The sequence below is a fragment of the Amphiprion ocellaris genome, chromosome 16 (assembly GCF_022539595.1).
Source record: "Amphiprion ocellaris isolate individual 3 ecotype Okinawa chromosome 16, ASM2253959v1, whole genome shotgun sequence".
Lineage (NCBI taxonomy): Eukaryota > Metazoa > Chordata > Actinopteri > Pomacentridae > Amphiprion > Amphiprion ocellaris.
The window spans coordinates 7,096,026-7,216,782 of NC_072781.1; the positions used below are offsets into that span (position 1 = coordinate 7,096,026).

General features: G+C 40.0%; 4 protein-coding genes across 9 annotated transcripts in view; 1 reads left to right on the top strand and 3 right to left on the bottom strand.

Annotated features, from left to right (window-relative positions):
* Positions 1-11,179: 11,179 nt before the first annotated feature.
* Positions 11,180-86,587, bottom strand: ctbp2a (C-terminal binding protein 2a). Of its 5 annotated transcripts, XM_055018588.1 has the most exons (11): positions 86,313-86,587; positions 63,748-63,919; positions 26,899-27,053; positions 21,030-21,174; positions 20,141-20,347; positions 18,114-18,328; positions 15,981-16,111; positions 14,557-14,684; positions 14,336-14,459; positions 13,978-14,055; positions 12,700-12,836 (listed from the first exon to the last, which is right to left on the bottom strand). In XM_055018588.1, the coding sequence occupies exons 2-10, from the start codon at positions 63,803-63,805 to the stop codon at positions 13,989-13,991; spliced, it is 1,230 nt and encodes a 409-aa protein (XP_054874563.1). In that variant the 5' UTR covers positions 63,806-63,919; positions 86,313-86,587; the 3' UTR covers positions 12,700-12,836; positions 13,978-13,988. The 5 variants fall into 5 exon arrangements, with proteins under 5 accessions (XP_023151152.1, XP_023151150.1, XP_023151153.1 ...); XM_023295384.3 differs by lacking the exon at positions 13,978-14,055 and having other exon boundaries at positions 11,180-12,836; XM_035941562.2 differs by lacking the exons at positions 63,748-63,919; positions 86,313-86,587 and adding an exon at positions 52,138-54,863.
* An 8,119-nt stretch (positions 86,588-94,706) lies between these two features.
* tex36 (testis expressed 36) lies at positions 94,707-97,216 on the bottom strand. Its single transcript, XM_055018335.1, has 4 exons — positions 97,096-97,216; positions 96,868-97,008; positions 96,594-96,668; positions 94,707-96,501 (listed from the first exon to the last, which is right to left on the bottom strand). Exons 1-4 carry the CDS (start codon positions 97,144-97,146, stop codon positions 96,187-96,189), a joined length of 582 nt encoding a protein of 193 aa, XP_054874310.1. The 5' UTR covers positions 97,147-97,216; the 3' UTR covers positions 94,707-96,186.
* si:ch1073-143l10.2 (uncharacterized protein LOC565165 homolog) lies at positions 97,175-103,554 on the bottom strand. 2 transcript variants are annotated; one of them, XM_055018334.1, is made up of 7 exons: positions 103,041-103,554; positions 102,899-102,962; positions 102,714-102,798; positions 101,530-101,603; positions 99,514-99,765; positions 99,306-99,427; positions 97,175-97,311 (listed from the first exon to the last, which is right to left on the bottom strand). In XM_055018334.1, the coding sequence occupies exons 1-7, from the start codon at positions 103,138-103,140 to the stop codon at positions 97,220-97,222; spliced, it is 789 nt and encodes a 262-aa protein (XP_054874309.1). In that variant the 5' UTR covers positions 103,141-103,554; the 3' UTR covers positions 97,175-97,219. The 2 variants fall into 2 exon arrangements, with proteins under 2 accessions (XP_054874309.1, XP_023151156.2); XM_023295388.3 differs by lacking the exon at positions 97,175-97,311 and adding an exon at positions 97,368-98,059 and having other exon boundaries at positions 103,041-103,552.
* A 7,257-nt stretch (positions 103,555-110,811) lies between these two features.
* edrf1 (erythroid differentiation regulatory factor 1) overlaps positions 110,812-120,757 on the top strand; it is a 13,452-nt gene continuing 3,506 nt past the window's right edge. The window contains exons 1-18 of the mRNA XM_023285534.3: positions 110,812-111,500; positions 112,927-113,135; positions 114,322-114,388; positions 114,480-114,605; positions 114,700-114,824; positions 114,930-115,077; positions 115,212-115,313; positions 115,411-115,532; positions 115,939-116,050; positions 116,518-116,665; positions 116,771-116,882; positions 117,828-117,939; positions 118,268-118,546; positions 118,676-118,747; positions 119,292-119,439; positions 119,573-119,764; positions 120,038-120,238; positions 120,412-120,630. Coding sequence (XP_023141302.2) covers positions 111,402-111,500; positions 112,927-113,135; positions 114,322-114,388; positions 114,480-114,605; positions 114,700-114,824; positions 114,930-115,077; positions 115,212-115,313; positions 115,411-115,532; positions 115,939-116,050; positions 116,518-116,665; positions 116,771-116,882; positions 117,828-117,939; positions 118,268-118,546; positions 118,676-118,747; positions 119,292-119,439; positions 119,573-119,764; positions 120,038-120,238; positions 120,412-120,630 — 2,593 coding nt within the window. The 5' untranslated portion in view covers positions 110,812-111,401. The remainder of the gene's footprint in view (positions 111,501-112,926; positions 113,136-114,321; positions 114,389-114,479; positions 114,606-114,699; positions 114,825-114,929; positions 115,078-115,211; positions 115,314-115,410; positions 115,533-115,938; positions 116,051-116,517; positions 116,666-116,770; positions 116,883-117,827; positions 117,940-118,267; positions 118,547-118,675; positions 118,748-119,291; positions 119,440-119,572; positions 119,765-120,037; positions 120,239-120,411; positions 120,631-120,757) is intronic.

Consider the following 120,757-nt stretch of genomic DNA (forward strand, 5'->3'; position numbering starts at 1 on the left):
TTACATTATTTCATCATATGGCATGTTTTCAAAATATGTTGAAAAATCACATTTTTCGACATAGTGTTTTTGTCACATTTTCGACTATGACGTTTTTGTCACATTTTGGACGACATACTAAACTATGACTTTTTTTTCAATTTTTGGACGACATACTAAACTATGACGTTTTTGTCACATTTTGGACGCTATACTATAATGATTTTGTCACATTTTGGACGACATACTAAACTATGACGTTTTTGTCACATTTTGGACGACATACTAAACTATGACCTTTTTTTCACATTTTGGACGACATACTAAACTATGACGTTTTTGTCACATTTTGGACGACATACTAAACTATGACGTTTTTGTCACATTTTGGACGACATACTAAACTATGACGTTTTTGTCACATTTTTGATGACATACTAAACTATGACTTCTTTTCATATTTTGGACGCTATACTAAACTATAATGTTTTTGTCACATTTTGGACGACATGCTAAACTATGACGTTTTTTTTCATATTTTTGATGACATACTAAACTATGACTTTTTTTCATATTTTGGACCACATACTAAACTATGACGTTTTAATGACATTTTGGACGACATACTAAACTATGACGTTTTTGTGACATTTTGGACGACATACTGAACTATGACGTTTTTTTCATATTTTGGACGACTTACTAAACTATGACTTTTTTTCATATTTTGGACCACATACTAAACTATGACGTTTTTGTCACATTTTGGACGACATACTAAACTATGACATTTTTGTCATATTTTGGAAGACATACTAAACTCTGACGTTTTGGTCAAATTTTGGACGACATACTAAACTATGATGTTTTGATCAAATTTTGGACCACATACTAAACTATGACATTTTTGTGACATTTTGGACGACATACTGACGTTTTGGTCAAATTTGGGACGACATACTAAACTATGATGTTTTTCTCAAATTTTGGACGACATACTAAACTATGACGTTTTTTGTCACATTTTGGATGACATACTAAACTATGACATTTTGGTCAAATTTTGGACCACATATTAAATTATGACATTATGACACTTCCTGATTTTACTTTTTTGTCATTCTAAATATAAAATGAAAATCAAAGCATTTTTAAAATTTCGTATATCCCTTTTTGATCATGAAAAGGAAAAACGCCTTGTATTTCAATTTTAATTTTTCTATTTTAAAATGAAATGATGTCAACAAAATGACATAGTATAGCATGTTGTTCTAAAAACGTCATAGTATAGTATGTCATTCTAAGAACGTCATAGTATAGCATGTCGCTCTTAGAACGTCATAGTATAGCATTTGGTCCAACAAATGTCATAGTATAGCATGTCATCCAACAAAATGTCATCGTATAGCATGTTGCTCTAAAAACGTCATAGTTTAGCATGTCCCTCTGAAAACGTCATAGTATAGCATGTCGTCCAAAAAACGTCATAGTATAGCATGTCACTCTAAAAACGTCATAGTATAGCCTTTTGTCCACAAAACGTTATGTCCCGGTTGTCTACAGTAGGTGAGGAGCAACACAAAAACAGTCGAAACGCTGGTTTCCAGAGGGTTAGATGAGAATTTATTTGAAAGGGTAAGTTTACAACAACACAGCATGTGAGGGGGTTAAAAGCAAATGTGTGTTAGTAAAATAAAAATAAATAAACAGAACTAAAATTGAACTTCATGTTGACATTAATGGGCATTCCAAACAGGAACAAAGTAAAAGATAATCAATACGAAAAAAAACCTCTTCCTGTTCACCTCTTAAAACCCAAAAACACAATGCAGTAGCACCCTAAACTAAAACTACCAATGGGTTCCCTGTTTTCCTTTCTGAACAATTCAAAGGTCCCTCTCTGTCTCCCCACACATCCACCAACCACTGGAACACATCTCCAAAGTTCTGCCGGGCCAGCTCAGCTTCCCCTCAGAAGAAGTTCCACCAGATGAAGGAGCCTTTTGAGAGGCAGCTGGCATCGTGATTGGACTGTACTTTGGTCTGTTCCAATCCAGCTTCAGCTCCAGAGACGGCAGGCAGGACGAGTCAACGGAGGCCTGGTGGACGAAGACATGCAGCTGAGTACAATCCAGAAAACAACAGAGGAGGAGTGCAGCGGCCCGGTATAGCCTTCGGTATGAAAAAAACGGCATCATATACATCGTATATTGTACAAATAAGTCAAAGTAAAGAGACATACATTCGAGAATTGTAGTAATTGTGGGCTGACTGATTTACTGATGATCAGTATTTTATTTTTTACTGATTTACGGTAATAAATAAATTTAAAAATGGCGCTACTTTGGCTCTGAACCTTTATCTACCTGTGGTCGCTCTGTCTTCTGGAGTGATTTGATTGGTTATACGTCACGAATAAAACTCCTGTAACTTAACATTTAAGTTTAAGTTTTCTGTTAGAGTTTATGTTCTTCTAAGTTTACCTCCAAGATTTTAAATACTTTCATTTACTGCAAATGTCTCACTAATAATCATTATCAGCCTTAAAAACCCACAAAACACCCCTCTGTACCCGACCACACTTAGTACAGTCCGGTTCCCCCTTCTATAAATCTGCTTGGAATCTTCCACTTCCTGTTTGTCAAAGTGGCCTTCTACCTGGACAGGTTTTGTTGGAGCTCATGCAACAAACATTTTGGGTAACTGCACTTTAATATGGATGGATGACACTGAATTAGAGTCTGTTTTAATGAGACTGAGTTAAGATGTGTAGCTCTGTCATTAAATAGTAAATTATTTCTCAGAATTCACAGAGAAAAGTCTGAAATGTTTGCTAGGTTAGCATCCCACATGTTCTTTGGCTCAGCTAAAGCTAACTCTCTCCAACTTCTGGATCTCTTGAGTTGCTTGTTGTTAAAATATCTTGCTGTAGGTGCTGAAGCTCAGAAAGTCTGAGATGTTTGTTCAAAATCAGCTCATTCTCACGTCTTATCTGAACTGTCTTCTTTTGTTTTAACTTTCCCTAAACTTAGGAGTTAATGACAGAGCAGCACATCCAGACTCAGTTTCATTTATGTAGAGATTAAACTTCAGTGTCATTCATTGATGTTAAAGTGCAGTCTTTCAAATGTTTGTTGCACATGCTCCCGACCAAACCAGTCCAGGTGGAAGACGATGTGAAGAGAAAGCTCCAGAGGATGAATATCACACATTTACGTTGGAAATAAATGTCCTTCAATTTGACATTGTCATGCAAAAGTTGGATTTCCCTTTAATGATGTTCAAGTCTTTGTTGAGTTTTTTGTTGATGTTGGTTTCTAAATGTTTTCTGACACTCGGCCCCAAAGATTAAAACCTTTTACGGCTCACAAGCTGCAACAATTCACACATTATCAACTATCTTTCTGACTAAACTAAAATAGAAAGTGAAAAACTGTCTGATTCCTGCATCATGAATGTAAATCTTTTTGTTTTTTATGACAGTAAACTGAATATATTTGGGTTTGACATTTTATAAACCAAAACAAGAAATGAATTACTGGAGAAAACAACAGATTAATGGACAAAGAAAATATGTTTTCCAACATATATGGCTGAATTACTCCATTACAAGATACATACAATTTTAATTCAATTTTATTTATATAACACCAGTTACAGGTCAAATTGTCTCAAGACGCTTTATATTTTTTGTCATATTTAAAATATGACAAAGTAAAAAATTTAAACCTCTTGACTAATCCAATTTATTATTTGGTTTTTAAGAGACTAATCGATAATTAAAATAACTTTCTCCACTAAAACTAATAAACATGAGGTCAAATAGAAGGAACAGTTTTAAATACTGCAGTCCCACGACAACAATAATAAAGTTTGTCAACAAAAACTAAATCTGCTGCTCGATTCCATGAAAGTCCTAATAAAGGATAATAAAGTGTGATACTAAAGGTTTGTGGTGCTAAAAATGTCAAAGTAAAGATATCAAGTTGAACATGTGGATGGAGGTTGATAAAAGTTGACCTTCTTTCATTTCTCTGGAGCGACTCCATGGATTTTATGGATGGTGGTTAAAGACCTGCTCTTCTAGTTGTCTTCCTTCTAGTCACTGTAAAAAGTCACTCCATCCTGGCCGACTTCAGCACCTCTTCATGACAACTTGTTCTGTCTCCGACCTGGTGGAAACTCCAGAAACTCAGGGAAAACCCATCGAGACTCGAAGAACTTGTCGGGCGGGGGAAGGTGTGGTGGGCGGTGGGGGAGTAGAGGGGGGAGGCCGCCACCCAACTCCCCGCCTACTCTCCGCCCTGACTCCACCCAGACTCCGCCTTGGCTCCACCCGTGTGGTCACTTGGAAACTACGATGACAAAGGGACGACGAAATCATTTCTTTTTATCTGATCTGTAGCTCAGTGAGTTAAGGATTTGCCTATGGAGCTGCAGGTCGCTGGTTCAAGACCAGACACTTCTTAAGTTTTCTCAAAATTCTGACAAAGACAAAGAAAGAAAAAGGCCGGTGGTGGGTCTTGAACCGGCGACCTTCCAGTTGGTAGTCACTCTTCTTTTCCCCTGAGCTATTCGCTCAGATACTAAATCTTCTTTTTTTTGCGCATTTATCATCTATTTTTTGTCATTTTCGAGTTTTTTTTTAACTCGAGTCTCGTCTCGACCGTTTTTCTCAGGAGGTTGGACTTCAGCCTTTGTGCTGGAGGGTGGAACCCTCAGTTCCAAGACTTTCCAAGCCTCCACACCTCCCGAGTCCTCAGGACCTGAGCTTTCACACAGTCTGAGGGCTGAAATTTTCTAAGTCCCACAGTAGTTCTCTGTTGGATTGAACTTTCAGACAGTCCAAGGACTGATATCTTCTAAGTTCCTGAGTAGTTCTCTGTTAGTTTGAACCTTCAGACAGTCTGAGGACTGAAATCATGAAAGTTCTTGAGCAGTTCTCTTTTAGTTTGAACCTTCAGACAGTCTGAGGGCTGAAGTTTGAAAAGTTTCTCAGTACTTCTCTGTTAGTTTGAACTTTCTGGTTAACAGAAGCCTCAAAACTTGTGACCATGAGTCTTGATTTCACATTTAGATCATCCGAGTTCTTCTCAGACCTTCACCTGTGGGTTTTTTAGAAATCCTGAACAAACTTTGATTCTAAAAGTAAAGTTTGTGGAGATCAGAAGGTAACATTACAGTAGTTTGATCGATGCCTTCAACTACTAGTAGACTTTATCTGGAAAGCAGTTTTCTTAAATGAGTTCTTAGTAAATCTGTCCACAATCAAACCAAGAACATAGAAAGAGGAAATGTTTGAAGAAACAACTTGATGTTTTCATTTCAGACTAGAAAACACTTTAAGGCCGTTATCTGTTTTTGCTCTTTTTGATCGTTTTATTGTCTCTTCTGTTTAATTTGATCCTCTAAAGTTTAACTGGTGTCTTTTCAAATGTTTTGTCTTTAGTTTGATTCTTCTTAAATGTTTAGTTTTACTCTTTTCTCACCTTTTATTCTTTTCCAATGTCTGATTTGATTTCGAAATGTTTTGTCTTTTTAATGTTTAATTGTTGTTTTTTCTAATGTTTTATCGGCTTGTTTGAAAAATTTCCTTTTCTTTCCCGATGTTTAATTTTTCCATTAAATCTGTAAGGTTTTTCTTTTTAAATGTTTTACCACCTTTTAATTTTTAATTTTCTTTTTAAATGCTTCATTGTATTTTCTCTTTAATTCCTATTTAAAGTTTTATTGTCTTTAAGATTTAATTTTCTAATTAAACATTTTATTTTTTAATTAAATGTTGTCTTTAAAGGTTTAATAATCTAATTAATTTTTTTGTGTTTTTAAATGTTTAATATTCTTGTTTAATTGTATTTTTTAAATGTTTAATTATCTAAAATATTTCATCTTTAATGTTTAATATTTTTGTTTAATTTCATAATTACATGTTTTGTATCTTCTGTTTAATTATCTATTTAAATATTTTGTCTGTTTAATATAATTTAATTGCATTTAATGTTTAATTTTCTTTTCAAAAGTTTTATTGTATTAAATTTTTTCCTTTAATTGCTTGTTAATGTAGTTTATTTCTTTAATCTTTTTTTTCTGTCAAGATTTTAACCCCAACCTTAAAAATGAAACAAACCCTTAAATCACAATGAAAATACTTCTATTGTCACAATCATGAGTTAGTCAGTTATTCAGTTTATAATTTCAACTTTATTTGTTTAGAACCTTTCACACAGATGACAAAACTAAACAAGCAAAGAGAAAAAAAACTTTGCTAAAACTATGATTTAAACTCAAAAGCATATTTAAAAGAAAAAAAGATTTAACATGGTAATAAAATCTGTTGTGTTCAGGAGATGGAGGGAGTTTATTGAAGTCTTCTTGGGCTCACATGGTAAATCATTTAAAATATAAACTTGATATTCAGTCTAAGGAAACTGCAGAGTGACAGAAGAACCAACAATATCTCCTGTTTTCTCCTTTAATGAGTCGACTCTTCTTGTGCTTTCAGACTAAAGAACTACAGACTCTTCACAACCTGCTCAAACTCTTGGTACAGGACCTCACCACACGGGTCAAGAAGGTTTCCGTCTCATTTCTACTCTGAAGCTGACCTTCTCCTGCTCAAACTGCTGACAAATGTTTCTGCTGCTCTAAAGTCTGGTCTCCAGAACTTCCTAAAAACTCTCAAAGGCTCTTCTGCTGCAGGTTGCTTTGTAGAACTGTTACAGAAAACCTCACTAAACCACATGGAGGGGCCTCAAGATAGTCATCCAAATGAAACAGTACAAAAACCAAACTAGCACAACCCAAATGCTAAAGTCTCCTGCAGCCTACCAGAGAACCTCTGAGAACACAGAATCAGGACAGGAACTCTTACCTTCTGGACAACCAACGTTGGTTCACAAACAAGAATACAGAATGTGTCTGACCAAAAACCTCTGAAGACTCACTACAGCCAAGATAAAGACACAACTCAGCTGTACCAAATCCACTAATCACTGCACACATTAGCACCATGTGCTAACTGTGGCTAAAGAACCACATTTACCAGGATAACTATCCAGTACAAAGCCCTAAAACACACCAAGAAACACATTAAAGACGATTTTACTGCTGGAAGCTGCAAGCTAACACCTAAAGAACAAACTAAAGCAAAGGAGCCAAACCCAGTTCAATGGTGAAGAGAAACAGAGGAAATGTTTGTCTGCAGCTAAATAAAGCAGGAAGACACTGAGCTGCTCAGGTGTTCCTGATAACACCAAGCAGCCACCTGGACAGCCAATAGGAACACAGCTTACTGGAAGTCCAAAGGGCTGGGTTAGTGAAGGAAATTTAATTTAAAGTTGAAGCAGAAAGTTAACAAAGAAAGTTGAAAACCACCTTCTGATACCTGAAATCTCTGAGTTTTCACACAAAGAACACCTGAACAAGTCAAACTGGTTCCATAGTAGAACCATCATTGTAAAAATGTCATAGTATAGTGTGTTGCTCAAAAAACATTACGACACGGCTGTCTACGGTCGCTGAGGAGCAACACAAAAACAGGACAAACACTGGTTTCCAGGGGGTTAGGCGGGTATTTGGTCCAGTAGAAGTCCACGTAGTCGGTGTTGGCTTTGAACCGCAGCAACTGGCCACCATCAGGTGGACCTGCTCGTCCTCGTAGGACTCCTCCTGTAGCCTTGAGGGAACCACAGGAACATTCAGTAGCTGTTGGAGTTCTTCCTGTCAGGCTCATGGTAGAACAGCTCTGAAGAATCTTGTACTTGTCTTATCTGGAACAATCTAACAGCCTAAACTGTCAACAGCGGTGCAGACAGAAGAAGCAAACACAGGCATAGATTAGGACTCAAACTAGATTTATTTTAGAAAACAAATCAACTTAGAGGCATTTGTTCACATATGTGGCTGAGTAGGAGGCCGTCCAATCAGATTCGAGGTCTTCACTCTGTAGGTTGTTTGTTCAGTGAGACTCTTGGACCTCCATCAGCTGACGTGGATGTTTGATGGTCTTCCTCTCTCGTGCCAGATGATTCATCCATGAATTCAGCAGCTACAGACTGAAATGAAGCTCATGCTGCCGTGATTGAATTCCTGTTCCAGATCAAATGTTCAGAGCTCACCTTGAATGCATGCCCTCTGCTGTCTGGATAGTTTTTCTCATTGTAGTCTTCAATAAAGTCTTTTTCCTCATGTCAGGATGTGGTGAGACTCTTTCTCATTCGCCCCTCATTGTGCATCTCCAGAGAAGAAACAGAAAAACTACTCACTGCTTCTGGCCATCACAAGATGGGTTTCTGACAGGTCACCAGGCAACATCTTTTTATAATAATGACAAACATACCTGCATTCTACAGGAGTGATTTTCCTCATGTGCAGGTAAAGATGTGTGAGGAGCTTAGAGATGACCGGAGCAGGAGCCATCCTCACTAATTCAGCTTCCACCTAGAAACAGAAAGACCACAAACACACTGATATACTCTCAAACGTTCAACCTCACAGCCTCAAAATATCTGTTTAGGAAGTGTTGTGTTTCTAAATTCTGCTGAAAGCATTGACAGACATTCTCTTACAAGGTTGTGTAAAAAGCAGCCTGTCCTATGAGCTACTGAGAAATCTTCCTGAACAAAGTTTCTACGTGTAAATTGGCTCAACAGAAACTAAAGCCTCAGTCAGAGACAGCAGGTATTGCAAATTATAAACAACTTTCTTTGTTAACTCAGACTTTCTGCTTCAACCTCACATAAAAAGGGGAGTTTAACTCATCAGGTGACTGAAAATGAACGGCTTGTGCAGTTCTAGATCCAAAAGTAGGATGTTTCAACTCATGTTTTACTACAAATACATGCAATAATAAATAAATACAATGACTGGTTGTTAGTTTATTCACTGTTAATGTCACTTTATATACTGGATTGAACTTGAGCAGTGGAAGAGAGAAGGAATTTAATGAGATTATGGAGATTCAGAGAGGTAATGTTGCGCAATGTTAAGCGTGGTTTAATTCAAACTGGCTGAATGTTAAACTTCAGTGCAGCTCAACAGGTTTCAGTTAACCTTAAAGTAAAATAACTTTTTTAAAAGCTAAAATACACAGCAGAGAAATACAGGTTGAGAAGGTCATTCTAATAATGAGGACAGCTGCTGCAGCAACTAACACAGGTGTTCAGCGGTAAGTTAGCCACCTGTGTTAATTAGCCCGCTAGCTAACTTAGCCGCTTAGCTAGCTAACGCGTCCGGACCAACTGCTCAAACACGACAAAACACAACTCTTCACAAGTCGCTGACTTAACGTACAACAAAACAACGCTGCTGGTTAGAAGTATTTATTTTCTTACCGTGTTTTACTCCAAAAACAAGGTCAACAGCAGCCAGAGATGCTACCAGACGTGCCGACCACAGCTATATATAGCAGACTAGATACGCTAGCGCGCTGTCTTCTATAGATCTATGGTCTGACCAGTCACTGCTCTCTGGCTCCGCCCTCTGAGAATCTTGTTGACATTTGGCTCCACACTTGATGATGACCACTTCCGGTCTCAGAAAATGAAAAAACGGACCTTTTTTTCGTTTCTGTCTCTTACTGATTTTATTTTTTTGTTATTCTAAATAAAAAATGAAAATCAAAGCAGTTTTAAAATTTCGTATATCCGTTTTTGATCATGAAAAGGAAAAACGCCTTGTATTTCGATTTAAATTTTTGTATTTTAAAACAAAAATCAAATAACCACTAGTTTTTTGTTTTTCAATACCCGTTTCAGAACGGAAAATCCAATTACCAAAATATACACGGACTGTTTTGGTCACATTTTGTACAACATACTAAACTATGACGTTTTAATGACATTTTGGACAACATCATTTTGGACGATATACTAAATTACGATGTTTTTGTGACATTTTATATGACATACTAAACTATGACGTTTTAGTGACATTTAGGATGACATTCTAATCTATGACGTTTTTGTGATATTTTAGGAGACATACTAAATTATGATGTTTTGGTCACATTTTGGACAACATACTAAACTACTACAAAAGCTCTCAGAGAGCGCAGTACTCTGCCAAAGCTGCTCAGTTGACGTATCATTTCCAACGGATGAAATATTTAATAAAAAATGACCTTGTGCTCAGCACAGGCATGTGTTATGCATGTGTATGTTATGTATGGATTGCGAATTGCGTGTAAATTACTGTTATAAAGGTCTGTTGATCAGTTCATCACTTCTGGCAAGCCTTTGTTTTGCTAGTGTTAAAATAACCGTTCCGTTATGGGATTTTATTTTGTCACCATTTCAGCGGCACAAGAAATGTTTATGTAAGAAGCAGGCTCTTGACATGACGAAGACACTGCTGAAAAATCCGAAAATTCACGTAAAGATGAAAGAAAATGGTTCCACGCTGTTGCTGTCTCGCAAAGGATGTGTATGAACTTAGAAGCAGCTGGAATGGGGAGGAGCTCTTACGGTGTTTCCTGAAGAAAGGAGTAAATGACAGAAAGGTGAATTTGTGTTCAAAATAGGGCTGACGGCTGAACGTAAATAAAGGCTTTGTGAAACATCAGGAGTTTCACATTGTCTGGTTGGGGTTTTTTACATTGCGTGACTTAAATATGTAGCGGGCGGCAGGAATTAATGGGACTCAGAAACACCCCACAGTTTAATCATTTGTTCCTTGTATGATTTCCAACTGATAAATTAGTCAATTTGTAGCAGGATCGCAATCACATGATCGTCAGCAGGTAACTGACACAGTGTTCACTTGTTGTCATAGCTACAGCATTGCTGTGCTGGCAGATATATCTGGCAATTGGAAATCCTTAACAAAGCCGTGGATCCAGACTATAAGCTGCATCAATGTGAAAATCTAATCACTTGGTCCTTGTGTCATTTCTGACTTCCCCTGAAAATTTCATCCAAATCCGTTAGTCTGTTTTTGAGTAATGTTTCACACAGACAGACAGACAGATTCACAGACAAACGTACACCGATCGTCGCATAACTCCGCCGTTAATTGGCATAGTAATAAACAGGCTAAATGGCCTCACTATAATCCATGGCAACACATCCTGTTTAAGTTTCAGTTAGAGCATGATTATATTTAGCAGTGTTGTTATGCACAAACGCAGCATCAGATCCTGAAAATCCCTTGCTTAGAGGATTTTAAACATCTTTTAAAACAAAACGTTCCACAGAACCCATCATCAATCAGAACAGTAAGTTTTATTTATTGGTTCCAGCTGCACTGTATGCTATATGTTCACCTTGTACAAGAAACAAATACAAATACTCACACTAAAAACCAAACAATCTGCTAGCAGCCGTCTCTCGCTAACATCATGGGGCTAAAGGGATGGATGTGGCTGCTGTTGTTCAGAAAGGACGCAATGCCTCCGAGAGCCGCAGCTGGCTTCCATTAGAGCAGAAAAAAAAAGAAACAAAGAAGAAGAAGAAGAAACTATAAGAAGGAGGAAAGGGTGGGGGTCGGTCACATAAGACTACGGTTATATGAACATTTAACAAGGCAATACAAATCTAACAGGAGTGAAAACCTTGAACATCAAAAAAATGTACATTTGATATATAAAAAAATACCACAATGGAGAAAGACGTGGAAAGCAGTAATCCAGAGTTTTTCTTTTCTGTTGGACACATTTGAAGGTTAATATTTTTTTCCTGAGTCAGTTTTTCGTTTTTCCAAACACTTTCATACCTCACTCGCTTTTTGCTGCGGCATACTTTAGGTCCTTTGGATGCAATCGGATAATATTTGGGACACTGTTCATAACAATAACCAAACATTGTAGGTACCTCAGTTCAGCAGAGATGGGAAACTTACAACAGCGATATGTCATTGAGGTGAAACACTACAAGACCTAACCACGAATGTTAGCTTTTTCCTTTTAATTTCATTTTTTTGGGTTTTAAAAGGGTTGTTTTTACCTCATACGCCAAAATATTCTTCCACATCTATCGCCCCGCATCTCGTCTCTACATTCAGGGGCTGAAAAAACAGCAAAGATGGAGTCCAGATTTCTTTTTTTGTCTGCTAAACGTAACTGTAAATCCATTCATTTTCACACACTGAAGAACAGAAAAACATATTCACTTGCAACAGAAACACAGAATAAAAGATAAAGAGAAGAAAGTAAAAAAAACAAACTATATAACAAGACATGTTTGTGCTGAAATGGATGAAATTCAAGGGAAAAGGAGACTTTATGGGTTGTCCTGTGAAGCTCGAGGGAGATTTCCATCCTGTTACTGTCAACGTGTCCCAGAAATCAGGAGGGATCTCCCTGAAATGTACTCGGAAATAAAGATTAAAAACAAAAGCAACACTTAAATCGATGGAGAACAAAAACAGATATGGAGGGAGGAGACATTTCAGATCTTCGGCGCATGAGTTTGACGGTCAGTCCCATCTCAGTGTGGCAGCTCAGGCGTGTGTTTTAACATCCACTGTCCTCACTTGGGCTTAGTGGTTTCATAGAAAAAAGAAAAACGTGTGAAACTTTGCCTGGCAGGCAGTCTGCTGGTAGGTTCAGATGGCTGAAGTCAAGCGTACAGTTGGATGGTTGAGTTGGTAGGTTTGCTGGGTTTGTTTCTTTTTCTTTTCTCTTTTAGTTTACATGGATTTTTGTCCCCCCTGCTCGGCTACGGCGGCAGCAGCAGTCCTACGGCTCAGTCATGTGCTCTCTCATGGGGTCGCCGTGTTTGGAGGGTTGGTTCGGGGAGGTGGCCTGTGACGGATGGGTGCCGGGGGGCAGGGTGTGGGCGATGGGCACTCCCCCGGGCACCAACCCCTCCATAGGTCCGGGAATCCCACCGGGGGCAACGCCCACCATGCCAGGAGGGAATCTGGAAGCAGAATAAAGGCCTTTAATGGGCAAAATATGGAGCAAATTTTTTCAAAATGTCACCGTTTTGCTGCTGCTCATTTGGTTTTCTCTCCTACTAAGTTGAAGCTAGTATTCAGCACATTAAAATCTGACAAGAAGTACAATCCAAAATGAATCACAAATAATTATGCTCATTTAATAGAATACAAACACGTTAGACTTTGTGGAATCATTGAGGAAAATTACCTCTTTGGAACTAAAAATCTAGAAATGGTGCGATTATGACAAGGAGCGCTGCAGCATGGAGGCAATAAATGAGGATGTTAGGGGTCAAAATCTGCTGTGTAGGCAAAGACTTAAAGGGTCAAACACCCAAACTACGAAACAAAGAAAAAACATTGTATTTGGTTTAATTTGCTCAGATTTAAAGAACATTTTGAATCCAGTACATTAAAGCAATTATACAGAAGGATGTCTGACTGGATGGAGTCATCCAGGTTATGGTGATTGAAACTGCTTCAATAAAAGGCAACTGGAAGAAGTTATCTGCTACTGAAGCACTTAAAATGAATCAGCAATGACTTATCGAAGATAAAGTGTCTCCAATCATTAAAAATCTCTCTCTCTATATATATTTTAATAGTTTGGGTGACCGTTCCTTTAATACTGGGAGCTGAAAAGGGGAAAATGGTGGCACTTATAGCAAATAAAACAGTTTTTATGACCCCAGGTGGTTGGTTTCAGGGGGTTTTACAAATGTTTACATAAGTAAAACTTTCCACAATAAAATCTGGTGTCGTTCCCTCATCCCATTCTCCACCAACCCACTATCTGTGACATAACTCCATGTGATCCTCCACTGAAACCTTCCTGCTTTCAATCTTCATCCTTCATATGCTGATGAAACAGCAGTGGCAGGGTATTTTGCAAAAGTATGACTGCTTCTTTAAAAACTCTGTGCTGTGTTGCAGTGTTTATTTCAGGGGTGGGCAGGGGGTCTGGGGGTTGATGAGATGCTGGGTAAAGTGGGTACAGTTACAGAACATGTAAGTTAGAGTGTGAAGCAGACAAGGGCTACAGATCTCAATGGGATTCGGTTTTATTAATGAGGTCATTCATTTGCCGCGGCCTGTCGGCCAGCAGTGGTAGTATTCATTTACCTGGTTGAGAATTAGGTATATAATTTGTCCTGCATTCCCCCCGTTGCTATGGCCTGTACCATGGTTTGGTTCACTCGGCTGTGTGAGAGAAGCAGTTCAGTCTGGTTGAGACAATATAGAGACTGAGAAACCAAGAGGCTAAGCTTAACATGGGATAAACTGACTCGGGCCAAGCTCTGTGTATAAACAGGCCACAAACACTCGGACCCAGCAGGAAAAGAAAGTCAGAATTGTTAAAAACACACATATGAACACTCAGACTCCCCCTCTCCCACCGGCTAAGCCTCACTACTGAAGGTGCTGAGATGACACGGGTGATCTCTGAGCGACGCCGGCTTCTAATAAATCCACCTCCTACCTGTAGGCGGCACCATTGATCTCAGGGTGAACTTGGGGCTGCTGCTGCTCTATCACTCCCCAGGGCGCCGTCGTAACAAAGAACTCTTTGTTGACGCAGTTTCGAAGGCTGTCAGGAATACGGCCTGTGTCGGGTTGGGGGGAAAGATTGAACCCGGGTGAGTTGGGATCTCAAAATCTGCGAGCGTGGGAATGCTTGTGTTTAAAAAGACGCCTCCCTACCAGTGATGGCTCGGCGGATTTCTGTGGCGGCGGCCTCTCTCATCTCCAGCGACGCCTGCTCGCTGTACCAGGCGGTGTGGGGCGTGCAGATCAGGTTGGGGGCGTCTTTCAGAGGACCTTGGGAAAAACTGTTGAGCGAAGAAAAGATATCAAAGAAAGTGATCAGAAGAAGAATAACTGCACCAATTTCTACCAAATTGCTTTAATTTCTATGGTGTACATATATAAATCAAACCATGTTTAACTCTCTCAATTAGGGATGTCCAATATTGGCTTTTTTGTCAATAACTGACATGCCGATATTGTCCAACTCTTAATTTCTGATTCTGATATCAAGCAATACCAATATCGATATATGTGGGCTATTTAACTAAATCTCCTGCCGTGGAATTAACACATTATGCCTAATTTTATTATGATGCCCCATTGGATGCATTCTCAAATGCAACAAGGCTTTCCAAATGTAAACATTGTCTGCGCAAAAAAGAGAAAACTACTTCAACTTAAGTTATGGAAAAAATGCCTTTTTAATTGTCTCAAACAACAGTTCCACTCTTCCTCTCTCCTTTTCTCCCTCCCTCCCTCTATGGGCTGGTAAATGCCGGCGAAATCCAGGCATTATTTTATTGGTTTTCATGATAGGCAAAAAAAAACGTTTTTATGCCAATATCCGACATCCATACTCTGAGTCACAAAATCTCCTTGTGTATTTGTAATGCATGCTATCCTTTAAAAAAATCACAAAAATACACCATTTATTACACCGAGAAACTGAAAAATAATCAGATTTGCACCTTTCTGTTAGTGCATAAACATACAATTTTTGTGACGAACGGTTCCATTGGGAAAATTACTCAAATCCAAGCTTAAAATCAGTATATTTCATCGATATCCTTTTATCCTACAAGTCCCATTTGAAACATTTTAATGAACTGTATACAGTAACCAGATCCTGTAAAAATCTAAGAATTCATCACTCCTTAGCCTGTGAAAGGGAAGTGAGTCAGCTGCAACCAACAGTCATTTTCAGGTAAACTAGGCTGAACTGCAGGCTGTGTTTACACAGAGCAGATGGGAGAGTAGTAAGGCAACAAATCCAAAATGCAGCAAGTGGAGCACCCCATTTTTCCCAACATTAGTAACATCTGTGGACACTTGATAAAATGTCGTACATGTTGATTCCATTTTTAATTTTTTTCTGTAACATAAACAATGTAAATTTTTCAACATTTTTATCCGTTTTTATTGATTTATGGCATTAAAACGGCATCATACTGCACAGAAGACATTTTCCCTGTGCTTCTATCCATGGCTGCACTGTTTCAACAGAAAAGTGCAAGACTTTACACTGCAGTAAGAAAAATGCCCAGAAACTGTCTGAGGTTCAGAGGGTTAAACATTGAACTGAATGACTAAATGAAGACCTGAAGGGCTCTGACTCGTGGACGTCCAAGGCGGCGCCCCGTATCCTGCCTTCTTTCAGGGCCTGAGCCAAAGCTTTCTCATCCACTAGACCTCCTCGTGCAGAGTTGACCAGGAAAGCACCTTGACGCATCTACAAACACACAGCGACACAGCAGCACAGAATAGGCTCTTAGTCTCTCAATAATACTTTCAGAATTGAAAATCAAGACATTTAAATGACACTACCACCTTCTTCTTTACTACAATGTACAAAATAATACAGGTGGACATAAATTTTGCATCTCAGAAATACACATAATTGGTATAAACACTAAAGCAGCTGCCACCAGATCCTTGAAATGCAGGACAAACAGGCTGAGAAACTGTTTTTACCCATGGTCCATCAGACTTCGGAATTCAAAACAATAACGCACAAAGACCCACTGCTGCAAAAATGTAATATCAGTTTTATTTTTTCAATTATTTATATATACATATAGCTTAAGTTTGCTATTATTTTCTACATTTGGGTTTTACAGAATATCTATCTATCTATCTATCTATCACATATGTATGTATGTATAATATATGTATGTTACATATATATTATTTATTATTTGTATATTATTTTTGCTATTTTTTTTCTATGTTTTGGTCTTGGGGTTTGCTGCTTACTTGCAATCTCCTGCCCATATTTATTCTGTTTCACTGGTTTTTATTTGATCTCATTACCTCCTCACTGTACTGTATATATCTTACCTCTTTTGCATATGTTGGAATTCTTAATTTAGTTTTGTTTTATATGTACATTCGATTTTATTATTAAATGTTGTTGATTTAGCTCGTTTCAATGCACCGTCCAGTGGCAGCTACTTATATTTTCGTCATGCCCCCATGTATGATGGCAATAAAGCTTTTCTATTCTATTCTATTCTATTCTATTCTATTCTATTCTATTCTATTCTATTCTATTCTATTCTATTGTACTTTCTTAATAAATTGCAGTGTAGTTTATGTCCTCCAGGTGGCAGTAGTAGCCAGGAAAAAACTAAGAGAGTGTGCAATAAGCTGAGTATCTCTTCTACTTCTGTGTTGTGCATTATGGAGACCAAAAATTGTTCACACAGTTATATTATCAGGACTTATGTATCATTTAGAGACAAAAATCTGGTCCCCTAAACTGTTAAACTGTGGTGTTAAAGAGCGTGATGTAGTTAGCTGAGCAGCTGATTCATCAGGGCTGGTTAACGTGCACGCCTGGCCTGGCAGCCCACTCAGCTGGCAACTGTGACTTGGCTGGTCAGTAACATTCCTTGGCTTGTCACTGACTGCTTTGTTGGCAGCTCACAATAGGTGTGGTGTGCTGCTCCGAATGTGCACAAATATATCACGGGCTTTGAGAAATCAGTATGCTGGATTACACTGCAGGGTAAATCTTTACACATAGACCATGTAATGACTGAGACAAGCTACTGTTTACTAATTCTACAGCCTAAGAATGTCTGAATACGTTGCTCCATTTGGGTCAACATAATAAATTTTCTTACATAAGACTAAAATTCATATCTTTTCAACCCCGAAGATCTCCATGTTTGGCTCACTGTTGATGCACACAAACACACTTTGACTGCACATTCTCCACCCACACACACTTTGTTTGGGTCACAGTGACCTGAGAGGTACGAAAGGACAGAAGCTGCAAGTGAGAACAGACTGATTTACAGTGACTCTCTGCCTACAATAACAACACAAAACATGTCCCCCCGCCATCCGGCCCCATACCCCAATCCCTCAGAATCCTCAGAGATTCTCCAAACACCAGTGTTTCTTTGCATGTGCTTATTCTGAGCATCTCACCGCTCATTAGTGGCATGTTTAAACAGCCTGTAGTTGCAAGCTGCCAGCAAAGGAGCACTGGTGGCCAAGTTCTGCCAGTCAGCTGCTGGTCCACCGGGCTAAAGCTGCACTACCAGCCTCGAGGAGTCAGAAGTGATGAGAAGGAGCTCCTGCCAGTTGAGACATATACGTTTTTGATAAGCTGTCGGCTCTGTCAGCTTCTCAGATCAGCTCGTGTTAAATGTTTGATCCCTTTATCTTCCATCACCTGAGGCTCGTGTAAGAGAGACGACTTGGCACTAAAGATGCCCTCCCACCTGTTTGATGGTGAAGTCGTTGATGAGGTGGTGGTTGTGTTCGTTCAGGTTGCAGTGCAGGGAGACGCAGTCGCTCTGGTACAGCAGGTCCTGGAGCGTATAAACCCGCTGGACTCCCAGCGAGCGCTCCAAGCCGTCCTGGAGGTAGGGGTCGTAGAAGATCACGTTGAAGCCGAACGCCTTGGCGCGCATGGCCACCGCCTGGCCAGAGCGACCTGAGGGGGCGTGAGATGGAAAGTAAACGTTGACTAAGTTCTGTGAAAATGTCTCAGCAGCTGCTGCTGACATTTGGTTTCGATGTTCAAATACATTTTTCCATCAGCCACCATACTTTGTGCTTGGTGCTAATTAGAAAGCATGCTAACCCACTACACTGACTTGGTATCAGCACTCTAATCATGAGCCTATAAATGCAAAATATCGCTATTATTGTGAGTTTGTTACCTAATTAGCCCCCTGCTTTTAGCACAAGGCCCTTCTGTGCCACCTTTGTAGAACTGCTGGTGTGACTGTAGACTCTTAGTTATGTAGGTTAAGTGAATTGAGTTAAAGTGTCACCATGGTCTGCTAGCTATCTGTTCTGTGTGAGCACTGAAAAAAAAAGTTGTTTGTGCAGTTTTGACTGTAAATGGAAAACTAAGTGGTTCAGACAGATCCACGCAACATTCTCATATGTTCTGCACTTGGACAGTAAGAAAGGGAGGGAAGAAGGATGGAAAAGGGGCCAGCAATCCAAATGTGTTAACCAGAAAAATATCAGTAATCTTTTTCCACCTTCAAGCAAACAGCCAGAGGGGTTAATGAGGTATGTGGAGCCTGAGGTGAGAGTTTTCACTGTCACAAAGCTGGCTCCCTTATAACCTGTTAGATCACCGTGGTAACTGATGCTGCACAGCTGTGGTTGGAGCTCAGATTTAGGCTGGCTGAAAAAAATACATTTGAGTGGTAGCAGTAAAATAATTCATTTCCAGTGTAATTTTCTACATTGCATTTTACTTTACCTGGAAATGCTACATTTTCCACTAATTTTTTGGTTCTTTTTTTACTGAAAATTGCCCTAGCTATTGTAGGCATTTCACTCATGGCAATTACAACATGTTATATATCACATAAAAGCTTGGAATCTGTAGTTTACAAATATAGTCATATTGTTCTTGTATTTTCATTATAACAGAAATGACAGATAAAATGAAAGCGTGTCTCACTTATTCGCAGAAATTTTTAATATTAGCAAATCAAACTATATATATATATATATATATATATATGTCATTTTTTTATCGATTTATTGTATATTCCTGATAGAATGCATTCTATATTGCATATCTGCATTATAATGTCGTGTATTGCTTACAAGTATTGACTTACTGTATTGTCTTCGGATTCATTTTTGATCCCTTTTCATTCTGTTTGTGGTTCTTGTTACGCCTTTATGTTCTGGCTTAGTTAAGGATGTTTCAAAGGCTTTTCAGTAAAGGATAAGGATCCATCACAGGTGGAACCTGCAGATTTCATTAATTTTCAGATTTTACCCCAGGAGTGGCAGATACAACGTATATTGCAACGTAAAAAATCTTTGTTTGAGCATTAATATTGTTTGACCTTATCAAATTTTTTGTTAAGTTATCTTTCAACTTTACATTTCAATTTCTGTTTTGAATTCAAATTTGAATTTCACGTGGGAACCTACATGCATTGAGTTGGTGCTACAGAAAATGTATAAATCTGTTTTTTTTTTTTTTTTAATTTTTATGCTTCATCCCGTTTTCCTGCAGAATCTTTTTCACACTGCTGGTCTTTCAGCTAATAGAACACAGATTAAAAAACTGATGAGTCTATTGGTATTTATTACAGAGAATATTCAATCATCACTAATAATTTCACTTTGATTTCCACGTATCCTTCATTAAGAGAGAGACCTAAATGCACTTGTTGAGTATCATGTTTAAATGTAAGCTGTGAATGTGAGTTGTAGACAATTTATGCAGTAAAAGAACAAAAAAAACACTGAAAAGCAAGATGCTCACCAAATCCGATGAGGCCCAGCGTCTCTCCACGGATCCTGGCCGCTCCGGACGCCACCTCCCGGATCTGCTCCACGCTCTGGACCCGTGTGCCCTCCCGGAGAGCCTGGTACAGCCAGGTGTTTCGCCGGTACAGGTTAAGGATGTGACAAAGTGTTGAGTCTGCTGTTTCTTCTACAGCTGCCGAGGGGATATTACACACTGCAATGCCTGGGAGAGAAAAATGAAAAACATGACAATTCAAGAGACTGTTCCTTGAGATATGTAGCTGCTGTTAGAAAGAGAGATGATCGGCAGTATTTTTACTAAATAACTGGCGGGGAATTTCTCTTTCTTTATGACCTTCTACAAAAGAAAACCACGCTGTGTATTAAATTGAAATGTGAAGGATAAGAGGATGATTATAGCTGCTAATTATGCCCACCAAAAGAAATCCATGTCACAGCACACTGAAATGTAGTAGCACAAACGGCAATAATTAGGATATCACACTAAATCCTGCTCTCGTACCAAACATATGCCGAAGGGGCCAAATGGGAATCAGAGGGAGAGTTTCATATCAGTTGGAGCATCTGCTCTGCATGTGCAATCAGTTCCATTACACCTTCTGTTTGCAGTTAATAATTCCTGTTACATATGTTGTTTATGTTAAGTCAATACAGCGAGGAGAGTTTGCTTTGGCGTCCATCCAGAGGTGCACTACCCACAATGCATCTTTTTGTTCATACGCTGATGTATCGAACGTCACTTCTAGTAGAGAGTGAATGAGCCATATGGGCAGATGCGACCCGTCCTGTTCATGACTCTTGCCGTATGATTACCGTCTGCCTCTGAACGACCTCACTTCTTTATGTCTACATTCTTTCTCCCGCATCTGTCCCCTCAGCCTCACCGAGCTCGCCGGCGGCCTTGATGTCGATGTTGTCGTAACCGCTGCCGATGCGTATGATGATGCGCAGCGCCTTGAACTTCTCCAGGTCCTCTCTGGTCAGGGTGATGGTGTGGTACATCATGGCCCCTACGGCCTCGTTCAGCACCTGAGGGACATCACAGAGGATGAGGCATCATCATCATCATCATCATCGCTGTTTACATCAGTGTTTCCTCAGCAATCATCAGCTACGTTGGAGATGGACGAAAGCAGAACATTTTCATTTGCATTTATATTATGATCACAATGTCATCACTGTTCTTAATCATTATCATCCCAACATTGATATTCAGATGGTTTTTCCGTAACAGCATGTATAGCGACTTGTTGCAGCCAACATGAATAAGAGCCGTTTCGCCATCTCCCATTTTCCTGCTCCTAAGTTTATGTCTGTTATTCTTCATCTAAATGCAAATGGATTGTTTATGTGCGCTCTAAAATATGAGTGATTGTCTGTGTGTTTACTGTATAATGAGTGCTTGCCAAAGCTGGTTTTTGTCACATTCCATTCACTCCGACTGTATGCAAACAAGGTTAGAGTGGATGCAGGCAGGACAATAAAGTAGACTGACAGCTGCAGAGAAACCCAGAGAGCATAAACAAGTAGCTGGTGCACAGCGAGGCTGTTAAATAACCGGTTTAAATTCACAACCCGCTAACTGAATTAACCTAACCGAGCAGATTAGCATTGCCATGGATTTCCATATAACATTTTTATTGATGCTAGTGGTAGTGGGAGCTGGATGCTAAGCTCAAGGTTAAAGCGCTCCTCATGCATTAATCTCATTACTTGAGCGAAGCCGGCCAGAGGCGGGCTTGGCTGGAGACGATGCTGGAAAATGACACCGAATCACTGCGCACTGTGCAACAGGAATAAAAGCTGAGAGCAAGTTTATGTGGGGTGGAAAAACTGAGCAAATGGGTCTTGTTTTGTGGTAATTAGCGGTCGTGTTAAAAAGTGGTCTTCTGTAGCTGGAGCTGGCATGTATGGCGGAGAATCATGAACACCGCGCAGCAAATACAGCCCTAATGTTTTATGATTTCAAATTAAACATACAATGTGTTAATTAGGGAGTTTGAAGGTGCTGGAAGGCACATTTTTAGGTGTTAAACTTGAGCTTTTCAGGTGCTGTTAGGGCCTGGTTTTTAGCTTTTAACTGAGACAGGCTATGTTCATTGATGCTAAGCGAAGTGTCGGATTAGTCCCGGACATACAAACTCCTCCAATCATGATGCCAGGTGGACCTCATTCAAACTCATTCATGCCAGCGTTCAGCTGCAGTTCATAGGAGTTGAGTTGTCCAGTTGGGGATTTAGGAACATTGATTGTCGTGCTTATTGTGCATGTGAGCTAAGTGCTAAAGAGCAGATCTTTGGCATAGTCAGAAATATAATGAATTCATGATTAGACAGGGGTGCTACTGCCCTGTATTTTGGCTAGGAGCTTCCTTTGTATCAATTATCTTTTATTTTCTTTCGGTAGGTTAACAACTTGTGGGGTAAAGTTCGCTTTAGGTTATGTTTTCTTCTTTTTTTTTCAGTAGGACCCATCTGCATTTAACTCCCTCATTTTTTTTTTGTATTTTATTGTGAACCTACTCTTACTGAATAAAATTACAGCCATTCACTCTATAACTCTGTTTTGCTTTCTTTTGTTGCCATCCGGTGACCCTGGACAGCCTGGTCGTAACACTAAGTTAATCACCTGCTGACTCTGGTGTCATGTTGAGCTTCCAGACATGAAAGAGGTCATAATTCCTTTAAGACTGTGCTCTAATGCTCAAAGAAAACCTCATTCCAGAAAGGATTTGATCATTTTCCTCTGTGTAATTTGCACCTCTCATTGTATGATCACAGGATAGTGGGCTTTAGAAGAGATTTCTGGTGTTGGGATTCTAGTTAGTCATGAAGTTATGTCTGAAAGTGCAAAAAAATAAATAAATGCAGGTCGACATGAGAATTTAGAAAGTTTTAGGTACTGGCAGCAAATTTTTAGAGCCTAAATTAGGCGGAGGGATGCATGAAGAAAACAATACAGAAATCTAAGATTATTAAATCTAGAATCATCATTTTTGACATTTATTTTTCATAAATTTTAGGATTAATGAAACCACATCCAGTTCCAGGAAGTTGAATGTTTCCCGTCTCTCTGCAAATAATGGCTCAAAATAGCAAAAAATGAACAAATAAAAATAAATAAAAACACTTCACCGACATTCTCTATTTCTCTTTAAACATTTTTCTGTCCTTACTCTTACAGGGTTTCCTGCACAAGTGAAATACATGTCATTTTATCAATTACATCCACAAACACGCTTGAGTGTTAACCAATTTTACTTTACACTAAAATAGCGGTACTTGATAAAAAACCGTGCTTACCAACAGAGTGATGCCAAATACACTTGAAAAGCACACCACTTTGTATCTTTCTGCAATTCACCGGGTCTTCTTTGTTTTTCCAAGGACGGTGCTGTATCAGCTAATGGACCCTGAGTGCTCGCTAATAAATTTCTTTTAAAGTGTACTCAGCGGGAGCCACAAAAATTTTTTCGCAGGTCAACACAGGCTCGCAGTCGCACGGGGAGAGAGCGCAAACCACAGTTTACGCCGATTCCTTAAGTGATGGATCCTCTAATAGCTGCATCTGCTCACTTGCAGGCAGCACATGCAAAAAGACAGCGGCGCGCTTTTGTTTGCTCGCTGTGAGTTTGTTGTATATACTTGCGTGTGAACAGCACTTCACTGCTGAAACCAGTGAGGCTGTTGAAGTGTGTGTGTCAGTGTGCGTGTGTGTGTGTGTGTGTGTGTGTGTGTGTGTGTGTGTGTGTGTGTGTGTGTGTGTGTGTGTGTGTGTGAGCGCCCCATCTGCACCCTCTGCTGTGCAGTTACAGTTGTGGGATCGCTGCCAAGCTCTATACTCCCAGAAGAGTCCTCTGTGTGTGAAATGTATTCACAACATCTTGCTGGACAGAGATTGCTTGTGTGTGTGTGTGTGTGTGTGTGTGTGTGTGTGTGTGTGTGTGTGTGTGTGTGTGTGTGTGTGTGTGTGTGTGTGTGTGTGTGTGTGTGTGTGTGTGTGTGTGTGTGTGAGAAGAAACAGCAAATATCAATTGTTATTTGTTTTGCATTTCTTTTATATAACTTACAAATTCAAGTCATTATGTTGGCATTAAATAAAACTGACAACTTTGTAATTGTAAATGACTTGAAATGAATATTTTAGAAGATTTTGCGCTGAAATTACAGCCTGATTGATAAGTCAGTAAGATGATTTTATTGGTCAATGCTGGCCAATTCTATCTATCTATCTATCTATCTATCTATCTATCTATATAATACTGGTACAGGACTAAAGTACAGATTCAAGCTTGTGCAAATTATTCTATGATATTTGAAATTGTTCAGGACTGTCGTTTCTCTATACTGAGCTGATTGGTTCTTGCCATAATATGGATTCTAACAGTTGTCAAGTAGGGCTGTCAACTGTATCCCAACCTGACTTCTGCACAACACAACTGATGGTCCCAACCCCATTAAGAAGCCAAGAAATTCCACAAATGAACCTTGACAAGGCACGGCTGTGAACTGAAAACCATTTCAGGTGACTACCTCATGAAGCTCACTGAGAGAAGGCCATGAGTTTGCAAAGCAGTAATCAAAGCAAAGGGTGGCTATTTTGAAGAATCTAAAATATAAAAGACTTATTTCACACTTCTTTGTTTACTACATAATTCCACATGTGTTTATTCATAGTTTGATGCCGTCAGTGAAAATCTACAACATGAATAGTCATGAAAATAAAGATTAAATGAGATGGTGTGTCCACATTTTTTACTGGTAGTGTATGTATGATGAATATTGACCGAAACTGAAATTTTTTTACTCCCTAAAATCAGCATTGGTCCCAAAAATCCATCACAGTTGAGCCTCTAATTGATATAACATGAAATGGAAGCTTTTCTCCTCTCTTTGTGAGTGTGAAGACAAAAAACCCTCCCGCTTGGAGGGTAAAATAGCTGCTCACTGGCTCCAGTGTATAGACTGTAAAATAAAACAAATGTTTCACCCACTCTGGCTGAGAACAATTATACTGCATTTCTATTACCAGCCTCCTCCTCCTCCTCCTTATTTAACAAAGCAGCACTGGAGCACCCGGTGGGATTAGAGCCAGTGATGAAACCATTATAGCTGAACTGGGAGAGTGGAACAAGCCAGTGGGCTGAAATATTATTAAAACATTACAGAGGAGGAGACGCAGACGGGAGAAAGAGACGATCCTTCTTCTTTGCCGCGGTGAAAGCAAATAATTCAAGGAACACATTCAAAGTTCATCCTCTGTCAGTATCACAGTGTGTGTCTGCTTCTGCATCAGAATTCCTGCAGATCCTGTCACTGTGTTACTGTTACTGTCACAGCGAGCACACTGGCTGTGCTGCGACATTACGTGGTCTGACATGTTCTAGCATTCATTCTAAACATTCATTCTAAACATGCACTGTGTGCTAAACTCACCGTGTGTCACATTCAAAGGCATCAGAAATGTGGTACTGTAAAAGCCTGCATTTCTCATACATTAACAGTATGGAAGAGGAGTCAACTCTCTAAGAGGGAAACCATGAACCTGCTATTTTCTTTTTTTATGCACCTCCTTTGCTTTGCTTAAATTTATTCAACTTTACATTTCACTATGTTTCTTTAGTTTCTTATGATTTTCCTATTAAACTGCAGTGTCTAAAATGTGTGTTTTTTTGTAACTGAACTTGCCCATGAAGGCTAACAGCACCAGAAGCCAACCAATAAATAAACCCTGAGTTTAGAATATTTCATCACAGATATGTCAGGTCAATGTTTATTAATATTAGATCAAGACAGAAATGAAAACAGTAGATGGCTGTACGAATCTCAAGAAGCAAGATATGGTTCAAATATTATGTCCAGTACGTGAAGATGTTTGTTTTTGCTTCACCGCCTGATTTATCTTTCAAATAAATCATTTAAATTCTTTGTTTTTTCATCTCTTTTTTTTTTCGTATTTCCTTGGCTGATTAGTTAGGCAGATTTGAAATGTAGCTGCTTCAATAAAGTAAACATAAAACTCACAGCAAATCAGCAATAACTAATTAAACTTCATGAATAAATGCTACCTAAATCTTCTTATGAATAAAGATACATCCGAGGTCAGTGTATGGAATCATAGAATTGCCATAATAAAAAATAAATCTGCTAAAAAAATAAGGAAATAAATGTGTAAATATAAAGAGGAATAAATGCATTTTAAAAATAAATCTGTTAAAAAATAAGTAAATAAATTTGTAAATATAAAGATGAATAAATAAAAATAATAATTAATTTAAAAATATGGAAATATAAAGGTACATTTTTTACATTTCTTTTCGTATTTTTTAACAAATTTATTTTTATCTATTCTTGTATTCATTCCTCTTTATATTTACACATTTATTTCCTTATTTTTTTAACAGATTTATTTTTTTATTTATTCCTCTTTATATTTACACATTTATTTCCTTATTTTTTAAAATAGATTTATTTATTTATTTCTCTTTATATTTAAACATTTATTTCCTTATTTTTTTTAACAGATTTATTTTTTATTAAGGCACTCTGTGCACTCACACTGTGATTCTATAACAGTGGTGCAGTTTTGTTGAAGTTAAAATACGAGTGCAGATTAAAGTATATATACACAAACATAACTAAATAGCTAGCCTGAAATCCTGCTTTTTTCAACCATTAAGAATTGTGGTTCCTGCTGCTACTCTTTTGGATAAATAAATATGAAAAAGTGGACATCTGAGATCTGATTCTGTACCTTTTCGTGTATCTCCTGTGTGGACTGGGCGTCGCAGAAAGCCACGGTGGCCAGATCTTTGAGGATGGGCATCTCCACGGTGCAGTCGCGCCCATCCAGCAGCGCCACCAGGGGGCGTGGGTGCATAGGCCCATTCATAATCTGGGGCCGAATACCTGCAGAGAGACCAAGACAAGAGGGAGTTAATTATTTATGTCTGGCACACACACACTACAGAAGGAGCAGCGAAATGCAGGATATTCATTCATCCCGCAGCAGGAAGCGTTTACTCGAGCTGCGGTCGTGTGTTTCGCCTAAATCGGTGGCTCCAACACACCTGAGTGGGATCCATACTCTTAAACTTGACTCTCTTCTACTTTAAACCACCGTGATCATCTCCTTTAACTGGCAACGCTGGTCGATATGACACACACACACACTCTAACCCACACACACACACACACACCAGTGATATGACTACCCCCATCTCTCACTGTTATCCACACTGTTACCAGGCAACAGGTCCTTTCACCCCGTGAGGTCATCACCTCCATTATCCTATCACCGTACAGAAGCCGGCAGGCCTTCAGTGTGTGTGATCCTGCATGTGTGTGTACTTTCTACGCCCTTTACACACTCATCCTGACACTGAAGCACAAACCACAGTAATTGAATTTAAACTTCAGGTCTCTTGAACCGACTTTCTGATCTTCTGCCTCGATCCTCGTCTGCTCACTGAGTTGTGGCCCATCAGGTAAGAAAAGCGGCAAAAAAAGCTACAAATTTTAAGCGTCTGACTTCACCGGTTAAAAGACCAACTGACCGCTTGAGTGTGTGATTTAAATTTCTTTCTCTAAAATCAATATGATGCATTCTTTAGGTGGGAAGAAAAACAGTGGAGTATTGAGGAATTACAAAAGAAAAAAAAATCTGACAGCGTTGGACCCAAATTCAGATAAAAAGAGGGAAAAAGGAGGGAAAAGAAAAAGGAGAAGGGGGGGTCCACACACCACCAGTCTCTGGCTCCCTGCTGCCTGTTGTCATGGTGATTAGAGGATTTGGGCAGGATTATGAAATATTTTATTTAGTGGCATCTGCGCTGCTGGAGAGGACATCCAAGCCTGCTCGCTCGATGTCTGTGTCTCTAACTCCCTCGGTTTTTTTGGGAAACAAGGACAGCGATTGTGACCTCCACAACTACAACACGCTAACATATGCACTGTAAACAGATCAGATGTGTGCAACGTTGAAAAAAAAACCCACAAGAATAAAAGGAGGGGCATGTAGAAGTAGCAGTGTGGACTCATTTTGATTCTCGACGGCTCTCCAAGTTTGAGGAGAATATCCCTGTGAAACTGTATTTTCTGGAACTAACTAATGATCCAAAAGCCCTGGAAATATATTTTCCTCAATCAGCTTGTTACTATGCATGAATGGATCCTACATGAGCACAAATATTTCTGCCAAAGATGAGAGAAAACTTGAGAGATTTCTGTATTTGAGGATGAGCTGAAGAAGGTAATGCCACAACCTCTATCATCTGAATCTACATTTGATCCTGGTTGTTTAGCTTTTCCACTTTAAATTTGAAAGTTCCTTATTTAATCATGCATATTTGCTATTTCTTATATTCACATGAGAAGAGTAGAGATATAAAAAACATGCAAAATCAACCTTTTAAAGGCTTTAAATTCCACGTTTCAGAGAAATAACGTCAAACCAGGCAACCTCGAGCATGAAAATTCAGTAAATAGGTCAAAATTTCATCTATTTATTCCTCAGTCAAAGTAATTTTCATTAGTCTTGGTCTATTTGTCCGTCCGCCTGCAAGATTACGCAAAAACTACCTGGCCGAATTTCGCAAAACTTGTCGGACAGGTGGAACACGGCCAAAGGAACGATCCATTAAACTTTGGTGCAGATCCAGATCAGAGTGCCCTTCAAGTCTGGAATATGAAAAACAATCTTAGTCTAATAGTATCTATCATTTGTTTATTAGACGTGTTTTGTGGAATCTTAATGTGAAAAGGAACATTTTGGAACGGACTGTAAATTATACACCATTTCATGTCTTTACACATCAAACTGCACACACACAGACACACACACACACACACACACACACACACACACACACACACACACACACACACACACACACACACACACACACACACACACACACACACACACAACATGAAGAACAACAGTCTACCTGTTCTTGAAACATCAGAGAGATATGCAACCAGAGGATTAATTTTAAAAAGGAGCTTAGCCGTGTATCATTAGTATCGCAGCTCCGACAGACTGTGTTTTTATAGGGTTAATTAATTTAATAGCTGTTTCTTTTCCCGCTTCCATCTAAAACAGAGGAAGGTGACCCACATTCACACAACTGAGGGGCGTAGTTCAAATTCTATACAAGCAGAGGTGACATAGAAGAAAGGAGTTCATCACTCGGACAAGAAAAAGAGGCAGGAGGAATGAAGGAAGGGGAGAAAAAAAACTGGAGTGCATTAATATCTCTTAAAGTTAGCATCTCAAGTGGATTTTTTTGCTTGTTGGATGAGCATTTAAATAGATGCTCCATCACTTTACTTCTAATATTATTCAGCCTGAGGACATGGTTGTTAAAACTCTCCTGTGACTCTGGAGGGAGAAAACATTAAATGGCATCTGAATGTGTGGGGTTGTACATAGATTATAGGAGAATTATCTATTGATTTTACGGCTGGGCCTCATTCTGGAGAATAAAAGTCAGAAGGCCTCTGCTGCTTTCTTGTGAGTTCCTAACTTTATCAAAGTGCAGCATGAACTCATTCCTTGAGCTTATACTCACCCCGGCCTCCGCTGTGCAGCTCAAACCAGCAGATTGATTATAATCTGCTAAAAGCTACTTGAAACTCACTTTTATAGACTTGTTTGGATGAACTGAAATTCTGTTAGTTATTACTGACCTTGTTGTGCTGCTACTTTGATGCAATGCTTTTATGTTTTATGCCTTTGCTCTTCAACGCTCTGTGTTAATTTTACGAGTTTTATAGTGAATATATCAGCCATTTTATACCTCTGCTTTATAAAACAGTTTGGAAATAAGAGAAAATTTTTTATTATATTCGACTATATGACAGCCATTAACAATATTAATATTGCACAATACTATGGAGGGCCTTACTGAAGCAATAATATGTTGAAAGCTGTGTCTGATTTGTGAGTGTGTGCAGGAATATTCAGATATAGTGGAAAAGACAGTGTAAATGCGTAAATACACAATCCACAAATGTGACATTCATGCATGTATGTACAACTCTGCAAACAGGAATAATTTTTGTGCATATGGAAATAATTCTGCACATAACAAATGCACTAAAAAATAATGGAAAACTGTAAGTGGGTCAATACATAATTTAGGGACTTTTGAAGTCCAAAGGATATATCTTGCATACATTTTTATTAAATGTAAAAAAAAAAAAATCATGTTGTTTATGTTCATTATGATCACATCTTGCATGAGGTGATCTGATTTTTGTCCCAGCTCCTAAATCGAATAAATACAGTTTTCACTCATAAAATTACCAGCTGTTGAATGCGTATACTTGCAGATTCTTTTACACATGTACAAATCTTGTTCAAATGTGCCGTCGTAAAGACATTTACAAACTGATTTCTGAACAGACGTTTGCAGGTTCTTGCACACATTCATAAATCAATACCACACACGTATAAAAACTGGTATATAAACATATACAGCTTTCAGAAAGCTTTCTGTTCTCTGAGTATAAGCTGAAAGCACGCATTATTCCCACTGGATGGACTCGTGTGTGTGTGTCTGTGTTCGGTATGCGTTAGCGAGGCAGCTCTGGAGAGACGACTACTGTTTCTGAAACACACCTGTGGCTCCGCATCTCTCCCAGCGCCTCCTCATCACGCTCCTGCTGAGTTCATAATCACACTGAAGAATACTCGTATCATCTCGCAGCCAACACACACAGCTTTGTGTGCACGCAAACAGGCGCTCCGAGATGAAAAGGACACAATGGGTTTCTTATACTGTACACACAGATAAATAAGAAGCAGCTGGCCGAAAACAGCAGCGTCACTTGAAGGAAGTAGGTCACAAAGCTGTTGATTAATTATTTCCTGGTGGTTAATAGCCCTTCTTCGGCCTAATAAGGCAGAACGTGGCATCGCATTTAACACATGATGAATCTGCAGATAATTAACACTTAACAAGGCTGTTAACGCAGGTCTTAATGGCTCGGAGACCTGGTCGGTGATTTGAAGGAGATCACTAGAGTTGGACAGAAAGGACTGAATCTCAACCGGAATAAAGTGAAGGCTTAGACAATAAGAAATGCATGAATCGTATCGCTTATGCATAAAGAAATAACTCAGTGAGGATTGTCTGTTCCGTCAAGGTTAACCTTCTCAATCTCAAATCCTGGGGGCAGGTTTAAAAGGCATGTTATGCTTTAAAAAACATGCATAATTACACAATTTACCAAAGCTACCAACTCTAAAAAGAGAGGAAATTGTATCATTTTCAACTTTCTAATAGTGCTTTGACATTGGAAAAATGATCCAAATCTAGCCTTAAAATTGTGATATTTTATCAAATTATCATGTCTCATTTAAAAATCCTCCAAAAACAAACCATGTACTCAACAACGAGATTCTGTAAAGTACAAAAAATTTCACTCTCATCAGCACAACTACAGCCCTATTCACACGGGATTAGTATTACCTCGGGATCAATGCTGATTTGTAATAATTGCGGAGGATGTCTGTGATCTTAAACCCGTACGAATGCGCCATGTGTGTAATTTGTAAAGTAAAAATTCCACTGCAAATTACCTACCATATTTTGTCAAACGCAGACATCCCGTGATAATACTAGTCTCGTACGAATCTGCATCTCAGTGATTGGGGGGTATTTTAGTTGCCTTTTTCTACCTCTTTCCTGGCTGAATTATGGAGGCTGTGGTGGAAATTACTGACAGCATTTTAGGTGCAAATGCAGGAGTAGGCCTATATGCAACAGGCCTGTGGACCACTGGCAGAAATGGCAAAATCAGATCAACTAGAAGAGGGAAATTTGAGAGGATATTGAGATGTATGACATGCGTAGCGTAGCGTAGTGGCCTATCTTTCAACAGATTTAATACAAACGCCCTGATGGCCCATTATCCCGTCAACGCTGCCCACTGTTCTCAAGTCAGGCTGCTGCTTTTACATATTTACAGTTGCCATGACGACTACATACCACGTTAAAAGCGGATGTTGCGACATGAACAGATTTGACATCATATCCGGGCTTTAATGTCAGTAAATTCGAGTAAGCTACTACCAATCCCATGTGCATAGTACATATGGAACCATTGCTGACTCAGCAGCGACCGAGAGTCACATGACTTCTGTTCACTTAGTTTTTGAACTGGGTTGAACTGCAGGCAGTGTTCACACAGAGCAGAATGGAGACAAGTTGGAAACAAATTAAAAATACAAGTATCAGAAAACACCTGTTGGCACAAGGAAAAATGATGCTGATCAATTTTTGCAAAAGAAATAATCTAATTCTTATGATTTATGGCTGTATTACTGTCATACTGCATGGAATACATTTGTGAATCCTCTTTTTCTAGCCACCGTTGTGCTCTTTCAACCGGGGTGCAGGACTTTACAGTGCAGTGAAAAATGACACAATGTGACGGGAGCAACAGAACGATCAGAAACCGCTCGGGGTTCAGAAGGTTAATGAGTTTTTCGAGCTTTAGTCTTTCGTGTCACACTTGCAGAAGCTCACACCACACTACATTTAATCCTGCCAGTGTAGGTCAAACACAATCAGAGCATCACAAAAACCAGCTTTAAGTGCATTAACAGCGAGGGAAATCTCACTTGGAATCGAGGCTAAGTTGGCGACATAAGGTGACACTTGCAAGCAGGTGCACTCGTCTTCTATATCGCAAAATTCTCTCAAATGTATCCAGAAATCAACCTCTTTTGTGACAAATGTAAGAGTGGTGTGTACTGGCAGCACTCAAGCTCAGAAAGATGTATTTCAGACTCTTTATATTTAAGACATTTGACTTCAACTAAATGTTGTGTCTTTTGCCAGCTGTTCTTTAGCAAGACAAACAGTTTTATTCAGACAAAAGGAAGCTGCTTCAAGCACACTTCTGATGCCTTGTGAAGATAATGTCTTTAACTTCGCGCTGTGTAGAGATCTGATAATACATTTTAGAAGGTTAAGAGGTCTTTTCAAGCATACTTTCAGAACTACTATGTGGCTTTGACCTCTTAAACTCTCCCACAAACATCTCTCCTCTGTATGGTTTTTTGCATTTATTTCTTTATTCTAGTTGTTAAGATTTTAATCGATTTATTTGCTTTGAGGAATGTAACTTGCTATCATGAGATACTGTGCACTTATATCTTGGCTAGAAAAACAATACAGCATAATAATGTATTTGCATGACAATGTTGACAACATTGTACTTAAGATTTTTGTAAGTGTGTGAAACAAAGCATTAAATAATTAATTCTGCTATTTAAATTGCCAAGAGTAATTAAATTGGACAGCAGATGGTTTTCACTTAAAGATTAATATGAAATTATTGTCAGAAAATCAGCAAGTAAATAAGACAAAACACCATTTTTATATGTTAGGCCTATAAAGTTGTACACTTATCATCAGCTCTGGTAGTAATATTGCTCTACTGTACGTCTCATTCATTCACTACAGGCTTCTGTAAACCACATGTTGATTACTTTGAGGCCATTATTGGTCCTTGTGGAATATAACAGAGACTCAGCCAGCTGCAGACGGCTTTAATAACAGTCATCTGTATAAATGTAAGCAGTAATGTACCTTATGTTTGCTGATTTTACATGATTAACATGAGTTCAGCCTTTTCTTTCTAATAATTACAAGATGACAATTAGATCTCGGATTAACTAGTTTGCAATCACGAAAAAACAAAGCTCATTCTATAGAGATCGTGAAATAATTATGCTGTAAACACAAGAAAACAAACACCCTGCAGCCTTCTTTGCATTCAAATGCCGAGCTGTGGATTTTTAATGGCAAAGAAGCTCGAATAAGTGAGTGATATCCCCAGAAAACTGATTGAATCTGGTTGCTTTTCTCTGTAAGTTTCTATATTTTTATCCATCTATCTGCGGTTCTTTCTTTCTCCCCCCTTTCCTCTCTGGTTGGGTCAGCAGCTTGCCAGGCGTCCCACCCGACAGCCAGACCCAGAACCTGGACTCTGCTAAACACACGAGCAGAGCCAGAACTCTCCTTGTCCAAACATCGAGTCCCACCCAATACCAGACTCGCTCTTAAGTGGGGGAATAAAAAATGCACCGCGGAGCCGTTATTCAAGTGCCCATTTGCTGTTACATAAACTTCTGTGAGCAGCAGAAACAACATGATTAAAGACGGTTTACATTAGGGCCGTAAGATATTTTGGCTGGGATAAAAATGCAAATCGCCTGCGCCAATTTCCTGTTATTGTACCCAAAGTATTTAGCATAGCACAACAGCCAGCATTATGTGTAAGCCAGCGAGTAGTAAAGACACAAAGCCAGCAGCTTGAAGAAGAAAATCTAAGACGAGTTGAGTGGCGACGGCAGATACAGAGTGCGATCCAGTGGAGGTCATGTGTCGTCACATCCCTCGGTGGGGGAGAAGCTCCAACGGACTGAAGCTGATATCAGCCTCAGCCAACGCTAATCACAAACTGGATGATTCGTCAGGAAATACGAAAACTTCTGGCAGAGCTGGCAAAAGCGTACTCTCAACCACAAATGGATTACAGATGTTCCAGACTAAAAAGCCTTTTTGGATTCTGACAACAGAAATAGAAGTCATCTTTTTAACTGTTAGAAGAAGAAATAAAAAAAGCAGAACTCATAGGAATACGTCTCTCCTCAGTGAATAGGATCTGGTGTCTAATTCTCTCGTTTGGAAGGGCTGATCTTTGGAAAAGCAGCTCAGAAAGCTCCTCTGCCAGACGCTGTGAGTCAGAGTTTTCAGAGAGGAGAAGGATCGTTTCTTAAATAGAGCGCAAACAATCAACGAAAGAAAATAAGCCCTCACTCAAACCTGTATTTCTCCCCTCGGATTTGGGAACCAGTCTTGAAATTGGCGTTTAATAACATCACACTACATCAGTTATCTTTATTCCTCGAGCTCTGTGTTCTGACGGATGGTGCGCTCTGGTTTTTGCGGTTTCATGGATATCCAACATGCCTCGGTTGGTTTACAAAGACGATTTTATTTGGAAGTTAATGCATTCCCCTCGGATTTACTTGTGGCTTGTTTTTTTTTTTTTTTTGTTTTGTTTTTTTTTTGAGGTCGCTTTGAAATGTAAATGGTGCACTCTGGGACTGCAGAGTTGTATTAACTTACCTGCACTATTGTGATTTTCCTGAATAATTTCACTGTGTTCTCTGCCATCTCAAATCTCTGTGAATAGCCTTCGGAGACAGTTTAGTATCCTCACTTACAGAGGAGCGGCACACTTTGGAGACCCTCTTTTATAGCCTGACGTCATCTCTAACTGGCTCTAAATTACAGGTGACATCTTTCATCAAACCCTCGCCACCCATCAGCTCATTCTTTTCACTCTCCCGCTGCCCTTTCTCACTCCATTTCCCATCTCCTTCCCTAATAGTCGAGTGAGAGGTGATGAAATGCTCCTAAATTGTTCAAAAACGGTGCAATACATGTCACGGACGCTCCCACACCGGCCCCTGTATCAGTGGAACAATAAAACTGCAAAAACAAAAGGAAGTGAGGAAGATTTTCCATGGCACGATGATGTCAGGGACACAGAGGCGGTCGCCGAGTTCACAGTGAGCTCTCAGAAAAACTACTCCGCAGTTGACGCAGGACCAAAACGGGCTCAACGGGCTTAGGACCAACAGCTGGTTCTGGTTACCTAGCAACTCCCAAGCTGGGGGCCTCAGTGATGGGATAGTCCAAGAGTGAGAGGAGGAGGAGGAGGAGGGAGAGAGGGACCGAGCTGATAACCCAGTGGGCTTTCTTTGTGACAAGTGCAGCAGGGAGAAAGGAAAAGCTTGATTTCAGGATATCAAATCTTGCCCCTGCAGGCCGGCCAACCTGGCAACCCCAAAATGTAGAGGTTTCAGGAGGAGCGGCGGTCAACGTTTGTCTGCGGCATTTTTATCAAGGAGATATCAGCAACACAAACACGACTGCGCACACGCTGACGCCGAGTTTGGCTGCACTTAGTTTCACACACACCCACAGACGATAGCCGTTAATGATCAAGCGATTATTGAGGATGTCACAGATCTTGTTAAACAAAATGTTCAAGGGCATTCGCGGCTCTCCCTGCCAATACCCCCCCTCCTCCCGCTCCACTTCTTTTCGTCCACTCGCTACCTGAAATATAAAACAGCAACTCCGCAACCGTGCATACATGTTAACAAGAATCCGGCGCCTGTATTCTTGGGAGTGTCTGCTTTCTTGAGTGTGTTTACGATCGCCTGGCATCCGTAGAAAAGGAGGGGAGGTGTAATCTTTTCTTTGGCATTTTCTTTGGCCTCCTCCAGGCCCCCCCACCCTGGACCCTATCAGCGCCCGGCTACGCTGCCGCCACCCCGGCCTGTCTCTTGTTCCACTATGTGGACACACAAAGACATTGTTTGTCCTCCCCTCTCTGCCTGCTGCTCCCCTCCAACCCCCCCTTCAAAGTTATCACCACCCAAAGGCTCAGCCAGAGGGGGCGAGGGAGGAAGGAGACAGAAGGGAAGAGAGAGAGTGAAAGGCAGGGGTGAAATTGCATGGAAAAGTGTATGAGAAAGTGCAGGGAGAACACACGCTGACATTTAGATATCACAGGTGGTGTGATGGGAACTGAGAATGAAGACGAGCATTTATCCAATTTATCTTTTGTGCCTCTCTGGCGAGGTCCCCAAACAATCGGGGTCCGGAGACAAAAGCAGCTGTCAGCGCTGATGAACAGCGGACAGTAAACTCCGGCTTCACTTCACATGCAAACCGACATATCCAGTCCATGATGACCGACGATGCAAAATCAAAAAGCATGAACGTCTTCACACCACCAGTTTTCACAGAAAAATTCCTGGGGATTTGTTTTAAAATGCAGGAAGATTTGGTCTTTGCTGCTGTGAGAAGATGCAACACCGGTCACAGTTACAGTAAATAAAACCATCAGCGCAGCAAATAAGCCTTTGTTGTGAAAATGAAGAGAAAAAAAATGGCAAAAAGTGTGAAAGTAGCTGCTGTGCTCTCAGCTCCTAATTATATTTTGAACACAGCTTTCATCTGATCTGAATATCAGTGCATTTGCATTGTTTTTATGCATCACAATCATAACCCAGCTTGGAAATAAACACACTGCAGCATACGGCATCCACACACTGAAAAAAGCATTAACGCTAACATGCTAGCCACTCATCTTCTGTGACCTCTGACCCTACAAATGACAACCCGTCTAATCTCGCCCCTCCTGTTGCTGCCGTGTGGCTTCAAACCCAGGAAACACACACACACGCACGCACGCACGCACGCACGCACGCACACACACACACACACACACACACACACACACACACACACACACACACACACACACACAGTTTTCACGACACACTTCATTGCAAAAACATAAGAGGCTCATTAGCCTTAAAGCCAAATCCAACTCCCTGCCCCCACCTCTCACCGACACACACACACTGCAGTTTTTTATTATTATCCTTGACGAGTGCGCACACACACACACACACACACACACACACACACACACACACACACACACACACACACACACACACACACACACACACAAACAAATATACACACAAGACAACGTGAAGCATGCTTCTTGCCTGGAAAATGCTGTCTCCACATTCTTCAAATCAGGTGCTGCACATGGCAGGAGAAACGTAGCGTTGAGGGACAAAAAAAAAATGTAAAATAAATAAAAAAGAAGTGGGCGTTGGTGGATCCTCACACACTATGCCCTGGGGTTATCCTCTCCTCTCTACCTCCCCCCCTCCAGCCTCCCTCCTCCCTCTCTCTCTCTCTCTCTCCTTTTAGCTGTCTTCCCTCCTCGCTCTCCTGCTGCTTGTTTCCAAATCTGTCCTCCTTCGTCACCTCATCCCCAGAAGTTCCATTTCCCTTTTCTTCTTCTTCTCTCAGACGACTCTTGAGGAGACAAGAAGGATGGTGGTGGCACAGGAGGGCAGTGGGTGAGGGGGAGGACAGGACGATCGTCACTCCCCCCACCGGTGCAGTTTGAAGCGGCGCCTTCAACTCCTTTAATCTCCAGAGAGGGGGGGAGGTTTAAAAGAAAAAATAATAAATTGGGATCTCTATTCGTCTTCAGCCAGCAATCAGCACTTCTCGGCGCTCTCTCCTCTTTCCGCCTCTCCAGCCAGATCACTTGTATCTTTTCTCTCCTCAGCCCTCCTCTTCTTCCCTTGCTCTCCGTCTCACTCTCTCCTCTCTCCCCTCACAGCAGGTTTGGGCTATTCATTCAGACGTCAGGCTCACTCCGTCAGCCTTTTGTTGCAAGTCACAGAAAGACGAAGAGAGAGAGAGAGGAAGGGGTGGGTGGGGGGGAGAAAAACGAAAAGAAAAAAAAACGGCACAGAAAACAATCCACAGCTATGCAGAAGAAGACGCCCCCCCAAAAAAGAGGAGGTAAATAAAAGAGAGAGAAAATAAAAAGATCCTTGAAGAGCACCAGTCGTGGCGAGAGGTGCAGCGCTCCTGGCACACTCTCTCTTCCCATTCTCTCCGACCTTCCCCTTTCGCTCAACATATTTTCCTTCGCTCTCTCTTTTTTTCTCTCTCGCTTCCCCTCCCTCCCTCCTCTTTCCCCCCTCCCACCCTTGCCTTTCTGTTTTATTATTTGTGATCTGGCCTTCACAGTCCTTAAAGAGTGCCAGCCCCCCCCCCACTACCCACCACCTCTTTTTCCTCACTCCCTCCCACCTCACAAACTCACTCTGATTTTTTTCTTCTTTTTTTTTATTCATCTCTCTCCCTCCTCACTGTTTAAAAAACGGACAGATTGGTTTTGCCGCTCAAGAAGCCATTAAGTGTTATTTCTAGGCTAGGCTCGCACAACGCACAATGCTGGTTTCACACAAGGACGAAAAGGCATTTTATGCATACTGTCATCACAATGACCGGCCGCTGCTTTCAGCGTTGCACAAACATTTCTTCTGATAACCGAGAATCCCTGCAAAATTGCTTCCCACAATGCAAAAATATCTGCAAGTTTCTGAACAAACACACTTGCATCTGAGCTCTCTGGAGGCCAAGAGGTGTCTTTCAGCACAGTAGTGATTGTGTACTTGCAGATGCAGGCACAGTGGAGTCCTACAACTTATGGTAACACTTAGGAAAATCCTTCCTGGAGTCGATCAGATCCCGAGATTTAAACTCAAGCACAGGGAGTAAAAGATTAGCATGTTTACTACCACACTGGTCGGAAAGGCCAGCCAACACTGAGCCGCGTCTCCCTTAAAAGGATTCTGATAATTACGGTTAAGAAGTCTGTCCAGGTCATCAGTTCGTAGACACAACACTGCTTTTTTTTTAGAAGGTGTTACAGTTCTTTCGTCATCAAAGATTTCTCAAATTTACTTCCAAATGAATAATCAATATATAATAAAGGAAATACTTAATCAATAAATGTGACCGAGATCATCCGATAAAGCCTCATTAGACACAGATACAGTAAGTTTATTAGAGTGCATAAATGGTTCATAGTGCTGCTATATTAGGGAGATTTGACATTATCTTTAAGTCTGATGTTTTTTTCATTATAAAGTCCCATTATCTACTTAAAAACTGTTACACTTACATAACATCTTCTCATTGTCATTCACCGAAAGCTCTTTTTGATTAAAGCACAGAAAAACTTTCAAACTTCTGCAAATGAATGTGAAAACAGCTTGAAGAGTCAAACTTTGCATCTTTCTGCACAGTGAAGGTCAAACATTCCAATAAACGAACAATGAACAAAGAAAAAACTTTCTGACTTGAGGGAGGCTTTATTATAATGCATTTAATCTGTTGTGTTTACTTACTATGATTACTGCTGTCTTTAAATAAAATGCACTGTCCAATGTTTGTCAAAAGTTGCCAGAAATGTTTGTTAATGCCAAGCAATATGAAAAATGCTCTTTTTTTAAATTTATCAATATTGATACTGGCTTCAGAAACAGTATTAATTTAGCTTTAGTTAATATTACCTGAAGCTAACACCAAATAGTTTCTTTCTAGGTCTTTTCACTCTAATATTAACGAGAGTGAAAGAACCTTTAGCGATGACGTGGACATCAGTGTTAGGGTATGAAAAAAGCAATCTATTACACATTGCTCGTGTGCTTTTCTGATTTAATCCCTGCAGGAAGTAATTCGGTACACTTTTATTTGCAACATCCCTCTGTAATTGCCATCAAAACCTCACATATGTGCACAAATCCCTCTACTGATAAGGAGGACCTGCACAAGATTGTCCTCTTATACTTGCTATAAAGAATTATCACAAAGCCAACAGAAAAAGCCGCCGCTGAAAGCCAGCAGTATGGCTACATAGCCTCAAAATGAAAGCAGTAACTTAATCCGTACTTGAAATTAGGGCCCGACCGATTTATCGGCCGGCTGATTAAAGCCCCTTTCAAAATAATCATCATCGGCCGGGTTTTGCCGATTAAAGGCCGATATATATTCTTAATTTCTCATAAAACAGTAAATACTGTCGGAGTCACGCAAAATGATGTCCTTGCTCTGTTTGTCCAAAACATGGAGCTCTGACTCCATTCAATCCTCAGTAACGTAGAGGAGCAAGCTACAGCCAGGCAACATTACAGGAGTGGGCTGAGCCGACAGGTAAGTTCATAACGACGTTGTGAAATTAACAATGACTCAACATGTCTCCCGTTTCAGTTTAACTCTCTTTGTCATGTTGTGCTAACCTAGCTTAAGTTACTCCCTGTCTGTTTATGCTAGCAATAACATCGCTGCAGTTATGCCAACCTAGCATAGCATTAGCTAACAGCTTAAAAGCCAGTAACTGCAGAAATAACGTAAGTGTAAAAAATATTTGAGAATATATAACGAACGTTCGTCACTCCGTCAGCTGCGTGTTGAGGTGCATTTAAGGAGGAGCGATGTCAACCCAGAGGAGGGTTTTTTTTTTTTCAGTAAAATGATTAACATTTCTGTCTGTCTTCAGCAAAAAAATACTATAATGTGGCCCAGGCTGTAACAGCAACTCACTGTGTGTGTTGTTATGGAGGAACATTAGTGTCGGAATATTTGCGTCTCTGGTTTTTTATTTTGGTTCATTTGAGTCTTTACTTCATGGCAAAGAAAATAATGGAGTAGAGAAAATGCGATTTAACGTTAAAGGGCATCAGAGGGCTGCAGAAATAATGTTTTGCCAGTAAATTCACTCATTATGTTGCCTATATACAGCATATACCAATGGCCTAAATCTAAAGATAAATTCATCAGTATAACTGGCAGCTATATCTAGGCATGCTGCATAGAAATAATTTAGTTTTTGTTGCTTTAACCTCACAATTGAAATTTACAACTTTTTAAAAAAGTTTTTCTACCTGTACTATAATCTACCTCTAATTTGCAGCAACAAGAAGTACAAGACAAGATGCATTTCATAACTCATTTATAGATTGTCTTTTTTAAGGTTATATAATTTCCCAGAGCTTTAATGCTTCGTTGCATGTTTTTGTCCTCTCTACTGTAAAGTTAAACAAATGCCTGTAATTGAAAATAAGTTATTTCATTCATTTTTAAAAAATTAATTGGCAGGTTGATTAGTTATCGGAATTTTTTTTTTTTTGCCAAATATCGGAATCGGCATCAGCCTCAAAAAATCCGTATTGGTCGGGCCTCACTTGTATTGTCATTTCTGGATTTAAGAACAGTAATGTGTCACTTTAACGCATTACAGACAACCGTAATGAGATTACAGTAATGCATTACCCTGAAACACTGGTAGCAATAAATGAGTTGTGCGAACACATATATTAGTGCTGACATCTAACTGATTAATTGATCAACACACATAATCAAGTACAGTTTTATTCATCACACACTGTAGAGAAATCTGGAAATCTTTGCACGTTGCACCACTGAAAAGTCCCAGTAAGAAAACACTGAACACTTGTCACCAAATAAAGGACAGAAACGGCGCACGGCCTGTATTGTACCATGCTGTTTGCAGTGTACACATTGTAGCGTACAGCTTGTATCTAGTGTAAGTTCAGCAGGAGTGTGGTGAGTTTAAAGGGCTTCATTGAGGAGGTTCGGTTACAACATGTAACCAGAGCCCACAAACCAGCCCTGGAGTAAAAAAGCCTCATTCATGAAAAGAAAGCGCCGGAGTGAGAGAGGCCTACTGTATAATTTGACCTCTAAAATTCACCATCCCATCTGCCTCCTGTGATCTACATGCCGTGCCGTTGCCAAATGACTGAAGCACAAACGAGATTCTGGGGAGACGAGCGAGAGGAGGGACAGCGGGGGAAAAAAGGGATAAAGAGAAATGGCACAGCTGCAGGTGGACAACAGATGTTGATCTTTTTTTTTTTTCCAGACAGGCGATTTCAGCACATAAATTCTTCCATTCATACTCCGTCTGTGCATCTCTCCACCTCTTAAACACCATCACTCTCCTCCTCCACCTTCTTCTTTCGAGCCAACTGGCCTTATTGGAGAGGAAAGAGATGTAAAGAGTGAGGAAATGTGTGTGTGTGTGTGTGTGTGTGTGTGTGTGTCTGACGATGCAGGATGAATGGAGCTGGTTATTACACTCCTCATGTATGCAGCAGGCTTAGACAAACAGAGTGTGAAACGGCATCCATGAAAAATGAAACAGAGAACAAATATGCACACGCGCATATCTGATTTAACTGTTACTCATGCATCAACTGGAACTTGTACTAACTCAATAATGTGTCCAAATATTTGAAACACATCATCTAAATTTAGGATAAAAGAAGCAGGAACACTGTGAAGCAGAATCCCATTTACAGCTCCCTGTGATCCTGACATGCCTACTGACAAGTGTAGAATGTTTCCCCTGTGGTGCCAATGAGATTCATCGCCACCTCTAAACATATCTCCCCTTTCTATTTTGTTAAAACACTGCTGAGCAAAAGTGTTAAGTTTTGCGACGCTTGGCCACACATGCGAACGTGGTCAGCCTTTCGTCTCCTGCACTCCGACTCAACGCCCATGAAGATTTTCATTTTCTCAAAATGAATAATTCAGGGTGACTCCCTGGTCACGGAGGAGGAGAACGGAAAGGAAAGGGCGAAAGAAAAATAGAAGGAAGGAGCCAGTAAGAAACAAGAAAGAGAAAGGGGAGATAAGTTAACAGGTCTGTTGATGAGGAATGTAGAAGCTTTTTCCGTCTTTCTCTGAGCTGCAAATGTTTGAGCATCTGACCTCCGCTGTCTGTCCTTCCTCTGCCTCTGCTTCAACAACTGGCTGTTAATCAACTCCTGCCTCTCTGCAACGATGGAGCAAAAAAGCCAGAAAGGTCAGACTTTTTCTTTTCAAGGTCCGGTTTCTTTTGATGGCACCTGTGCTGTCTATCTGCAAGCTCTATGCTGCCACATTCACAACACCCAGCGTCAGACGGTTCTATGATATTCTCATTACAAAATGCAGGGAAGAGGAGGTAGGTTGGGAGATAAATTACATACAGTTCAAACACATTTTGTAAAGCAAAGTAAAATGAAATACCAACAGCTCAAACAGAGGAGAGTTACTGTGTAACAAATGATTTAACTCTAAAACTGTGACTATGTGTGATAACAGGAGCACATATTATCATTGGCCATTAAATCGCTAACCAACTCACAAAACTAACTTTCAACACTCCAATTGATTTCTCTGTCGATTTGGTCTTCACATTTTCTAGTTGTGACTCCAGTTGTACCAATCAGATTAGTTTTTTTTCATTTTGATGTGGTAAAAGTGACAGGAAACTAGGAAATGGGGAATTGAGCGACGGCATTATATGTCAATCAAGGGTCTCTTCGATTCAAATTTATAGCCGCCCCAATCGCATCACCTCAAACTCAATGCTAAGTGACAGAACTGAAAAACCCATCCAGCATAAACTGTGTAATTTCAGCTAATATCATTATTATTGATGGATTTTTATTGACCTAATTTTAATTAAAACACGGGAGAAAAGGCTTACAGGAGGTCCTCGACTTACATCAGAGTTCCGTTCCTGTAGTGCGATGTAAGTCGATTTTTGGCAGAAGTCAGAATTCCGGTGAAAATGGAAACAAATCCATTACTTGCCTCACGATATCGATCGGTTTACATATTCGTACAACTACAGTAACGAAAACAGTCATGAGCTCATACTGAAATACAACTCAGTAGGAAAATGTAAACCAAGCCGTCTTATAGCGCCGTGTGACTACTGTACATACAGTATTCATCCACTTCGCTCACCGTGTGACGACGTATTTGTCCGCTCCGCTCGCCAACTAGTTCCACTGAACCAGTTCTGACGTAACGACAAAAACAAGTTTTCAAAAATAAAAAATAACTGATCATTCTATCAATGGTTGTTCTATCGATTCTAATGTTTTTGGGGGTTTTTTTGTGCATGTGAAAGAAAAAACAACCATGATCTCTTACATTATCATTTATTATCTATGTGTCCAGCAACTCCTTGCTATAGAATTATTTGTGTGCGGAACTTTCTGGCAGGTTGAAGAACTACCTGAGGGTCAAAAGGTCTGAGGTTTGCAAAAGACAATTTTGTTACACTCCTAAAAAGGGTTTGGGAAGGAGGACTCTGGTTCTTATATAGCATGGAACAAATGACAGAGTTACATTACGTTTAATAACCAATGAAAATGAATTTCTGACTGTCTGTTCACTATAAAAGTTGTTGTACTTTTCCTTTGAGAATCTAGACAAACTCTGTATTCTCCATATCATATACAATATTACATCTGCCACCAACCTAGCAGGGTGTTTCATAGTTTCTGAGTTAGATGATACAGACATGCTATTGTTTATTGCCCATGCTTCGTATAACTCGAGACCAGCCCACTTCTGACTGACAATGGTTATTTTGTCTGTTATTGCTAAATTTTGGCAAATATCATTGACATTTTATGGTTTCTGGTTGCTACACAGTTTCTGTCTACAACCCTTGAGCCAGAAAGTTAAAGACAACAGTTTGGTCATTCACGGCTCAGTGTTGCACCATCTGCAATCAAGCTACATAAAGTACCAACAACAAAATAAAAAAACCTTGCTTAGACAGACTGCATAAGATATATCCAAATTTGCAGCCTTTTCGATTTCCTAACTACAGTGTTTCAAAAGCAACTATTTTAAAACAGTTTCTCAAGGAACAATGTCAAACATTTTCCGGCTCCAGCTTCTCAAATGTAAGATCGTTCTTTTTTTCTTTTTTTTTTTTTTTTTTTTTTTTAATCTTGTCTTAAAGATTGATAAATAACACTAAAACTAACCTTGAGCAGTTTCTGGCAAACTGTGACACCCATTTTCTAACATGTTTAAGACCAAACTGTTGCAACACTTGCATCAAAAGGCCACAGCCAGAGTGCTGACTCAAGCTCTGTTCGTATAATAGGTCTAATTATCTTTCTTTTCATGTGTAATTTGCTTGTATGACACAGTCTGACATGCATCTGAGCAGCTGAGATGCCAGACAGCACGGCATGGATTGGAGGTGTCTTTCTTCTCCTGCTTTCCTCCCCTTCCTCAATCGCTCTAAGACGGCATGACAGAGTTTCCATTTATATAATCTCCCATTTACACTCCTCCACCAATTTCTGAGATTCTATCGGGGCCTGTAAAGCAGTCACTATCCAATCTAAAGCAGCCTTCTCTGCGTTTAACTCCCTTCCTTGGTCTTTCTTGCTCAATCTTCTCGCCTGCTCTGCTGTCTTTGCTTGGGTTCGGTCACCTCCCATCTTCACTTCACTCGTTTCCCCTCATTTTTTTGCAGACGGGCTCTGCAAAACCACAACCACAGTCATGAATGAATGTGCTGAGCAGAGTATGACGTTTGTTTAGAAACATATTTCTCCCATTACCTCTTCTAACTGCTTTTTCCCTGAGAAAGACCAAGAGGGAAAAAGAGACAAACAGAAACTGGGATCAATTTAAACATAGACAAAAACAAGGGTGGAAAAAAAACATGAAGAGAAAATGACAACTTATGATTTGTATAAATGTAATCCTGGCAGGGTAAGAGGCATAGCAGGACCAGAAAGTTTATTCTCTTGTGAGGGGAAAAGGAAATCACTGCTTCAGAGGAACATCTGGCAGGGAGAGAAACTCAGCACTGTGCATGACAGACGCCACCACTGCCACCTGCAAATGCCTTTTTGAACATGCTTTAGTGCACAAATGTGACATACACTCACCATGCACTTTATTAGGAACACCTGTGCAGTCTAATGCAATATTACTTTTATGATGAAGCTTAAGAAAGATGATAATTCTACTTTTTGGTTTGTTATTGACGTTGTAGGTGGTGGTTTTGGTGTACCAGACTGCTTTATATTTGTCTGGTAATGGGTGGACAAAATATTTGCAACACTTTTCAATATAATACTGTGACTTTGAATACTTCATAGTATGATGGCAAGAAGTTTTGGCTGCTGTGGCTATGCAGTAAGCGCCAGCAAGAGGCACAAATAGAAAGAACATGCATTACGTAATCCAGCGCCAGGGTTGCTAAATTCATCCCAAAACGACCCAGACACCAAAAATGAGTCGAGTAAATTATCAGATTTCTAAAAACTGTAATACTTTAGCTCAGTAATTGGAAGTTTAAAAAAAAAAAATACTTATACTACAGTTACTCCTTAGCCAAAAACAATTCTGACAAACCGTCACCTTTCACCCTAAACTTTTTATGGACTGCCTACACATGCAGAAATAAACATAGTATAAATTTAATCCTAAAGAAGCTTTTGATATGATCAACAAGGCCATAAAAGGTGGAACTGTGCAGCTAAAGGGGTGCCAGGCATGTGGTCACAAACGAATAAACAGCTGCCTATCCAGACCATGTAATTATTTTTACTGTCAAGACTGAAATTAGAATCTGACAGAATCTTTATAGTTATGAAACAAAACAACATATAATACTTCAGCTCGACCACAGCAGTTTTTATAGATGAAGAGAGCATCTTAATTCTGTCAATATTTCATAGGACTACTGTATGTGTAATATGGGGCTATTACAAAGTTTCAATATGTGTGTTTAAATGTTTTGCAGCAAATAGTTTTTCTGATTTTAGTTTGTTTTTCAGTTAGTATGTGCCAATATGGTTGTTTTAAATTTAAAAAATGAACCATTTCATCTCATTGGCTACGTTGTGCTGCAAAACAAATGATATAAAATGCTTGCATTTTAGACATTTTTAAACAGTTTCTGGGCATTTTTTTTGTCACTGTGGGCAAATTTTTCACTGCAGTTTAAAGTCCTGCAGCTCGATGAAAACAGTACAACCATGACTAGAAGTAGAGAGAACTGAAATTGTCATCTGACAGTTAAAATTCTGTAAATGACAAAAGTTGAATTTAATTAATTATTTTACAAAAATAAATATAAAATAGGGGTACTAATGTACAACACTTTCACAAGTGGCTCTTACTATTGATATTGAAAATGGTAACTCTACATACTATAAATATTTCACTACTTACATTTTTCATGTATTTCCATTCTATGTTCAGATAAACACAGCCTGCAGTTCATCCCAGTTCAGCTGAAAAGTCCTAAAATTTTTGTCAGGACTGTTGTTTCAGCTGAGTCACTAATACCTTTATAGTGGCACCAAGCAGCATAAAATGTTTTTTTTTTTTTTTTTAAACACTTTTTCATGATGAAAACATCACAATTGTGTGCTTAGATTTGGATTATTTTTCTCCATCGTTCTGCACATCACAGAGGATCTTTCAAGAATCACTGGAAATTTGAAAGTCCAATGATTCTTTCTGTCTTTACAGCTTCTAGTTCTGGCAAATGGTGTAATTTTGGTGATTAAAAAAAGACAACATGCCTTTTAAAGCCGCTAGCAATTTTTTAGTGTCAGAGGGTCAAAATCTTTATAGAGTAGACCAAATAAAGTAATGTGAAAATGGGCAAAATACTCTCTGGCTCTAAAGTTAACCTCTTTTCTTTAATTTTTAGGTACACAAGCTTGTATCTCTGACTTTTTTTGGAATCAAACCAATTGAGTTGCCTGGAAAGTGCTACAACTGCCAGCCTCTTACTGCTGCCTATGCACAAAATTAATAGCACTTTAACTTGCAGAAACGAAGGTCAAAACAGAGTTTCACTTATCAAAATGACCGAGACTAAAATATTCAAAGGGGTAATTTGCATAATGTCTATGTATATCTGTTGTTGCTCTGAAAACATCCCAGTCTAATCCACTGGCTACAGTACTCAAGGTCATGTAACTGAGGGATAAAAAAGTACCAGAGTGACCAGCAACATACCCAAAACAACTCTGGACTGTCAACCCAGATTAGAGCCAATGTTTGACCCTCAAAGTCAAGATGCAAGATTTGACAGCTAACCATGGAGACTCCAAGGTTGACTGACAGCTGTCAACTCCCTGTTTCTCTTCCCCACTGTGCAGTCAGCCATCATCATCTATCAGTAGCAGGACTATGTCTCTCTTTCCCTCCCTCTCTCTCTCTCGCTTAATCCCTCACTCAGTGTAACAACTGCCTGTAGCTTTGACCTGGACCCCGTTAATACATAATCTGCGATCTCCAGAACTAATATGCCATAACCCTCCCCCACCGTCATGCTAGGCCGACGCACGGAGGAAAATCGCAGCTAGTGTGTCACGCAGAGCGGAAGAACCGACCCGAGCTGCTACCAGGTCGCCTGATAGAAGCCCACAAACTGAGGGGGCAAACACACTTTGCAGAGAAGGTGAAGTTTTTTTTCTTTTTTTGGACTTCGCTATTTTGTTGAAAGGGGTGGGACTTGACAAGCCACGGCTTCTCCTACTCCTTTTCGAATAAGACAGTTATGTCAATGTTCTTTTGTTTATATTGTTTTGCTTTGTTCTGTTTTTTTATTATTATTATTTTTGTTGTTGTTTCTTTTTGTTGTGGACCTTTGTATTGTTTTACTTATTCAAAATAAACATTTAAAAAAAAAAAAAAAAAGTCCTCCAATGTCATACATGATTATGTGGGTGTGGGGGATGGGATGTGAGTCCCAGTTAGTCATATAAAGGCAGGGTCCTGCTCAAGGGTGTTCCACGAAGCATCATGTAGCGAGGAGGGCGGGAGCATGCCATCTGTATTTACACATGGGCTATTAATTCAAAGGAAAAGTCTTTGGGGTTGTGGATGCAACATACTGCCGTACCTAATGAATTATCTGAGGCAGTCAGCTCACACATGATTAGAGTGAAAAGAATGCAATATGTGTTACTGCTGCTGTTAGAGTATCATTTATTAAACTTGCAACAGAGTCTATATCCTATATGCTATGTTGAAAAGGCACATGCCCTCCAAAACCTCCAAATCTCTGTTTAACCCACATAAAAAATATCTTCTTCTAAATGCATTAGCTCAGCCAACCATTTTTAAAATAATAAAAAAAAAAAAAAACAAGGAGTAAATTTGCAGTGTTTTCAGACAATGGACCGACCCTTTAACCAGAAGCAAATCTGCCTACGATTGCCACCAAAACCCACGTTGCCTAGCAACATACAATTTAGGAATATGCTTTCAGAGCAGCTTTGCAGACATGTCCATTAACAGATGAAATTACCAAAGCAACAAATGTCAGCCACATGCAAATAAGGTCTACTCTGCTGAATGTGTGTGTACTAACAATGTGATGTATGTGTATGTGGCAGACTTGAAAAAAAAAATCCATTTTCCAAAGCATGTGTCAGTTTGTGTAAAGAACGGCAGCCTATTTTGACAGGCAAGCAATGGAGTTCTTTTAATATCTGCTCTCTCAGGCCTAAATATTGCCAAGACCACAACAAAACTGCCACAGTTAAATCATTTGTTCCCAAACCACCTTGGACGTGTCAAGTCCATTTCAACCTACTGACTATGTACAGTCTTTTACAGGAAGCCAGGAGGCCGATCTGAGCAGAATGACAGTATCTATGGATTAGTGCAGCAGTGGAAATGGAGGATCTGGAGGATTAAACCTCCCTCTATCTTCTCATTACAACCTGCACAGAGAAATGACACAATCACACATCAGCCATCAGCACTGTAATTCGATTTTATCTGTCCAGTTATGCTGCTAGTCAGCCTCTAGTGAGCTGGTGTTGATGGAGAAATCTGCCTTTATTGCCCATAATGTCTGGAATCGACTTTTATCAGGCAATGGGATTGAAAAGAACAGAATTTAGGTAGCAGCTCTCATTGTGCTGAAATGATGCTTTAATCTGACACGGGTGTCCCAAAAAATGCAAGTGACTGCACAATGAGAATGCAGTGACTGTAATTTTAATAACACAAATCAATGTTGAATAAATTCAGCGTAAAAAATCAACCATACAGAAAAGTTTCACATAATAAAGCCTGTGAGCAAACCTGTTCGAGAAGAACTAGACAAAGCTAATTGCTATTCCATGCAGGTCGGTGGTACACCTTGACAGCAGCAGGACTAAAGGAATGCTGTGTGGCCCGAGTGGCTATAAAGCCTTTCGAGGCTACTCTGAAGCATCCTTATTATCATAATGAAAGAAGACATCTATGTTTACTACAACAGGAGCTCGAGGGGCTGTGGGGAGATGGAGCAAGGCAGAGCACAGAGGACTTTATCAAAAACAGCTGCAGTTACAATGACACCACAGCTGAAACGCTGCATAGGACTAATGCTACAATCACCATTATGCAACTTCCTGAATTCTATATAGTTGCAGCAGTGAAGTTATTTCAAATAATGGCCTGCAATCACTTAACAAGGACATTACATATAGCCGACAAAGCTACATGAGTAAAAATTATATCTGTGCCAGGAGACTGTTGCAATACAGCAATCACAATCACACATACTGTACACAGATGCACACCATTAAAAAAATAACACAGATGCACGCCTGGATACCTGCTGTTCCCACACAGTTAAGACAAATCTTAACGTGAAGTGTTCACACATGAATGCAGTAGATGACAGGGTGTAACATGTAGACAGTGCACAGTCGTTAAAATTTAAAACGTATCAGAAAGGGCGCCGACAGCTCTTCCTCCCAAATCCTCTATATTGCACCTCGTCAGTGCCATTTTGTGTTGTGTTTAATGGGGCGATATCTCATTCTGACAATGGGACTGCACGAGATTACTGAAATAATAAAGGACTTCACAGAAAACATAAGGAATTCTGACAAATCTGGCTGGCTCAGAGATAAGCAGACGAAAAAGCGAGATATAACTATCAGTTTAGGATCATAACAAATGCAGAAACCAAAAGTAGGACAGGGGATGGATTGCCAGAAAGCAAAACTTATCCTTCTATGGTATTAATTCAAAATCTGAACAACGATTTTGGAAAGGAGATAGGCAGAAACATTTGGATTTCGACTGGCCTAGATAAGAAGAAAAGACACATCATTTATCTACTGTTGATATAATGAGCGCCAGCACAGAACAGCAAACAAATGACAGCACTGACAAGAAAGATTAAATGATTCAGAAAGTCCTCGATTAATATTCTCATTGGGTTTGGATTTTCTTAAGGTCAAGTATCATGCATCACATACTAGCAACCATTCTCAGCTAAATAGATTTCATGCACCCTTGATCTGAACGCTGGTATAAAGCAAAATACAAAAACACTTATTTGACAGAGATGGAATTCACATACAAATGATTCATCACTATGAAAGACGAAAATAGATTTACAGTGCCTACTTTGGCTAAAAGAAACGGATGCAACCTAAGATTCAAGTTGTTTCCACTACATACAATGAATGGCTCTTGGAAATGTCAACCAAATTGTAAAAACATGATATGATTCTTAATGCAGCAAGACAGCAATGAGAGGAATTGAAAGTGGTATCTTACAAAAACCTTGCAAGAAATGAAGAGCTCAAGGAAAAACAAACTTTCTTATCTATTAAAAACATGTGGAGTAGTCAAGAGAAAGCAAGATCAAATCAATCAAGAACTAAAACGACAGATAAGCGTGAAAGAAAAAAAAACTTTACTTGTATCTGGAGATGCCATAGTGGACACGATGACCGGTGGACCTGTGCGTCGACTTAACTTCTGGTTTGCAACCAGGGCACCTTGGCCTTGAACAGGCGCTCCCACAGGGACGAGGGCATTGTCTGATGCAGGCCCCCCACCCTTACGCATCAGCTGAGGACTAGGGTGAGGGCTGTGCATGGGTGACAATGGCAGTAAGTTCCTGTCCCTCTTCATCAGCTCCATGGGCACTGTGTAATTGGTAGAGTATGCTTTCGGTACCTGCTGTGGTGGCTGCTGTAAAGCTGGCATGGATACAGGCATCTGTTGTGGCATACCTGGCATGGAGTGCATAGATCCCGGTATGGCAGGCATTGACCCAGTCATCTGCTGGGGCATTATTTGCATACCCTGCATAGGCACCCCTGGCATTGTCACCCCAGATGAGTAAGCCGACATCGGTCTTGACTGAACAGGCATAATGGCTCCAGCATACGGTCCTGGGGAACGAGGTGGATGGCCTGGGTAGCCACCAGAGGCTTCCAAGAGGTGCTGAGAGGGGGCACTGCTGGGCCTCCTACTCATTACTTCTCCCATCCGTGGGGAGATGGTTTGCATGGCCCCAGGTGTTGGTGGGGGCATTAGTTGTGGGTCCACAGCTAAAGCCTGTGGAGGGTGTGGCGGGTGGTGGTGCTGCTGGTGGTAAATGTCTGAGCGATGACTGAAGCTATTAGAACGGCCTCGCATGGGTGTCTGGGGTTGTGAGGGGGCTGGTGTGGCATCAACGGGTCGCTTGTAGTTGTGGATGAAGCGAGACAGTACACGAGCCTGCCCAAGGTTCGGGGCAACGGTGCGGACGTCATTCTCCTCCATAACAGCTAGCATGCTAGTGGAGTCAAAACCCTGCTGGATAAGGGAGGAAATGGTGCTCTCAGAAAGACCTTCATTTCGCAACAGAGAAAGGAACTCAGGATCAACTGTCTTCTTGGGGTCCACAGGCAAAGGTGTCTGTGGAGCAGTTGGGGGAAGAGCAGGAAGTGGAGCAGGAAGTGGAGTAGGTGGCGGTGGTGGGGCAGGAGTTGGGGCAACCTGCACAGGTACGGGCACAGGTGCAGCTGGAACAACTGCTGTAGTCTGCACCGGAGCAGGTGGAGCAGGAAGTGGAGCCGCCATAGTAAGGTTCGGGTCGGAGACTGGCATAGTAGGTGGAGGTGGCAGGGGCTGTTGCTGTTGCAGCTGCAACTGTTCTTGCTGAAGTTGCTGTTGCTGTAACTGCTGTTGTTGAAGCTGTTGCTGCTGTATTTGCTGTTGCTGAATCTGTTGTTGCTGTAACTGTTGCTGTTGAAGTTGCTGCTGTTGTATCTGTTGTTGTTGAAGTTGCTGCTGTTGCAGTTGTTGCTGCTGTTGTAATTGTTGCTGTTGCTGTAATTGTTGCTGCTGTATTTGCTGTTGCTGTTGTAACTGCTGTTGTTGTTGAATGGTGTAGGGTGAGGCTGTCTCTTGCCTCATGACAATTCCTTGACTGGCTGGATCTACCACTAGGCAGGTAGCTGCCTGCTGCTGTGGATCCAGCGGGCGGCCATTAACATCAGTATAGACCGGCTGACCGGCCAGAGGAGGAGGAGGCTCACTAGCATACCGAGGGGAAGCGTGCTCCATACCATAGTGGGCTGGAGATGGGTCTCGGGATGGGATGCGCTGTTGGCCATCTTGCATCATCTTGGCAACATTTACAGCACCAGATTCCCTGTATGCCCGATTCAACTCATGGGCAGTTGGAGGAGGGGGAGGAGGAGGTAGAGGCGATGAGGGTGCTGGAGGTCCTGCCCTTCCCTGACCTTGATCCCACGCAGCACGAGTTCCTGGTGCCATCCCAAAATGAGAGCCTGACCTGCTGAGCGGATGAGGATGAGGCGGCGGTGGCTGGTGTTCAGATCGGTAAAACCCCTCAGGTGGCCGAGGAGTCATGGCCGGGTCATGGGAGTAGTAATCCTGAGGTGGAATGGATCCTCGGTGAGCCATGGGTGCTCGTTCGTAGTGGTTTAGATCCGGCACCGAGCCCTTTCTCAGCCCCCGTGGGTCGTGTCGCTCTGCGTAAACCTGTCCGTAGAGAGAGTCTTGGTAGGAATATGGGTCGCGCTTCAAATCCAGGTCAGGGGGACGCACCCCTGGTGGAGGCTCGTACCACCCTCCTCCCTCTCCGTATGACAGAGAGCTCCGGCGGCCTGCTACTCTTGCCTGCTGCTCGTACACACTGTCAGCCCTCTCCCACTGACCCTCATTCCCTCCTAGCGTGTCCCAACTGTGGGAGCGTCCAAGACTCAACTGTTTGTTGGTGACAAGCATTGGCAAAAAAGGAAAGCCTTAAAACAGTGTTAACGAACAAAAAAAAACCCAACACAAAACACAATAAAGGATCCTTACAGTGTGTTTGAAAGTCCTCTTTCAAGTCTTCACGTACAGTAGCATCAAAAAACAGAAGGAGGAGAGCAAGCAGAAAAGAAGATGAAGCACCGTCTACCGTTTCACCTGATATCAGGTTGTAATGTTGTAAGGTGACTCCCGTTTTGGCTGGCAGTCCTTGAATAATTAATCTCTGGTCATGCTGGCTTGCTGTGTGTGAGGAAAGAGGACACCACACACAAACATATCCACATTACACCAAACCACACAAACACTGCAGAGGTAGCACAGTTATTCCATAGAAGACACGGCAACAGGGTGCACGCTTGAGACGGCCACCAAACATTCATTAAAAAAAGAAAAAAATGAACGAAGAGGATAGGTTGGGTTATAGGTTGGGATGGGCAGGGGCTTGTACTAATCCAATGGGATTTATCTCTCCCTTCTCTGGGACATTTTCCTTGCTCTGCCGATTGCTATGAGGGATTACATCTAAATAAAGCCTGTTTAATTCCACTTCCTACTGTGACATCATGTGAACCAGATAAAGCGTATCTGGTGGTGGTGGTGATGATGATGATGATGGTAATGATTTTGATTCCACCCTATAAACCCGTTGCCCCCTCCCTCAGTGACACCTACCTGAAGCCGTTGATGATGTGCTGCCGTCAACAGGTTTCAGATCTTAGTTTGCCAGATTCACAGCACGAGGGGAGGAGGGCAGGCCAGGCAAGGCGCACAGCTTCATTGAAAACAAATGAAATACCGTTCTCTCTGCTAAGTCCCATGTGCTGTCAGTAAACATCAAATCCACTCTGATTGGACACTAATCCTCCAGGCCCCATGCTTGCAGCAGAGCCACCACGCAACTGCTGCCCAGCTCCCCCTGAAATGTCCTTGATGCCTCCGTGGCGTTGACTGTCACTGCCTCCCTCTTCTTGATTTGGGATCACTCAGACCTGCTGTCTGCATGTTAACTCCAGGACACTGAACATCACAATGCATAGACTGCAGAATGTGTAATGGAAAACAACAGCAACATTTGTCCTGTTTGCCCACCCAGCAACAATCATTCTCAATTATCAAATTACTGTAAAATGCATCACTTATACCAATTTTACAATCAAAATATTGTTTCATTTGGCCATTTACATCATGAAATTCTAACCATATGCATTTTCCTATGAGTAAAATGCAGCACCTTCCCCCTCTTTCACAAATCTCCTCTGATCTCCTTCACTTAGAGAGGCTCTGTAATCTGGATTTGCCCCTTTGCGAGAGAAAAGTAAAACACGGGAGTGTGGTGCATCTGTGTGTTTCTGCGTATGTGTGTCGAGGGGGGGAGGATTCTTTTTGTAACAGTAGTTAATCCAAAGCACCTATAACCTTTGCCTTGCAAAAACACACGCACGACCAAAACACGACACAAGCTCCTTCATTTAAATATGCTTTAGTGGGGAAAAAAGCTATCTGCTATCAATCTACATTATGCCTTTACCACGTCATACATTAAGATGTAATTAATACATTTATCATTTTGTTTAACCAAGGTTACATTCGGTGTTTTGCTCTGAGTGTGTATCTGCCCAGCTAGCTTCCTGCATATATGATATCTCACTTCATGTCATTGTGACTGAAACCTGATCCCTTCTGGATCCTTTTTTAATAATGCATGAAAACACATGTAAGGTGAGGAAGTGTCCGTTTCCATCCAAATCTAATCTCGGAGGTAACCATAGCGAGGGCTAGTAATACATATTTTAGACTGTGAACAAAGTCTCTGTTGGCATCAGCATTTTGAGAGAAGTTCCTGAATATCTCACAGAGGGGCCCGTAGAAACTGTGCAGGCATGTCAGTCTTTGGCACTAAAATCTTATTTAATCACAGTTGTGTAATTAGAGTAGGAAGAGATCAGAGAGGGAACTGAGTATTCTGCTGTTTTCACAAGATGACAGGAAAACGCTGATGACAGTGGCTCCGAAACCAATTCCACCGATGATGGAGAACTCTTTTGGTAAGGTCGAGAGACCATTAGCCTGCTTGGCATAAAAAAAGAAAAGAAATGAGGATGAGAAGGAGAGGAGGCAAGAGTGAGCGAAATCTAAAACTGACTGGAAAGATGAATTATTAAATCAAAACTGAGAGATGAAAAAAGATCATTTTTGAATCCTGCTTTGATTTTATTAAACTGTTAAGGCTTTGCTGGTATAAAGTCAATCAAGTTTTACTGTCATTACATGTATGAGTGTCATTCATCAAATAAAGGCACAGTCTTTTGAGAATAACCCTCTGAATTACTCACTGTGGGCTCCTCTTTTTCCAGCAATACACAGTCCATCACCTCATCTTTCTAAATGCCTATGGGTTTTACTAATGCTAGAAAAGAATGATGACTCTACATACTATAGATGAGTCACTGCTTTCTTTTTCAAATTGCTTCTATACTTGTCTCCCATTTGCTTTGTGTAAACAATGCCTGCAGTTCAGCCATAAAGTCACCCAACTGTTAATCACAGCTCAGTGAGTCATGGCTTCATGGTTGTGTTAAACAACCCAGGATTTTATTGGTTTTCACAGAATCTGGTTAGAGCAAACTGCGTATGTTTGGCGACTTCTTAAATGAGACATGTAGAATAAAGTGATGGAATATCATGATTTTAAGTTTAGATTAGGGTAATTTTCTGGATGGAACCGCATGTCAAAGATGAGTAGTTTAAGGATCAAAGTTGATAATCTGAATCTCATAATCTAAAGTCAGACGTCATGTTTATTATTTGTAACTGAATTGCTTGTCCACAAGTATCATTGCAAGACCGAGTCCTTTATTGAGACATAAAAGTAGTTGCTTAGAGATAAGAGAAAATACTTCTCGCTTTCTGTCAGTATATTGAAACAGACATCCATGTCAAGGACAGTGGCCTATAGACTGGCTTCTTTCCACAACCTCATCCACTCCTCTCATTACTTCTTCTGGCCTGATTCTCGAGGGACTCTCTACAGCAGAGCGGATCACACATCCCCATAAAGTCAACTTCAAACAGAGAGACGGGGGCAGAGGTGTGTACTCAGGGTTTGCAGATCTAATCCTGACAGCAAAGTAAATCACAGAATTCTGTTTGTCTCAAACTAAACAATGTTTGACTTTCAAATTCTAATGTTCCTCCATTTGCCATACTTTCCAGACTGTGCACACAACGCCAGATTCACTGTAACAGTAGGATTTAGGAATTTAAGCCGGGGATTTTAGAGCAAATATAATACCACCCCAGCAGAAGCTTATAAAGACCTTCGACTGAATAAAACTTGACTGGTGAAAAATTAAAAACATATAGAAACCTCGAGTAAATGAACCTCGAGTGAAGATGCAATTATGTAGTTCAGGGCTCTTTTAACTGCTAATAGATTTCAGAAAATACTTTTTCTTGGAATGGTTTGTTAATGCTTTGTTTTTAATATAACAGAACTACATTTCTCTCAGTATTAGAGAAAATTGCCTTAAGCACTAAGTAACAAGACTGACCCAATGTACGACAGTCAGATCTGTGGGTAATCTGGCACAATATGCGTGCCATTTTTTAATAAACACTCTGCCTCCCTCTGTCACTCAGCCCTCTCCATCCCTGCTGCTACATTATTTTGCAGCTAAGCCGGCAGAAGAACCAGGTGGGTCACTTTATGTATGTGCGCACATGTTGCTGCATGTTTTTACCATGCAAAATGTGCTCAGGCTTTACCAAAGAGGGCTCACATGCAACGAGCAAATTTAAAACTTTGCCGTCACCCCTTTATCTATCCACTCACACAATACGGCGCATTCGGTTTGCACGATCCCGGATCTCCACTCAGCTTTTTGACCCTGTTCTGCTCGTCTCCTGACGTGCAGCAGAGACAGCAGCTTCGTTAATGTCCCTTTCCATTCACACACGCAAACCGCCGCTAAAGCCTTGGCCTTGGCCCGGCGTGCATACATGAATAAAAATCACACGCTAACTCAAAGTGAATACTGCACCGCAAGAGAAATAAAAACAACTGTCTCCTATAGTGCGACACGCCACGTACCAAAGGCATGATTTGAATGTTAAACACACATTGACTTATGCATGAGCGTGGGGCAGGAGGCACTAACTGGAAATGGGATTACAATGCCAGTGCCGCTGCAAAGAATAATGCTGTCAGATGAATTGCAATGCACACTTAACAGACATTATGTACATGACTGCCTTGTATGTGATTCCAGTGGGATTATTTGTCTCTGAAAGCATCTCCATAGGAACTAAATGGACTGTAAAATGGAGGTCGATGGCAATGAAGCTAGTACTTATCTAAATGACAATCATGTATTGGGTTTGTGTAACGTTCTGAAATGACACACAGTTTTTTCCATTTTGCTACTGCACACACACACACACACAGCAGGAGCAGAAGAACACAAATTCTCAAGAATTTCCTCTATGTCTGCTATGTTACGCAGAGATCCCTCCTTTCATTGTATCCCACTACTCCACCTCTCCAACCCATCCTTCATCCAGCCTCCAGGGTGATCCGGACAAGCCACAGGTCATTAAAATGCTAAGTGTCGTAGCTGAGGAGTTCATTTTGAAATTCTCCTGTAGCTCAGTTCCAACTTTCGCCAACTGCTGGTGGAGCTGTGCTCCAGCTCAAACAAAGGCAAATGGAGACACATGAGAAAAGGAACAAGAAAAATGCCACACATGCCAGTTTTTTTTTCTTTCCAACAATAACACTTTCTACCATTTTTCTATCTACTCTCCTCCCTTTTGCTTCCCACAGCCCCCTCTGGTTCTCCATTCCCCTCCCTGCTTCTCCACAAAGCCTATAAAGGGGTCGTGGGTTTTGGTGAGGAGCCTGGAACAAGCCGAGGGGAGGCGGGAGGAGAGGGGGGGTCAGACCCAGACACCACTCCGATGACTTCATACTGTAGCTGGATGCCAGAGCGAGGGGAGGATTGGGGGAGGAGGGGGAGAAAGGGAGGGATAAAAGCAAGGAGGTATATGTAGTTGAGCCCTGAGTCTGTGCTCAAAAGCTCAGGATACGAAGCCCCCATACTCTCCACCTCCCTACCCTTCATTTGGGAGGATGACATCAGGACAACCCCTCCTTTTTTTCCCCTCCCTGGTCGTCCTCTCTAGTTAATACGAAGCATTTTGTTATAAAAACGCTCCCAGGTCTGTTAAATGTGAGAATATGAATAATTCAAGCTAAAATCTGATGGTATTTTTCGCTTGACTGGCCACATTTCTGACCGTTCACTGTTACAGCATTTATTCCTGCTGCACACATGACAAAACAAGACGCATTATCAAGCATTAACATATTTATTTAACTGCCAACCAAAAGCACTTGGAATGGCCATGACAAATTCCACTACCCCACCTTGTGGTGTTTGCGTCCAAGCACAGATTCGCAACTTGTAAATCAACATTCAGGAACATGCTGTCACCGCGACCTAGTTCACGTCGCAGCGCCGCTCGCATCCCATCTCTGCCTGGATCACTCGGTTAGCTCTGGCTAAATGGCAATGGCAACGACTTGCGCTGCTGCCCAAGCCAATGCATGCTGGGTACACAGATGGAGCGGACAGAAGGAGACTCGGAGAGAGAGAGTTAGAGAGAAGGGAGGAATGAGAGAGTATGGGAACTGATGCTCACAACAGATGTTTGCCACAAGTTCCCTTATTGCTCTTACACTCTTCTTGGCACTTTATCAAACCAACAACAGAAGGTACATTTGTAGCATATACATTTTGGAAGCTGATATCTAAACTAAACAATGCTGTTGGGCTTAATAGAGAAGTAATTAGTATCATCAATAAAGAATGATTCCACTGCAGGATTTAATATATATAATAACAACTCAACAAAATCCTTATTTGTGTTGAAACAATTAGGTGATTAATTAATAGCTGGCTGCCACAGATAAACCAAAAAGTCATTATTTATAGCGGTGCACTTTTTCTGTATATACTAGTCAGGAATTGCGTTAGTTTTTGTTTCATCTGACAATAAACTCATTGTTTTGCATATAAAACACCCGTAAATGTTTACAAAAGAGAGAAATATCTCTTGCCGATAAGTTTCCTGTTGGTTAGCTGTTTGCCTCAGCTCTAAATTTTGACGAAGTAAAACATTAACCTTTGGAGGAAAAGAGCAGAGGTGCAATTTCACGCAGTAAATGCCATATATCTAATAAGTGGCTGTCTGTCTGCTAATAAAAGTGATCACAAGACATGATGTGTCCAGCTCTGGGTGGTTCACCAGCTCAGCTAAAACAATTTCCTGTGGAAATCCCTAATTCGATTACTGATTAACTGTCAAAAGGCATTTATCAAGCAAAAAGTCAGGCGTCTTCTGCTTCCAACTTCTCAAATGTGAGTATCTGCTGCATATGTTAGCTTCATGTGATTGCAACTTCTATATATTTGAACTGTTGGTTGGACTAAACTAAAGGAGAATGAATCACATAGACATCTTCAACGGTAAAACATTCCCCGTTCCAGTAAAATCTACATTCCAGCACCGTGACCACTTTTGATGGCAGCAAACAGCCATGCTTGATCAGCCATTTCGAATTCGATTTAGGCCACAGGCACGGCTCAGTTAGCCACTCATCACAATGAGTAAAGATGTAATCAATGCACTCCGCTGTGAAACAAGTATTGGATTGACACAGTTATCCTCAGAAGATAAATGGAGATTAGGGAAGCAGCTCTCGCCGTCTCGCCAAGTGCAACCCACGACGACGACGCAATCGCAATCACTCCATAACGTTCTTGTTTTTGTCAATACACATGATATGAACTTTGATTTCTATTTCACGCCTCAGTCCCAACACTCTGTTTATAGATAATAGTGGGTGGTTTTGACATTATGGTGCAGAACACCCCATGCCTCTGGTTTTGAAATACCCTTTTTATATGGTTGAGTAGATTTAATGCTACCGTGAAAACGGCGTGATTCACCACCCTCTGATCTTTTAACTTCCCCGATGTGAATCACCCTCCTCTACACATTTTTTAAGAGCAGCTGCGGTGACTAACTGCACCAGAATAAAAAAAAATCCTCCTTCATCTTCGGCAGAATGACTTCATTGTTGATAAGCTGAAGAGACATGGGCGCTGCTGAAGATGTCTGCGGAACAAGTGAGGCAGATCAGAAAATATTGTTACATGATGCTTAACATATTTCCTCCTCCTTAGACAGCACACAGTCATTCTTCTGAAGAAAGAGGGGAAATGTGTTTCCAAGCAAGGAGGGTTGGTGGTTTGGAGAGGTTGGAGATGCCACATGTGGCCTTCATTCAGAGGGTGGAAACAGAAAGCCTCACAGCGTCATTTAGGAATCTATTAAACTTTGTTTCTCAATCTGCATGGGATTTTCCTTAGAAGTGAGCAAAGACAAATGCTGATATTTGACACTGTAGCATTTAAACACGAAATCAACAACCAGAGAAATGGTTTGGTACTCGTTCGTGAAGGAACTTCTGCCCATTTCGACCAAAAAGAGGTCGGTTTGGTACCTAAAATACTAGTTCCAAGTGAGAACCAGATGAGAATCCAAAGAACACTGGCGTCAGGGGTGGGCACATATGAAACCCCGAAAAACAAATAAGAAAATGGAGAAACGTGTTTCCTCATTATCACCATCCATCTGCTGTATTTCAGAAGAAGCCTGAAGGATCTACTAGGAAAACCAAATTGTACTGCAAAGAGATGGAGAAAACCAACACCACACTTCAGTACGGCACTGGTGCTGAGGTTGAAATGCTTATGTTTGCCGCTGGGTGATCCATGGGACCTGAATCCAACTAGTGCGGGAATCCAACCGGCTCTCTATTGGTCCCAAAGCCCCATAAGAAAATTAACTCACTCTGCTTCTGTCTAATTCAAAAATCACATTCCTAATTGTAAACATTCAAAACAAAGCTGCAAGCTAACAGGTGGAAAAAAAGAATGTTATATCATTGCTCATTTAATAATTTATGTGTTTTATTAGACTTGATTGAACACAGTTTTCCATACTCCCATGACAGTCACCAATTTAACAGACAATCGATCAACAGATGGGTTATAAAAATGGACAGCGAGGCTCTCGAGCTGCAGAGGGAACAGTCAGAAAGATGACATTAAGAAGATATTAGAGGGTGTTGTCATCAAGAATAAGAGAAAAACAATTACGATGACAAATAATGCAAGTAAACTTCTATATGTAATGTAGTTATTCATGTTGTCGATTAAATTCTCAAAGGAAACTATGAAAAAACGAGACATATCCCCAATGCCTGTTATATACAGCCAGCGATCCAACACCTAAAGATGTTCAGTCATTTATCAACTGATGATTTTGCTTCTAAATGAACTACTTGTATTTTAACCTATCCTTAAGGGTTCAAATTCAGATGAATAGAAGCTGAAGCGACATTACTCGGCAGCCACACTACAAAAAGGAAAATACAAAAGAACAAACTTGCACGAAAGCAGCATTAGTTTCAACACACATGCACATACTAAAAAACATTCAGACATTCAGTGGTTCCTCTTGATAGTTAAGTAAAAAAAAAAAGAGTGAGAAAAAACAAAAGGAAAATCTCTTTCTCTCCATCTCAACACACACAAACACACACATGTAAATGCACAAATGCACACAAATCAATCCTACTACCCACTATAATCAATCCCAGGGCTCTGAGGAGTACTTCACTTTATTACAAACTCCCTACTTCATCTCTCCAGCAATCTGGAAACATCGAACTCAAGTTTCATTCAGCCATCAACCCGGCCTCTCCTACCCCCCCTACACACACACACACACACACACACACACGCACGCACACACACACACACGCACACACACACACACACACACACACACACACACACACACACATTTTCTCTCAGCCTTCAAAGACGAAGTTTGGAGCCTCGGCTGGTCCCAAGGCTCCCTTTTGACACACACAAACACACTTATGCAAACGATCCCACTGGCTTTTCACTGAATTTGCAGCAGCAGCAGGCTGAAAAGCTTAAATACTTGTGGAAAGTTCATTTCCATATAACGGCGGAGAGAATCACTCACACCATGTGCACACACAAATACACCAGCTTATATCCGCAACCTATATAATCAATTTCCACATGTACAGGCAGCATCTCAAATCCACATGTGAAGCAGAAATACGCAAAAGATGGAGCGGAGTCTGTGTCACTCACCCTCACAGATCCGGTCCAGTCGCTGGCGTTTCACTTTGTGTTTGTCCACCAGAGCCATCCCGTCTCAGCTTGAAATGTTCTCGCTTGTCCTGATTTTTGTTTCCACCTCTCCACCTTAAAGTCTCAAATACTCCAGTCCTCAAGAAGCTAGTGAGTTGTGTGCGTTTCAAACCTGAAATGGGTGAAAACAGACACAAAGGTTATAATTGAAATCCAGTCTAGAATTTTAGATTATTTATTGTTTTGTAAAAGGTCATGCACTGTAAAACATCAAACATAAATGTTGCTATTGGATGTACTGTACCAACGCTAACTTGTGGCTAATTTACATCTCCACTCTTCTGGGGAGGCTACAATTAAAATGCACTGTGCTCGCAATGATTTGCAGCAACATGCAACAGGGAATCATCGCATATAATGTTAAATTATGCAAAGCAGTACATCACAGACTTCATACAACGAGTGTGTGTTGTGCAAATTAAAGACAAAGGATGGCGTATACAATGCAAAAGGCAACAAAATGCAGAGTCAGTGGTTACAGAGCTGGAGCTGAATCTTGTATTTGGGTCACTTGCTACTCATCATTCCTGGGCCATTATAAAAGTGTATCACAAGGAATACAATAAGTGTCATCTGATTGCAGTCATGCATTCCATCTCTTGGCAGAATCTCTGTAGCCTGCATGGCTAAAATCGGACATTCACTTTGCAGAAACAGTACTTTCCACTAGAGGGAGCCTCATCTCAGAGCCCACCATTTATTTAATTGAATTAAGAAATGTCACTTTTGCAGCCAGAGCTCCCCAAACCGAGCAGAGCACACAGCACACGCAGACAAACACAGAGCAAGTGAGCAAATGAGGCATTTTACCAATCATTATGTCCACTGACTGATGCTACACTAAAGAGCAATCTTCTAATTGGCTCCTGCTGAAGCCTGAGGGACACGGCACAGTTTTTTTTTCCTTTTCATGTGTGGGGGGAGGCAGGCAGACAATGAGGATGGCACAAGAATGCGCACACACACACACACACATGCACACACAAGATGACAAGCAGAAATGCAGGCTCACACGCACACACACACACACACACACACACACACACACACACACAAAGGGCAGCGAGTCAGAGGAATGTGGGTCAGTTAGTCAGCAGACAGGAGGAGGTTGTATCAGCAGAATAAAGACATAAAAGGGGGTTGGTGGGAGGATGGAGGAAAGTACTAGAAAAACATCGTATAACAGGATGAGTACAGTGTGACACCACCCTCCTCCTACATTTTAAACTGTATGTCTGTCAGCACTTTCACATTTATAACTCTACCAGTTTCTTAGCATATTCGCCTCCAGGCCTGATCCTGGAGTGCTGCACTTTCACAACGGCTCTTCCTCCACTATTTATATGATGATGTATCGATATTTGCGCTGTAAACGCAATTAGAACCGTTATGTTTTGGAGGGCCTAAACAATGTGGCCGGATGATGAATGGATGTTGCATTTTAATTTGGCCAGCTGTTGGGGCATTTTTTTCCCAGCTGCATGGACAGGAGGGGCAGGAGAAGGGGGGGAAGGTGGAGCACTGCAGTAAAAGGAACAACCACCGTCGGTGCTAAATCTACGTGTCTTTCTTTAACCCGAGCACAATTTCGACTTGCTTCACCAGTCAGCCGTGCTTCAGCTTCCCTCCTCCACAAAGGTATGCCTTTCCTGCCAAAGAGCTGAAGACCCACATGTGGGAGTCAGAGGAGAAGTAATTGAGCAAGAGGGAAAGCAGGAAACAGTCACTCAGAGGCGGGGGAGTCGCACCGCCTTGTCTATGAATAGACTGCAGGAGACATGCATGGGCATCTCTGGCTCTGTGCTGCATGAGCAGTAACACTATAGGTCACAAGTGAATCCGTTGGCCGTTTATTACCGACTCTACTGGTGCAGAATTCACTTTACAGACGGCTGCTTCAGTGGACAGTAACACCCGACCTCAACAGGAAAACGCCAATATTGACAGATGTTAAAACAGCTGATTTGCTGTCATGTGAAGGAGTTGTCATTGTCACTCCTTTTCAAGCTGCCAATCAGACATTAGATGACATGGACTCATCACCCTGGTAACCATGAGCATGGATGAGAAGCATGGTGCTGATGGAACGTTTGCCTTCTAACATGCGGTTAACATCCATCCATCCATCCATCCATCCATCCATCCATCCATTATCTATATACCCCTTAAACCTCACGAGGCTCGTGGCGGGACTGGAGTCTATCCCAGCTGACTTAGGGTGATTCCAGGGGACCCCCTGGACGGGTCACCTGTCTATCGCAGGGCTATACTTATGGTGCTTTTCTACTAGCACCTACTTGGCTCGACTGAGTGATGACACACGAAAACGACTCCTTCACGAAAACCATCCATCCATCCATCCATTATCTATACACCGCTTAATCCTCATTAGGGTCGCGGGGGGGCTGGAGCCTATCCCAGCTGACTCAGGTGAAGGCAGGGGACACCCTAGACAGGTTGCCAGTCTGTCGCAGGGCTACATATACAGACAAACAAGCACTCTCACATTCACACCTACGGGCAATTTAGAGTAATCAATTAACCTCAGCATATTTTTGGACTGTGGGAGGAAGCCGGAGTACCCGGAGAAAACCCACGCATGCACAGGGAGAACATGCAAACTCCATGCAGAAAGATCCCGGGAAAGCCGGGACGCGAACCAGGGACCTTCTTGCTGCAAGGCGAAAGTGCTAACCACTACGCCACTGTGCAGCCCTCACGAAAACCAAACCCGTCATTTTTAAAAAAAAAAAAAAAAAAAAGGCAACAGTGACAGTGGTTTCTCTGACTCTCTTCTTTTACTTTGAATCTGACAAAAAGCCATAGACCAAGCAGCAGGTATACCATCACCTCAAAGTCGTCCATTGTTGTGTTGTATTTGTATCGCACACAAATGACGCTAAGGGACATCCGGGCTGGTGTGCTATGACGACGCCACCCATGATGAGGTGGTACTCAATTGTAACGGAAAACGACCTAAACCGAGTCGAGTAGAGTCCAGCTGAGTCGAGCCGAGTAAGTGCTAGTGGAAAAGCACCTTTTGAGACAATCAGCACGCTCACAGTCACATCTACAGACAATTTAGAATCACCAATTAACCTCAGCGTGTTTTTGGACTGTGGGAGGAAGCCGGAGAACCCGGAGAGAACCCACGCTGCACAGGGAGAACATGAAAACTCCACGCAGAAAGATCCCAGGCGCCCTAACCGGGATGCAAACCGAGGCAACGGTGCTAACCACCGCTCCACCTTGCAGCTCTGGTTAACATTGAAAAAGCAAATATTTGAACCCAAACTATAATCTTTTTCTCAATTTACCCAAGTAGTTTTGGTGCCTAAACTTCAACCAAACAGCGACTATATGCTAAAATAATAACTTTAAAAAATGAACAATAAGTCAATGATATCTGTATGAGCATACAGGATGCAAATTTCGCTCTTTACACAACATCCCTGCCTTTTGCAAATGCAAACTTGTCCTTTTTATACTCATTTCTCATTTGCAGCATGTAGTTTGCTCTCATATGTGTGATTTTGGGAATCACTGACAGTTGACTTATTCTGTCATTTAGGTATGAGGACATGTTGTAACACAAGCTGCTCTGATGCTGCAGATTCCAGCCAGACCGCTTCACATCATATGCAGTAATATATGGTGGTTATAGATTACGAGAATGGGGATAAAACGATATTATCACAATAAACTGCAGCACAAATAGCGCTGTGAAGTCATTAATTTTTGCAGAAACTGCCAGTAAGATGAGATGATTTAGCATATTTTTAAAGCTAAAGGTTTTGATGCAAAGCAACACTTAGCTGAAGAGTATTGTGACGATGGGATCAGAACATGTTAATTACTGTCCAGACTAACAAGAGTTAAAGTTAATGACTATTGTATGATATAATGCATTAAAGTGGGACACCGTGCATAGTCTATCTGATAGTTTATGCTTCAACTGGAGTGATACAGGGCTGCACAGTGGCTTGGTGGTTAGCACTTTTGTCTTGCAGCTAGAAGATCCCCGGTTCTCATCCCGGCCCTCCTTGTGTATGTGTGGGTTTTCTCCAGGTACTCCGGCTTTCTCCCACAGTCTAAAAACATGCTGATGTTAACTGGTGATTCTAAATTGTCGGTAGGTGTGAATGCGAGTGTAATTGTTTGTCTGTACATGTAGACCTGTGATAGACTGGCGACCTGTCCAGTACGTCCCCTGCCTTCACCCTACGTCAGTGGGGATAGACTCCAACCCCCTGTGACCCTAATGAGGATTAAGCAGTGTATAGATGATGGATGGATGGATGGATGGATGGATGGATGGATGGATGGGATGGATGGATGGATGGATGGAATGATACTGACCTTATCCCTATAATGAGGTGTTCACATATCATTGTCCACAAAATAGTAGCTCATAATATTTATTTTCAGTGAATTTACTGAATAAACAGACTGAATACTATCTTCAAAGTCTTATTTAATTAAAAAAATCATTTAATAAGGTACATCATTTAATAGGGTACAATAAGTACCCTATTTTGGATTTGTCATTTATTAGTAATCTAACTGGGCACCTATAAACCCTCCACAGCTATCATTCACAACTAACAATCATCTGAAATGTGACATTTCCATCCTCACATCTCAAATGACAGAATGGCAAACCACGCAGGCTTAGAAGAATGGCCTGCTCAGCAGTTCAGAAGCTACTTTTTTTTTTTTTTTTTTTTAACCAAAAACCCAAAGCTGTAGCATACATGACTTCATTTCCATAAATTAACTCCAGAGGTTTAACTCATGTAAGAAAGAGATGCACTCAATTTCCAGAGAGACAAAAAAAAAAAAAAAAAAAAAAGTTGACTGCTAAGTGGGTTGAAAAGTCAACAACAACTTTAAGCAGAGCTCTCAGCCAGAGGAGTGCCGGAGAGGAAGTACAGTTATCCTGCAGCCCTCAGCACCATCACCGCTGGATTGTTACTTGACTAAGTGCTGTTATGTAACTTAACAATAAGGGGATTGACCTGAGAGAAAGTACGTGCTCAGAGCTGGAGGAGAGAGGAAAAGAAAGAGGAGAAAGTCGCACACACACATAACACACATGCTAATGACAGAAGTACACAACTCCTGGGACTGTCTGGCTCAGCGTGGAGAGAGCTCAACACGCAGCGCTGTGCTGGTTGTGGTTGGCTCGTCATGCTCACAAGTTCCCTGACAAGTCTGTGAATGTTACTGAGTTAGTGTGTGACCAAAGTAAATGTCGCCCGATCTGACGGAGTGATGCAAACCTCACAATATTCTTGGTAACACAACTTTTTTTTCCCTTTGTCTTTGACGGACCAGGATTTCGACTGAGAAAAAACATGTATTATAAAGTTCAAACTTTTACGAGCGCTAGTGTGATTTATGACTACAACGTCTGACATTCAGTACACACCATTTCTGCGATGTAGCCAGCCTGCAAATGTTACTTTTGTAATTACATCTTGCCTTTCTACTTGGATGCATTTCATGCACTGCTGGACTCTCTGCTGTGCAACCTGGAGCGTGCCATTATGCCTGAACGAGACCATTTTCAAGGTATTTATGCTGTGTATCTAGGAGAACACACTATATGTTCATCAGTTTTCCCTGCAGTATCCTGTGCAAACCCGGCTGTTCCTGCACCATGTACCAGCCAAGTTAGTGTCTGAATCTGTAACAAGCTTTCAATGTCACTTTAAAGGCGTCTGCACATGAGAGCAAAAAATCTGACTGTACAAAAAGTTTATCCCTAAACACGCCAACCTAACATACACATCCAAAAAGTGACAGCCACAGTGTCACATTGTGGGACTTCTGGGCCCTTTAACTTGCCAGGACCTCAGTCTGTTTTCTCACAGTTGCATGTTTGGGCTGCTGAAGTGTGAAGTTGCCCTGTAAAGATTTCACTTAGATGTCAGTTTCAACAAATAATTTAAATGCCACTGGCGTGAGAGACCTTAAGAAGAGCTCTCTTTATGCACTTTAACTGAGGGGAAAATAGAGGCGCAGAGTTGAAAGCGGTTCAAGGTTGAGAGCTTTTCAACAGTTGTGAAATGTGTAGTGCAGCTCGTCTACTGTGTCAGACAGAAAAAAATCTTTATCAAAATGCCTCACCAACAGTTACAGTGCATTGTTGCAGCTGTTGCATCACTTAGACAGGTTATGAATTCTTATAGAGCTTCTCCATCTGACACCTTGTACGTCAAGAAATTTCACAAGCAGAAAGAACTGCTTTCTCACTTAAGATAACTCTCTCTTTCAGCTCTTTATGTGAAATCTCTTTCACTTGTGTTCATTCATTTCTGTGCCTTTTGTGAAGGAAAGTGCACAAGGAGGCAGCCAGGGAGATCTTTAAAAAACACAAGGATGGAAGAAAAAGTGAAACAGACAGAAGTCTTTTTCTGACTAGGGCCATCTCTCAAAGGAGCCCTCACACCATATTAAGAAACCTGTGGGTTTGCAACAACACGTGCTCACCTTCAATATCTGTAAAGGATCTTACTACAGGGGAGAGTTCTCATCTTGAAATAAAGAACGTTTTGCCTTTTCTTTATTTAGATCATCAACCGAGCTTCCACCTCCCTTGACCTCAGTGAACTAGTTCAACTATGTGAACTCGATGACGAACTGCCTCGCACACACACACAAAAAAAGGAACTGAGCTACACAAGTCCTGGTTTGTAGTCAAAGACTCGTAAGAGCTGAAGGGAAACCTGTTAGCCTTTAGATAAATCTCTAAAAAGCTGTTTTAACTTGTAAGGCTTAAGAAAAAAAAATTCTTATTTCTTTCCTCTGGAAATAATTTAAAAATCTTTCAGTTTGCTTCCTTTCATCTCTTTGTCTCTATCTCTCTTTTTAAATGCAGTCGTGTCTCTACATGTGCCAGCTATTAGACTTCTCACATCAATTCTGACATTTGGGGAAAATGCCTGTTGAGTTTATTGCTTGAGTTAGAACCACATGCCTGTATGAAGCCAGAACCTGCGGTCATTTAGCAAGAAGAACCGTCTGACCATGATCTGTTCAAGTTAACACGTTATACAATATCTTCTATACAAAAACATGTTTCAACACTCCTGTCTTTATAGAGTTTAAACATCCCTCTAACCCTCTAAACTTGTCCGAAAGTTTTAAAGGCATGTTATCTTTAAAAAAGAAAAAAAATCACCAAACTTATATCATTTATCAGAGATAGAAACGTGAAAAAACTGCTCATCTGTGACACACCATTTCAGAAAACTTAACCAAATCTAAGCTTAAAATTGTTTATGCTAAGCTAAGCTAAATGTCTGCTGGCTGTAGCTTCGTATGTCCAGAAATGACATGAGAGTGGTTCCAACATCCTCAAGAAAGCGAATAACCATATTTCCCATAATGTCGACTGTACCATCTAGGAGATGCCACTTCAGAACAGCAGCTGCTTTAAATTCCATTAATGCAGCATGTCAATGGGCATCCCTGCCCATTGACATGCTGCATTAATGGAATTTAAAGCAGCTGTAGGGTATCCCTACCCTACAGTTAACATTTTGAGGAAGAATTGTGTAGCAGCTAGCTAAAGTGCTGGTTAAGAGTCTATGATTTATGCCCCTGGAAGTGCAAGGTAGCAGAAAAAGAAGCAGTAGAGAAGGGAGGGTAGTTAAGGTTTCTCTTCTCTCATTAATCGGATAGTTGGGGCTCTGAGGGCCACGTAAAGCTGTCACTCAGACCGCTGATTTACGCCTTCCTCCTCCCTGCCAGCCTCCTTCTTCCTCCCCGTCTAAATACACCAGTTACTGACAATTACAGCTCTCCTCTGTCCTCTTTCCAACTCTCCATCATCATCACGATCCCCCGAGTCTGTCAGTCCATCTGGGCCTCTCTATGTATCCTTTTACCTCCTTTTGCATGTCCTGTCAGCCTCTGGCAGACAGCGTCCTTTTCATTCCCCATTTCTCCTTTACATCGCCTTTTTCTCTGAACCATTTTTCCCCATCTTTCCCTCTCCCTCCCTGCCTCCTCCCTCCTCCTCCTCCTCTCACATTCTCTCCATCTTTCTCTCCTCTCAGCTCTAAATGAAATGAGACTGCAGCAGTACTAACTGCTGACTTGGGCTAATGCACAATTTTGTAATAATGCCTATTCGTTTAAGTCACCCAGGAAACACATAATGGTGACATTATTGTGCACAGTAGCCTGTTAGCCCAACCCATTGAGGCTTTCGGCACGGCCTGCATTCCTTCTCTCTGCAGCTCCTTACATCTAATGAACTAAAACAAGGTCTGGCATAAAATCTCCACTGTCATAATTGGCAATTTATATTTTTCTGAGCACCGCTACACAGCACAGACCACTGAAAAGTCAGAACAAGCATTGTAAACATGCCTCTAAATATAATGCTTCTTCTCCTTTATCTGACAGGCTCGAGGCTGAAAACATATTTACTGATCTCAACTTATGAAGCACACATACATGTAAAAGCAATGCACACATACAAGTAAGCAATCACACCAAAGCCTCTGGTATTAATCTGACAAGTGAAAGGTTGTGTCCGATGCTTTTACTGTGGCAGTAAATCTTTCTAGTCCGCTTTAGTGTTGACATTCAACATGACAACCGTGACCTCAGACCTGTTTCTGCACTGAGAGACAAACTATTCACATGTACTATTCTGACATGTATGAGCAAAACACTTGAGATTTAGACCTTTGCAAGTCATTCTGGGACTAACGAACAAGATCAAACCCCCTGCTGATGAATGCTACACATGAAAATGAAAGCAAATGAACACCTTATGATGCTAAGTAGGATGTACACCAGGTTGGTGGTTAACTGATCTGTTGTCATGGATGCCGCATGAAAGCAAACATACGGTGACACCCGACTGTGTCTTTTCCTGATAATAATTTTCAAAGGGATTTTTTTCAACTCAAACCCATGTACCGTGCTTTCACATAACCTGTGTGTTTTAGTAGAAATGACTATAAACTATAGTGTATTTTCCCAATTGATCAACTGAACTCAAGTGTGGTTTTAAAAACTGTACGATATGAGATGTGTGATTTAGGTCAATATATAATTGAGGGACTTTTGAAGTCCATGGGATATATCTTGCATACATTTTTATTCAAAGTAAAAAAGAAATAATGTTTTTTTATGTTCATTATGATCATGTCTTTACAAATTCCAGAATTATTTATTATGGAAACAATCATTTATTAATAAAAAAATTTACTGGATATCACTAAAATATCAACTAAATAACTGTCCGAATTTAATAACAACCACCTTCTAATTAGCTGAACAATAATAAATGTTTCATACACTAAATGATTGCTCAAGTAATCAATAAAACAACAGACTGATTAATTATTACCAAAAATAATAGGTAGCTACAGTTCTGCTACTATTAAATCCATCTTCTGGCTGTGAATAATCAAGAATGCAACGTTATACTCTATATAAAGAGCATACTGTACATTTATGCAAATCATTTGATTAATAAGGTAACAAGCACAAATGAGCTTTACCACATGAGTGCAGGGATTTTCCCTGATCACAGTGAAGAACAGTAAAAACAGTAACATGCTGTGCATATGTTTTACACTCTATAATTTGACACAGAAAAAAGTGGCAGACCACACATAAACTATCCCCTGTAACATCAATATGCAGCCCCTCTTTTTCCTTCATAAAATGAGGCTGAGGTGCTGTCTCGACTAGTAATTCTCATCGTTAGTTATTTTTTGCATGCTCTTTGCGACAGCAGAGAAGAGAAATAAACACATAAGCTGCAATGAAGCCCTGCAAAATTTGCAGTCAGATTGCAAAACTGTCCTATCAGTGAATTACGTGTCAATTCACACACTTTGTGCTTACAGCCCGACAATTTTTTCCTGAATCTGGACCGAATGTGAAAGCAATCTCAGACACACATAACAGGAACTCTCCTAACCATACTACGGCTGGATTGTTTTATTAGTGAGTAACACCGGGAAGCAGAGCGTCTGATGCCATGACTTCCTCAAAAGGGCAAAAAATGCCTCGGCCAGCAGCACAGACCAATTTTTCCTCATAATTATGTGTGTACTGACTTTTGTTCATATATGAAAGAACAAGTCATTCCAGTGATACATCGCCGTCTACAGACTAAGCAAAGCTGTAATCAGATGGTATCTTCACCGTGTCACCTTGTCCCTCTCAGCTCTTTAGCACTTCTCCATTCTTCAGCTAACAGCTCATTAACACAAAGCCGGAGCAAAAACAGACACCTTATCAATTAGCACAAGTCTAAACAATTTAGTTCCATTTACTGAAAGTATCGAACCTTATTTCTTACACCTCTCCTGAGTGAAGCCATTTAACTGTAACTTTAAAAAGCCCAGACGAAAGACTAAAGATGAGCGACAAAAATGCAATTATATTTTAGGACTATAGAATAATTATGCATTAGGGAAATGGTCCATCATATCCTTCTTTCAAAAAAGGAGTGAAAATGAATCTTGGAACACAGCCAATCTCTTTAAAAGTCCTTCAACCAAAGGCTGAGTGAGGATTGAAGATGACAAACTCCCATTTCAGAAGTAAATTTAGGATTCTCAAAGAACAACCAAGCATGACTAACGAGGAGAGACTATAAAAACGACTGCTTCTGGGTCTAAAGGTTCCTGAAGGGAAACGCAGGAGGGATAGGAAGACAGATACCCACGAATACCTTCTTTTCCATGTCACTGTGATCACAACATTACAGGGGAAATTTAATACATAATTACAGATTTTTTCCATGAAATCCCTTCAGAATAGTTTTAGTCTAATTAGATACACTCATACATATCTGTGTGTTGAGGTTGGCCGGTGCCAGTTTTAATTGTTGAACTTGATGATCTGTCTTTTTCTACCAATTAACTACTGAGCACCTGATGCATATGCAACAACTGTAAAAGCAATTAATCTGCAAATTAACTGGAGAGACGAGTTGACAATGCGAGTGCACATTTTCAACGAGCTCTGATTTCCAATTTCCTATTTCTAGGGGAAGCAAACCATGACACCGAAATGTAATCCTCACTGAAAGAGCTTCCTGACCTCTTGTTCAAGCACTCCTTATCATGCTCTTATAACGTCACAGCTGATCTTTCGAAGGCATATAACACATTTCAATGCTAAAATTTCATTTTCGAATGTTTCAAACACCACATCAGATTTCAAAATACAACAGATTTACTAATCATGTAAACCAAAGATAGCTTTTACTTGTGCGATGAAACAGAGGATTATTTAACTGTTTTCACTTTTGCTTAATGAACATCCGCCTTTTTAAATAGTGCATTAGTTTTAAACATGTGCGGTACTTTGTTGGAGATTTTACATACATCATACGAAGACGACTTTCAAGTGTCGATGCTGCATTATTTATTCAGACAAAAGCATTTTTCTCTTGAATCTTTTAGAAGTTTGCAAATGTTCCGCTCTTTAGTTCCCACTAAAGTAAGTAAACGTTGCTGTGCTGAGCATTTTAAACAAGACGAATAATATTGCAAGCGTTTTTTTTTTTGTTTTTTTTTTACATGTGCAATGCATAATGAAACACAAAATAACAGCCCAAATTTTGTAATTAGAAGTCTTTGTCCAGTGTAGACTAAATTCTCAAGTTCCACTGTCACCTGGAGGAATTTTTTCTTTTTTCACTTTTGGTGCCAATACAAAAACAGTCTCCTTACCATATTGTAATATTGTAGTTTTGCAGACATAGAAATCAATACTGTTTGTGTTTACTGAAACAACCTTAATACAAGTACAGTCTAAACTCAGCAAAGTTTTGAACTTAATCAGGAAATATAGTGAATTGATTTGAAGAATCTTGCTCAACATTTCATGTAAACTTTTGAATCCATGTTTTTTGTGTGTCCAGCAGACATAAGCGCAAGACATCTCTTACATATATGACAATTACTAGAACAAAGTGAAACCTTTTAACTCACTAAGATGTGAGTCAAACATCTTTGAGTGTGTTATCAAGGTCATCTCAGCCCTGTCTTCACAAAACTATGGTTTCTACACAATTAAAACTTCATTCTCAATTATGTTCTAAATTTCTGCCAGATTATGTTTCTTTCTTCTCACCTTCCGATATCTATTTGTTACCGTTTTCAGAATCCTTTTCCCAAGCAGAAAAAAAACATGAACATTATCCAGGCTAGCAACTTAGGGCAATAAAGCTTCCAAGTTTTGTCAAAACATTGGGTCATGCAGTTATGCAGCCCTCCTAGTCCCCTGTCATCAGTCACTTTAATGACAATGTTCAAGTCACTGCATGCAAATGTTTCACCAAAAAGCATCCCCTCTCACTATAGAAGGCGACACCATCGCTGTCTCCTGGGCTTAACACCGCCAATAGTGACTAGTTTAAAGAAATGCGCTTAAGCTTTCTCCCCAATATAACACAACAATGTTGAGGTGCAGCCAAACCATTCTGCACTAGAGAATAATCTAGCTATATGAGACTACATTTTCCTGAACCTAACCAAGTTATTTTGGTGCCTTAACTTAACCAAACCTCTAACATGATATTTTTCTTAACATAGTAACATAGTTTTGTTGCCCAAACCTAACAGAATGAAAACCGAAAGTAAACGAGAAAAAGACTTAAGTCTACGTTGAATTGTTCCACACAGGATGCGAAACCTCATCTGCTGGTGAGACAATTCATACCACCATCTTCCACTGCTGCCTCAATATGCTTTATGACTCTTTGAAACCATGACTCTTTCCTACTACTTCACAGGTAAGGAAATCCATTTATTTCATAGTGAAATTAAATATCTTTCAAAGCATAATTGCAACTTACTTGAATAGGAATGTAATTTTGTGGAGACAGGGTTGGACATGGGGGAGTAACTGTTCTCCAACTGCAAAAAGGCCAGTTGAATCAGGTACAGAGGTAACACGCCCGACACCACAACGTCCAAAACGTCTTGTCAGGTTCTTTATTACAGCAAACTACATGTGAGGAAACTAGGCTGTAAGTTAGGAAAGTAACTGGGGAATAAATGAGGTTAAGAAAAGGCCAAGCTGGCCCCAGAGGCCAACTCGCCGTGAGCTAAATGCCACTGACCTAGATTAATACCAACCACAGCAGCACCAGGACTATTAAACACACCCCGGTTTCCTGTATCCTGCCTTTCTGTCTGTGTGTGAAATGATTCCATCTGTCAGTCTCAGCTGGGCTGTGAGAACGCTGCTGAACGCTGCTGCCCACTCACACACACACATATATATATACAGACGGACACCAAAAAACCCAGACGTGTCGGCTGGGAACCGGGGCCAAGGTGGGTGTCTGGCTGCATCCTGCCTCCTGGAAGGGGGGTATGAGGAGCTCCGCCCAGGATGAAAGGCTTGAAGACGGGGAGCGAGGCACGAGATAGCGACCGTGGCCATGATGGCATGCAGCAAGCCGTCACACAAAGCGGTCTTTATGATTTCTGCTGTGACCACTAACTGCACGGAGAATTTTGTGTCACTGCAACCTGCAAAGACGTCTTTTCAAAGACACCAAGTTCTGTCTCTCAATTCATTTCACCTCTAATTAGTAGCATGCTTGAGATATTTTCAGCCTCCTTGACTTAATAGCTGAATTGATAGTGCCAGGTTAATATTAGTATTGAATAAAGAGTTGAATTAATAGTTTGCTCATAAGGTTCATTTATAACTGTATTCACGTGTTCTCTCTTTCCCAGTGTGCAGGTACGTGTGTGTTAGCCTGCTTTTATGTATATGAAAGAGCATATCAGTCAGGTTTATTACACTGGCGTGCTTCCCTGTCCAAGGACAGCAGCTGGTATTCAATAGATACCAAACAGCCAGCAAAGAAGAGCCAGCACACCCCTCAGCCACCTGTGAACAAGAGCACACAGAGATGAAACTGAGGAAGAAAAATAGATAATACAAGGGCACAGACGGATTAGAAGGAACGACTGATATTCAGAGGAAGGGGAAAGAGAGAAAGAAAGGAAAGAAGGTCAAGGATGAGGTTCAACCAAAGGAGGAAAGACACGAACAAGTGGGTGAAAAGTGAAACAAACAAAAAAAAATGTTCTCAGAGTTATTTGAAATATGTCTGTAGCTCAAGATTTTCCTTGAGGCTGAAAAGACCAGAAAATGTATAACCTTCATTCAAGCTTATCATCATTTCAGCTTGCTGTATACAGTGACATTTAAACATTTTTTTAGGGCACAGACCAGATAAAAAGAGAAAAATGCTTTTTCAAAAAACCTAAAAGAGGTGACCTGTTAGCTGAATGTTTAGGGCACATTTCACAGAGACACATACGTCACTGGTTCGATTCCCAGCTGGGCGGACCATTTGCTGCATGTCATTCCCCTGGTTTATTTCCTCCATTTTCTGTCTTTCTTCACTTCAACTGTCAAATAAAGGCTTAAAATGACAAAAAAAAAGTAAAAAATGTGTAGTATTAACAATACCAAGATGAAGTGACTGGTACTTTATGCTGGATTTCCTTTGGTATGTCAATTTTACAACAAAAAAAAATGTCTTTCCAGCAGTGCTGCATTGTCTGAACAGAATAATACGACTTTTGTCTTTCTTCATATTCACATGTGGCTATGCTGCTATTTTAAACAGCCAATTCAGTACAGCGGTAGGTAAAACACGGACCTAATGCATCAGCAAAATCGCTGGCAAGGCAACGCCAATGAACTGTAGCTCTGCTATTGTATTAATGCACTCCACTGTCTCCTAATGGCACAAAACTTAATTACTAGAAAAGTGTTCACCAGCTAAAAAGATGCTGGAAGTTCGATAAAGAAAAAGTAGCATGTGCTTTTAGACTGGGAACGAAATCCTGTTCAGTAAATGTTGTGATTTTTATTACACCGTTATGTCTCTGCCTGGTAATGCAGATGTGCAGTATAAAGAATGGAAATGTGTTGAAAAATCGCAGCATAAATGTCTATAATGCCTTTAAAATCACGTTTGTTAGGCTGCCTGAGAACCCCAGCGACACTTATTTCCAACCTCACACAGAGTCCCAAGGGGAGAACTCACAGAGGACTGAGTAGGAGGGACTAAGAGTCTGTGGCTTCTCTCGGGCTCGGTGAAACATTAACCCACAGTAAATCCTTTTTGTTCAGGACCAGGAATCAAACATCTCTATACGGGTGAAAATCAAACATGCCTTTGTGCGAACACTCTGACGAGCTGAACAGCCAACCATCCCACTGAGCTTCTCAGCAGCAGAGAATCAAAGAACTAGCCTCGGGCTCGCCAAACATTGGCAATATCCATATTCATAATGGAGATAGCTAAAGTGATAAAACTCACAAAACATCACTCAGCTCAGACACACTTTGTCAACGCTGCCATAACTGCGAGCAACGAGTAGATAATATGCCGCTTTTCACCACAGATGAGTGATGAGAAGCAGGATGACAGCGTTCCCTGTTTAGCTCTCCGTACAGCAACAAGTAGATAACTGCATTTGTGTGACATTGTGAGAGCATGTGTGTGTGTGTGTGTGTGTGTGTGTGTGTGTGTGTGTGTGTTAGTGCTGATGCTCTGCAGTAGCGACCATGCTGATGTCCAGCGCTGCTCATTTAAACCAAGGAAAAGTGGAGCCCCTCACTTAACAGTGTGGTTTAGGAGTCAAATGGTTTCATGGACATCTGCCAGATTCTGGTATTTGGACTCCTGCCAGTATTTATGCAGGCAAAGAGGCTGTTAGATGCCTGAAAGTGTGGTATGCAGACAGTTTTAACCTGGACTGGAAGGATAAACCTATGGCAATAATAAAAAAAAGCCTGGTTCACCCTGCTGGCCTAAGGTTCCAGCAGCACCAGCATTAAAAACTGTGCAGGGGGGCAAAGTAAATGCACAAAAAAGTTTAATATCATGGTGAACTTTGGCAAAGTTTGACATGCAAATTCATAATAGCAATACATCTTGACAATGCAAGTATGAAACAGAGGACACAATCTACAGAAGCTCCACAAAAGATAAATGGTTTGCAGACAGTAGAGTCAGCTACTTATGTCTGTGTATCTTATCTTATTTATGTTAGCAGTTAGCTTGTCAGTACAGTGTAGTTTATGAACTAGCTCTTGGAATGAAATAACAGAGTTTCCAGAAACAAATATTTCATGACAGCATGCAAATGAATTTTGCTGAGCCGCTTCCTGGACTGACCAGGTGTTAATGTGAACATCATGACAATCAGAAATCAGCCTCATCTCAGCTACCAGAACTCACATTTCATCTCATTCCCCATCATTAATAAAAAAGAATGAAAACATAGCAAATAAATTCTGGTTTAAAATTGCATAAAGTAACAATAATGATAGTATTTTTTGCACAGAGCTTACCACGTCCAAGTTAACTGTGGGGTAACAGGCTGAAATTCAATAGGAATTCCTACCTAAAGACATCATTGATTGTTCTGTGTCTGCACAATACAAAACCTAGAAAGCAAGCAGGACTACAAGACCAAATACTCCACAAGCAGGTCAAAGTCCAGGCAGATCCATGGCACTTGTGGCTGGCTTCTGCTGACAAAACAAGGACCCAATGCCTCACTACAGGGCTGCACAGCCAGAAGCCCAGGGGCCCTGTGTTAATACTGCGAGCCCGACGCTGCCACACAGCATCAGCAAGCTTGTAAAACAAGCTGTTACACTTTGTCCGCATCATAACCATCGTGATAATACACCACAGATCCCTGATTTTCAGAAACAGATTTCCCTGAGGGTTTTTTTTTCTGGGGATAAGCCTATTCTTTGGGCTTATGTGTTGGCATAATCTCTATGCTGCCATAAAGAAAGAAAATGATCCTTTATATATATAAAAAAGAAATAAAGCAAAACTTCAGACTCACCATAATCAGTTATTAAAACGAGTTGATGCGCCTTCCACCGCTATTAGACGCAGCACTCAAACAGTGCGCATGCATGCTGAAAGTGTACATACTGCACTACTCCAGATTGAAACATCCTATTAGCCTGCACATTCACAGGGCCATTAGCATTTAAATATGCAGGAGCTGTGCTCCTTTCAAAATGCCATTTTTACTCTACTGCAAGGAGAGTTCTCCAGTTGTCATAAACAACTTTCTTTCTTTTTTTTTTTAATTCAAGGACCTTTTCAAATGTCAGGGCCAATCAAACACAACACGACAGGTCTCTGGGTGGAAGAAAAAAAATACAGCTCAGAGGGCAGAGAAGAAAAGCAGACTTATCATGCATATTCATGTGGCTGGAAGGTTCAATGACTGCTGTCTCTGAGAATTGTAAGCAGTGGCAAAACAGTTTGTGTGGTAAGAGAGAGCTGAAAAACGTAAGCTTTTAACTCTTTTCGCACCCTCACCATGTCCAAATGTCAGTGTCACCACAGTGGCCGAAGCATTGTGTTCCCATGAGTGACTCCCAAAACTCCAACTACATCCCTTTTTTTCCCCCCTTTGTCTCTGTCAGCAAATTTGGGCAGAAAAGTTTTGTGTGTGAAGTGGTGCTCAGCAGAATGGCAAACAAACAGAGCCATCTCTCCACTGGCCAGGGCCCACTTCAGCATTTTAGACATCTCTTTCAGTTTAAAGCTTGCCTAACATCAGCAGGATGGATCCTCCTGACACAAGTCTATGTCAGCTGGACTGGAATGGGGTCTCTGGCGAGACACAATGGAACCCTTCCTCCTCCTCCTCCTCCTCATGCTACCTCCCGCCTGAGATGCCGAGGCAGGACAGAGTGAGTAGGCAGGAAGGAACAAAAAAGAAAAAAAAGAGGAAATAAAACACAATACATGTGCCTGTACTTTCAGCCTGTGTGCACGATGTGTGTAATCATCTTGAGGAAACTTCACCGGCTCGGACAGAGTGTGCTGAACACCCCACTGGTACATATTCTCTCTATCTGTTCCTGTCTTTCTCCCTCCTTCACGTCCTGCCTCTCTTCATTTGTCTCTGTCTCTTCTCCTTGGCTCCGGCATGGCACAGTCATCCAGGAGGACATTATTAGCTGTCAGCATTAACAACCAGCGTAGCAGCGACAACAGCAGCCGCAGCAGCAGCAGTCTAGGTTTCATAACAACGCTCACAGAAAGCTTCTTCTCTACCCCAGCGAGTGGAGTAGGCAGTCAGGACAGCCTGCTGTGTGCAGATGGTGCTTTGTCTCTGCTAGTTCCTGCAAAAAAAGTGACACGCAACACAAACACGAGCACACGTGTACATGCACACATAGTTGGAAGACGGTGCCACTATTCATTCCTAATCCTCTGTGGTTTGCATGAAAGTTAATGGCAGGTGTTTAAAGCTGCGGCTTTGCCAAGCGAAGGAGGGGAGGTAAGTGGGAGAAGATCAACTCTTTGTTTTTTTTTTTCTTTTTCTTTTTGTCCCTGCTGGCAAACACACAGAGAGTTTTCTATGTTGGGAAGACAGTGTATTACATTACTGTTAGATCTCCAAACTATGCCCCTTCATCCATCCTCATCCTTCCCCCTCCTCACTCCATCCATCTCTGGCGTAATGTCCGTGCATGCAGTTGAGAGCAATTAGGACTTCTATGGAGGAAAATAGCCGGTCATTAAGGAGGAGCAGGGAATCCACAGTGTGATGGTTTACACCTGGTGGGAAGCTATTAGACAGCCAAGTGGAGTGAGCAAACTCCCATGATCATAAATACAGGGAACAGTAAACATCCTCTACTGTTCCTCCACTGCTGCCAAGAGCTTTCCTCCAATCATATAATGAGTTAATAATTTAAAGTAATGCTCATTTACGCAGCCACAACGCACTGTGCCTTCTCTCACTACAGTCATTCTATCCTGGAAAAATCTACAGTGTGCTTATTAATTATGTACAAATAACACAACATTTACTGTACTCGTTGTTGTTCCATCTGAACAATGACATGTACAGTTGGCGTAATTGGCCAACAATCTTTTGACAGCAATTTCAATAATCAATTTCAAACATTTTTGGTGCTTTACTCTGTGTATATTATTGCAAACTGAATCATCTTGTTGATTATTACTGAGCTTGAAACTCTATTTTTCTGCGAAATGATCAAGTGATGCAATAAAAAGTATTTATATCATTTAATGACCAGCCCCAAAACACGTGAGAGCAAAATCAAACATCATTAAAGAGTTAAAGCCAAAGACTAATTTATGCTTTCTACGCAACATACAAGACTCCAGCTGTTAAACACTCATAACCAAACAGAACAATACACACATTAATGAAAATATAATACGAGCATTAGCGCAACGTCTTCCGTTTATCACTTTGGATTTAATATGTTCCAACAATGTGCGGATATGATTCTACAGTTTTATATTTCACTGTCTCAATTAAAAGCCCTACTGCTTTCAAATGCAGCAGTGGACTATAATTTACTTGTTTTCTGGCCACAACGCCAGCTGAACTGGAAGTTAAACGCATTATCTAGAATTGGCAAAGCTTACAAACAAGCTTGTAGTGTGCCGTTGTGGCAGGACAAAGCTTCAGTGAAAAAAAATCAGCCATGAGAGTATGAAAAACGACTTGGCTGCACTTAAGAGCAAACAGCTGAGGATGTATTTATTCCTCCATACTGTATACATCTTTATCGGCCGTGGCACAGAAGAGCATCCGCATACACACAAGTATCAGTGAGGAGAATCAGACACCTGCTGCTGTCTGCTGCAGTCCACATCCACTCTCCCAAAACTGTCCTTGACAACCGCAAACAAAACTCAGAAGCATCTGAGACTCAACAGGGCATGGCATAACAAGCGACGAACAGGTGCCGAAAATTTGCAGAGTGCACCAATTACTCTGGAAAACACGGTCGATTTTTTAAAAAATGTCTCTTCTTTTAGACAAAACTATCACCAGCCAGGATTAGATACACCGCAACAGTTGCTGGAAGAATAACAGAAGTACGACTGTCCCCCTCGTCATTGCTATGAAGCACACGGCCCTCAATTTGCAAAGTGCACCACATCACAGCGCAATCTTTGTTTTCAACTTCAAAGCCTTAATACAATCAGAGAATTAACTTTTAAGATGTCTGCAGATCAGTGTAGCAGAAATTCAGCAGAGCTTTAGGCAACAAAGAACAATGTGTTACCGTGAAACTGCGAGACTTAAACTGACTGGCTGCAGCTGAATGTTTTCTTCTTAACAAAACTCAAAGTAAAGCAAAGGATTACTCAGTAAAAGATGAATTGCAGTCATGTCAAAGAGACCTGCGGTATAAATCCAGAATCCTCCTTAGCTCTGTGATTTTGAAGCACGTCTGAATGACATCAGGCTCGACATTTTCAGCCTCTTGCAGATGGCATAGTGTAATTTCACACCCATTACCTCCTCTCCACGACGCATAGCAAAATCACATGACAGTAAAATCCTCTCAAACCAAACTATGGGAACTTTTAGAAGCCGTTAGTGCCCCGGCCATTATGGGAATTCTCAGCAGAGTTCACAAGAGCCATTTCAGCAGCGTCCAAATTACTGTGTTAAATGGAGTATTAGGCTCTGAGAATATGATTAACCAATTGTAATTGCTTTGCTTCTGTGACTTCAAAACAGACAGTCAATGTCACGTTTTTTTTTCTCCCTCGCTTCTGTGCTGCTGTGTTTCTAGCCCTACCTCTCTATTAAGCAAACATGCCAATAATAAGGACATGGCGACAATGCAAAAAAGGCACGCTCGCTCAGCAAACACAACACGCATCCTCCGTCCAAAGACAAGCATGTGCCAAATGAGCGCGTTGGTGAGCAAAGTCGGAGGCAGCACCTGTGCTTTCAAAAAACCAACATCTCTTCCTGCTTCAGTGCACTTGCTCCCCAGCTCGCCCCTCCGCTATCCAGCCTGGTGTAATACAGTCCAGCAGAGACACACAAATAAGTCCCTCCACAAGCATGTTGTACAGCAGATCAGCCATGTACAACAGTGCTCCCTACAAGCACAAATCATGTTTGTAATCACAGTACACTGACTCCACCAGTCACCGGGGAATATCTGTTGAGGCAAATGAGACTCCTGATTTCCAATACAAACACATGCACACACACATGCACACACACACACACACACACACACACACACACACACACACACACACACACACACACACACACACACACACACACACACACACAGAGGGAAAGACACGTCAACACTGATAGCTACCATCAAGCACAAGCCCTGCATATATATATCATAAATATTAAAGCGATGATTTTGCATTTTCTTGGCATTTTCCTCTTCTGCGATAAATCACAAGGCCTGATAGGGAGCTGCCATGTACATCGTGATGCTGCCTGTGATGCATTTGCCTTGAGAGGGGCCAGCTTTCATATCTGAACACATGCAGGCCACAAAGACAGGAAAGGAAGTTCAAGCCCCAGCGGAGTTGAAGGTGGCGGATGAAGGGTTGGGTGGGTGGGTGGGTGGGGGGTATGGGAGAGGCTACCAGAGGAGGGTGGTGCTGCAGGTGGGACTGAACGGAAAAAAAAAGGAAGTCCCAGTATCTGTATCAGTTGTCATGAGCAAATGATTAATTTCTGAGGGTGAAGACATTCCATAATCTCTGATTCAAAGCAGACCTCCAGAGATGATTTAATGTTCTATTAAATGTAGCATTTCAAATGCAAACAGTGGTACATTGAAGGGTGCAGGCCACGGCCTGCACATCAGTAACAAAGGCCTTTTCTCTGCGGGCAGGCTTCACTCTAAGTTCCCCTGCCTGTTGTGACAATGCCCAAGGGGGTAGAGCAGATGTCCGTTGCCAGCAGCACATCTGCATACAGCCTCTATCCCCACCCCTTCACTGGCCAGACAATGGAGCCGCCCTCCTCCTCCTCCACTTGAAGCTTTCTTCCACTAGAGCCTCCAAATGCAGTAAAAAAAAAAAAAAAAAAAAAAGAGTGAGAGTGGAGAGTTGCCTTTTGAGAAACACTGCCCACTGTGCCTGTCATAGCTGTAAAATGGAAGAATTATCCTCCTGTTTCAAAATGTGCAGCTTCTGGCATGAATGTCTGATTGTGCCACTAATTAAGCACTCATTAATTAGTACGCCACAGATGACAAGTGAGGTCCACACTGGATTTGTTGGGTTTGTGCACATGCTGGCAAGAACAGCTGAAAGATACTCCAGTAGCAAAACTTTTCATGAAAAACTTTAAGTGCATGTTCACGTTTTCTAATGCATTTAAAAGCGAGTCCATCAACAGTTAAAACCAAAAACCCCTAATAATTGATCTTAATTGGATCTTTAATACGTCCACCATTACCTTCTAATTGCTCAGCTCATTAGGAACTTAATAAAGCCTATTCCCACATCACTATGAAGTGGAGTATCGGCTAATGTCTACTCCCACCCTCCCTTGTCCCTCCTTGCCGATGGCGCAGGGACACATGGACAGAGATGCGAGTCTAGCTCTGAAAACTACACCTCGGTGGAGCACACAGCGAAATATTTTACACCACCTTTTTGCAATAATCTTGAATCCTACCTCGACTGGATGTTTACTGAGAGTTCAAACGTCGGCTTTGGGGGCTCCAGAAATAGCATCGCAGGCTACGCATTTCAAATTCGCTTGTTATCTCGGATTTAGATAATGATCCACCTTTAGATGACATAAAAACTTAATCCTGAACGCAACGGGACAATCTCCGGCGCTGGGAAACGGTGCCTGGTGTCGGTTTTTACGGGGGGAAGTAGCCGCGGCTCTCGCTGTGCCTGGTTCTCCTGCTATTTACTTATACGCTTCATAAACACTCCTATTCTTTTCCTCCTGCCAGAATTGAGAGGTGTGTATCAGTTTGCTTTTCCTTTTTTTCTCTCGCTTTTTGAGTGAGGCGGAGCCTTTTGCCCACTTCACACACACACACACACACACACACACACACACACACACACACACACGCACACACACACACGCACACACATACACGCACACACATACACGCACACACATACACGCACACACACACACGCACACACATACACGCACACACATACACGCACACACACACACACGCACAGATGAGAGACTCTACTTGCAGATGATGGGGATGGGACAGTGGGATTTTTAGAGAAAGGCGATTTGTGATTGTGATGCCAGTCACTGGAGCCACGGCTATGTATCCTCTCTTCCCGTTCTTTTATGTTAAAATCTTCGTCAATCACTTGGATTTAAATTTTTTTTTTGAAGAATATCCAATACTCACGTGTGTACATTGAACGTCCAGTAGTCCTCCATTGTTTTTTTTTTTAATTTGTAATTTGTTTAACTCGAAGTCACTGAAGCATCACCGAGACTTGCTACACCTATAAAACAGTTAAACTTATTTTCGTTTTTATTAATATACATGAAGAAATATTTATTTTGTTTCAGAGCTACATCCAGCAGTCATGGGAAACGCTGCTAACTAGAATTGTATTAGCAAAGCTAGCAGGTGCTATTTGGTCATCCAGCTACTGTTAGCATAGCAATTTTTTTTAACTTAAATAAATCTTTTTTTTATTTCTAAGCCTTAGTAGTATTTTGATTGTTAGCTCAAGGGTTCCAAATTACCTGTTAGTTGACCCCCTTTACTCTAAAATATAACTGCAACAATTATTAGCAAGCTAATTTTAGCTTAGTTAGCTCAAGCTACTCAGTCATCTTTTTTTACATTAATGAATGTTCGGTAATTTAGGTACATTGTGTTATTTTTATTTTTAAACCTAAATAGTATTTTGATTCAGGTGCTTGAACCAAATTTCATATTAGGCAAGCTATTTACTCCTAAATATAATTGCATCAATTAGTAGCAAGCTAATATTAGCTTAATTTTATGCTACTTGATAATTTTTTAACAATCGGGTTACAATTTAGGTACATTGTCTTGTTTTTAAAACCTAAACAGATTAAACACTATTTTGATTAAGTGTCAAGTTAGGTGTTTTGACCAAATTTCCTTTTAGGGATCTGTTTTACTTTCAAATATAAACAAAACAATTATTAGCAAGCTCATTTAACTTAGTTGTGTGCTACTTGGTCATTTTTATATTGTTAGTGAGGGTTTGGTAATTGTAGGTATATTGTGTAATTTTTATTTTAAAACTTTAACTCATGAAAAACTGATCTGAGTAAGTGTCAAGGGTCAGGCGTGTTTAACTTTTAAATTTAATTGTGTCAACTATTAGCAAGCTAATTTTAGCTTAGTTAGTTGGATGCTAATTTAAAACCTAAATTTATTCAACCGTATTTTGATCAACTGGTGATCAAGAGGGTGTGTCAACCACATTTCACATTACACTACTTGTGCTACTCTTAAATATAAAAATATCACATTAGCAAGCTAATGTTAGTCTTGTGAGTTGTACACTACTTGGCCATTTTTTTAACGTTAGCAAAGGTTTGGTAATTTTAGATATGTTTTAGGTTATCATTATTTTAAAATCTAAACTTATTAAACAGTATTTTGATTAAGTGTTAAGGTGTGTCAACTGCATTTCATATTACTCTACCTCTGTTATTCCTAAGTATAAAGGCATCACATTACCAAAGTATGATGCTAACTGGCCAACTTTATCAGCATAATTGAGGCATATTGTCTTTTTTATGGAAATATATAAAAACCCAACTTACTTATCAGCAATTGATAAAGTGTCAGGTATGTCCAATATATCTCTATTACACTTTGGCATCATGTTCCATAATTTGAGATATATTTTGTTATTTTTGTGGAATGTAATTTTAAAACCAACCTTCTTGGTCAAATCTCAAGTCACCATATTTCAAACTATGCTGCCTCTTTTCATCCTAAATCTACATCTGTAATAACACATCTGCTCTCCTTAAAGACTCGCCAACTAATTCATGTGCTGCAGCCCATATTGTGATATTAAACTTTAAAAACAGAACTATGCTTGAACTCACTAATATCTGATGAAACCATACTCAAGGGGAAGTTTCTACATTTGAAAGTTACACATTGCGGGTATTTGATAGTCTGATTGCATGAATCTATTTCCTTTATTTTTACCTTTAGGGCACTAATTAAATGAATAAATTGCGGAATCAGTGATGTAGTTAGTGTTTTATGAAAATTCAATTTATATAAAATAGAACTGAACAGTTTAATGAATCAATATGATATGATAGGGATATTTATCTAAGATAGATAGATAGATAGATTCTTTGATTAAGAGTTCAAATGCTTGTTTTCTTAGTTAATTCCTCCTCTTCTTGCAGCAGGTGCAGATAGTTCCTGCAGTAGAAGGATTTTAGACCCTTGGTTCATTCACACAGTGGTGCTGCCATATGACATGGTACAGATGGTAGAGAGCATCTTTGGATTTCTCAATCACTTCAGTCTCTGCTTGCTTTTCCAATACTTCCACCAAACTGTAATATTTCAGTGAAGTTTCCCGCAAAGACAAAGAAAACCACCTCAAGCAAGAGATGAATCATTTACACACTTTCTGTTCTGCATCTTGCTGTATCTTCTTTACCATGTAGGCTTCCCTGCATGTGTGGTCCCAGGCCAGGGGGCTCTTGGCCATGTCCTGAGAGCATCTTTCCCTGCGGTCATTTTGTCTCCAGCACAATGTTACCACTGGGCATGAACCCAAGCACTCCAAAGACCAACACCAGCCAACAAGAGACACCAACGGAAGCATATGTTGCAGTGGCAGGAGAGGGGATGGAGAACAGGAGGAGGAAGATAAAGGGGAAAACCACTGCTGTGAGATTGTATCTGTAAGTAATATACAAATACTATATGTGTGCTTTATATATGGAGATGGGACAACAAACACAAAGGCCCTTTAAATATTATCAAATCAACTGTCAATGATGAGTGGCCCACTTGGTGTCATGGTACATTATTTAATGATTTTAAATACATGCATAAATAAGTGTTCAACACGCATACGTTGGTGTTCTAGATTTATTAGTCATGTGCAGCAGCGTTGTCTATCATCCCTTTGTGTCATTTTGAATACAAGCGTTGTTTAAAATCTGCTTTATTGTTGGAGATTAAATCCAACAAAAGGCTGTGTTTGCCAATTATAAGCTTATCCTCTGCAGTGTTTACTGTAGGTCACATAGTAGTTCACCTTGCTGTAGAAACAAATATGCAAAGACTTTATTTGTCTGTGCACATTTAGCAGGAAACTAAATACACCAATTAGAAACAGCAATCATGTAAGAGGAATTATGCGCAAGTCCTCTTACATGATTGCTGTTTTGTAATGTGTGTGCATATATTCAAGTAACACTTTGTTGTTACATTATCCAGCCACTAGCATAAAAATCTATATCAATGCAGCCTTTTAGATTATGAAAATGTTTTCAACATTAGGGTTTCATACTATATCGAGATTTGCTTTTGTTTGTACCTATTTGTTAGAGAATGTCAGTCAACACACACACACACACACACACCTCTAATCTGTTCACTGTACAGTGGGTATTTGAGAGGATCAGTAGTGTGCGACTGCATATTTCTGCAGAGAGACATTATTTCTTCCCTCAGTTCCTCCTGGCAGAGATCTGAGTGTTTGACCTTTTTAAAATGCAAAGCGATTCTTCTACTCCAGAGAGTGAACGGGAGGCTCATGATTGTGCTACTAAATTTGAGGGACTTAATGCAGTAACTCACAGAGAGGGAGAGCTGTTCTGCACCTGCTGAAGTCTTGACTTGGTTACGGGGATACAATAACACCTCCAAGGGTTATGTTAATCTTTAAAGACGGGTTATTCTTATGCTGCTCCACTCTTTACCTCATTTGAATGAATATTTCACTGCAACCTCAAATCACCTTATTGCATGGCATTTCCTTTTACTCGGTTCTGCGTGCGTACTGTAACACTTGGGTTTTCTGATTTCCAGTCTCCAATATCAAAATAAACTGTGAAGATTTTCATTCATTCCGTCTATACATTTATCCACCTATTCATCCAAGGATCTTTTCCTATTCAGAATAACATTGTGTAAGTCACTATAGATGATCCAGCTTCCAATGTGGTGACATCATCTATTATTTTAATGCAACATTTCACATCTGTCCTCCTTCTGGAGAAGAGAAAGTGCAGCTTATTTAACTTTAACATCACTACCGGAGAATGTATGATTATCCACAGCTAAGAAGGGCAGATTGTGTTAAATAGAGAATGTAACAACTTATGACACACTCTACATATGGGATATTGTAATGAGCAGCTCATGGGAGTGTAATTTACATTTGATAATAATGTCAGATTCTTAAGAGTGTGCTATTGTACTGTATGTTCCTCCTCCATTAAGTGCACATACTGTGCCACAGCAGAATGCCTTTTTGCTTTTGAGATGGCACAATATGATTCGAACAAAACCACATAATACACTCCGACTGCACTCACGTCTAATTATAATTCCACTACATTAAGGCTTCCATCACATTCTAAGCTGACTTTAAAAGACACAGGAATGTCTCCATTGCCTTGTATTTATACCTCAGATAGAATGCAAATAAGGCAGATTTACCCATTTCACTGGAGAATAAGTGGCTGATTTTGTTTCTTCCTACAGCAGGAAATAGAATAGTGCGTTATAATGTTTATGTGAGATGTTCAAGCAGTTTCCAATCTGACTTCATGTAATTGAGTTGAAAGTTATACAGTCTGTATATACCGTGAGTATAGAAAATACCATCTGAAGAAAACAGAATTTAAGCTAAATGCCACATTGTTTCACCTGCACTTGTCTCTTCCAATTACAGGACCAAGTCAAATGAGACTAGCTTCACTTGTTGACATATTTTTTCATCAGATTCCTGAAACTTCCGAGCAAAGAAGCCGACTCTGTGGGGTGTGTGGTGCGGCTCCTGATCTGTAAATTGGAGTCGACTGATGCATTTTACCTAATGAGATTAGAATGGTGTGATGACGCGGTTATGAAGCTGCAGTGGGGTAGGGACTGAGAGGTGGAGCTTCTTAAGTAGTGATGAAACACTTGGTAATATTGAACACATGTGGCAATCCAGACTGTCTGAGCTGTAAAAGTGTTTCTGAGCAGAGAAGCGTCCATTCTTGTCTCTGCATTGTCGTCCCTTTCCCTCGATATGCCGTATAACAAAATACAAGATCGAGAAACCAAAACACTGATTCCGCTTGAAAAATGCAGCACTTAAATGTCACACACTGAAAGCATACATGAAACCAACTATTTTCTTGACTTGATTTTGCTAGTTACCTATAACAGCAATGTAATTTCCCTCATATAAACGGTGCATTAGAAATCCACCCATCCTTGTGTAAAGTGCGTTCTTGTTCTCTCTCTGGTGGGATACTTGAACAGACTGCAGCTTGTAGGCCTTTGTTTACAACCAGCCTAATGTAATTATTCTCACCACCTACACACAAATTAGCATGCAAACTGTGTCGGAGGTTTGAAAAATACATGGAGGAATGTGATTTAGTGCAAGTGTAGGTCTGATCTTTTGAGGCAGTGTGTCCACAGAGCTGCTCTGTGCCAGGCCGGCGGCCCTCGCAGCTGCAGACATGGACAGGACTGCAGCTAGTCCCAAGTACTCAATTTAAACACACATGTACAGTGCAAAAAAGACACGTAAATACACTCCCGCAGAGCTTCTTTAGCAGGGGAAGTCTTATCTCGACTGAACAAACTCCTCCAGTGATGGGAATGTTCTCAGGATGTTATCTAGTCCTCTGTGGAAATGAGATAGCCAGCCACCTTTATCACCACCCTCAGACTCTGGAGGGCCCCTAACCATTACTGCAACAAGGACCACTAGGCTGCCAGGGGACACAAACCAACTGGCTGCTGGAAAGGAAAAAAAAAAAAGAGAGAGACAGCCAGGGAATTAGAAGTACTGCAAGTCGAATGACTGACAGGAGATTGGAAGGAGTCTTATAGTTTGGCGTAGTTTAACCCAGAGTCAAATCGAATGGTGTTTAGAGTTGCAGTTTGGGCCGAATGCTGAATGTTTGAACAAGATTAAATATTCGACATGAGGCAAATTTATACTATGAGCCTTGACGTCTCATTAAAAAAGATATAAGATGGAAGAGGAGCAAAAAAAATGTAACGAAAACCAAAGAAGCTAGTTATTAGTTATAATTGGCAAAAGAATAAGCAGAAAGTAAAATCTTTGAATATGTGATTTAAACTGCAGTATCTCCATAGCAACTCTCTTTCAAGTCACATCTTTAATGAATAGGTAATGGACAAAATGTGCAACTTCATAATGTCAGAACAGATGCCAAAGCTGACACGAGATGACAAAAAAAAAGGTCATTTTGTTTGACAAAAAGTATTTTTGCTGCACACAACAGAATATGTCAAAACACCACAGCAGCCTCTTTCTGAAAAGAAAACACACACACACACGCACATACACACAATGTGCCATGGCAACACAAATCTTTCTTCCTCTGTTGCTGTTATTTTGACTGTCTGGCAAATCCACCTCGTTTTCAAAGCATTTTTTCTCTAACAGGTGCAAAACCTCTCAACTCAACACATCAAAGAGACACATGCACCTGCGAATAAATCACAGCAAATGGTAAGAATCCAGACTAGGGCCTCCTAACACCAAAGAGGGAGGATTCAAAGTGTCTGATTTAATATTCATGAAGTGCAAGGCTTTGGTGGTTGAATGCTTGTTTACTGAGATGTGTCTTTTGTCCTTGGGAGAAGGTTTGATATTCCACCAGGCAACTGTATTTACATTTACTCGCAGTCTTGCCTCTACATGATATAACACACGTATCTCGCCGAACATGGCACATATGGCATGCACGAGCACACGCTGACTGGGTGATGGATACGCTATTTCAGCTAGAGTTCCTCTGTCAAGTATTAAAAGCCTCACTGCTACTCCGACAGAGCTAATGAGAGTTTCTGATTGTGAAGTGTTGGTGGCTTCAGTGCGGAGGAGTTGTTCAAGTTGTGGCGAGTCCAAAGGAAAAGTGTAGTCTGCGAATTGCACCCACAGGGACAGAGGTGCCAGACAAGCAGTCGAGACCAGACAGAACCAACTGTCAAACACAAGCACAGGTGTTTTTCATTAATATGCACTTTTTCTCCTATCGTCGGCACCACTTCAGCTCTTTAAAAAGTGTTTTACATTAATTTAAGTGAGGCCTGAGTGCCAAAAGTGCTAAAGAGCAATATACAGTGGGCTTCTGTTGTGTGTCACAGCAAAAATAGGGTTAAATTGAGCTGTAACCATCAGAGGTATGACCTAGAACCCCTTGACATTGTGCACCTGCAACAAGGGATCAGTTTAGTGTGTGAGATAATCTCAAAGAGAAATCGCAAAGGGCACACAGTTCCACTTGGATGTCTCACAGCTTTCTCGTCTTTCATTATTTAAAAAACAGGAGCAAACTGAGATCCAAGCCACCTTTTAAAGGTGAAATAAACTCCTACAAGGTCGGCGCTGCATGCGGATCAGCTAATTACAACAGCTGAAAGAAAAGCTTGGGAGAAAAACCCATCTCCCCAGCGAGTACTTAAAGAAAGAAAGCAGCTGGTCAGAACATACTCCGGAGAAAACAGCAGCTATTGGAGAGAGTGGTCGGGGATACTCTTCACTTAAGTGCTTTTCTCTGAGCAGTGTTCTCTGTCATTCGCTCCCACGCTTCCTCCTCCTCTCTTGTATGGGTTTGCACACACACACACACACACACACACACACACACACACACACACACACACACACACACACACACACACACACACACACACACACACACACACACACACACACACACACACACACACACACACACACACACACACACACACACACACACACACACACACACACACACACACACACACACACACACACATCCCTTTCATCCCCAGGGGTGAAACAAACCCATGCATTATGACTCAAATCAAGCTTAATTTATTTCACATGCTCTAATTTAATGTCTTCATGTTGATATGCATTGAATAAAAATAGCTGGATTCTTTTTCTAATTATTTCCCCACCACGTTTTCTCTCACAGAGCGTGCACATTACACAGGGGTTTTCGGTTATTACATTTCTCGCACAACTTGGCTGCACAACAACTCAGTGGCTCAGCAGGCCAAAATATCACTCATGTAGACCTGCTGCCCTCTGCTGGCATCAGTGTGAACCACTAACACTTCACAGGGATCGTAATTAAATCAAAACCTCCCATAATTATGTTTGGATGCTTCCATTACCTACATGCACTTAATGTGCTAACTTGTGCTTTTGGTGTAGTGTATTGTGTATACAACACTAAAGTGCATTTGTGTATTACGAAGCTACTGCACAAGCTCCTGAAGAAACTGCACTGTCTGACAGGTGACATAACTTCAGGCGGTTGAAGACTTAAAGTGTGAAAATGAAAGAAATGTGGAGGTGTGAAGTGAAGAGTCTAACAAACATCTGCAGCCTGCTTCTCATCTTTGCTCGAGGCAACATTAGCTGCTACCATCTTCTACTTCTCCTCAATACATCCACAGCTGCTGTGAGAAGATCTGACAGAACTGTTAAAAACTGTGGTGCATTGTGGGTTAGTAAGACACTAGGTTATGACAAGAAAGAAGCAGGTGTGGAATAAAAAATACAGTGTTATCAAAATTCAAACACAAATCAGTGAAGTACCCTTTAAGTTAAGCAGCAAAAAACTGTATTGAAGTACGTTGTTTTGTACCAATTCTAGACTTAAAAAAAAACAACATTATTTTAGAAAGACAATTATTTTACATTTCTATACTAGCAATATTTTTAAAGATGCACCAAAGGGAACGTAAATTTTTGTATCCTTGGAATGTGAATTTTGAAAGCCAGGCATAGAACAAACAATGTTATTGTGATGCAATATGGGAAATGCAGATGCAGATTGAGGTAATTTCCTCTGCTGCTTTATATTTGATCATTTAAAATAAAAAGCCAAACCACTGAAAGACTCTTTTAAATAGGCCAGCTGAAAGACTAATCTGAATGTTCTAAAGTTAAACTGCAATTACTTGTTGAAAACGTGTACATTAAAGTGCATTTAGATGCAACTAAATACAGCTTAATATCCTAAAACGGCATCTTCGTACTTTCTTAAATTGGCCCCAGGGGACAAATAAAGTTTTTTTTGTATTGCATTGTATCTTCAAGTGCACTTAATACACAAGGTTTCATAAAGCATATGATAGGATGCACTACTTTTATGGTATTGGAACATTAACTGGGCTGTTAATGTCCAACTCTCCAGTCAAAATAGGGTAGTTGTGGAGCCAGTTCTTGTTTTTAAGGCTCCCTATTTGCCACTTCTGGAATACAGCACATACTCCAGGAAAAGAAAGTTGGTATTTTTACATCAGCTATTTATTCAGTTCTATCTGTGCCATGTTCTCTCAACAACTGCAGTTGGAACGTGTCCGGACTTTCAGTGTCTCTGATGGGTCAGAGTCGGCTTGTCCGAACCACATGAACTGCTCCCCTGCTTGTGCCAAAGCAGCCTCTGCAGACTTCTGGAAGTGGTTGCGGGGGAATCGCCTGGCTCCGGCTGGGACATTAACAGTCGCCTTTCCCGTGAAGTCAGCCTGGTAGGCCGAGACGTTCCCACCGGTCCCTTCATGGCTGCTGTTGGCTCCAACATGGCACAGACAGAAGTGGGAGATGTGCTGATTGCGATCATCAAGACATTTCTTCAGTCCCAGTCCTGCACCCTGATGTGTACCAACATGATGCGGAGAAGATTTCCTTTAAAGATAATGGTCTTGGCATTTAATAATTTGTACATTTCTCACCAGACACTCACTTGAGAGAAGACAGAGATGTCATCCTTTAAGGCGTGCTTGTTGTCATGAGCAGAGAATGGATACTCTCTGGATTTCTGTGAAGCAACCCAAAGAGAAATTCATAACTGGAGGGCAACAGCCTAATACAAACAAATACAGTACATGGGTTCAAATCAGTGGGTGTTCTTTTCAGAAATGCTTTGACAGAAAGTCTAAGTAAATCTTTCAAGGCCTTTGCAGTGACTGTAACGTGAAAAACTAACAGACAATGCAAGCATTGTCTTGTCTACACACCTGCTGAGTTTTCCATTTAGGATAGCGCGCAAAGTTGAAAGCCTGAGGCGACGAGGATTTAACCTGAGTCAGCATGATCCCAGTGCTTGTACAAGTCTCTCGAGTCTTTAACTCATTTTCTGGTGAAACTGGATGAGCAAACTGAGAAGAGAATGAAAGAAAAGCTAATTACACATCAAGGTTGGGATGTTATGATTTAATTATGTGATGAAATAAAGATTTTCTTACCCATTTGCCATCATTGCTCATTGAAGAATATCGCTTTCCACCTTTTACCATTTTCAGTTTCAGATGTTGAGTCCACTAAGTGGTTTTACTAACACACCACACAAACACACACAGTCCAGCGTAACTAATGCAAACACTGGTGACCATGGAAACATGCAGCAAACAACCAACCTGAAATCTGATCCCAGATTGTCATGGAGATGTGGATCTGGAATTCTGATAAGAAGGAAAAAATCATATAGAGCATTGAATGTTTAATCACACTTATCTAAATGTACAAAGTAAAAATAGTACAAAGTTTGTGTGAAATGTGGACAAACTATCCAGACAGTCTGAGCTAAGGACAGGTTGCAGCCAAAATGCGATATAAAAGTCACAAAAACAGCTTTTTTTCTTTTCTGATGGATGACAAATGACGAGGGAATTCATATAAAAATACAAACAAATTAATATAAAAGTTTCTTTATTTTTTACAAGTGAGAAAAAGTACAATTGCTTACAATCAGTATCTGGGTTTCATTTTGACATTTTAATAAGACATATTAGACATAATAAGGCATAAAGGTCATTTTAAGCATCAACAAGATCCCTGGTTATGAAAAAAATAACTGAGAAAGGTTGACCTGGATTACAGCAATAAATGTAAAATGTGGCACCCTTTGTGGCAATCTAACTTAAACATTTTTTTCTCCCCTAGAAAATCTTTAGATTATTAGGCAAATTAAAAAACTGATACAGATGAAGTACTTGGCCTCACATTAGCAAAAAGTCACTCTTCGGTCTTTGTTCTTGAGTTCACATACGGGTAATTAGTTCTTCATCTACTAGCACTGAGGAAGTGACACAACCACAGAGAAGAAAGTCTCTGTCACCAGGATCTCAGGGGAATATTAGACTTTTGCTGCAGCTGAGACATGGTTGTAGCCGGAGTGTCCCTGGTGTTTATCGGCAGCAGTATTGATCCCTGAAGACAAGATGATCAAAAGGGTGAACTACATGTTTTCGGCTACATTCGACACAGAGTTCAAGAGGTCACCATCTATTCCTTCTAAGAATGATGAAGTTCAAATTATTGAACAAGGTTTTAGATTAACTGTTAGTTATTTGAACTAGAAAATCTAAGAAAAAATCACTTTGAAGCTGGAGTTGAGAGAAGCAACCATAGTGATGGAGACGGAGTAAGCTAAAGTAATTAGGCTAAGATATACAAAGCGTCCAAGAGAAGTTTCTGATGCTCCAGATAAAAAAGAAAGTCGGTGTTCAGAGGAATGATTAGAATCTAAAACAGAAAGTGATTAACAGCAAGGCATACGTCTTAAGTGTACCTCAACAGTATTTGTGTAATTAATCACACTACCAGAAGAGGGAGACAAACATTTTGCACTTCAGGGTTGAAATATTCAGTTACTATGTATAAAAAACTGAAACATTCTCATTGGAGAAGCAGCCAGAGAATAGAGTGTTTTTACTAAAAAAAATGACTTTACTACCAAAACAGTTGCTTATCAATTATCTGGCAATTGACTTACAGTTACTAGTTATGAGCATAAGTCTGAGTTTGGTCTTTATCCTTACAACTAATGAGTATTTACTTATACTACACTAATGAAGTGACAACTGATGTTTAGTTAAATGGTGAAAAAAGAATCACATTCCTCAAATGTAGGTCATAATAAATTTAAATGTACTTGAACACTCACCAGCAACATTACGTCACATGTCATGAGATCAGAAGTGTACTTTCCTTACGATCAGGCTGAATCATTACAGTTCCTCTTACGATGAAACTGCAGAATCAGACACCTGCAGCTCTCCTCTATGACCGTTTTAGCTATAATCAATGTGTTTTCACAGCCTGACAAAAAGGGTTGACACAAACATGACTTTGATACTGTGTGTGATTCACTTGATGGTCACTTAGGTGTTGGGCTTTGAGCTGATTTCTAATAATATTCCTTACAAGACATCATTTGACAAAGGCTAAATGGGCCTTCATCAGTACCATTAGCGCTGTGTTGCTCATATTAGCATTTCACCATGATGACACTCTTGTTGTCTTGACCACACGGATGAGAGGTCTTTAATTAAGACGGCGGAAAGGATGGTCTTAATGAAGTGTCTTAAAGAAGCAGCATTGAGGTGAAGTAATAATATCAAATTGCACCTGCTGAATTATGTATTGGCACTGAGAAGAGAATGCTGACTCTTACCCTTAATGGCTGATGGAGAGTTTTCTGTTGCATCACTTGAACAGCGGGTCACAATGGGAGAACACTCCCTTTTCATTCTCCTCTGGAAGTGCTTCTTCAGCTGGTCGGCCAAATGTTCCCACCTGACGAAGAGCAAACAGCTTAAAGTCTCCGAACTGTGGTTATGTTTTCATTTAAACTGACACAGATCACACCTTCATCCTCTTACCTTTCCTGCATGTCGTTGTATTTATTCAGCCTCTCTGCCTCCTCCCTCTTCTCTTCCATCCATCGCTGTAAAAGTCGTTCCTTCTCTATGCAAGCTTGTGCCAACGTTTCTTTTAGTCCTTTCTGCTCCACACGTAAGGCCGCTAACTCTTTGGACTGACACTCGACGGTGAACTCGAATTCTGAAAGAGCGGCCTTCAGGGCGTTACTCCCTTTAGCCAGAGTGAGGGCCTCTTGACGGTATTTGGACACACTGAAAGAGCCGAGCAATAAAACAGTGATTTATTGATCGTGTTGGGGTTCTGCTACTTTAGACTCTTAGATGTTGGATTTTGTAGGTCGAAGTTCATTCAACAAAACCAAAGAACAAGTGGCTTAAGGTGGATTTACACTCCATCATTATGGTGGTTCCAACACTGTCCAAACCAAAGTGATTTATGGTTGAGTTTACTATTCAGATTGTCATATACAGTAGCACTAATGTAGCTCCACAAGGCTACATCATGCATTATTAAGTCACATTGTTTATGCTATGAAAAAGCAACTTTATTAAGCTGAACACTGCTAGGAAAGGGTTAAATTTAGCCAACTGTGCACAAAAAGATTTTGAACTGTTCAACTGGTGACAGGACAATGATTAGATGGCGTGACCAGTACACAGATAAGTGACCAGTGAGTATAAAGGCCTCCTTAAAATGCAGTTTTATTGAAATGACACGATGCCACACACGGCAAGAGGAAAATGAGAACAGGCTGTTGACGTACTGGATGCTAGTACGCCAGGCAGAACTGCAGCCAGGCCTCTGAATGTCCACGGTTTTATCGTTTGTTGTCTGAAAATTAATTTCAGACAGCCTTGAATGGATATGCCTAACAATGTTATTCGGTCCTCCAGAATGTCCACCGAATTCGCCAAGCTCTCTAGGAAGAATTAACGCTTTGTGCTGCAGATGTGTGGCAATATGGTGGACACAGCGGGTACTAATTTGTGATTTAACTCTTGATCCGCTCATTTCCAGTACATTGTGTGCTTGGTTGTTTCCTGATATCCATTCTGTAGTACAGATACTGTGTGCCGGAACAACAAATACTTATTCCACTATTTGAAAAAGAATGGATAGAGTTTAATAGAATATTACATTCAACTTTCATATTTTTGTACAGTGTATTTTAGGGATTGATCAGTATGGTTGTTATAGGGCCGACACTGATTACTGATGATCAAGAAAGGCTAAAAGATAACTGGTATTTGAACCTGACATACATTAATTGTAATGTTTCAACAGCATATGATGGCAGAGAACCTGCCATTCATAACAAGGCTTCTTCATTAATAAGGGGAACAACTATAATTGAATATGTAAAATAGAAATAGGAGTGACTAAATTAGGACGCTCTGCTCTGTTTATGTAGGATCGACTGAGATTAATCAGTTTGTCTCCTGCTGTTCTTTTCTATTTTCTTAATGTTTCACCGTTCTGTCACTTAAATTGCCCACTAAGGTCCATATCTGAAAGTGTTATTGTTGTTTTGAGAGCAGCTAATATCCTGGTTTGTAGCAGTGACTTGTGTTTCTTGGTCAGTTTCTGCAGTCTCTAATTAAAGGCATTTCTGACACCACAGAGTGACGACAGAGAGAAGTGGTTGCATTAGAAATGAAGAAATGCATTTATCAGTAAAAATACTGATAAAGATAATCAGAAAAATCCTGATACAGATAATCTGATAAACTGATAACTGGTCTATCCCTAGCATAATATTTTATAGTTGACTTTGTAACAGATTATGATAGGACTTTTACTAAAAATAGCTTACTCGATGTCAAATTATGCTGCAGAATTTTTAATTTATTCAACCTGCTTCCATGATATCTAATAGGAGAATATAATGAAAGGTGAATCTTATATTTCAAGTTATTAAAAAACTACTTTTTAGAACCGTGCAGTTAAACAATGGACTCAATGTTTTGCTGTCTCTTAGGATTATATCTAGAATTGACCACCGTGTCGTCAGTTACCGTGACTGCCAGTGCTGAAGTTCAGCCTCCTTCAGATGCAGGACGGTGGTCAGGTCAGAGACAGTCTGAGACAACTGGGGAGACCAAACAGAGGATGAATTGATTTAAGAGTGGGAGGATGTCATGAGTTAAAGGTCACCGCCTGTACACACCATGCAAAGATGACTAGTGTGGGTCTACTAAATGTTGCACTTCTGTGACCTAATCCATAATAGTGATGATTTAAGGTGAAAGAGTAAACCTAGAATCAGATTGTCAAATATATGCCTGAGATTTCTTACTAATATATGGGTCATTCCAGAATTGGAGGACATTTGGGCTTCAAAAATTTTAAAAATAGACCTTCTCTTTTACAGTTTTCTGCTCCATATTCATCAATAATAGGTAACAAACTATTAAAGGATTGAATGGCTCAGCTTACACATCAATGGTACCATTTTTATTCCATGTTTTATGTGTTGTTTGCTAACCCTACTCTAATCACAGTAACAGTGTTACAAATTCATGCTAATATTAGTTTTTTCTCAGCAGTAGAAGCTAGATATTTAATTAGCTGTTACTGCTGACCAAGAGGACAAACTGACTGATAGAAAAAAGTAAAGGAAAAAGAAAAAAGTATTTGTCTTATCCTGATAATATGAAGTAGAGTGAGACATTCAATCAAGGCTGACAATGTTATGAAAAAATAAAAAATAGAGTTGAGGACATCCCTTTGTTGTACCCATTCTTTTGGAAAACTGTCTGATGATGTTAATTCCAGCATATCATATAATTCACTGCTTTCTTCTTCTTCTACCAGCTAAAAAGGTTATGGTAACAGGGTTGTTGTGGGACACATGCATAATAATTATTATTTAAAATATTATGTTGATTAAAAAAATATTCCCACAACTACAAGAGACGTCAATGAAAAAAATACCAAAAACTCTTTTATTTTAGATTCAATTTACTGAAAAATACATTTTCAAACATTATTTTCTCCTATTTTTTTTAAGTAAAGTAAATTTACACAACTGCATGTTTAAGTATTTTTTACATGGAATATTTGAAATTCGATGGGTGTAAAACGTCCTTCAATTCTGGAATGACCCATATGCAAACTGCTGCTACTTCTTTACTTAAATGACCGCATAAAGCCTTTTACATAGTTAGATTTTAAACTGTGGTGTTTATCATTGGATTACCTTTTCTGCCAGGTGTTCACTCTCTCTCAGCTGGAGTTGAAGGAATCTGGTGCTTTTCCCAACTTCAGTTCCACCTGGTTCTGAACTAAAATCAAAACAACCTGCATATAAGTGCTTTTTTAAAATTGTAATAATTTTTTTAATGAAACTTTGGACACCCAGAGCAGCAGAAGTGAAATCCAAACCTGTTAGACCGAACATCATCCACAATCTGTTTGCGAATTTCAAATCTTTCCTCCAGGTGAGACACTGAAAGAAAACAAACAAGTGTCTTTAGGCGACATCTTGAATCAAAATGAGGGGGGAAAAGCAAAACATCAGTCTTACAGCTTGTGAAAACGCCAGCGAAGGGGAGTTTCTCTTTGAAGTCTCTCTGCTGCAGTCCAGCTCGCACGTGGGTCTTCCAGCTTCCCATTGTAATAAACATTAATTAGTTTGTTTCACGATGTATAAAAACATCAACAAAAAAAACAAAACAACCGGATAACAGCGTTTTCAGCTCTCACGTGACTCTGGCTAAGTCGATCAAGTTGCTAAAACGCAGCCAGCAGCGCATGAATCCGCTGTCGGCTGCAAAGTGTCCCAGCTCCTCCCTGTTCACTTCACATTCCGCTGCTGGATGAAGAACTTCAGACCAGGATGCCCTCAGAATATAGTGCACATTGAACTTTAAGTACTTCCACTACATGCTGAAAAATGCTGCTACATACCGAGGTGTTGTGATTACTTTAATCACTATTTTGTTACAGTTTTTTTTCTGGCAATATTTTAGCTACCTTTCCCAAAAAAAAAAAAAAAAAAAGAAAGAAAGAAATATTTTTAAAAAGTAAAGAAAAGAAAGATGTCAACACTTCCTCCACTATTATATTATATTATATTATATTATATTATATTATATTATATTATATTATATTATATTATATTATATTATATTATATTATACTATACTATACTATACTATACTATACTATATTATATTATATTATATTATATTATATTATATTATATTATATTATATTATATTATATTATATTATATTATATTATACTATATATGTGCTGTGGTACTTATTTATTTTAATTCTAAAAGCTTTATTACTTATTTGACGGGAATTACTGCCACCGATCGAGCATTTTAGTATTTTAGTATAGCTATAAATAGAACAGAGTAAAATAGAATATATACTTTATTCATCTTAGCAAGGAAATTATTTATAACAGCAGCATTTGGTACACAGACAACCTACAAACCCGACGAACACCAACACAATAGTCTAAATATTGATCTAATAGTCATATATCTATGTAAATTAGAAAAATAAAATATATAAAGAGTTAAAAATATATGCACAGCATATATTCATAAGTTAAAAATATTAATTAATTAGAATTATTGAGAATTGAAAAGTCTAAACCTGTAATATAATATAATGTAATATAATATAACATACGGAGAAAAATAAGTCAACTATTTAAGTGCAATTATGAAGTATTTGCACAATAATTTAGCATTAAAAATTTACATGACTAGAAACACTGCGTTCTAGTGATTTAGTATTTGAAATGCCAAATACAAGTTTCTTTGTATTTATTTTAGTATTTAAGTACTAAGTACTTTAAATAAAACTATCAATAAAGAATGTTTTACTTCACATCAAAGAGTACATATAATATAATATAATATAATATAATATAATATAATATAATATAATATAATATAATATAATATAATATAATATAATATAATATAATATAATATAATATAATATAATATAATATAATGTGCTGCTAATACTGTTCAGAAAAGCCTGTGTTTCGTTAATATTAAATAAAACAATTTTAATTAATAAAATTTCAGCAGTGGACCCGCCACTGACTGCACATAAAGTAATACAATTTTTTTTTTTTTTTATTTTTTGGTCTCTGATGTCTTACTAAAATCAGAATGTAGTTCTTCACTGTATATAAAAGTGTTTAATATGTGGTCTACGGTGTATTTGGAGCAGTGACTGTGCATAAATTCAGTAAATGTTAGAAACAAGGACACACAGCTAGTGATGGCTGATCGAGGCTTTGTTGAAGCTTCGACACTTCATTCTAAACATGGTTCATTACTCGAGGCCTCAATGACACACAGTGCTCGAGTAGGACATCTAGTGGTCAATAATATGAAGTGCAATCAAGACGTGGTCGTTGGTTCATGGATTGTTTTGGATTTGATTCGCCATGCACACATTCCTGTTTGACTACACTAGATGATTGTATGGGTTGTAGTGGACACAAAAATAATATTACTAGTAATAATAATGACAATAACTATTGAAGAGCACGTTTCTTATTTCCCATGTTTGTCTGTATCCCTATATACTCTTTGCTTATATTCTGTGTTATGAAACATTTAAACGGTGCTGCTACATTCATGAGATGCTCTACAAATACAGACTGATGTCATTTTCACATGGGGCTGGTGCAAATAAAGATTTTATGGATTATTATGGATTTTGGCAAAGTATGTCTTGGGGTTTATTGGTAAAGAGGTCAGTAAAGAGGGTGTGCTTATGTAACTGGTTATGAGGTTTTATTGAGAAATAATTTATCAACAGTTTTGGGACCACTGTTCCCTCTAAGCTGCGCGCAATACTCTTTTTTTTTTTTTGCGCATTTATCATCTATTTTTTTTTGCCATTTTCGAGTTTTTTTTAACTTGAGTCTCGACTCGACCGTTTTTCTTAGGAGGCTGGACTTTAGCCTTTGTGCTGGAGGGTTGAACCCTCAGTTCCAAGACTTTCAAAGCCTCCAGACCTCCCGAGTCCTCAGGACCTGAGCTTTCACACAGTCTGAGGGCTGAAATTTTCTAAGTCCCACAGTAGTTCTCTGTTAGATTGAACTTCCAGACAGTCCAAGGACTGATATCTTCTAAGTTCCTGAGTACTTCTCTGTTAGTTTGAACCTTCACACAGTCTGAGGACTGAAATCTTAAAAGTTCTTGAGTAGTTCTCTGTTAGTTTGAACCTTCAGACAGTCTGTTAATGTTTTGATTAAATCTTTAAGGTTTTTCTTTTTAAATGTTTTACCACCTTTTAATGTTTAATTTTCTTTTTAAATACTTCATTGTATTTTCAGTGTAACTCCTATTTGAACTTTTATTGTCTTTAAGATATAATTTTCTAATTAAACATTTATTTTTTTAATTAAATGTTTTGTCTTTTTTGGCCTTTTATTGGATAGGTGTAGTGAAAAACAGACAGGAAACGGGGGAAGACTTGAGGCAAAGGGCCACTAGCGGGACTCGAACCCGGGACGCTGCGTCAGGGACCAGCCCCTGTACATGGATCACCTGCTTAACCCGTTGAGCTATATGGAGACCCATGTTTTGTCTTTCTAAGGATTTAATAGTCTGATTAAATGTTTTGCATTTTTAAAAATGTTTAACATTCTTCTTGTTTAATTGTATTTTTTAAATGTTTAATGATGGAAAATACTTCATCTGTAATTTCTGATATTTGTATTTTAAAAATTTTGTTTAATTTCATAACGACATGTATTGTATCATGTTGAATGATCTCATTCCATATTTTTGTCTGTTTAATATAATTTAATGTAATTTAATGTTAAATTACATTAAATTATATTAAACAGACAAAAATATGGAATGAGATCATTCAACATGATACAATACATGTCGTTATGAAATTAAACAAAATTTTTAAAATACAAATATCAGAAATTACAGATGAAGTATTTTCCATCATTAAACATTTAAAAAATACAATTAAACAAGAAGAATGTTAAACATTTTTAAAAATGCAAAACATTTAATCAGATCATTAAACCCTTAAAAAGACAAAACATTTAATTAAAAAATTAAATGTTTAATTAGAAAATTACATCATAAAGACAATAAAACTTCAAATAGGAATTAAACAGAAAATACAATGAAGCATTTAAAAAGAAAACTAAACATTAAAAGGTGGTATATGTACATATAATTTAATTGTATTTAATGTTTAACTCTATTAAACAGACAAAATATTGAATTAGATAATTCAACAACATACAATACATGTCATTATGAAATTAAAGAAAATTTTAAAAATACAAATATTAAAAATTACAGATCAAATATTTTCCATAATTAAACATTTAAAAAATAAAATTAAACAAGAATATTAAACATTTAAAAAAATGCAAAACATTTGATTAGATTATTAAACCTTTAAAGAGACAAAACATTTAATTAAAAAATTAAATGTTTAATTAGAAAATTACATCTTAAATTTCTTAAATCTTTTTAACAATAAATTTTTAAAAAAGTTTTATTGTATTATTTTTTTTGTTTGATTTAATTGCTTTTTGTTATGTAGTTTATTTCTTTAATCATCTTTTTCTATCAAGATATTAACCCCAACCTTAAAAATGAAATAAACCCTTAAATCACAATGAAAATACTTCTGTTGTCACAATCATGAGTTAGTCAGTTATTCAGTTTATCAATTCAACTTTATTTGTTTAGCACCTTTTACACAGATGACAAAACTAAACAAGCAAAGAGAAAAAACTATGATTAAAACTCAAAAACATTACAAAAAAAAAACAAAAAAAACATTTAACATGGTCATAAAATATGTTGTGTCCAGGGGATGGAGGGAGTTTATTGAAGTCTTCTTGGGCTCACATGGGAAATCATTTAAAATATAAACTTGATATTCAGTCTAAGGAAACTGCAGAGTGACAGAAGAACCAACAATATCTCCTGTTTTCTCCTTTAATGAGTCGACTCTTCTTGTGCTTTCAGACCAAAGAACTACAGACTCTTCACAACCTGCTCAAAGTCTTGGTACAGGACCTCACCACACGGGTCAAGAAGGTTTCCCTCTCATTTCTACTCTGAAGCTCACCTTCTCCTGCTCAAACTGCTGACAAATGTTTCTGCTGCTCTAAAGTCTGGTCTCCAGATCTTCCTAAAAACTCTCAAAGTCTCTTCTGCTGCAGGTTGCTTTGTGGAACTGTTCCAGAAAACCTCACTAAACCACATGGAGGGGCCTCAAGATAGTCGTCCAAACGAAACCATACAAAAACCAAACTAGCACAACCCAAACGCTAAAGTCTCCTGCAGCCTACCAGAGAACCTCTGAGAACAGAGAATCAGGACAGGAACTCTTACCTTCTGGACAACCAACGTTGGTTCACAAACAAGAATACAGAATGTGTCTGACCAAAAACCTCTGAAGACTCACTACAGCCAAGATAAAGACACAACTGCACCAAATCTACTAATCACTGCACACATTAGCACCATGTGCTAACTGTGGCTAAAGAACCTCATTTACCAAGACAACTATCCAGTACAAAGCCCTAAAACACACCAAGAAACACATTAAAGCCTATTTTACTGCTGGAAGCTGCAAGCCAACGCCTAAACAACAAACTAAAGCAACAGAGCCAAACCCAGTTCAGTGGTGGAGAAGCAGAGGAAATGTTTGTCTGCAGCTAAATAAAGCAGGAAGACACTGAGCTGCTCAGGTGTTCCTAATAACACCAAGCAGCCACCTGGACAGCCAATAGGAACACAGCTTCCTGGAAGTCCAGAGGGCTGGCTTAGTGAAGGAAATTTAACTTAAAGTTGAAGCAGAAAGTTAACAAAGAAAGTTGAAAACCACCTTCTGATCCCTGAAATCTCTGAGTTTTCACACAAAGAACACCTGAACATGTCAAACTGGTTCCATAGTAGAACCATCATTGTAAAAACGTCATAGTATGGTGTATTGCTCAGAAAAACATTAGGACCCGGCTGTCAGGGGACAAACATGTAAGAAACATGAGAACAGAGAGAACCCAACCAGTAGGTCACAGTTTATCATCCCCCAGTCATCTCCTGAAGTCCATATGGTGAGAGACATCAGTATCTGGTTGTTCATTTACCAGAGGATGCTTATAATCATGCTGATGTGGTCTGTACTCTACAGTATTTTAGTGACTCAGTAAATGCCTAAGTTGTTTTTTTTTTTAATGCTTTTCAGTTTTTAATAAACATTTAAGAGCCTATATGTGATCAATAAATGACCTTTGCCTATCTTAAGAAAAACTCACTCAGAACTCTGATATGTTAACAGTACTAAATAAATCAATAAATACATGCATACACACAAAAATAAGTTAATACATTAACTGTGTTAAGATAAGATTTAGATTTTTTAAAAAAAAGTTGTTTATGTTTTTGCAGAATCCAGTATTGCTCACTGGTTGGTCATTACATTTTTAGTTTGACTTCACTGTTTAAAATGATGCCACCTCTTTTCAGACAGAACCTGTGATAATAAAACAATACAAAATTTTTAGTTCCGTGTTAATAAAGCACTTAAAGCTTTAAGTATGGCTAAATGCTTTTTTCAGAATTAAATATATCACTCCTTAGGTGGTAGTGGCCCCAAGTTCAGTCAAGTTGGAAAGATATTCACAGATTCAGACTTCCAGCATCAATAACTCATTAGATATAGGTTGTCAAAACATAAACGGTGCCTCTTTCCCATTGTTGCAAGGCAGACAATGTGCTACAAGCCCAGTTTTATCAAAAGTAGCTGTCTTTCAAGCTACAGGAATAACATTGGTGTCTATGGAGTGAACAGGGTCCGTCTGCAATTAGCAAAACCACTGCAACAGTAAAGAGAGACAAATATTCAATAACTTCACTCTTATACATTGTTGTGTCACTAAAATCACTGCAGCCTTCAACTGGCTCCTGTTGACAAAGTGTCTTAACAGAAATGTAAATGCTGTAATTTGATTCTTTTAATAAACCATGTAACTTGAATGGATGTGATGCTGGTGTGACCACAGTGCACATGTCTGATGTTGCTCACAGTGGTCCAAGGGACGCTCAGGGAGTTTGTGTGTTTGCTCAGACTCATGAAAAATTACAGGGAACATCGTTTGGGACTCAAGCAGTTCCTTCTTTTACTCACTATCTCCCCAGCCTTAGAAAAAAAAAAAAACCTGTTCACGCAGCACAGATGAGGCTGAGGTACACAGGAAATGTTTGGCTCCATTGTACAAGTTTGGGTAAACGGTTTTGTGGGTTGCCCAGTAAGCCAGTGGGTCTGCCGTTCTTTCTACAATTGCATTCGCTGTGGCGCTTTGCATTTGCCAGGCTCTACTTGCGTCTTCGTCTAATAGGCTCCACAGTTGAACTGAAAAATATTGAAGATCATCATCATCATCACCAGAAATGTCAGTCATTCCCTATTCAGAAGAGGAAAAAAAAAATACCTGTGGAAGGTGCTGCTGGTGGTGGAGGATGAGGCTGTGGTGGTGCTTGTGACGTAGATGACTGCTGCTTGGTATTCTTTATGTTAATTGTTGTGCATTCTGTTATTAAACGTTCTTTCACACTGGCTGCCACTCTGATTGGTGAATCCAAAAGTTTTGAACTGCAGAGCCACAAGTGTAGCAACAGTCAGTGAACTGTTCTTTTCTTTGGTTTGTAGTCTGTCAGCTAAGCACCTGACAAGGTTCTGTGCCAGGTGTTGTGGCATGGGGGTGGTGAGTTGGGAATATATATATATATATATATATATATATATATATATATATATATATATATATATATATATATATATATATATATATATATATATATATGTATATATGTATATATATATATATATATATATATATATATATATATGTGTATATATATATATATATATATATATATAATCTATCTATCTATTCTCTACGAAATACGAAATCTGACATACTACTAACTCTCAAAGCAAAAACAACAGCAAAAAAAACAATCTATTCTGCGAAAAACAATTCAAATGAACAACACTAAATAGGGATCTCCTATCCCGGAACACTCGATCCCACTGAGTGATTCACATAACAAACCGAACCAATCAGGTGATTCGAAGCAGTTGAGTGCTTCAAACGTCACTGAAGTGATTCAAACGTCACGAGTCACGTGACCAAACCACACCTCGGCACAGTGGCTCGATACGTTTGCTTCATGAGCTACAGCGCATGTATCAAAGCCTCGGGTATCAGAGGACCATCACTACACACAGCAGCCGGTCAGTAAATTTCACAACAAACCAGAAAGAACTTTTCCAGAAGGAACCTCTGAAAGTACTTCCGGGTCACGTACTTTCTGTCACTGAAATATTTTCTTAAAAATCTAATATTATTTGTTGAAACCCTTTAAAGGTCATTTGGTTTCTATTTTACCAATATTTGTCGATTCATAAAATGTTTAAATAAAAAAATACGCGAAGGTTGGTCCCGCAGTGAACCAGGAAGTGGTTGTTCGCTCTGTAACGTGTTCTCTGTAAACAGACTGCTGCTGATGGACAGAGAAGAAGCTGCAGGCTGGTTTAACCAGTTAGCTAGCTAAGGGCTAAAAACAACTAGGGTTAACTAGGCAACGACAGCCTCTAGTGAGACTGTCGTTTAGCTTTAATTTAATTACTGTGTTGTGTAACTGCACTTTTTTTTTTGCTATGTTCAGGAGCTAGCTTGTCAAGCTAGCAAACTAACCAGGAAAACCACAAACTTTATCGGCATTACTGACGTCTCTCGCTCGTTTTTAGTTCCTGTATGGATTATTTATGATTTGTCCAAGCCAATATGGACATGTGTAGTTGTTAGGAAATCGTCAGTGTTTGTTCGGTTAAACGGACTTGTGTGCGGTATGAGTGCATCAGCTGGGGACAGAGAGTCTGGGATCCCCTCGGACACCGCAAAGGAGGAAATCAGTGGTCCAACCTGTACAGGAGATAACAGCAAGCATGTAAGTAACTGGGCTGAGCTGTGGTTTGTTTACTGTTTAAAGTGAATACGGAACTGTCATCTATACACCAGAAAGGTACAGCTATGTGTGGATATATAAAGTCACTGCCACTTGTAGTCTGATACTCATGACACATTTAGAAGTCAGTATCTATATCAGTAATCAGAATCAGTTTTAATGGCCAAGTACGTACACAGCATACAAGGAATATGGTTTTGGCTGTTGGCGTCACCCTAGGAACATGGAAAGAGAATAATAAAAAATAAAGAAACTATAGAAAGAAGAACAGGGGAAAAAATAGTAGTAATAGAAATAAATATAGCACAATATATACAGATATTTACAAGCTAGAAAGGAATATATAAACACAGTAGTGCAAAATTATACAGTGCAAAAGCAGAGAATGCTGTTCATAGTGCAAAAAGTACTGTACATATCCATTGGAATACTGTCTATTGTACAGGTGTGGAGGAATGGCTAATAACAACAGTGTTCTTTATTTATAGAGCACCTCTCAAAATCCATGTTACATAGTGCTTTACAAGGCAACTAAAATGAAAACTTAAATTTTCGGGAAAGGCTCTCCAATAAAAGTATCAAAGCAGAAAGCAGACAAAAGATCTTCAGTTGCATACTGGTGCATAACGGTCAGAAATATAACAAACTAGAAATAACTATGAGAAAAGCCATGAAAGACTTTAAAAGAGATCAGTAATATTCTAAAATCTATCCTAAAACATTCTGGGAGCCAGTGTAACATGGTTAAAATGAAGCCTGATGTGCTCACGTTTCTTGGTTCTTGTTAAAAGCGTGGCAGCTGAGTTCTCAACTATCCAGAGTTAATTAAATTATGCATCATTTGGCCAATATCAATGTAACACCCCACTGCAGGCCATTAGGATCAGGAAGAACAGTTGCAGGAAATAAGATGTAGCGAATTCATTACTACAGAAATTCAGTTTTAAAATTCATCACCCACCATTGCCTCACTATTTATTTTCCAGCTATTGCTACAGTGCAGGAGCTAAGTCCCTGTAGCACACCGATGTACATTGCAATCACTAAACACTGCCCACAGAGGAAGATAATATTTCAAACTTTCAATATGTTATCATCATCACAGTAAACAATAACAACTCCACTGCAGGCCATGTGTAATCTGGCATGTTGAGCCACTCATACTACCTAACTTTAATTCCACTTGCTGCTTCTTGTTTCTCTTTGCGCCAGTGTAGAATGACATGTGCAGTCATTCCACTGAATAGAACCAGTGTCAAACTGCCTACAGATAGTCCTGTGTCTACAAATCTGCACTAATTGATGCATATCCCTGTTCTCTGTGCCACACAAACCTTATGTATTTCACTAAATCAGTGATTTCTGGTTGTCAGTAGCTTACAATACGGTGCTTTTTCTTATTTCATAGGACTCCGCAATATGTTCAAGCACCAGTGAAATCAAGAGTCGTGCTGTGGTCAAGTACTCTGCTGCCCCACCTCCTACCAGCTATGCCCTCCTGCAGGAGAAGACGGACTTGAAGCTGCCACCTGCAAACTGGCTGAGAGAGAATGCCCAACTGGGCAGCGCTGGCACCACTATATTAGGGTCCAGCAGCAAGAGCAAGCCTTTTTCCAGGTATGATATCATGAGTGTTGACTGCTGATTGTTAGAGATACAGGGTAAAACTACGTTAATATGGGATATAATACCCTAAAAGTACTTCTCATAGCATTTCATAGATTCAGTGATGCCTATTTTGATATGTTTTTCTGAAATATAATCTGCAAAATGGTTTTAACCAGATGGCGATTCTAGACCTCATATATGCTGTGATTGCGTGCTGCATTTGCCAGATTATAGGTCTATTTTAAACCACACTGTAATGTTAATCCTGTTGTATTAATTACAGTCACCATTTAGCGGTATTTATATAGATTCTAATAATCACATTTTGTGCCTCTTTTCAGCAAATTAACGGAAGTCTCATGTGTACCCAGAATGTGCTTTTCAATTTTCACGTCAAAATACTGCAAAGATGGTTTGTTTCACCATGACTGTATATCCCTAATTTTAGCCCTGTTCTGAACGGACTGTTTCAGTGTCTGTAGCTTTAACTGAGGCTGAGCTGCAGCTGAACATGCCCCTTCCAGATACATAGATAGATAGATAGGTAGATACTTTATTAATCCCGAGGGAAATTCAAGAAGACTGTCTCTGTGTCTGTGATTGACAGTACAGAGCAAAACAGTTGACTACACAGTAGCTGACATATGGCCATTTTGGTTTATTTGTACTAAAACAGGACTTATTGTCAGTGATCGCTTGTCCAGGTAATGTTTAGAACAATCTGAAGCACACTTACTGGTTATTGTTTAAGTGGGATAAGGGACCGTATATGTGATGACAGTTTTGAGATATTGTGAGTGTGTTTGGCTGAGAGACAATACAAGTCAAAGTTTGTATTAGAGGCTGACAGCTTTATGTTCCATTCTCTGTTTGATTGTGAAAATCTGCCGAGCAGATGGCCTCTGTTGTTGGTCTGAATGCACTTGTGAAGACTGATTAGTACTCACTGGTATATCCACATTAGGCACAGTGTGTAAGGACTCCATGCATTCTATGCTTTTTCACTAATGATACAAAATGACACCCCAAACCACCAGTAAAAGAAACACTGGATACTGACAATCCTCCACATTTATGTCAGGATTATCAGTGATCAAATTACAAATGCAGATTAGTCAGTGGAAGGCTTTAATTATCAGTCAGACTCGAAGCTATTTCTAAGTACTCTGAAGTGATTCAATTTTGGTTTTTGCAGTTTTGGGATGGCCTACGACTTCATTGATTGCATTGGCGACGATGTAGACGTTGTGTCAGACTCAGAGGTTAGTAGAGCTGTTGCAAAGCTGTTTCTCTCTATGCTTCTGAAATATGCACACACGGCCCACATTAACTTTGTTTTTGTGTCACCTTCAGAACATCAAGAAGCTTTTGAAAATTCCCTACAGCAAGTCCCATGTTAGTATGGCTGTTCACCGCGTGGGGAGAACTTTGCTTTTGGATGAGCTGGACATTCAAGAACTCTTCATGAGATCCTCTCAGGTGCAGCTGAGTATATTACAGAAGTCATGAGAATTTTTGCACCATTATTATTGTTACTTACATGTAGTTAAATCTCCCTGTGTTGCATGTGTAGACAGGAGATTGGACATGGCTGAAGGAGTTTTACCAGCGGCTAATAGATCAGAAATGGCAGAGAAAAAAGAAGAGTAAAGAGCACTGGTATCAGAAAGCAATCCTGTCAAAGTTCCTCTACTACAGGTGAGTACTTTTACTGCTCAAATGAGTGGAATTAGCATAAGTTGGCCTAATTTGAAGATACATTTTTTCTGTCTTACACTATGGTGACCTCTGTGTTTTATGTAGTATAAATGGTGAAGGAGCTGCAGAGCCTGTATCAGACAACCTGAACGAAGGGGAAGAAGAGAATGGGGCCGAGGAGTTCAGTTCTTCGTGGCCTACAGCTTTCACCAGCGCACAGTCTGATGTGGAGGACTCCGATGCTCCCAAAGAGGTAGGTTAGCTGTCAGTCTTCTGTGGGACAAACAGATCTGAGAAGAAATCAAAGGAGGATTGTTACTTTGACTTTTGTTCTTGGCTTGGCTTTTTTTCGTATTAAGTGAGACACTGATGCTGTTAAATCTGCAGGAAAGTGTGTCCATGGACAGCATGTTTGCTCTGGGCCAAGTGGCGTCTGTACCAAAAGAGCAAAACCTCCCCACACTCTTCAACGAAGGGGAGAACAGTCAGGTAATACAATCTTTTACCGCTCCCTAATGGTATACTGCTACAGCTGGCAGCACGTATACATTCTGTTATATAAACTTTAATATCCTTTGTTTGACAGGGTTTAAGGAATGACTTTGTGCGAAACATCATGTGGACGTTCGAGGATATCCACATGCTGGTTGGGTCCAACATGCCTATTTTCGGAGGTGGTCGCTATCCTGCCGTCAGTCTGAGACTCAGGTTGGAGATTTAATCCAATTGTTCCCATCCCGGACCTGAAATTAACACTCTTGTGGAGGCAAAATGATAATGTAATTCTGTATTTTAATTGATTTGCACTTCACAATCCTGTTGCCTTCTGTCGATTGTCTGGGTCTGCAAGATAATGCAAATTAATCTACACACATAATGGACTAGAAAATAATGGGTTGACATACAGTATGTTCATGGAAGATACGCTGTGATTATGGCTGTAAAAATTGTCTTCATCAGGTCCATTTTTAATTTAGTTTAGCTGACCTCAGGAGATGAACCAGAAATTTAATTTTGGATGCTGCAGCCTCATCACATTCGTACATCGTTCCACTACATTGTTCCCCCTTAATCTAATATTAACTGTCTAACTTTCTCTCGCTGTGTTTTTCAGGGACAACAATAAACCAATCAACATTTTGACGGGTATCGACTACTGGCTCGACAATCTGATGTGCAATGTCCCAGAACTTGTCATGTGTTTTCATGTCAATGGCATTGTTCAAGTAAATTACTGTTTGCTTTTGCAGTTATTGTTATTATCTGCTTGATGATTGTAATTCACAGTACATTATAAGCTATATTTTCTATCGTTGTCAACTTTAATGGCAGAAAATTCTGACTTTTTATCTCCTTGCACCATGGTTTGTGGTATACAGGATATTATAGTGTCGTGCTGGTGCCTGTATACAGTTTTAAATACAGTAACTCAAGAGCAATACATAGTAGAAACTTGCACCACGGGGACCACATATAGTTTCGACAATCTGATTAGATTTGAGCACGTTTCTTAATTTTTTAAGAATTTTTTCGTTTTTTACACTTCAGTCTGCATTCTTGATTCCAATCTACTAGTGCTTTGAGAATTTGTAGGTTTTTTTCGTGCTTGTCACTGTGAGACTTAAGAGCCACTTGTATTAAAAAACGGTCCTAATTTTTCTTATTTTCTTTGCCTTTATGGTTTTTGCTTCAGAAATATGAGATGATAAAAACAGAGGACATCCCTCATCTGGAGAACTCCACGTTCTCCACGAGAGTAGTGAAAGATATCGCCCAAAATATCCTCTCCTTTCTTAAGTCCAACTGCACCAAAGAGGGTCACACCTACTGGCTTTTCAAAGGTGGGAGATAAATAAACAGAAATTGCTGTATTAAGTCAGTAACTGATGTACTGAGAACTATGTGCTCATATGTTTCAATGCTCTCTAACGTACTTGAATCCACAGCTAGTGGGAGTGACATCGTGAAGCTTTATGATCTAACTACTCTGTGCGAGGAGGCTGAAGAAGAGAAATGTCAGAATCCCTTCACTCTTCCTGTAGCTGTGTTACTGTACAGGTAAGTATGTGGTACACACTCAGAACATGAGCATCCTTGTGTTGTAGTTGTGAAAACTGGTCGGTGCATTTAAGAAATTGAATTACATGGTTGAAATTATTTTGACAAAACTCGCATACGAAAAGAAACTTTGGTTTCTATTTAAATTGCATTTCTATTTGAGTGTACAATAGTTAGTTTGCATTACCAACTTTTATAGGCAGCTAAAGACAGCAAAATAATAAGAATTGCAGTGCAGAATGTTTGTCTCCCCCGTCTGGCAGTAGAAGTAATTACACATGCACTGTCGAAGCATGTTAATGACATAAACGTATCTTAATTTTTTTACAAATGGAAGCTTGTTCAACAGCAGTAAGGCAACATCCATATCTGCCCTCAGTACCTTATTTTCTCTGTGCTCTCTAATAAGGAAAAGCCACACCGATGGTAATATGGATTTGTCCAGCCATTCACTACTTCCTTCTTATCTTTCATTTTTTAAATACTCTATTCTGAAGTCAAAAACCTCTCACAGGTTTTTCCATCATAGGCTCCACCACACTCCCAGTTTCTTCACCCTGTTCCATCTCTGTTGCTATGATTGCTCCCCTCTTTAAATCAATCATTGCTGGTTTACGCATCAAATGCATCGCAACCAATTCACCAGCACAGAATGTCAACACAGACACCAGATTTAATACTACAACTACTACTACTACTAATAATAATAATACTAATAATATTAACAATAATAACAACAACAATAATAACAATATAAATATAATAAACTGAATAATCTGACATTAGATATTAACCTATTGTTATATTTATTAGTTACTCCTTATCCCAAATAACTAGAAGAAATCTAAAAATGCAATCTCAACCAAAGCTCGGTCTTAGGAGGTTATCGATTCAAGCTGAAATGATATGTCTAAATTTCTTTTATTTTTCTATTTTGCCTCACAGAGTGGCCAGCAACTTGATGCTGAAGGCGAGGCAGAACAGAAAGCACTACGGTACAATCAGAACTCTGCTCTTAAACTGTGTCAAACTTCTGGATCAGGAGAGGCATCCTCAGGTAGGTCTGGCAGATTCCACCCTCTTTTCAAAGGCAGAATTAGATAGAAGTAGGAAACAGATGTATGTGTGCAATAAAGGTCCTAACATAGATTCAGAGTCACAGCCTACACTTAAAAGATGAGTTGACAGGTAATATGACAGGTTAGAAACTCACTGGGAGGGTCCTTGTTTCACTACCAAATTGGTTTTGACTTGGTTATTCCTGCTTATGTTTTATCGCTATTAAGACAGTAGAGAAAGTACTTGACTAAATCTGAGAATTCCATTGTTTAGGTTTGATTAAACCTGACTCCAGTCCTTATCATGTCAATCTCCTGTCTGTTCAGATCATCGCCTCCGCCCACTACATGCTGTCGGAGCTGTTCCAGCTCGACGAGCCTCCCGAAGAAGATGGAGAGTCGCTGCGGGCCGGTGGCTCAGAGGACAGCTACAGCGACGAAGACAGAGACGAAGAGGAGGAGGAGGATCTGATGGAGGACAGCGATGACAATGGCTCCTACGGTAACTGCTCCAGCCCACAGGATGATAGTAAAGCAGTAGCTGTGATCCGCTCTGTAGGCGAGCTGTCGGTCCCGGAGAAATACAAATCCACGTACCAGATCAGAGTAAGTTACTCTAGAAATGTTCCTCCAGCCTTCTTCTCTACACAGATTAAAGGGCGGAGAATTGGGCACACAGATAGGCATGCTGTATGTAAAAACAAAGAGATAATCTTTCCTTTTTCATTTCTGCAGCCAAGTTGTGCTTTCCCTGTTTCTCAAGACAAAGAAGAACGGTGCAGACATGTCCTGAGCTATGTATTGAAGGCAAGTTTCTGCAAGATATGCATGTTTAGTGGACATACTATGCTACAAACGTGGTGTGTCTTGAGAAGCCCGTCATCTGTGCTGTATTAAAGGGAAACTCCACCTATTTTACACATCAAAGTCAGGTATAGGAGAATACTACTGTTGTATTTGTGAAAAGAAGTTGTAAAAAGCCTTTTGTTAAATCTTTCAAAAAAAAAAAAAAAACGAGCCTCAAGCGATGTCAGTGTCTCCTGGGAATGAACTTCCAGTTTGAAATTGAAAAAGAATTTCAGCCTATGGTTCTTGAAAGACTAGAGCTCATCAGAAGTCTGTACCCTGCTCCTCGTCTCTACTTGAAGCCAGCAGCTCCAGGTTTTTGCTACTGGTGTAATCTTTTACTGAACTGTTGGTGGTCGAGTTGAATTGAAAAAAAGAAGAATGTAAGGAATAGAAAAGGTGACATTGCATTGATTTTTGTGCTGTTATTGAAAACAGTTGTAAGTCTGACAATGCTTAATCTGTGGGGTCTTCTTTTACTGAACGGCTCTGATGCGCTCCACAGGGGTTGAAGGCAGTGGACGGCAGCATCAAGAAGGAGAGTGATCTCCCAGCTGCAGACCCTAACACGCCCATTCCCCTCAAATACGAAGACCGAAGTGCTAACGGAGCCTGTGCTGCTGAGAAAGGCATCTCTCTCCTGCTTGAAAGAGGTCAGTCTACAGTTGTCATGTCAGAGCTGATATAATACCAAATGATTCCATGTTACAGAATGAAACAGGAAAACAGACTAACATCACGGCTCACACTGAGGTTTACTGTGGTCTAATACATGTCTGTAAACAGCGGGACCCTTACAGGCCGACCAGAAGCACCCGACACGCTCAGGGATGATCCCCGGCTCCTGGCAGCACCGCATGAAGCTGCAGCTCTTCCTTAAAGCCTCCAAAGCCTACTACGTCCTGTCTGATGCAGCCACTAACTTGTTAAAGTATGGACGAGCCTTGCGCTACATCAAACTATCTCTGCAGTGCTACGGTAAGTTTATTTAACAGTGTAGTGGCAGTGCTAGTTAATGCTTCTCAGTATTTTTATGTCTTTTTAATAGGACTCTTGCGGACATTTTTCTTGCAATTTCTACCAGCCTGGAGTTTATTAAATATTCATCTAATATTAATGCATAATCAAGTAATTACAACTCCAGCTACATTCCTCTGTAGAAGTTACTTCAATATTTTATGAAGCAGTATAATAACTCAACATATTCGGCTGTTTCTCCATCCACTCTTCTACGGCTGCTGTTTCCTCCAGATGCCTATTGCTCAGTGAGCGGTACGCTGCACCCACAAGTGCTGCAGTTTCACAGCCAGTGCCTGTCTCTCTGCGGGGACATTCAGCTGATGTTGGCCCAGAACGCCAACAACAGAGCAGCTTACCTGGAGGAATACAGCTACCAGACCAAAGAGGACCAGGAGATCCTGCACAGCCTGCACAGAGAGAGCAGCTGCCAGGGTCAGTCTGTAAAGGGAAATATGTTGAAATTACAAGTGCTTGCAGACAGTACAAGGTCTGATCCACAAGTGGTCTACAATGAAAACTCTACCATCTCATACCTCATACCAATCAAGTTGCTTTGTTCAATTATTGATCATTTCACTCAATGCTTTTACTCTCTATTCACTAAGCCTTCAACATGGCAACAGACCTGGCCATGGATCCCGAGTACCAGCTGTTTGTTAGCAGCAAATGCTATGAAGCAGCGTATGAACTACTGGTCTCCGAGGCTTTAAAAGATCATACCTCAGATCAGCTGGCGCAGGTTCTCAAAAGGCTGGGAAACATCCGCAATGAGATGGGAGTCTTCTATATGAACCAGGCTGCAGCCATGCAGACTGAGAAAGAAGGTACGTTAGATTAGAGCACTACAGGTGTACAGAAAAGAGTATAATAAAAGCTATTCGTTTTGATTTTCTGACACAATCTCATGTTTTTATTCATGTAATTTTCTAAAGCATTTCCAGAATATTGGTT

What these genes read in the sequence shown, in the direction of transcription:
- ctbp2a (XM_023295382.3), bottom strand. Translation starts at nt 54,463, where the DNA reads ATGCTTGTCACCAACAAACAGTTGAGTCTTGGACGCTCCCACAGTTGG. An exon ending in ACGACTTCACCATCAAACAG is followed by an intron (nt 16,112 to 18,113) that starts GTGGGAGGGCAT and finishes GTGTGTTTGTAG; the next exon opens with ATGCGTCAAGGTGCTTTCCT. An exon ending in ATCAATGGTGCCGCCTACAG is followed by an intron (nt 12,837 to 14,335) that starts GTAGGAGGTGGA and finishes TTCTGCTTCCAG; the next exon opens with ATTCCCTCCTGGCATGGTGG.
- si:ch1073-143l10.2 (XM_055018334.1), bottom strand. Translation starts at nt 103,140, where the DNA reads ATGTTTATTACAATGGGAAGCTGGAAGACCCACGTGCGAGCTGGACTG. An exon ending in CTTCAGCACTGGCAGTCACG is followed by an intron (nt 99,766 to 101,529) that starts GTAACTGACGAC and finishes CGGCTCTTTCAG; the next exon opens with TGTGTCCAAATACCGTCAAG. An exon ending in CTCTCCATCAGCCATTAAGG is followed by an intron (nt 97,312 to 99,305) that starts GTAAGAGTCAGC and finishes CCTTCTTATCAG; the next exon opens with AATTCCAGATCCACATCTCC.
- tex36 (XM_055018335.1), bottom strand. Translation starts at nt 97,146, where the DNA reads ATGGTAAAAGGTGGAAAGCGATATTCTTCAATGAGCAATGATGGCAAA. An exon ending in TGAGCAATGATGGCAAATGG is followed by an intron (nt 97,009 to 97,095) that starts GTAAGAAAATCT and finishes TTCTCTTCTCAG; the next exon opens with TTTGCTCATCCAGTTTCACC. An exon ending in ACATCTCTGTCTTCTCTCAA is followed by an intron (nt 96,502 to 96,593) that starts GTGAGTGTCTGG and finishes GGTACACATCAG; the next exon opens with GGTGCAGGACTGGGACTGAA.